At 38.1% G+C, this 144,179-nt stretch overlaps 3 protein-coding genes across 7 annotated transcripts; 2 read left to right on the forward strand and 1 right to left on the reverse strand.

Annotated features, from left to right (window-relative positions):
* Positions 1–27,176: 27,176 nt before the first annotated feature.
* CRY1 (cryptochrome circadian regulator 1) lies at positions 27,177–113,293 on the forward strand. Of its 2 annotated transcripts, none has more exons than XM_043880607.1 (13): positions 27,177–28,225; positions 83,069–83,177; positions 100,898–101,040; positions 103,387–103,571; positions 103,886–103,974; positions 104,519–104,659; positions 104,741–105,052; positions 105,986–106,137; positions 106,373–106,575; positions 106,679–106,774; positions 111,193–111,264; positions 111,344–111,447; positions 113,099–113,293. In XM_043880607.1, exons 1-12 carry the CDS (start codon positions 28,068–28,070, stop codon positions 111,445–111,447), a joined length of 1,764 nt encoding a protein of 587 aa, XP_043736542.1. In that variant the 5' UTR covers positions 27,177–28,067; the 3' UTR covers positions 113,099–113,293. The 2 variants fall into 2 exon arrangements, with proteins under 2 accessions (XP_043736542.1, XP_043736541.1); XM_043880606.1 differs by lacking the exon at positions 113,099–113,293 and adding an exon at positions 112,392–113,046.
* A 2,245-nt stretch (positions 113,294–115,538) lies between these two features.
* MTERF2 (mitochondrial transcription termination factor 2) lies at positions 115,539–121,241 on the forward strand. 4 transcript variants are annotated; one of them, XM_043880610.1, is made up of 3 exons: positions 115,539–115,677; positions 117,634–117,739; positions 119,759–121,241. In XM_043880610.1, the coding sequence occupies exon 3, from the start codon at positions 119,817–119,819 to the stop codon at positions 120,972–120,974; it is 1,158 nt and encodes a 385-aa protein (XP_043736545.1). In that variant the 5' UTR covers positions 115,539–115,677; positions 117,634–117,739; positions 119,759–119,816; the 3' UTR covers positions 120,975–121,241. The 4 variants fall into 4 exon arrangements, with proteins under 4 accessions (XP_043736545.1, XP_043736543.1, XP_043736544.1 ...); XM_043880608.1 differs by having other exon boundaries at positions 115,552–115,677; positions 117,621–117,739; XM_043880609.1 differs by having other exon boundaries at positions 115,552–115,677; positions 117,644–117,739; positions 119,759–120,975.
* A 2,430-nt stretch (positions 121,242–123,671) lies between these two features.
* On the reverse strand, positions 123,672–143,990 carry TMEM263 (transmembrane protein 263). The gene is made up of 3 exons (XM_043880612.1): positions 143,803–143,990; positions 130,954–131,023; positions 123,672–128,048 (listed from the first exon to the last, which is right to left on the reverse strand). The coding sequence occupies exons 2-3, from the start codon at positions 131,015–131,017 to the stop codon at positions 127,762–127,764; spliced, it is 351 nt and encodes a 116-aa protein (XP_043736547.1). The 5' UTR covers positions 131,018–131,023; positions 143,803–143,990; the 3' UTR covers positions 123,672–127,761.
* Between the last annotated feature and the right edge of the window lie 189 nt (positions 143,991–144,179).

Raw genomic sequence — 144,179 nt, forward strand, 5'->3', positions numbered from 1 at the left:
TATATTGTCACCCTGTTTATTTAAATCATATGCAGAGTACATCATGAGAAATGCTGGGCTGGATGAAGCACAAGCTGGAATCAAGATTGCTGCGAGAAATACCAATAACCTCAGATATGCAGTGACATCACCTTTATGGCAGAAAGTGAAGAAGAACTAAAGAGCCTCTTGATGAAAGTCAAAGAGGAGAGTGAAAAAGTTGGCTTAAAACTCAACATTCAGAAAACTAAGATCATGGCATCTGGTCCCATCACTTCATGGCAAGTAGATGGGAAAACAGTGGAAACAGTGAGAGACTAAATTTTGGGGGGCTCCAAAATCAGCTCTAAATTTTGGGGGGTGCTGCAGACGGTGACTGCAGCCATGAAATAAAAAGACGCTTGCTCGTCGGAAGAAAAGTTATGACCAACCTAGACAGCAGATTAAAAAGCAGAGACATTACTTTGCCAATAAATGTCCGTCTAGTCAAAGCTATGGTTTTTCCAGTGGTCATGGATGGATGTGAGAGTTGGACTATAAAGAAAGCTGAGCACTGAAGAATTGATGCTTTTGAACTGTGGTGTTGGAGAAGACTCTTGAGAGTCCCTTGGACTGCAAGGAGATCCAACCAGTCCTTCCTAAAGGAAATCAGTCCTAAATATTCATTGGAAGAACTGATACTGAAAAAAAAAAAAAAAAAAGAACTGATACTGAAGCTGAAGCTCCAATACTTTGGCCACCTGATGCGAAGAACTGACTCATTTGAAAAGACCCTGATGCTGGGAAAGATTGAAGGTGGGAGGAGAAGGGGATGACAGAGGATGAGATGGTTGGATGGCATCACCAACTCGATGGACATGAGTTTGAGTAGGCTCCGGCAGTTGGTGATGGACAGGGAGGCCTGGCATGCTGCAGTCCATGGGTTGCAAAGAGTGGTTGCACACGAGTGAGCGACTGAACTGAACTAAATATTAAGGAAGACTTAAACAAGGAGGACATTATACAAAGGTGACTTTAGTGCCTTAGTAGTTTGTGTAAGCAAACTAGAACCTAAGTCTGTAATGCCTCAACGTTAAGAAATTGAAACCTTAGGACTACCAATTGCAAACAGTCATCTAGACTTCTCAAAATAATGCAGCCACTTAAGCTATAGTCAATCAAATAATTTCCTTGCTTTGCTTCCACCTCTGATGTATAAAAGTCTCCCCCACACACACAAAATAAAAGTCTTTTCCCCTAGCTCCTGTTGGTGGAGTGCAGATTTTAACCACTTCAGGTTTAATGCTGCTCCATTCAAATCTATGTTTGCTCAAATAAATTCTCAAAATTTTTAATATGCCTCAGTTTACAAGACCATATAAATGGAGAAAGATATATATAAGTGCATGTGTGTATGTGTAAACTAATAGTACATGTGTGTGTTAGTCACTCAGTTGTGTCCAACTCTTTGCGACCCCACAAAGGGGTCTTTGTAGACCACCAGGCTCCTCTGTCCATAAAATTCTCCAGGCAAGAATACTGGAGTGGGTTGCCATTCCCTTCTCCAGATCTTCCCGACCCAGGGATCAAAATTGCGTATCCTGCTTGGCAGGTGGATTCTTTACCACTGAGCCACCAGGCAAGCCTCAGCTCATACCATACACAAAGACAAATTCCAGACAGATTAAAGCTAAAATGTAGAAAGTAAAGCTATAAAATTTTGATAAAACAAACAGGAGAATATGTTTACGATCTTGGAAGGGGAAAGTGTTGCAGGAAGGGGGACCCCTTCCAGGGCCCGAAACTGGGCTCTTGTCTAACACTCGGAAATGAATTGTCCGAGGAGACACATGCTGACAAAGCAAGAGATTTTATTGGGAAAGGGCACCCAGGTGGAGAGCAGTAGGTAAGGGAACCCAGGAGAACTGCTCTGCCGCGTGGCTTGCAGTCTTGGGTTTTATGGTGATGGGATTAGTTTCCGGGTGGTCTTTGGCCAATCATTTTAATTCAGAGTCTTTCCTGGTGGCGCACGCATCGCTCAGCCAAGATGGATGCTAGCAAGAGGGATTCTGGGAAGTGGACGGACAGGCAGGGTCTCCTCTCGACCTTTCCCGAACTCTTCCGGCTGGTGGTGGCTTATTAGTTCCTATTCCTTATCAGGATCTCCTGTCATAAAACAACTCATGCAAATGGTTCCTATGGTGCCTGGCCAGGGTGGGCGGTTTCAATCAGTGTGCTTCCCCTAACAAAAGGATTTCTGAAGTGAGACATCAAGAGTCAAGGGAGACTTATGAATTTCAGCTACATTGTGGGTTAAGGACTTCAATGGCAGAGAAACTAATCACCATGTTTGACATGGTTTACACAGGAAAATACTTTTCATATTCTAAGAGTATAGGACTAATTTATAAATCCTCTATGCACTCATTTAAAATTTTTAATATAATTTTGGTTGTACTTTCTAAAAATATCTGCAGCTGTTAACCAAAGCCAGGTAAAGCATATTCACTTAAAGCAGCCAGAGGGACTTCCCTGGTGATCCAGTGGCTAAGACTCCCAACTCCCAATGCCAGGTGTCCCGGTTCGATCCCAAGTCAGGGAATTAAGTCCCACATTCCCACAACGAAGAATTCGCACACCACAACTAAATATCCTTCATGCTGCAACTTAAGAGCAACTAAGGATCCCACATGCTAAAACTAAGGACCCGGGGCAGACAAATAAATAAATATTTTAAAACTTTGTTTTGATTGCAGATGAGGAACAAGGGATACTCATGTGCTCTTCTAAATGGAAGTAGAATTAGATACCACCTATTTGGAAAACAACTTGACATGAATAATTTCAAAGAAGCACCTAACCTATAATCCAGCAATTCTACTTCCAGGTGTATTTGCTGAAGAACTCTTGAAAATAAATATCAGAAGGCAAAGTGTTTATAGGAGCAATGTTTGCAATAATTTTTAAAAAATGAAATTTACCTAAATCGGTTGATAAGAGAATGACTTGTTCCTTAAATGGAATATTAGGTATGAACTGGCTGCCTTTCAAGGTGAGCAAAAAAGCACAAGGTAAGCCAAAAAAAGTCACAGAAGACTAGACTCAGTATAATTCTACTTGCATAAAGTTCAAAAATACAGAAAACCAAACAACATATTGGTTGGAGACTGATATGTGATAAGATCATAAAGAAAAATAAGGGAATAATAAATATAAAATTCAGGATTGTGGTTACCTCTGGGAAGAGAGAGGGATGAAGAGCAAGGAGACACAGAGTGGGCTTGGCTATAAAGATATTGTAATTGTCCATTTTTAAACCAGTTACTGAATTCATGGGTGTTCATGGTATTGCTATTCTTTAAGCCTTCCACATATGTTATAATTATTACTTTACATATATGCAGTATGCAATAAAAATGATAAGAAAATTAAAGTCTTTACAAATGCATGGAATATAGTGAATGATGAGTGTGCCATAGCAGAAATAATAAAAGTTTAAAATTTGAAAACAAGAGCGATTTAAATCCCTTTTCCTTGTTTCCCAAAAACCTAGACAAAAGAGCAACTTGGGTTTATTTTTTCAACCAGTTTTTTTTTTCAACAGTAATTTTTTTTCTCCCCATCTTCAGCAGGAACCTGAACTGTACGAGAAAACAAGCCACGTGGCTATATGCGAGAAGCTTCTGGAACCAAAGGATAGAATGGAGAGGAAAAAGATAAACTGACCTTTGTCCCAGAGTATCTAAAGTTCATCAGACTCATCGAGAAAGCAACAGTAAATCCCCTCTAGTGGCTTGCATCCTGTCTGTGTATGACATTCACCACCCCCCCCCCCCCACCACTGTCTCTCACTACCCCCATCTCAGCCTTACTTTGATCTTATGATAAAGATCCTGGGTTGCATTACAAAACCCTCATCTATTAACTTGGCACAGTAGGCTCCAGATCTAATCACTTTGTAATTCCCATGATTTCCGCCCTGGCTCTGAAGGGTTGCCTTTGGTGAGAGAAGAGGGTCCCACATTTCCATTGTTTTTCAAATCTCCTTTTTCTCTATCTTCTATCCCATAGGAATCATTATTTTACCTTTCTAGAGTGGTCTCCCTGCATGGTCTAGAAGTTAAATCTATCAAGTATTGATTATATCTGTTAGTTCCCTTAATTTAGGATTCCTGCCCAACATCCTATCCAGGTTATTCTAAATTTATCTACATGCCTGGCTCTCAGAAGACTCCAAGGTACCAATCCATTTCTAAAAGAATGAGGAACCATGCAATTTTGTAAACTATACATCCTGAGCTCTTCACTTACTCTGAGATCTTGAACAAGTTACTTAAGACTTTTTGTATCTCAGTTTCCTCTCCTCTAAAATGGAGGAACAATAAGACTTATCTGAAAGAGCTATAGAGAGGACAAAAGATGGTATATATGTTGCAGAACTTTTGAGGCTACTTACTAATATCCTTTCTCTTTCCCAGAAAAGACTACCTGTGAAGCAAAAAAATTCTGAGCTCTGCTCAGCTTTGCTAAACCAGAATCTCAGAGAAGATGGGGGATGGCTGAGAATCTTTACATTTAATTCTGATCAAAGTGATAATTCTGACATACATATGTGGTAGGCACCATTCTAAGAATGGTCCCCAATGACCTCACTCTTGCATAATCCCATCCCTTTTGAGTAGGGATGAAATCTGTGATTATGATGAGATATCATTTGCCCAGGAAGATTATCTGAGTGAGTTTCATCTCATCACATGAGCACTTTAAAAGCAGAGTTTTCTCCAGCAGATAACAGAGGAGAAAATATGTGAAACCCTAAGGAGAGAGCCCAGTGGAGCTCACCTGAACTTTTGACCTATGGAACTATGAGATAATAAAATGGGGATTGTTTGAAGCCACTAAACTTGTGGCAACTTGTTATGCAGCCATAGAAAATCAGAACAATATTCAAACTTGGAAACAGCTAGAAATAATATCCTATTCTCACTCCTCTATCCTCTATGCACACTAGCATTGATTTATCTCTGTCTGCATTCGAAGGTTTTTTTTTTTTTTTAAACTGAAAGAAGGTGGACAAATGTTTTTATGAGAAGGGCTGAGTAATGGGAGAAAAAAACCCAGGAGGTTGAAAAGTGATACAATAGTGACTAGTTTTCAGACTAGTTTTCAGTCTCTTAGGAGCCTAAAAGTTGAGAGTTCAAGGGGGATTTGAGGGGCTTTCAAACATGGAAGGCTGCTTTTGGCAAACCCTTAGCAAACACCACTTAGTTGGAATCTGATTGAACCCAAGCAGTGTCCTTGGCAGAGCCCTGGGCAATCCCATGCTGGGTAGTGAGTCTTCTCCCATGTAATGCCCATGGGCACAAGCTACCAACCAACAGAAGGAAGATGGGACTCACACCTTTGGGTGTCTTCTGCAAATAACTGGGGCCACTGATGGAAGTGGGGCAGGTTGTGGGACAATGGCTAATTAGCAGGACCCATCAGACTAGCAGACATCTAGGCTGCATGTGGAAAATAAGTGCCATAGGTATGATATTTAGTAGACTTTTCATAAAGGCTGGTTCTCACTTAAGCTTCCCCTTAATAGATAAGAATGTGTTATAGTCCTGATTATCAAATCCTATTCCTGGCCTAGTTCTACATTCCCTGTTAATTTGAGCAAAAATTTATTTCTGTCTATTGTAGCTGCCTATGATAGGTACCCCTTTCTTCCTTCCTAAATGCCTTGTCCTTCAATCACTTTCCCTAGGAATGAGGATTGTACTAAAGCTTGACCTCAGTCACAATATTTCCCTGAAATCTGTTTTTGGCATCAGATTTGATCTTTGAAAGTTCAAATGCCTTCTGGCATTCTGAGTGAAAGAATGCCAACTTTAATGTCATTTCTAGCCTCCTGAACTTGCATATGACCAATTTGCAAGTGACTTCAGAGTTCACGATCAAATCTACTCAGCTTAACAATGTCAATAATAGAATGATAATAGTTATGACATTCAGGATCATAATTAATATCTGAATTGTTTCCTAGGTGGCCCACTGGTAAAGAATCCATTTGCTAATGCAGGAGACATGGGTTCAATCCCTGGGGTTGGGAAAATCCCCTGTAGAAGGAAATGGCACCCCACTCCAGTATTCTTGCCTGGAAAATTCCATGGACAGAGGAGCCTGGCAGGCTACAGTCCATAGGATCACAAAGAACTGGATGCAACTGAATGACTGAGTACACAAGCATGCACATGTATTTTCACATAGGTAAGCTTTTGAATGTAACTCAGAGCATAAGAAAAATAGTGTATGCTTTGGATTTTTAATTCCTATCACTCAGTTGAAGTCTAAATGTATAGTTTTAGTTTGTAGAGTAAAATGTTAATGAAGATTTTGAAAGCTCTATATGTTATGGGAAAAATTAAGAAACTTCTAATATAAAGAGAATAGAGAGACAGCATTCACTAGAAAATTTTAGGAAGATTGTCATCTTTTTTGAATCAACAGTCTTTATTAAAATTTAAATAACAAGGCAAAACAATGGAGAATATAAAAATTCTCATCTTTGTAGAACTGTATAGTGTTCTAAGATTCACAACATTAAATAAAATAACCTTAACCTCTAAAACTGCCTTTGGATTTTAGTTATTTAGTTCCATTTAGGCCATGAATCTTCAGTTGTGTTTTCTGAAAATAATTACCATGCAGCCTAATGAAGCAGAATTACCAACTGTAAACGGAGAGATAACAAGGATACTTTCATCATTTTTCTTCATGCATAGAAAGGAAGACAAAGGATTTCAGAATTGCCTTGTCGTGTACTTATATATAGGATGTTCAAACAAGATAAAATAGCTGCAATTACATTCTTAAAAGGCTGCTTGAATGAAAGACTTTAATGTAATACTTTGCAGATTAAAATAGCAATATAGCAGGGCTTACAAACCACAGGTGGTTGCCTGCAGAGAACATGGCTCCTATGCCAGAAACTGCCAAAGAAATAGACAAAGCATTGTTTCTGAAGATAGCAAGTGTTTCTTATCTGTAAATAAGCCAGTTCAGTTCAGTCGCTCAGTTGTGTCCGACTCTTTGCAACCCCATGGACTGCAGCACACCAGGCCTCCCTGTCCATCACCAACTCCCGGAGCTTACTCAAACTCATGTCTATTGAGTCGGTGTTGCCATCCAACCATCTCATCCTCTGTCGTCCCCTTCTCATCCCACCTTCAATCTTTCCCAGCATCAGAGTCTTTTCCAATGAGTTAGTTCTTCACATCAGGTGGCCAAAGTACTGGAGTTTCAGCTTCAACATCAGTCCTTCCAATGAATATTCAGGACTGATTTCCTTTAGGATGGACTGGTTGGATCTTCTTACAGTCCAAAGGACTCTCAAAAGTCTTCCCCAGCACCACAGTTTGAAAGCATCAATTATTCGGTGCTCAGCTTTCTTTATAGTCCAACTCTCACATCCATACATAACCACTGGAAAAACCATAGCTTTGACTAGACAGACCTTTGTTGGCAAAGTAATGTCTCTGCTTTTTAATCTGCTGTCTAAGTTGGTCATAACTTTTCTTCCAAGGAGTAAGCGTCTTTTAATTTCATGGCAGCAATCACCATCTGCCATGATTTTGGAGCCCCAAAAAACAAAGTCAGCCACTGTTTCCCCATCTATTTCCCATGAAGTGATGGGACCGGATGCCATGATCTTAGTTTTCTGAATGTTGAGCTTTAAGCCAACTTTTTCACTCTCCTCTTTCACTTTCATCAAGAGGCTCTTTAGTTCTTCACTTTCTGCCATAAGGGTGGTATCATCTGCATATCTGAGGTTAACTCCTTGCTTAACTCTGCAATAACCATTTCTCTGCTCTAAACTCCAACATTTAAGTTTGTTTGGTTTCACTGTGATTCAGGCACAGGGGCTTGTGTTTGACAATGATCTCCATTCCAGGCAACTTGGAAGCAAGGCAAGAAAATGTCTGACTTGCAGTTGTCCTTGGTCCTACGCTGACATTGGTTAAAAGGGTAAATCTCATTGAAATCAATGGTTCATTGTGAAACTGTGTAACTCAGAGTGGGTCTTGAACCCCTGGTCTTTAAACTGAGATCATACCTGGTCTAAGGACTTAATGAAGCTCAGGTTCTTGATGTTTCATAGCAGAAAAAGTTCAGTGACAGACAAGGTGATAGGTGAGAAGTGGATTTATTTAGAGAGAAATACATTCCACAGACAGAATGGGGTCATCTTAAAAGGTGAGAGCAGCCCCCAAATATGGTGTTTTATGGGCTGGGTAATTTCGTAAGCCTTTGAGTGGGAGGATTTTTCCAACTATTTTGGGGAAGGGGTGAGGATTTCCAGGAATTGGATTTGATCCTTGATGGTCGGGCACTGGTGGGTGCGTCACTTAGCTTATACTAATGTCTTGCAGGGCTTCCCAGGTGATGCAGTGGTAAAGAATCTGCCTGCCAATGCAGGAGACACAGGAGATGAGGGTTTGATCCCTGGGTCAGGAAGATTCCCTGAAGAAGGAAATGGCAACCCACTCCAGTATTCTTGCCTGGAATATTCCATGGACAGAGGAACCTGTCCATGGAGTCCATGGAGTCACAAAGAGCTGGACATGACTGAGCAACTGAGCACACATGCAATGTATTTCAATGAGTGTATAATGAGGCTCAAAGCATGCTACAGTCCATGGAGTCACAGAGTCCAACATGACCAAGCAACTGAACAGAGGGTTCAGTTCACTTCAGTTCAGTTGCTCAGTCACGTCCAACTCTTTGTGACCCCATGGACCGCAGCACGCCAAGCTTCCCTGTCTGTCACCAACTCCCCAAGCTTGCTCAAACTCATGTTCATCGAGTTGGTGATGCCATCCAGCCATCTCATCCTCTGTCGTCCTCTTCTCCTTCTGCCTTCAAATTTTCCCAGCCTTAGGGTCTTTTCCAAGGAGTCAGTTCTTCGCATCAGATGGCCAAAGTATTGGAGTTTTGGCTTCAGCATCAATCAGTCCTTTCAATGAATATTCAGGACTGATATCCTGACAGAGTTCACTAGAAGTCAAATCTGCCATCTTGGACCTAGTTGGTTCTAACCAGTGTCTGTCATGTCTATGGCTATGTCATTCTTTTAAAGTTTGTGCCCTGCCCCTTTCCTCCTGTTTCAGATGGTTAAAATGAACTTAGGGCATGGGTATTATTTTCTGTTGGTTTCTATGGAGGTAGCCATGCCCCAAGTTGTGCATCATCCATGCTGCTTTCTTGCTTCCTGAAGCAGTGCCTCCCTGGAACTGAGAATTGTTCTGTAATTCTCTTTCCCTCTCTTTGCTCATTTTTAAACCTTTCATGAAGACTTTGTAAAGTGTGCTTGTTCTGCCTTTCAAAGTGTCTGAAGTTAATGTATCTATTGTTCTATAATCACCAGGTTCCTTTAGTAAGGATCAAGAGTGTCCCATGATTAGAGGCACTGATGTGTCTCTCCGCACAATCTTACTAACAGATGATATCGTATAATGGAAACAATATGTATCAGCCAACAGCCACAAAAAATCATGTGAGCAGTCACAGTGATTTCAGTGAGATTCCTCTCTGCCCTTTTAGAGTCCTACAAGCATCTTACATGAAACACACAAAGGCAAAGTGTAACAGTATCCTGACACTGGAAGCTTGAAGGCAGAACTCTCCAATAAAAACATGATGTGAGTCACATATGTAAAGTGTTGATTGTACATGTAATTTAAAGTAGCCACATTTTTTAAAAGCAGGTAAAAAGAACAGGTGAAGTTCATTGTTGGTTTATTTGGTTTTGGTTTTTATAAGAAAAAGTGAGACCATCAACACTGAAAATGTCACAGAACAAATGTATAACTTAATGAGTCTTTATAAGGTGAGTAAGACTGAGTGCCAAAGAATTGATGCTTTCAAACTGTGGTGCTGGAGAAGATGCTTGAGAGTCCTTTGGACTGCAAGGAGATCAAACCAGTCAAACCTAAAAGAAATTATCCCTGAATATTCATTGGAATGACTGATGCTAAAGCTGAAGCTCCAATACTTTGGCCACCTGATGAGAAGAGCCAACTCATTGGAAAAGACCCTGATGCTGGGAAAGATTGAGGGCAGGAGGAGACAACAGATGATGAGATGTTTGGATGGCATCACCGACATGATGGACATGAGTTTGACTGAGCTCCGGGAGTTGGTGATGGACAGGGAAGCCTGGCATGCTGCAGTCCATGGGGTCGCAAAGAGTCGGACATGACTGAGCAACTGAACAGCAAAAACATCTGTGTCACAACTAACCAAGTTAAGAAATAGAAGTTTTCAGGCTACCTCAGAAGTCTCCTGGTGTGTCTTGGCCTAATTTCAGCCCAATCCTACCATCCATGCATTATCAGTTTCCTGACTTTTTAAAATTTATAGACATTATTTGTAAAACAGTTGTAGATTTACAGAAAAAATGAGCAGATGGTAGTGAGAGTTTCCTTGTGCCTCCACAGACATACCCAGTTTTCCCTATTATTAGCATCTTTCATCAACTGGTGTAGTAGTTACAGTTAATGAATCAATATTGATAAATTATTATCAGATAAGTCAAAGTTTATTCAGATTTCCTTTTTTTTACCTAATGTTCCTTTATTGTTCAAGAGTCCAATCCAGGGTTGAATTTTTTTTGTAGGGGTTGAGGAGAGAGAACACTTTATTAAATACTTTACAATATCACCTTGCCATACTCATTAATAAAGTTATAGTCCTTTATTAGTTATTAGTCTGTAGTTATAGTCCTTTAAAAGCTTTAGTGAGAGCAGCAACAGTAACATACACTCACTCTCATAGGCTCTAAACTGGGCCATTTACAAAAGGATGCATCATTAGTTTTCGGGGAAAGTCATGTAGCTAATTCACAATATTCTGCCTAGATATTCTCACATTTTTCTCCCATTTGTGAGTCAGCATTTGACTTCAAACTTATAAATGTTTTACATTTTAAAAGTTCTAAAATGTTCTGTAATTCCATTCTGATCAAAACAATTTTGTCAATTAGTTCAGTTTTCAGACTAACTCCCCAAGCCTATTTCATTCATCTTGTAGCAGAAATCAATTACATTTGAACTGAAAATTGTAGAAAACAATACTGTTACATTGTTTAAAGAGCTCTGAGCATAGAAAGATACAACACATGCATGTTTTTTAATGCATAAATAGCCCGGCAGTAAAAGGTGATACAGCTTAATTGGCCTCATGGTCTCAGAAGCTCTCCTTTCCTCTCCACTCTCCCAGTTTTCTTCTTCTGAACGCTTGGGAGTTCATCACAACCCTCTATCATCCCTTTTCATCAATCTTTCGAATAGTAAGGACTCTTAGGGGAAAAATGAAAAGACTGCTCTTTTAGCTTGAGGTCAATGGAGGAGACCTCCATTGGAAGGTTGGTGGAAGGCTGGTGACATGTACAGAAAATATGATTTTTAAACATATTCAAACTTTTTAATGATAAAATTTAAAGCCATTTTCCTCAAGCTTTTAAATTCAACATACAAATCTCATTATTCTATTAATAAATCTAGTACATTTTAATAAGGGGGCTTTGATTAATATTCTCAAGTTGAACAAGCTAAACTACTTCCAACCTGTTATGTTTACAAGCTTAGTTTAATTAAATTTTCCCTAAATGTTCTAAACTGCATTAATAAATTCAACATATTCAATTTTCTTTTTTAAGTACATTTATCACCTATCCTGACAAGCAAAACATTCTCAATACTTACAGACTAAATTAAATTTATAAATATAACAAATCTCTTAAACATTCCAATACTGTATTGCTTGCAAACCATAAAATCCTCTTACACCTTTCAGCAATAAATTACAAATCTAAAGTCAATTACCCCATTACACATTTCAAGTTGGAATCGGAAGGCTAATCTCTCAGCCATTCCCCTACACCCAATTATTTTTGACACTATATATACTGTGAATACCAAATATACACAGATTGTTGTTCCTAAATTTAATGCAAAAGTGTTAATACTGGGGATTTGGTCTCTTGCTTTTCTATATTTAATTCTAAATTTTCCCAAGGCTAAAATACATGAACACACTACAATTAAGGAAGCAGTTACAGCATCTCAAAATGAGTTGATGCTTCCATCCCAAGCAAGTTGCATTGATTTCTTGCCAGAGATTTTTTGGCCCAGGGCAGGATATGAATTCCAGGGTTATTTTTCTAGCACCAAAAATAGATGCACTTGCCTTTTTTAAGTTAGTCACTTATTCCAACTGGGGACAATAATCCACATCTTTCCAAGGGAAATAGTTTTGCTGAACCCATCTTCTGTGTGTTAATTACATCATTATCTATTTCTTTGAATTTCCAATCCACTCCATCCCTTAAGCTGCTTCACCTCTTTACATGGATTCAACTAGTCTTTCTACTACTTGATTGAACTGAGCATTATTTTCAAATTTTTGTCTTTGTCTGTTATCTGTCCAATCTCTAAGTCTTATCAACTTTTTGCCCCTTTGCTGTTTGTTCATCTCTGGGTTGGGAAGACCCCCTGGAGGAAGGAGGGCATGGCAACCCACTCCAGTATTCTTGCCTGGGGAAATCCCATGGACAGAGGAGCAGGGCAGGATACAGTCCATGGGGTTGCAAAGAGTCAGACACGACTGAAATGACTTAGCATGCAGCACATGCACATCTCACTGCTCTATGGAGATTATTTCTGACATCCTGATGTCCCAAGGGAAACATCTGAATATAGATTTTGTTCCCAAGTACTTCTTTGCAAGCGGGTCTGGGAGCTACTGATAACCACTGATAAACTTTTGCCCCCAGAAAATTCATTCTTTTTTTTAAGAATGTATTAAAATTTGTTTTAATTTATTTGCACCAGATCTTAGTTGTGTTTTTAGTTGCGCCACATTGGATCTAATTCCCTGACCAGGAATCAAACCCAGGCCTCCCTCTACTGGGAGTGTGGTGTGTTAGCCACTGGACTACCAGTGAAGTCCTCAGAAAATTCTCCCTTGAACTGTGGCTTTTGTTGACTGGCTTTATCTCTTTATGCCCCTAACCTCCTTTCCTACCATTCCCTACCTTGCTCTCTCCACTGCTCAGCAGGCTTTCACTTATGCTTCGTCTCCATGCAGGACCTTTACCCTTGGCATTCCTTCTGCCCAGCTCCCTCTCCCAACCCTCACCTTTAATCTTCAGGTCTTGGTTTCAATTTCACTTGCATTAGCTTCTTTCTTTATGAGCTCGCACATTCTAATGAAGTGCCTATTGGGAAAGACCCACATCTGGGTTGTGATGCCTTTTCAGGGTGGTCTGTCCCACAGGCTCCACTAGGGCAAGGACTGTGTTTGTGCTTAGTTTTTATTCTCAGTGCCTAGCACATGTCTGCCATACAACTAACTGTTCCACAAAACTACTTATAATGTAGATTTGAATTTAAATTGAAACTCTAATTTCTAAAAAAGAAGAAATACTGTATCTTGAAATTCAGCATTTGAGAGAAACGGGTTTAATAAGGAATTAGAGATTTCTGCAGATTTCACAGAGGGAGTGAATAGTGGAGGGACACATAGGTAGATGCGGGTTATTAGTGATGTTTATGATTGCTTTTTATCCTATGCTTTATGCGTGCACGCTAAGTCACTTCAGTCAGGTCCAACTCTTTGCAATCCTATGGACCAAAGCCCTCCAGGCTCCTCTGTCCATGGGGTTCTCCAGGCAAGAATACTGGAGTGGGTTACCATGCCCTCCTCCAGGGGATCTTCCCGACTCAGGGATCGAACCTACTTCTCCTGCATCTCCAGCATTGTAGGCAGATTCTTCACCACTGAGCCACCAGGGAAGACCATTATGCTTTATACCTAATATTTATTACAGAATTCTATATGTATTAGATATGTTGTAGCTAGTGTATCAAATATAAAAATAATAAAGGAAAAATGGAATCATAAGAAAAAGATTTCTGGCGATTTCAAATTTGACATAGATAGAGAGAAACGTTATACTGAAATTAATATACAGAGAAGTGCCCAAGTCAGTGTACAGCTTGATGAGCATTCATGTAACTAGTTCCAGGTCAAAGAGAACATTCCCAGCACCTCAGAAGACCCTCCTGTGTCCCCTAACAGTGGCTTCCACATTTACTCAAATTTGATTAGGAAAAAACCTGAAGTCACTTCATTACTCCAAAACTTAGTGGCTTAAAACAGCAATACTCACTAATTTGCTAACAAGTACACAATTTGAGAAGGGCTTGGAGGGACAGCTGTCTGTGTTCCATGTGGCATCTAACTAGAGGCAAAGAAAAACACATGCTCACCCCTATATCACTAGTTCTAACTGGACTTGGAACTAAGAATCTATTTCAATCAATTTTTTTGGCTGACTGGATCAATCCCAACCTGAAACCAGACCTGCATTTGGATTTTCAGTCATCTGAGCCAATATATTTACTTTTAAGCCAGTTGGAACTGTATTTTCTGATGCTTACAACTATAAGATTCTTAATGGATAAGAGAGAGATCAGGGTGTAAAGAGAGAATAAAGCATCTCTGAGAAGAAAGAAGAGGGATTCAGATGACCAGAGACTAAGAAGAGATGTCCCTAGTGATGGAGGAGAAGCAGGGATGGATCCCACATGCCTTTTGGTGGCAGTGCCCTGAGGAGATGGAAAGGCCTCAGAGGGATGGAGTGGTGACCAAGGGAGGTGGCTGCCTGGCTGAGGTTGGGGGAGATTCCAGCAGCAAAAGTCAAACCATCATTCCGTAAGTGAGGCACAAAAATCAGTAGACAGCATCCAGATCTGAATGGACTAGGGGGAGAGACAATAGCCATCTCCACAGAGGCCAGTGTAGAGAGTTGACTGAGGGCTTCCAAAATGTGGGTCCTGCATGAGGCCACATAACTTTGGCTTGGCTCCCAGGAAGGGAAAGGAAAGCTCCAAGAATGACCGTGACCAGTTTCCTGCCAACCTGGCAGGGTAGGAGCGTGACATGAAAACTCAAGTTGATACATAGAAAATCATTTTTCAGTACACCTGGCTTTGTGGACTGGGATTCCTATCAGCTAAACAAGAGTGATAAAGAGCTTGCCTGAGGTGGACTTGAGTTTTAAATTCTGGAGGGAATGTGAGCAGAGTGTGGGAGATTGATTGGTAGGGATTGGATGCAGAATGCTCAGTAGGTGAAGCTCCCCTTGAGGGTTGGGGAAGGGAAAGTAACTTACAAGCTCTTCCACGACAACCTTTCTCCACTACAGAAAACCACAAGTGTTTCTGAATATGCAAATTAGTCTATATGTGATTGCCTAATAGAGAAATGATAACAGTAGGAGGTAAAAGGTATTTTGACTCATGAAATTTTACCCAATAGTTTAATGTTTTACTCCACAAAATTTATTCCACTTTGTTCCACTAGGTAACATAGACAATGGCAACGTAGATGCACATAGCTAAATATATAGAATAGCCATGATTCATCCAATGTTTTTCTCTTGCCTTGATTAGCCATGTCTTCAGTCTAAGAGATGGAATTTTCCCTGATTTTTGTATATTGAATTCTTGTCTCCATGAATCAACAGCTCCAACTTGTTTTTGTTTTTAACTGGAGTCTAGCTGATTGACAATGCTGTGTTAGTTTCGGGTATACAGCCAAGTGAATCAGGTATACATACACATAAATCAACTCTTTAAGACTCTTTTCCCATATAGGTCATTACAGACAGTACAGTACAGTACAGTAGGTCCTTATTAGTTATCTGTTTTATATATAGTAGTGTGTGTATTCAACCTGTTCTTATACCCTTTACATCAAGCTAGCTTTACTTTTTTAAAGTAAAGCCCCCCCCCAAAAAAAAATAAATAAATAAAGTAAAGCCCAATATATAATTTCTTATAATAGGGGTTGGGGCTTCCCTGATAGCTCAGTTGGTAAAGAATCCACCTGCAATGCAGTAGACCCCAGTTCAATTCCTGGGTCAGGAAGATCTCTGGACATGGGATGGGCTACCCACTCCAGTATTCTTGGGCTTCCCTTGTGGCTCAACTGGTAAAGAATCTGCCTACAATGAAGGACACCTGGGTTCAAACCCTGGGCTAGGAAGATCCTCTGGAGAAGGGAAAGGCTACCCACTCCAGTAGCCTGGCCCAGAGGATTCCATGGACTGTATAGTCCACGGGGTCACAAAGAGTCAGACACGACTGAGCGACTATCATAATATGGGTTAAACTTGTCTTTTTTGTATTTGTGTTAGAATCAGGTCTGTTGTTGTTAGTACTGTGGTTATTAAGTTGCATACATTTTAAGTGGTCTGTCCCAGCCATTTTCTCTAAGACTTGTTTTAACTGTGCTTTTTTGCAGAATGGAGTCTTTTCTGAATATGTCTCTCGGATTCTTGTGGCACTGCGTGTAGTGTTCTTGCACTAGCCACCAGGTGGCATCACTAGGTGGCTGCCCCAGGCAACTTTGCTTTCCAGGAATTCTGAGCGCTGAGGGTCAGGAAAGTAGCAGGTATTCCTGTTTCCACGCCTTGCCTCTTCCAACTTGTCCGAGTCTTGCCTGCTAACTACTCTTACAGCATACTAACACATATATATGGAATTTAGAAAGATGGTAACGACAACCCTATATGCAAAACAGAAAAAGAGACACAGAAGTACAGAACAGACTTTTGAACTCTGTGGGAGAAGGTGAGGGTGGGATGTTGTGAAAGAACAGCATGTATATTATCTATGGTGAAACAGGTCACCAGCCCAGGGGGGATGCATGAGACAAGTGCTCGAACCTGGTACACTGGGAAGACCCAGAGGAATCGGGTGGAGAGGGAGGTGGGAGGGGGGATCGGGATGGGGAATACGTGTAAATCTATGGCTGATTCATGTCAATGTATGACAAAACCCACTGAAAAAAATAAATAAATAAATTTTAAAAAAAATCTAACGTTAAGGACAGAAGAATTGCTCTTCACTCTTTTGCTTTGAGTTCATAATACTTGTCATTTTTGGGGTATTTTCTTTATAGAGTTCCTGGCCGATCTTTTTGGCCTTGATTAACTTATGAACCAACTCCTAAATCCACTTTTCTATCCTGACCCTTCTTGAAGTGCTATCATGGCAATCCAGGTTGGTTTGATCCTCATCAAATGCTCAAGAACTGTGGAGATGAGCCCTTTAAAAGCCCATCGATAGCTCTGAGCAATATGCAACATAGTTCAGTGCCGTCTTTCTGCCCTTTCTTTCCATCTCCATTCTCCTTCCTGTTGATATTGATGCTGCAGTTATAGCAAATATCCTCCAGGTTTCTGCTACTGTTCACTGGGTTTTCAGTTTATACTTGATAACTATTTCTCCTCTATACGCTTACTGTACCACATGAATATTTTAAATAAGTATATTGCCTTATATTGCATTATCATCTACTTCTTTGGAATCCTTTCTTCATTTATTTTTTCCCCCAGTTCAAATACTACTTTCTACAAAAAGCCTACCCAGATTCATCTTAACCAGAATTACTCAGCCTTCTCCCCACAGTCTGAAAGACCTTGTCCTACATCTATATAAAAGCACCTGTTGCCAGGGCAGAAGTGTATCCTGGGCAACCCACAGCCTCTGCATTTGGGAGAACTTGGGTTTGCTTCCTGTCTTTTCCACTTTTGAGGGCAAGTTATGAAGCCTTAAGCTTACCTGGTGGCTCAGAGGTAAAGAATCCACTTGCCAAGGCAGGAGACACAGGTTTGATCCCTGGGTGGGGAAGATCCCCTGGAGAAGGGCATGGCAACCCTTTCCAGTAATCTCGCCTGGGAAATCCCAAGAAGAGAGAAGTCTGGTGGGCCACAGTTTACGGGGTCACAAAAGAGTTAGACATGAGGACATAACTTAGCAACTGAACAGCAACAATTTGAAGCCTTAACTACTCGGGGCACCAGTTGTCTCATCTGTTTAACAGGAACAGTGATACCTATCTCATATGGCAATTGTGTATCTAAGGATCTTAGCACAGTACCTACTACAGTGGTTCTGTGTCTGGCATATATTAAGAACTTGAATTGATCTTGGATATTATTAATAGTATTTAGGATATTTATCTATTCATTTACTTTAAAAATGATGTGGAGTGTCTTAATTTATTTGGGTTACTAGAACATAAAGCCATGGACTAAACATCAAACATTTATCCCTTACAGTTCTAGAGGCTGGAAGTCTGTGAAACCTCACCAAGGTCAGGGTGCCCGCACAGTAAGGCTCTGGGAAGGGCCCTCTTCCCAGTAGCAGACTGCTGACCTCTCTCTGTGTCCTCACATGATAGGAGGGGTTAGGAGCTCTTTGGTGCCTCCTTTATAAGTCACTAGTCCCATTCATGAAGAGGATTAGGATTTCAAAAGATGAATTTAGGGGAGGGGGGAAGGGTACACAAATGTTCCGTAGCATGAGGCTTACTCTATAGAGCGGTGATGGTAGTTTAGTCACGAAGTCATGTCTGACTCTTGTGACACCATGGCCTGTTAGCCTGCCAGGCTCCTTTGTCCACAGGGTTTCCGAAGCAAGATTACTGGCGTGGGTTGCCGTTTCCTTCTCCAGGGGATCCTCCCGGGGATTGAACCCAGGATCAAATTCAGGTCTCCTGCAGGCAGTCTCTTGCATTGCAGGCAGATTCTTTACTAACTGACCCACCAGAGTAGGGAGAGGCATATTGCTATGGACTCAATTGTATTCCCCCAAAATTCATAGGTTGAAGCCCTAAACTCCAATGTGTCTTCATTTGGAGATAGGGGTAGGGCCTTACTGGAAGTAATTAAGGTTAAATGTGGTCATAAATATGGGACCCTGAACCAATAGGATTAGTGTCCTTATAAGAGACACCAGGTAATTCTCTCTCCCCACCTCTCCCTCTCTCTTTCTCTCTGCCACGTGAGGACGTAAGAAAGTAGTCTACAAGCCATGAGTAGCATTCTCACCAAAACCCGACCATACTAGCACTGGACTTAGACTGAGCTTGGACTTCCAGCATCTCGAGTCACGAGAAAATATACTGTTTAAGCCACCAATCTATGATATTTTGTTGTAGCAGCCCAAGATGACTAATATGTGTGCATGCTTGCATGTTACATGGCTTCAGTCATGTCCAACTCTGTGTGACCCTACGGACTGCAGCCTGCCAGGCTCCACTGTCCATGGGACTCTCGAGGCGAGAATACTCGAGTGGGTTGCCATGCCCTCCTCCGGGGGATCTTTCTGACCCAGGGATCGAACCTGCATCTCCTACGTCTAACCTGCACTGGCAGGTGGGTTCTTCACCACTAGTGCCAACTAATATACACATATAACCAAAAAGATATATAGTTCAGGTACAGGTGAGTGTGAGAAGAAAAACACAGCTGGGCGAGTGGATTTTAGGATAAGTATAGTTTCAGTGGACAGGAAAGGCCACCCTGAGCAGGCAACACTGAGGCAGACCACTGAAGGGAATGAGGAAGGAGCTACGAGAATATCTTGGGCGAGAATGTTTCAAGAAGGGAACACAGCAAGTGCAAAGTCCTTGATGAACTCCTGGCCTGCTTGAGGAACAGCAAGGAGAGAGTAAGAAGCAGCGTGAGACTAGTAGGGGTGCAGAGCAGATCTCAGGGCCAGATAGCTTGTGAAAGGTCTCTGAAGTTTCTACAATAACTGACTGGATTTTGTGCCAAGTGTAATTTTGTATAGTCTGCAAAACATAATCCAAAAGTAACTATTTCTAGTCCAAAAGTCTTTATTTTTCTATCTTACTAAACTTTATCTCAGTTTGGTGCTCACTGGTTAAAAACTGATCCAATCAGTTTCAGGTTTACTTGATCATTTCTGGATTTTCCTCTCACCCCAAGTTTAAAACCAATCAATTCTTTAAAAAAAAAAAAAACAAAAAATAAAACTCCTGCTTCTCTCCAGAGTAGCACTGAATCATTTAAGTTTCCAGACATTTAAAAGACAGTGCCTCTTGGGAAGGAGGGGTGCTGATCTAACTTGTCATTCCTCAATTGCCAGCACTGACATCGGCAGAATGTCTGATCCTGTCTGGTTCTCAGAGGTTGTCATCTCTCTGGATGGCATCTGTTGAGATGCTCACATCCCCATCTAGTCCTTGGTCACAATCTCTTGTGACATTTTGCCCACGTGATACCCTTTGGCAAAACTCCTTGGGTAACTGGTTTTCTCTTTCAGCTAACTTTGACAGCCCCCTAAGGAAAGAAATCCAGCTCTTCTCTTGGATGGCAGGATGCATGGTAGGGCTCCGCTGCCCCCTCTCTGTCCAGTGGCATCCCTCTTAAGTTTTTGTGCTGAGTCACAGTAAAGTGGTAATGGAACTTTCATGAGGGGGTCAGCCTCCAAATTTCAGATGGAAAGTTAGCACAAGATCTCTTCTACTCTTAGATCACCCTAAACTTATCTAGAAATCTGGAGTTAATCCAAAAAGTGTAGGTTTGACACTATCTTCTAATTTTAGAAAAAGATACTTATCTACCTCATTTCCCTCAAATGGCATTCCTATCCCACCCCAGCTGAGAAAACTGTTAGATAGTGATGAGGGGAGGGGTGGGGAACATCAAATCTTTCCCAATTTACATCTGGATCAAGGTTCTTGTATTTAGAACAAAAACATTGGGCCACCTTAGTCTAATTGTGCCATTCTGAGGCAACAGAGGACTTAGACCCAAGTACCTGAATAGAGATGATCATAGGACAAAAAAAAAAAAAAAACTGTGGGGGGAAAGCTATGTCACAATATATATTACCACATTTGTAACTACTGACTTTCTAAATGCCCTTGATCAAGAAAAAGGAGCACAAGCAAGAAAGCTTTACAAGTATGTCTCTGTGGATTCCATCAGTTAACGGACTGTATCAGTGAGTGTCTGATGAGGAGACAGAAACCACACAGTAAGCCCAACAGGGAATGTTTCATAAAAAGAATTATTAACTATTACATGAGTGCATGCTAAGTTGCTTCAGTCATGTCTGACTCTTTGCGACCCTATCCACTGTAGCCCACCAGGCTCTTTAGTCCATGGGATTCTCTAGGCAAGAATACTGGAGTGGGTTGTCATGCCCTCCCTCAGGAGATCTTCCAGACTCAAGGATTGAACCCATGTCTCTTAAGTCTTCTGCATTGACAGGTGGGTTCTTTACCACTAGCCCCACCTGGGAAGCCCCAACAATGACAGGTGATTAATAATAAAGGGAGAAAAGGAACTAGCAGGAAAACCCCAGGATTTAGGGAGGGCAACCAAGGAAGGACAAATTTGGAAGGGAAAGTGCCAGGAGCTACTTTCAAAGGTGGGATTCAGACATCATTGACTTGCTTTTCATTGCTTTTGTTATTATAATCATACATAGTGGTCTGTCTCAGAGAATCCTGCTCCTCTGTCTGACTGTTACAGTGCTTATGTTCGGCACCCTGTCCACCAGTGGGTGGCAGAAAAGAATAAATCAACGTATCTCTTGCCCCAGGCTTGCCATTCTAGGAGATATTTGGAAGATTGATGTTTTTTTTTTACTTTGTTTCCTCACTTCTCCCCATCTCTGTTCTATAAAAGGACCTGGCATCCAGACCCCAATAAGAGTTATTTTGAGACATTAGTCTGTGATCTTCTTGGTCTTCTGGTTTTCCAATAAAGTTATATTCCTGGCCTCAGAACCTCATCTCTCATATTCATTGGTCTGTTGTGTGTTGAGTAGAGTGAGCTTGGACTGAGTAACATTTGGGAGTGCCCACAGGAAACACAAGGCCAGAATGTAGGGGCTGAGGCAGTGTAGCTGCTGGCTGAGATGCCTACAAGAGTAACTGGGAATCCATCTGCATGGATGCTACCAAAACTTGATAGATGTGAACTCCACAGTATAGTCATCCCTTAGTATCCTGGAGGATTTCCCCTGGGACCCCTCTGCTCACCTCTCCCTGCCAAGATACCAAAATTTGGAGATGCTCAAGTCCCTTGTATAAAATGGCACAGTATCTGCATATAATGTCCACACATCCTCCTGAATACTTTAAACCATCTCTAGATTACTTACAATTCAATGTAAATACTGTGCAAATAGAAGTAAATACAATGTAAATGATATGTAAATAGTTGCCTGTGTACTGTAAATTCAAGTTTAGCTTTTCGGAATCTTTTTGATTTTTTAATATTTTTGATCTGCAGTTCGTTGAATCTGTGGATGTGGAACCCTTGGATCCAGGGAGCCTAATGTATGTTCCTCCCCCAAGCACCTGTGGTATCAATGGAAGAACTACAGTATGAACAGAAGGAACCAATATACCAAAACAGGAAAAGACCCTTTCTCCTTCAGTTTTCCTCCAGCGCCCTCTACTGACAGTGTTTTACATGGCACCAGTGGTGAAGGAGCAATATATAGTTCCACTATATAGTTCCACTAACACCTAGGAGGCATGAAAGGTGAATTTGGAGTTGAGAGGCACTATGTTGATGACTAACCTGTGAGTGAGGTACTGCATTCATGTGATCAATTGGGTGTTTATAGTGGTCTGTAGAAGAGCAGTGACTGAGAGTCTGTTGGGTACCGGGCACTGTGGCATGTGCTAATGTGTAATGAAGAACAAGACAGACCAAAATATCTGCCCTCCTGAAGCTTGCATATGCGATGGGGACAGACATAGATTGCCTGAAGTTAAATAAGTAAATAATTTAAAAATGCAGATAACAATTGGTTCTATGATGGAAGTAAACAGAGGGCTATAATGGAAACTAAGAAGGGGTCCTTTTTAGAATGGGCTGACAGGGAAGACCTCTCTGAGGAGGTGACAAACATTATTAATAATTTTTAAAATAGGCAAAGGTCTCTTGTCTGGAGCACCCTTCAAGTTATTCTCTGCCTCTTATTATCTTTAAACTATCTAACAACTCCGTAAATTGTAGATAATCAATGCAACACAAATGAATGTTCACTATAAATATGCAAGTGAATTTCATAGGATTTTGTTCTGTGAAAGTGAAATTGATTTCCCTCCACCCAGCCTCTGTAACAGTGTTTTGCATATATTAAGCAAATTTACTTTTAGCATTTCTGATGGCCTATATATGTAACTGCTCTTTGGGAATCTTCTATTTCATTGTAACATCTTACTGGTTCTCTCATTAATTAACAAGTTAAGTGAAATCTTTGACATGGATTCATTTTACATTCGTATGAGAGGCATAATTTACCTTTAAAAAATGACAATTTTGGGGGGAAGGCAAAATGAGTAAAGGGGGTCAACTGTATGATGATGGATGGAAACTTAGTGGTAAGCACGCTATAATACATAAAGAAGTCAAAATATGACGTTGTACACCTGACACTTATATCATGTTATAAAACAATGATACTTCAGTTTTTAAGAAAAGATCCTTTAATACATTTAAATCCAAAGAGTCTAGTGCTGGGTTTCACTCAGCCGGGGGCCACCAGCCTAATATTCACAACACATCAAGACTGAATGATCTGATCACACTCTCTACTACTTCATTATTTGTGTGTTGATAACACATGCCCAGAATCACAGCTACAAGATGGGGTCAAAGAAGAACACAGGCTTTCAGTTTAGAGGCTGATGCAGTTTTATCAAGACTGCTCATGAAGTCAAAGAGATACTGATTTTTCTAACACTGTTGGCAGTTAAGAGACCACTTAATAGGACTCTTGATAGATATTTTTGAGCCCAAGGTAGGGTTGTGCTTATAGAATCTTGGCATTTTAAAACAGTATAGAAAACTTAGAAATCATCCAGTTGAAACCCCCATTTTACATATGAGTTAAGCTGGTCAGGAAAGCCCTAATGACTCACTCAAGATCAACAACTAATTAACTGCAAGCTGAGATATAACCCAGCATTTTCCTTCTTAGTCCCATACCTGTTCAATCACCAGGAAGCTGGAAGCAACCAGAACTTCACAAGAGATTCCTGAAAAAGGTACCCATACCTTCTTTTCTTCTTCACCCATAAACACTCTGAAAAAGAAAGGGAGAGGTGGTATCACTGAGGGATAGTATGTGATAAGGAAAGAGCTTTGGGTTCAGAAATAGTCGTGGTTTTTCATTTGGTTTTACTACTTATTTGTATTTGAGCTTTAGCTTCTTCATCTGCACAGTTAGCATAAACTATTATTAAGTAATAATAAGTGGCCTTACTGGATTAATAATAACCTATATAAAGTACCTGGTATACAGTAGATGTTTAATAAGTCACAGCTTTATTTCATTGAAGTATAATTGCTTTACAATGTCGTGTTAGTTTCTGAAGTACAACAAAGTGAGTCAGCTGTACATATATATAATATCTCCCTCTTGAACCCCCCCCACCCACAACTCTCCACCTCAAAATCATGGCTTTTATTAAATTGCTGCAAAAATATATTAAAGTAATAATCTTGTTGTTCAGCTGCTAAGTCATGTCCAATTCTTTGTAACCTCATGGACTGCAGCATGCCAGACTTCCCTGTCCTTCACTATCTCCCAGAATTTGCTGAAACTCATGTCCATTGAGTTGGTGATACTATCTAACCATCTCATCCTCTGCAGCCCCCTTCTCCTATTGCCCTCAATCTTTGCCAGCATCAAGGTCTTTTCCAATGAGTCAGCTTTTCACATCAGGTGGCCAAAGTATTGGAGTTTCAGCTTCAGCATCAGTCCCTCCAATGAATATTTAGGGTTGATTTCCTTTAGGGCTGACTGAGCTCCTTGTAGCTCAAGGGCATCTTGAGCATCTTCTCCAGCACCACAATTCAAAAACATCAATTCTTTGGTGCTCAGCCTTCTTTATGGTCTAACTCTCACATTTGTACATGACTACTGGAAAAACCATAGTTTTGACTATATGGCTTTTTGTCAGCAAACTGATGTCTCTGCTTTTTAATATATTGTCTAGGTTTGTCATAGCTTTTCTTCCAAGGAGCAAACGTCTTTTAATTTCAAGGTTGCAGTAACCATCCGCAGTGATTTTGGAGCCCAAGAAAATAAAATGTCACTGCTTCCAGTTTTTCCTCTTCTATTTGCCATGAAAATAGAAGGGACCAGATGTCATGCCATAAAAACCCCCTCACTCTTTGAGGAAAGCATGGTTGACAGTACTGACATTTTCATAATTTAGTACTTTCATGTGTAAATGAAAGTTACACACATATCCACATATAGCTGTCTGCTTAAAAAATCCATCTTTATTGAATGGACAATTGGCAAACATAAACCAACTCCACACAAATACCTCCCACTGTTTCATTTGACTGCTTGAAAATAATGCTTATGTCTTTAGACATACTCGGCTTATTTTCAAACTGCCTAAAATGAAACATGAAACATTGCATTTTTAAAAGTATGTTAGGCCCTGGAGTATGAGACAATCCAAGTGAAGGCATAGCTCTGTCTGCCACATCCTTTACAAAAGTGATCGGCCCCTTGGAGTGGTAATTAATCAAGGTTCATCCTCACTGATAAAAATAACTTTAATATTTCATAGTGAACAACAGGCTTTCACATACTACATAATTTTAAATGTTCTTAGCAAATTGAAGAGAGGATGCTATGTCCTTCCTATGGCAACAAAAGCAGGGTTAGGAAAGACATCCAGACATACTGGCTCACTGGATGATGAAATTTATTTTGCAGCTGTATTAGTTTGCTAGAGCTGCTGTGGCAATGTACCACAAAATGAGTGACTTAAAACAACAGGAATTTATTGCCTCACAGTTCTGGAGGCTGGAAGTCTGAAAGTAAAACGTTGGCAGGGCCATTCTCCCTCTGAAGACACTAGGGAAGGATCTGTTCCAGGCTGCTCTCCTAGCTTTGAGTAGGTCCTTAGTTTATGGCAGTCTAAGTCCAATCTTCATAAGGCCTTCTCTCCCGAGTATGAGTCTGCTGTCTGCATCCAAATTTCCCCTCTTATAAAGGACACTAGTCATTGGATTTGGTCTCCAAATGACCTCATCTTAATTTCATCATCTGCAAAGATCTTATTTCTAAATAAGGTCAAATTCACAGGTACTAGGGGTTACATGACTTTTAGAGGTACACAACTCGATTTGTAATAATTGCCATGTCTTTCCTCCTTTTAACCTTGTCAAATACACTGGTGACAAACAGCATTTATTCATTCACTCATTCATTCAATAAACATTTGACTGTGTAGAAATATATTCCCTAGCTCAAAGGTGTTGTAGTGAGCAGCAGATTCTAAACAGCATTTATAGAGCGAAAAATAGCACGTATAAAGGTTAGGAGACACATCGTGAACTCCAAGAGGGCTTTTCTCTTCCTCTTTTTCTCTGTGTACCTCCAGTACTTTGAATAGTGCCAGTTTCATTCAATAAGTGATTGTTGAATGAACATAAAGTTATTGCATGCCTAAGGAACAGCGATTCAACCTTGTAGCTCAGTCCCTAAAGACTCTGCCTGCAATGCAGGAGACCCAGGTTCGATTCCTGCGTGGGAAAGATCCCCTGGAGAAAGAAACGGCAACCCACTCCAGCATTCTTGCCTGGAGAATCCCATGAACAGAGGAGCAGGGCAGGCTACAGTCCATGGGGGTCGCAAGAGTCGGACACGACTTAGCGACTTAACCAAGGGACAGCAAAGCCTGAAGTTCATTGTCCTTAGAAAGGCAGGCAAAGTCCCCATCGCAAAGAGTCCTGTAAACCGCACTAGGTGTAAGAAAGGAAGGCTGACATGTTGACGACACACAGATAGTATTAAGGAATTCCAGGGTTGCCTGGCACCACCCTGCCAATTAATCCTCTTCCCCAGAGCTCAGTGTAAGGATCCAGCACCGCTAGGGCCACAAGAATGAGAAGGGAGCCAGCTCTATACACTTCAAAACAGGGTTGGGTTCTCCAGTTAAAGCTGGATGGAAACACATGTTTTGGGCTCTAAGTCAATGCGGAGCCTCCTACTCTGCTCTTTCCACTCCATCCTGCCCTCACTCACTCCCCGCCGGATCCCCGCTCCGACTCCTGGAAGACACCGTGATGTCTCCACGGCTTCCGCGAACCCCGCGGGAGGAATGCCCGAGCGCTCGCCGGTTCGCCGGCCCCGCCCTCCTTGACTCCAAAATGCAGCGAGAGCGCACGCGCGCCCTCACGGGCAGAGCGCGCGGTCGCAAGCTCCCCGTAGCCCCGTGCTCATCCGGGTCTCCGCGAGTCTCAGCCAATGGTGGACGTTCACAGCCCCCGAGGGCGGGGCTAAGCCTTCCCTCACATGGGGCCTCGGCTCACTCTGGGCGCTTTCAGGCATCCGCGATTTGTCGGCCGAGAAAAGGGACAGAAGCAAAGTGTCTAGCGTCTGGGAGAGGATCGATGGTTTTGACATGGAGCAGCTGCCGCCCCCTAGAAGCGACTGAAGTGCAAGCTGATTCCCAAGTCGGAGCCGCTGTAGTAAACACACTTCAGAAACGTGAGGTGCCGGTGGTCACGTGGGGAATGCGCCCTCCAATGAGGAGCCGAGGGCGGGGCTGAAGCCGCTGACGCGGCGGTGGCGGCGGAGTCACCCGGGCAGCCTCGGGACGGGTCACCGGCCGGCAGCCGTCCAGCGGCCTCGACCACATCTTTGCGTGCTCTGTGCTCGCTTCTCTTACCCGGGCCGAGAGGCAGCGTGGCCGATAGTGACTGAATTCTCTCTCATCCCTGTCGGTGGCTTGCCTCAGGCGGGGCCGTCTGCTCCTCAGGGGCCGTCTCGGTGGGCGAGATTTACGTGCAGAGAACCTCTTGGGGCTCCCCGCGCCCGCGCGGGCCGTGGTGGAGTCTCGGGCTTGTGGAACTTGGTCAGCCTCCGGAGATCCGGGGACCTCGAAGTTATGCGTCCTCTCCAGTCGGTGGCGGCGGGTGCCGGCTCCTAAAGAGCGTCACACCGGGACTCCGCTGACTGGGCAACCTCCATTCATCTTCAAGCTGCGCCGCCAGCGCCCTCTCCCTTTCTAGTCCCCTCCTCGGACTCATCTTTTCCTTCCCCTCCTCTGCTTTCTCACTCCTTGGGTGCGGCGATTCTCCTGCGATCGGAGGTGTCGGTTATGAGCCGGACCCTCCTACCCTGAATTTCTCCGCGGAGGAGCTCGGCGGCGCCGCACCGCGCCCCTCTCCCACCCCCGCCCCCAGGATGGGGGTGAACGCCGTGCACTGGTTCCGAAAGGGGCTCAGGCTTCACGACAACCCCGCCCTGAAGGAGTGCATCCAGGGCGCCGACACCATCCGCTGCGTCTACATCCTCGACCCCTGGTTCGCCGGCTCCTCCAACGTGGGGATCAACAGGTGGCGGTGAGTCAAAATCCTGTGGGAAATTGATTTCGCTGTTTAATGAATCAAGACTTTACATGCCATCAGCCAGACTGAGAATTGAAATCTTGCACCGCCTTGCCCGTACTGTTTTAATTATTGCAGGTGCTTTAAGTATTAAATAGAACGGACGTAATAGCCCTGAGGCGAGAGAGTTCCGGCAGCCTGAAATACCTTGGCCTTCAGGTGTGAGTTACGTGTCTCTGCGCTCGTAGGAATTCTTCCCCTGGATTTATGGAGAATTCTTAGTGGTGGAGTTAAAGAAACACCCTTCCAGTTCTCAGTGGCCCGTGTGTTGATTTCCTTGGCCTCTGTGGCATTTGGGATTGCGGTCTTTAGTGTTTACGTTTGTGTGTTAACTCATAGTATGGAGAAAATAGTTCATTCAGTAGAGTCCCCTCCAAATCTAGTTTTCTTCCACCTTGAGGTTGCCAGAGGAAAAGCAAGGGAAACATTTCTTTGCTCAGCTCTTCCTCTCAGCTCCTCCTTGTGGTTGACTACACAAAGCACAGTTTTTCTTTCTAGGCAAAGTATAATCCTTCCAGGATTTAGAGCACTGGAAGAAATCTTAGAGCTTTATGATCTTTTCCTGAAATGCCAGGCCAGATGGTTATTAGGCCCCGTGGTGGAAATGAAAGCATTCTTTCAACAGAGTATTGCTCACCTACTGTATACCAGGGCTTCCCTTGTGGCTCAGCTGGTAAACAATCCCTCTGCAAACTGGGAGACCTGGGTTCTGTCCCTGGGTTGGGAAGATCCCCTGGCAAGGGGAAAGGCTACCCACTCCGGTATAATGGCCTGAAGAAATCCATGGACTGTATAGTCTTTGGGGTCGCAAAGAGTCTGACACGACTGAGCAATTTCACTCACTATCACTCACTGTATACCAGCCACAGCTTTAAACACCAGGGATACAGTAGTGAATGAAACAAAAAGAAATTCTTGTCCTTTTCTAGCACATGTGCCAGAAAGTATGTAGTGATGATAAATGATGTGCGGAAATACAGCTTTTATGTGTACAAGAGAGTGGGATTGGAATCGGGAGTTTAAAATATGGTGATAGGGAAAAACTCAGAGAAAGTGACAGTTGAGCAAGATGATGAAACAAGTAGTAGATTACAGATATCTAGGGAAAAGCATTCCAGGGAGAAGGAACTGTAAGAAAAAGGGCCTGAGGTGGAATATGCTTAACCTTTGGAAGGAACAGCAGAAGAAACCAATGTGACTGGAACAGAGTGAGAGGATTAGTAGTGTATGAGGTCAGAGATGTAATAGGGCCAGACTGAGTAGAGCTTTATAGGCAGTTGTCAAGATTTGGGCCTTTACTCAGACGAAAGTGGGAATAATTGTAAGATTATTAGCAGAAAAGTGGTGTGGTTTGACTGAAGTTTTCTTTTTTTTTTTTATACTTCTCTGGCTGTGGTTCTGAGAACAGGCCCAGATTGTGGGGGTGGAGGTGGACAAGAAGCAATAAGACAGGTTAGGAGTCAATTGCATTCATCCAGGTGAGATATGATAATGGCTTGGACCATAGTGATTGTGGTGGACTTAGGGAGAAGAAGTCAAGTGCTGAGTATATTTTGAAGGCAGAATTCACAGTATTTATTGACAGGTCTGGTGTGAGAGAAAGAGAAGGAATTAGGAATAATTTCAAAATTTGATTTGAAAAACTAGAAGGGTGGAACTGATTTTTGCTAAGTGGTCAGTTGAAGAAACCATTGAGAGGATGATTTGAGTTTTCTCTTGAACTTGGTTAGTATGAGATGTTTATTACACATCCAAGTGGAAATAGCAGATAGATAGGTTGAGAGTTAAGGTTAGAGATCCTGGCAGGAGGTATACATTGGAGATTCATCACTTTATAGATAACATTTAAAACTATTAATCCATTCATTTATTGATCAAATATATGGTATGCATCTACTATGTGCTAGACACTTTTAGGTGCAGGGCATTTAAACAGAATAGCTAAAAAATCTCTGCTGTGTTGAAGCTTCTAGTAGAGCCATGAGACTAGATGAAAACATTATGAAAATTTGTGTAGATAGAAAAGAACTGAGCCCTGGGTACTTGAATGTGTTTAAATTGTGGACCTGTGGAAGAAGTAGCATAGGAGTCTGAGAAAGAACATCTGGTAAGATAAGAAAACCTAAAGATAATGGTGTCATAGAAGCCAAGTAAAGGAGGAGAGTGGCTCAAAGAAAATGTTTGACCTTTGTCAAGTTGCTCGTCATGTGAGATGAGGACTGAAAATTAAAAATCATATTTAGCATTTTGAGATCATAATCTTGACTAAAGTGGTATCAGTAGTGTCAGGGGCAAAAGCCATTTTGGACTGGCTTGAGAGAGGCTGAGAGGAGAGAAAGTGGGTATAACTCACACAGATAGCTCTTTTAAGTTTTCCATTGGGGGGATCAGAGAAATGGTGTAGAAGAAGGTGAACTCAAGATTTTTTTCTTTTAAGATGAGAGAAATTACAGGATATTTGTGTGCTCATGGGAATAATACAGCAACTGTATATAAAACATTTTCATTAGCAGATTTGGTGTCATCATTGATTCTGGAAAAAGATAATACATGTTATATATTCTAATCTATTCCTATCTTAATAACATAGTAATAAGTCTCTCTTCATAATATTGTTAGGAGAATTAAATCAGTTAAAAGTTGTAAAATGCTTAAAATGTGAGCGGTACTAGGAAGTGCTTATTTGCTGTTTGCTCTTAAATTGAAAGTCCTAGGTAAACAGTATCTACTTAAATGCGTACAGTCAGTTTCTTCTAGAGTAATTCATACGTTTATGACATCTAGACTATTGAGTCCTATAAATTAGGGGTTGTGTATTGCTTAACTTTGTACACCCAACAACTCACATTGCTAAATAGTGAGTGCAGTAAAACTGATAAGTATAGGAATCCCTTGGACAGCAAGGAGATCCAACCAGTCCATCTTAAAGGAAATCAGTCCTGAATATTCACTGGAAGTACTGATGCTGAAGCTGAAACTCCTATACTTTGGACACCTGATGTGAAGAACTGACTCATCTGAAAAGACTCTGATGCTGGGAAAGATTGAAGGCAGGAAGAGAAGGGGACGACAGAGGATGAGATGGTTGGATGGCATCACCGGCTCAATGGACATGAGTTTGAGTAAGCTCTGCGAGTTAGTGATGGACAGGGAGGCCTGGCATGCTGCAGTTGATGGGGGTCGCAAAGAGTTGGACACGACTGAGCGACTGAACTGAACTAATAGGAATCCCATATTTTCCTTTTTAAAAAGGATTTTTTTTTACTACTAAATATTGTCCTTGATGAGTAATTGATAGGTAAAGGTGTAAATAATGAATAGAGACAGACTTTCTTCCACTGACAGCTATATAAAAAGGAGGGACAGAGTTTTAGACTTTTCTTTCAGCATCATATTCAGTGCTTTCATATAGTGGTAACTCAGTTACTGTTTGTTAATGAAATGATATCCTGGAGTCAATAGTTTTATGTTTAAACAACTTTGCTACCTTACTTATTGACCATAGAATAAGGTGCAAACTCCTTAACTTGGCATTTAAGCTATCCTGTAGGTTTTGGTCTTCTTTCCTTTGTACCATTTCCTTTAATTAACAAAATTTCCTAGATTTTTGGATTTAACAGAAAAACAAATTTTAAACATCTTTTTTGCATAAGAAAATTAACAAAATTATCTTTTGATGTTGCTGTAATTTCATTTTAAAAGGGTACTTTCTAAAGTAACTAGAGAAAGAAGAACAAGCAAAACCCAAAGTTAGCAGAACGAATAAAATCATAAAGACCAGAAATAAATGAAATAGACTAAGAAAGCAACAGAAAAGATCAATGAAGCTAAAGATAAATGAAATTAGCGAACATTTAGCCAGACTCACAGTATATTAAAAAGCAGAGACATCACTGCTGACAGAAGTCCATGTAGTCAAAGCTATGGGTCTTCCAGTAGTCATGTACAGATGTGAGATTTGGACCATAAAGAAGGCTGAGTGCTGAAGAATTGATGCTTTCGAATTCTGGTGCTGGAGAAGACTCTTCAGAATCCCTTGGACTGCAAGGAGATCAAGCACTCAATCCTAAAGGAAATCAACCCTGACTATTCATTAGAAGGACTGATGCTGAAGCCAGACCTCCAATATTTTAGCTATATGATGTGAAGAGCTGACCCTGATGCTGGGAAAGCTTGGGGGCTGGAGGAGAAGGGAGTGACAGAGGATGAGATGGTTGGGTGGTATCGCCAACTCAGTGGACTTGAGTTTGAGCAAGCCTGGTGTGCTGCAGTCCATGGGTTGCAAAGAGTTGGATGTGACTGAGCAACTAAACAGCAACAACAAACCAGACTCATCAAGAAAAAAAGGGAGAGGGCTTAAATCAGTAAAGTTAGAAATGAAAAAGGAGACATTACACCACAAAAGTACGAAAGGCCATAAGAGATTACTACAAGCAACTATATGCCAATAAAATGAACAGCCTAGAAGAAATTGGCAAATTCTTAGTAAGGTGCGAATCTCCCAAGACTGAACCAGGAAGAAATAGAAAGTACAAGCAGACAAGTTATAAGTACTGAAATTCAGTCATTGATTAAATAACTCCCAATAAACAAAAGTCCAGGACCAGATGGCTTCACAGGCAAATTCTATCCAACATTCAGAGAAGAGTTAACAGTTATCTTTCTGAAACAAATCCAAAAATCTGGAAGAAACACTTCCAAACTCATTCTGTGAGGCCACCATCACCGTAATACCAATCAGAAAAAGGCACCACCAAAAAAAAAAAAAAGAAAAGAAAATTACAGGTCAATATCACTGATGAACATAGATGGAAAAATCCTCAACAAAAGACTATCAAACTGAATCCAACAAAACATTAAAAGGATCATATGCCATGATCAAGTGGAATTTATCCAGGGATGCATGGGTATTTCAATATCCACAAATCAATCAACATGATACACCACATCAACAAATTGAAGAATAAAAACTATATGATCATCTCAGAAGATGCAGAAAAAACTTTTGATAAAATCCCCCAGAAAGTGGGCATAGAAGGAACATACCTCAACATACTAAAGGCCATATATAACAAACTCACAGCTAGCATGTTGTTGTTGTTCAGTTGCCCAGTCATGTCTGATTCTTTGTGACCCCATGGACTGCAGCAGGCCAGGCCGCCCTGTCCCTCTAGTATACTCAATGGTAAAAAGCTGCTTTTCCTCTGAGATTAGGAACAAAACAAGTATGTCCACCCTCACCACCCTTATTCAGCATAGTTTGATGACACAAATGGATGGAAAGATGTACTTCACAGTCTTTTTGTTTCCATACAAATGTAAAAATGTTTATTCTAGTTCTGTGATAAATGCTATTAGTAATTTGATAGAGATTGCACTGAATCTGTAGAGTGCCTTGGGTAATATAGTTGTTTTGACAGTGTTGATTCTTTCAACCCAAGAATACAGTACATCTTTCCATCTGTTTGTGTCATCTTTGATTTCTTTCATCAGCATCTTATAGTTTTTGGAGTACATGTCTTTTGCCCCCTTAGGTCAGTTTATTCCTAGGTATTTTATTCTTTTTGATGCAATAGTAAATTTGATTGCTTTCTTAATTTTTCTTTCTGCTATTGGTTGTTAGTATATGAAAACGCAACAGATTTCTGTGCATGAATTTTGTATCCTGGAACTTTTATCCTATTCATTGATCAGATCTAGCAGTTTTCTGGTAGTGTCTTTAGAATTTTCTAATTTGAAAAGGTACATGAATCTAGTGCTCATAGCAACGTTGTTTACAGTTTCCAAAATATGGGAGCAACCTAAGTGTTCCTCAGAAGCTGAATAAATAAAAATGGATAAAGAAGATGTGGAGTGTGGTGTGTATATATACACACACACACAATTAAATACTATTCAGCCATTAAAAATTCAGAAAATTTGGTGTTTGCAGTAACATAGATAGACCTGGAGGGTATTACATTAAATGAAATGTCAGAGAAAGAAATGCTGTATATTGGTTATATATGGAATCTAAAAGATACAACAGAGTAGTGAATATAACAAAAAAGAAACAGAATCACAGATATAGATAACAAGGTAGTGTTTACTAGTAGGAAGGGAGAGGAGGAGGTAACAACTATTGAGTGTAAGATACATTGCGAGGATGTATTGTACAACATAGAGAAAATAGCCAGTATTTTGTAATGATTGTAAATGGAGTGTAACCTTTAAAAATTGTATAAAATAAAGTAAATGCCTTAAAAATCCCAATTTCTTTATCTGTACTCTATTTTATAAATTTCGCTCTTATTTTTTTAGCCATATTATTGACATGCAGAAGAACCCAAATGAACTTTTTGGCCAACTCAGTATAATTGACAAATTTGAGAGTGTATATATTTAAGATATACAATATGATATTTTGATATATGTATACATCATGAAGCTCATTTTTTATTATTCTGTTTCACCTTTTATTTAACCATGTCCTGTCTTTAAGTTGCTTCCAAACAACATTTAAACATGCTTAAAACCAAATTCTACAAAGAGATAAAGAAATAACAACAACAAAAAAAACCAAACAGGAACAAAACCTACCCTTGACATTCCTCTCCTGAAACTTTATTTCTCAATTCCTTTATAGCCACACTTCCTGAACAAGCATGTCTAACACAAACATGGGTCTAATACTGGCTGACTCCATATTTTTATCTCCTACTCAACCTTGAACCCACTCTAAACTTGGTTTCACCCTCACCTTCTCCACCAAAACTGTTTTCAATCAAAGGATGCTTTAAAACTTTTCATTCCTGGACTTTTTACTTTTTGACACATTTGACCATACCATCCTGTTCTTCCCTCTACTTTGGTTAGAGGACTCTCCTGTGTTTGTTTTTCTGCCAGAGTTGTTAGGAACCTTCCTTTACTTCTATTTCTCTCTGTTCAACCCTTAAGTGCTCTTTAAATCTGTAGTCTCTACCCTCTTTTCATCATTTCGAGGTAATCTTCTCTCTTCATAAAGTCGGTTACCATCTATATGCTCAGAATTCACAAATTAGTATCCTCAGCCCAGATCTCTCACCTGATCCCCAGATATGTGTCCACTATAATATTCCCTCCATATTTGAATCTTATGGAGGGTTTATTACCTTAAACTCAGTTTTCTCAAAACCAAGTTCATCTTTTCCCTTACCTCTTTCTCAAAAACAATAAAAAACCTCAAACTGACTTTTCTTGTGTTTCCTATCTTTATAAATAAACATTGCCATTTGCTTAGTTGCTCATACAGTTTACATATTAGGTTGTTAATTGTGTATTAATTTATTCAACAAATAAATGTGTGCTCCTGCTGTGTGCCAGGCTTCCCTGGTAGCTCAGTTGGTAAAGAACCTGCCTGCAAAGCAGAAGAACCCAGTTTGATTCCTGGGTTGGGAAGATCTGCTAGAGAAGGGATAGGCTCCCCACTCCAGTATTCTTGCACTTCTCTGGCTCAGCTGGTAAAGAGATCTGCCTGCAGTGTGGGAGACCTGGGTTCAATCCCTGTGTTGGGAAGATCTCCTGGAGAAGGGAATGGCTACCCACTCCAGTATTTTGGCCTGGAGAATTCTATGGACTGTATAGTCCATGGAGTCGCAAAGAGTCGGACACGACTGAGTGACTTTCACTTTCACTGTATGCCAATCACTTTGCTAATCTGGATAAAATGGTAGTCAACAGATAAATTCTCTGTCCTCAGGGCATTTACAACATAGGAGGGATATATTCAGAAATAATCACAGAAATACATTTTTCTGTCTCCATTGCCATTTCAGCCTATACTGCTATCTTTTTGCATAAATTGTTCATAGTTTACAAATTATTGTTTGTTCTTCTCTGATTCCTCCTTTACACAACAACCAGAGTAAACTTTTAAAATTGCTAATATGATTATGTCCTTTACTAATTTTAAACCTTTGATGGCATTTATTTACCCTTACATAAAGGTTCAAATGGGGTTTTCCCTGGTAGCTCTGCTGGTAAAGAATCTGCCTACAATGTGGGAGACCTGGGTTTAATCCCTGGGTTGGGAAGATCCCCTGGAGGAGGGCATGGCAACCCACTCCAGTATTCTTTCCTGGAAAATCCCCATGGACAGAGGAGCCTGGTGGGCTACAGTCCACGGGGTCGCAAAGAGTCAGACACGACTAAGCGACTAAGCACACACAAAGGTTGAAAAAGCCATAGCATGGTTTAAAATCTCTGTGTAATCTGGTCTTCTCCTTTTCCCAGCCTCTTGCTTCACTGAGGCATTTGAAGCCTTGAAGTAGGAGATGGATCTTATTAAACAGAGGAAAGAGGGAAGGGAATTCCAGACTGAGGAAATAACATAAGGGAAGGTTCTATATTTCGATACTGGTGAGGAGGTTGATGTAACTGAATCATATGGGTGCATAAAAATATAGGTGTTATTTAGTATTCTTTTGGTTCAGTGCTTTAGATGGTTGCCTTACTCAGATGGGCTTAAGCAGAAAGAGGGTTTATTGCCAAGTGTAATCGAATGATCCAAGGGAAATTGGCTTCAGACATAGCTTGATGCTAGGGCTCAGAAGGGCTGAAGTCTCAGCATCTCCAAACTTTACTTTTCTACACTGGCTTTTCAGGCAGTCTGTCCTCTGGTGGTAAAATATAGCAATAACAATAGCAGATATAGAGTAAAAAAGCATTTGCTTCTGTCCCAGAAGTAGCAGCAAAAGTCTGTGGCACTTCAGTGGCTCTGTTTGGGCCAATTCTGAATCAACCATTGTGAACCTGATATCTGAGCTGAAGTTGTATGCCTCAGCTTAAATGAGCTGAAGTAGAATAAATAGGAAGTAGGTGGATGCCCTAAAACAACAGAGGTCTATTATATGAAAACTTGGATCAGAAAGTAGGACCAAGTCAGAAAAACTTTGACTCCGTTTAAGGAAATATAACTTTGGCGTCTGAGTGAATGATGGAGGAAAGAGACCCAATAACAGTGTGGAAGCTTTATCAGCAGTTCAGTTGAAAGATAATACAGACTTGAATTAGGGAAATCGCTGTAAGGAAGGGGAAGATTGCAAGAGAGTAACTGTAGAGGTGCACTAGGTAGTTCAGGTGACTGTAAAAGGCAGTTTTCATAGTGGAGTGTGAGGGAGAGAGTAGAATATAAGATTCTCATGTTATATGCCTCTATGACAATTAGACGTTAGTTAAGTTAGAGAACACAGGCATATGTCATACTTAGATGAGCTGTCTAAATATGTATCACCTAAGCTCATGATGAATTTGATGTGCTGCTAAGATACCAGCATGGGAAATGGAGAAAATAGAAGTTCAAGTTTAGCGATCATAGACGTTAGAGCTGTGGTCATGGGAGTAATTCCTATACAGTTAATAGGTTAAGCATAACTGATGATACTGGATGGAATCAGACCCATCAGTACCTTGAAGAATACTGTTTTTAAGATGAATAGGAACTGGTGAGACTGAAGAAAATCAGAGGAGTCAGGAGAATGATGTATCATGGAAACCAAAGGTGCTAAGAATTTTCCTTCATTGTGCTAAAGAAGGCAGGTTAGAATGAGTTTTGACAGTTATGCAAGAAAAATTTGTCAAAGACTTGAAAATGGGCAGAAGAAATTATGTGTATCTGAATGCCCTAGATACTGTGTATCTGAATGGCATTGGACTCTCTAGGACCTAGAGGGCCCTCTAAGAATTATATTACTTTGATTTAGAGATATGTATTTGTGTCCTTGGTTGACTAGACTGTTTTACAACTCTGCAAAAAGGGGCAAAAGTTAAGTTGTAGAAAACCAATAATGGAACAAACGTTCCCTACCCGTACCAGTGCAGTTATTCCTGTTCATGCCATGCAAATGAATTTCATAGACTGGACAATAAAACCTCTGAGTGTCAGGTGTCAGATTCTCATTTGAACCAGATTTAACATCTTACTGGTTGCTTCATTTATTAATGAGTTAAGTAAAAACCTTTCTCATATTCATTTCATGTCTGTATGAGAATCTACTGCAAGGAGATCAAACCAGTCAATCCTAATGGAAATGAATCCTGGATATTCATTGGAAGAACTGATGCTAAAGCTGAAGCTCCAATACTTTAGCCACCTGATGCAAAGAGCTGACTCATTAGAAAAGACCCTGATGCTGGGAAAGATTGAGGGCAGGAGGAGAAGGGGACGACAAGGATGAGATGGTTGGATGGCATCACTGGCTCAAGGGAGGGTCATGAGTTTGAGCAAGCTCCGGGAGATGGTAAAGGAGAGGGAAGCCTGGCGTGCTACAGTCCATGGGGTTGCAAAGAGTCAGACACAACTGAGTGACTGAATAATGAGAGTCACGATTTGACCATTTTGCAAATTATACTTTAACTGTTACAAAGGCCTTTGGTAAACTTGGAGAAAGCAGCTCTAATGTAGTTGTAAGGACAGATATCAGACTGTGTAGGATGTTACAGAAAGTGTGTATGTGTATGTCTGGCTGGTGTATGGGAGGATGGTGATATTTGAGGGACTGGTGGAGAGAATTTTTATGGGAGAAGTAAGACAAGCTGGATGCACAGGTTCTGGACAGGCTGAGGCAAAGTGAACTTTGGGTAGATCATTAGATTTGCAGTCAAGGCAATGAAATCACCAGACTTATAGTCCAGACAGGATGATAAAGAGAAAATAAAATATATAGATAGGGTGAGTAGTGGACTGTCTGAATGTGTAGTCCTTTGAATGACAGGCTGAAGTGAGTTTAGAAGTTGTCTACTTCCATCTTTATACCTTCTTTCTCAGTCTGTTCCAAGTGGAAGCCAGAGTAGTAGTTTTAAAAAACCTTGATCAGATTAGGTCATTCCTATGCTCTAAAGCCTCCAGTTGACTTCCAGGGTATTAACATTTTCACTTCTCTTTCAGTCACTAAGTCATGTCTGACTCTTTGCAGCTCCCTGGACTGCAGCATGCCAGGCTTCCCTGTCCTTCACTATCTCCCAGAGTTTCCCCATCTATTTGCCATGTAGTGATAGGACCGGATGCCATGATCTTAGTTTTTTGAATGTTGAGTTTGAAGCCAGTTTTTTTTTTTTTTTTTTAAATCACAAAGTTAATAAAAGATTTACTTCCAGAATATACAAAGAACTATTTAAATTCAACAATGAGAAAACAGACTTCTCAAATTTAAAAACAATCAAGCTATAAGAACAAATATTTCACAGAATAAGATAGAGGATGGAAAATAAACACCTGAAAATATACACAATATTTTTAATCATTAGAGAAATACAAATTAAACGACATTACTAATGCTATTAAAATGTTTCAAATAAGAAATACTGACAAAACCAAATGATCATGAAGGCCTAAGACAATAAGAACATTTATTGCTACTGTCAGTTCAAAATTAAACAGTCATTTTGAAAAATCATCTGAGAGAGTTACTTATCAGTTCAGTTCAATCAATCAGTCATGTCCAACTCTTTGCAACCCCATGGACTGTGGCACACCAGGCTTCCCTGTCCATCACCTACTCTCAGAGCTTGCTCAAACTCATATCCGGTGATGCCATCCAACTATAGATTCAATGCAATCCCTATCAAGCTACCAATGGTATTTTTCACAGATCTAGAACAAATAATTTCACAATTTGTATGGAAATACAAAAAACCTCAAATAGCCAAAGTAATCTTGAGAAAGAAGAATGGAATTGGAGGAATCAACCTGCCTGACTTCAGACTCTACTACAAAGCCACAGTCATCAAGACAGTATGGTACTGGCACAAAGACAGAAATATAGATCAGTGGAACAGAATAGAAAGCCCAGAGAGAAATCCACGAACCTATGGATACCTTATCTTCGACAAAGGAGCCAAGAATATACAGTGGAAAAAAGACAACCTCTTTAACAAGTGGTGCTGGGAAAACTGGTCAACCACTTGTAAAAGAATGAAACTAGAACACTTTCTAACACCACACACAAAAATAAACTCAAAATGGATTAAAGATCTAAATGTAAGACCAGAGACTATAAAACTCCTAGAGGAGAACATAGGCAAAACACTCTCCAACATAAATCACAGCAGGATCCTCTATGACCCACCTGCCAGTTTTTTTAAAAAATTAATTAATTTTAATTGAAGGCAAATCACTTTACAATATTGTGGTGGTTTTTGCCACACATTGATATGAATCGGCCATGTGTGTACATGAGTCGCACCATTCAGAACCCCCCGCCCACCTCCCTCCCCACCCCATCCCTCTGGGTTGTCCCAGAGCACCAGCTTTGTGTGCCCTGCTTCATGGATCAAATTTGCAGCGGTCATCTGTTTTACTTATGGTAATACACATGTTTCACTGCTGTTCTTTTATATTATCCCACCCTCTCCTTCTCCCACACAGTCCAACAGTCTGTTCTTTACATCTCTGTCTCTTTTGCTGTCTTGCATATAGGGTCATCATTACCGTCTTTCTAAATCCCATATATATGTGTTAATATACAGTATTGGTGTTTATTTTTCTGACTTACTTCACTGTATATAATAGGCTCCAGTTTCATCCATCTTATTAGAACTGACTCAAATGCATTCTTCTTTATAGCTGAGTAATTTTCCATTGTGTATATACACCATAGCTTGCCTATTCATTCATCTGCCAATGGACATCTAGGTTGCTTCCAAGTCCTAGCTGTTGTAAATAGTTTAAGCCAGCTTTTTCACTCTCCTCTTTCACCTTCATCAAGAGGCTCTTTAGTTCCTCTTTGCTTTCTGCCATAAGGGTGGTGTCATCTGCATATCTGAGGTTATTGATATTTCTCCTGGCAATCTTGATTCCAGCTTGTGATTCATCCAGCCCAGCATTTTACATGATGTACTCTGCATAGAAATTTAATAAGCAGAGTGACAATATACAGCCTTGATGTACTCCTTTCCCAATTTGGAACCAGTCCATTGTTCCATTTCCAGTTCCAACTTTTGCTTCTTGACCTGCATGCATACAGGTTTCTCAGGAGTCAGGTAAGGTGTTCTGGTATTCCCATCTCTTCAAGAATTTTCCACAATTTGTTGTGATCCACACAGTCATGGCTTTAGCGTAGTCAATGAAGCAGAAGTAGATGTTTTTCTGGAATTCTCTTGCTTTTTCTATGATCCAACGGATGTTGGCAGTTTGCTCTCTGGTGGCTCACATGGCAAAGAATCTATGTGCAATGAAGGAGACCTGGGTTTGATCCCTGGGTCAGGAAGATCCCTTGGTGAAGGGATAGGCAACTCACTCCAGTATTCTTGCCTGGAGAATTCAATGGTCAGAGGAGCCTGGCAGGCTACAATCTGGGGTTGCAAAGACACGACTGAGTGACTAACACTTTTAGTCATTAGGGGATGCAAAACAGAGCCACAGTGTGAATCTACGTTATACCCACTAGGATAGTTATCATAAAACTTCTTTTAAAGGAAAATAAGTATGGGAGAGGATGTGAAGAAATCTGAACCATCGTACATTGCTGGTTGGAAGTGTAAAATGGTACAGTCACTGTAAAAATTGTTTGGTATTTCCATAGAAAGTTGTAAACAGAATTTCTCGTGGCTGTGTTATGAGTCATACCATGTGACCAAGCAGTTTCACTGTTAGACTACCAGGAGAATTGAAAACAGGTATTTAAACAAAAATTTTTTTATGAATGTCCATAGCAGCTCAGTGCACAGTCACCAGAATGTCTATCAACTAATGAATGGGTAAACAAAATGTGGTATATCCATACAATTGAATGTTATTCAGTGGATAAAAAGGAACTATGACCTGGATGAATGTCTAAAACATTATGCTAAATGAAAGAAGTCAGACATAAAAGATCATACATTAAATTATTTCATTCGTATACAATATTCAAAATAGATAAATCCGTAGAGAGAGAAAGCAAATGAGTGGTAGCCAGGGATTGGGGAAGGGAGAAATGGAGAGTGATTGCTTAATGGGTACAATGTTCCCTTTGGGGTGACAAAAACACTTTGAAACTAGAAGAAAGATAATGATTATGCAACATTATGAATCGAACTAAATGCCACTAAATTGTACACTTTCAAATGGGTAAAATTATGTGATGTGTATTTTACCTCACAAAATTACAAATAGCTTTCTTACATATTAGAGTTTGGCTAACTTTTTGTATAAGGGCCAGATGATAAATATTTTAGAATCTTCTGTTATAGCTACCCAAATCTCCTGCTGTAGCATGAAAGCTGCCATAGAAAATATGCAAATGAAACGAACATGTCTGTGTTCCAAAAAAACTTTATTTACACAGCAGGCAGTTAGCTGGATTGACCCATGGCCTTACTTTGCTGCACCTCTGCTACATATACAGAGCCAGTTAGAAAGTATCATAGTAAGAAAAATCCTATTTTTAACAGCAACAAAGAGAGATGAACAATTCAAGTGATAACTTGAATTCAGATACAAAGAGATTGGTGATTGGATCTTAGCTTTTATTTTTCTTGCATAGCTCTTCGGTCTTTTTATCTCATTCTTCTGTTCTATCATTTTGTCTCCAAGCGTTTGATAAATTAACTTGATGTTCTTTTTAAGTTCATCTGAAATGCAGATCTTTTTGGCAGAGTTTTCTTCTTGTTTCTTGTGTTCTGTTTTTATATTAATATGCTGGGTTTTGTAGTTTTTTGCCTGCTCTGGAATTATTTTTGTGTTATTTACGTTAACATTGTTATGTTTCTTCTTTTGATTTTATTCATGTTTAATGTGGGGAACTATATTTTACTTTCATAAACATTTAAATTAAAATGTAGTAAAAATCACTTTTTACCCAAAAAAGTTGGTAAAATCACTTTTATACATCTCTGAGTTTTAATGCACAGAACATTACAACCATCACCAAAATCAAGATCCAGAATGTCTCCATCATTCCAGAAAAATTCCATCATGCTACCCTTTGTATTCAAACTCCCCCCGATTCTTAGCCCTTTAGCAGCCACTGATCTGTTCTGTGTTTTCCAGAATGCCATAGCATGTTGCCTTTTGAGTTTGGCTTCTTTTACGTGTGTGTATGTGCTCAGTCACTTAGTCATGTCCGACTCTTTGTGACCCCATAGATCATAACCCCCCAGGCTCCTCTGTCCATGGGAATTTTCCAGGCAAGAATTAACTGGAGTGGATTGCCATTTCCTCCTCTAGGGGGTCTTCCTGACCCAGGGATTGAACCCACGTCTCCTGCGTCTCCTTCATTGGCAGGCGGATTCTTTACCACTCAGCCACCTGGGAAGCCCCTTGGCTTCTTTTACTTAATATCAAACGTGCATTTGATATTCATCCATGTTGTTGTAGGTAGCATTAATTCATTTCTTTTCATTGTTGAGTAATATTCCATTGTATAAATATACTACAGTTTGTTTATCCATTCCCCAGTTCATTGATTATTTGGATTGTTTCCAACTTTGGCAGTTACAAATAAAGCCACTGTGTAGCAAAGAGATAACATAACAGGCCTAAGATTGCTGTTGCTACGAAGCCTGTTTGCAAGGTTGGCTCTTGGCTATTGTCTGGAACTCAGATTTTGAGAGTGTTCCCACCATTCTCTAACTGATAAGGGTGATTTATATGCCTAAACTGTATGCTGAACACCTTCTTTCCTTACAGAAGTGTGGAATTTTGGTACATGCTATAAGCTGCTGTGACTGTATGACCAGCCCCCAATAAAACCTTGTACTCCTGTGTCAGGGAAGTTTCACTGGTAGATAGTACTTCACATACACTGTCATAAATTCTTAGATGGAAGGATTAAGTGCATGCATCCTGCTGGGAGAGGGCTACTGGAAGTTTTCATCAGGTTTCCAATTTTACCCCATGTGCCTTTTTCCTTTGCTGGTTTTGCTTTGTTTCCTTTCTCTGCATTAAATCTTAATCCTAAGTATAGCTAATTATACGCTGAGTCCTGTGAGTTCTTGAAGTGAATCACTGAACCTGGGCATTGTCTTAGGGACCTCTAGCATAACCACTATAAACATTCACACACAGGCTTTTTTGTGTGAACATGGTTTTCATTTTGTTTGAGCACATATCTAGGGGTGAGATTGCTGGGTCTTATAGTAAGTGTTTACTTTACCTTTATTAAAAACTGCCAAATTGTTTTTATACCATTTGCAAATGCAAATTGTACCATTTTGCATTTCCACTCACTATGCATGAGCATTCAAGTTGCTCCTTATCCTTGTTACCTTTTGATATTATCAGGCTTCCCCCCACCGCATTCTGATAAGATGTAATGGCATCCCATTATGGTTTCAGTTTGCATCTTTATGTACTTATTTCTCATATCCATATAATCTTTAGTGAGCTGTATGTTCTAATCTTTTGGGTTTTTTTAAATTGGGTTATTTTTTATTGTTGAGTTTAAAGAGTTCTTTACATATTCTGGATCCAGGTTGTCAGATATATGATAAATGATTTGCAAATATTTTCTCCCCATCAGTAGATTATCTTTTCATTCTTTTAACAGTGCCTTTCAAAGAACAGTTAAAAAATTTTTTTTCCATTTATTTTTATTAGTTGGAGGCTAATTACTTTACAATATTGTAGTGGTTTTTGCCATACATTGACATGAATAAGCCATGGATTTACATGTATTCCCCATCCCGAACCCCCCTCCCACCTCCCTCTCCACCCGATCCCTCTGGGTCTTCCCAGTGCACCAGCCCTGAGCACTTGTCTCATGCATCCAACCTGGGCTGATGATCTGTGTCACCCTTGATAATATACATGTTTCAGTGCTGTTCTCTCGAAACATCCCACCCTCGCCTTCTCCCACAGAGTCCAAAAGTCTGTTCTGTACATCTGTGTCTCTTTTTCTGTTTTGCATATAGGGTTATCGTTACCATCTTTCTAAATTCAATATATATGCGTTAGTATACTGTATTGGTCTTTATCTTTCTGGCTTACTTCACTCTGTATAATGGGCTCCAGTTTCATCCATCTCATTAGAACTGATTCAAATGAATTCTTTTTAATGGCTGAGTAATATTCCATGGTACCACAGCTTCCTTATCCATTCATTTAAAATTTTTAAGTAAAATTCTGTTTGTTAATTTTTTCTTATATGGGTTATGGTTTTAATGCCATGCCATATGTGTTGTCTTTGCCTAATCCAAAGATGCAAGGATTTCTCCTGTGTTTTCTTTTAAAACTTTCATAGTTTTACATTTTATATTTAGGTCTTTGATTTGTTTTTAGTTAATTTTTGTGTACGGTGGTGGTGTGTATCAAAGTTTATTTTGTTGCATATGGTTCTCAATTGGTTCCAGTACCATTTGTTGATAAGACTGTCCTTTCTACATTGAATTGTTTTTATATCTTTGTCAAAAATCAATGAGTGTATGTGTATTCATATATAAATGAATTTATTTTTGGTCTCTGTCTTCTGTTCCATTGATGTATGTATCTGTCCTTTCACTAAAAACCATACTATCTTGAAATCACATTGTGTGATTTCTCCAAATTTGTTCTTTTTCAAAAAAAATTTTTGTCTATTCTTTTTCCATTGTTTTATAAATTTTACAATTAATTGGTCAATATTTACAAAAAAATCCTGCTGGGATTTTGATTGAAAGTGCGCTGAGTCTATAGCTCAATTTGCGAAGAACTGACATCTTAACAATATTGAGTCTTTCAGTCTGTAAACATAGTATATCTCTCCATCTATTTAGGTCTTTTTTTTTTTTCCTTCATGTGTCTTGTAGTTTCAGCATGTAAACTCTGGGAACTGTTCTGAAGCCTTCTGTTTTGTTAAAGTACGTGTGTGTTCTAACTCCTTCCCTATTTATTTGAGACCTTTTCAGGTTTTCCCTGGAAACTATACTTGGAGCTGAAACATTGCGTTATCTGCTTCTCTTTACTTGGTGGCATTGGTGTGTGTGTGTGTGTGTGTGTGTGTATGTTTTGCTTAAAGGACAGCTCCATTAGACTAAACCTTTTGCTTTAGAGCTGAGTTCTGCTGTGTGTTAACTGGTGTTAAAATTCTATACTGGGGTCTTTTCTATCTAGATTAGGAAATTCCTTTTCTCATGGGGGCATACTGTCAGGTTTTGAATTGTGAATCTTCCTCAATTTGGGGCCCTCAAAGTGTTTTCAACATTTGAAATCTGCCATGGTTGTTTAATTCTTTAAACAAAGTTACTTACCTCTTTCCCCAGGGGTATTTGTTTCTCCCCAGGCAAAAAGAAGCAGTTTGAGGGGAATAAAGAGTAGAATTCATTGAAGAAAGATTGGAAAGAATGGAAAATTTTTTTTTTTAAGAGTCAAGGCGAGACCCTCTGAATCCCTTCATCCAAAATCAACAGTTGCTTACATTTTGGCACATTTTCATTCATATTTTTTCCTTGCTATGTTTATATTTCTCAAAGTTAAATATTCTTACAGTTTGAACTGTCATAAAATGCTAAGGCTCTTTAGAAAAAAGCAGAACATACTCATTGTTGACCCTTCTCTCCAGTCATCCTCTTCTCACCTCCCACAAACACCTGTTGGAATTTTTATTTGAATTGCAGTGTATTAAATCTATATATGAATTAAGAAGAATTGATGTCTTTGCCCCATGGCATCTTTCACTTCATTCTATAGTATATTTCTTCATTTACTTTGTTTATAGCTAAAATTTTATTGAAAGGTATTTTTCTCCATTAAAATCTTTTGTACTTTGATTGCATTTATTCCTAGATTCTCCATGTTTTCTAATGCTGTTGGATATAGGATCAAACTTTAATTTAATCCAAATTTTATTACTTTAAAAATAACAATTTATTTGTTAGGAGAATATAGAGATGATTTATATCCATTAATGTTTACTTCTTATTTACCTATAGAGTGTCTCAGATTTACTAAGTATACCTCATATCATCAGAATAATGGTAATTTTGTTTCTTCCCTTACAATCCACCTATCTACCTTCTGTTTATTTGGTCTTTATTTGTTTAACTGATTGGTGTGTGTTTGTCTGACTGCACTAACTAGGATCTCTAAGAAGTATAGAAGTGGCCAGAGAGTAGTAGCTTTTCTTGTCTTAGCCCACTATTTAAAGGGAATCTTTTAATATTTCTCCATTGAGTATGCATTTTGCTTAGATTTTTCATTAGTAGTTTTTTATCAGAGTAAACCAGTTAAGAAAAAGTATTTCTAAGTTTCTAAGAATATTTTCATATAAAAATTTAATCAAATACCACAAATATATTCTATACTTTTAGGATTTTACTTTGAAAAGGGTAAAATATAATATATTTAATTTTTCAAAGCCTAAAGTAGAACTTTCTGGAGTTATTTCTCCACTGATCTCCAGTAGCATATTGGGCACCTACCAACCTGGGGAGTTCATCTTTCAGTGTCCTATCTTTTTGCCTTTTCATACTATTCATGGGGTTCTCAAGGCAAGAATACTGAAGTGGTTTGCCATTCCCTTCTCCAGTGGACCACATTCTGTCAGACCTCTCCACTATGACCCATCCGTCTCGGGTGCCCCCACACGGCATGGCTTAATTTCATTGAGTTAGACAAGGCTGTGGTCTGTGTGATCAGATTGGCTAGTTGTCTGTGATTGTGGTTTCAGTCTGTCTGCCCTCTGATGCCCTCTCTCAGCGCCTAATAACTCCAGAAAGAATGAAAGGATGGAGCCAAAGCAAAAACAACACCCAGTTGTGGATGGGACTGGTGAGAGAAGCAAGGTCTGATGCTGTAAAGAGCAATATTGCATAGGAACCTGGAAGGTTAGGTCCATGAATCAAGGCAAATTGGAAGTGGTCAAACAGGAGATGGCAGGAGTGAACACTGACATTCTAGGAATCAGTGAACTAAGATGGACTGGAATGGGTGAATTTAACTCAAATGACCATTATATCTACTATTGTGGGCAGGAATCCCTTAGAAGAAATGGAGTAGCCATCATAGTCAAGAAAAGAGTCCGAAATGCGGTACTTGGATGCAATCTCAAAAATGACAGAATGATCTCTTTTCGTTTCCAATGCAAACCATTCAATATCATGGTAATCCAAGTCTATGCCCCGACCAGTAATGCTGAAGAAGCTGAAGTTGAATAGTTCTATGAAGACCTACAAGACCTTCTGGAACTAACACCCCTGAAAGATGTCCTTTTCGTTATAAGGGACTGGAATGCAAAAGTAGGAAGTCAAGAAACACCTGGACTAACAGGCAAATTTGGCCTTGGAGTACAGAATGAAGCAGGGCAAAGGCTAATAGAGTTCTGCCAAGAGAATGCACTGGTTGTAGCAAACACCCTCTTCCAACAACACAAGAGAAGATTCTATACATGGACATCACCAGATGGTCAACACTGAAATCAGATTGATTATATTCTTTGCAGCCAAAGGTGGAGAAGCTCTATACCAGTCAGAAAAAACAAGACCAGGAGCTGACTGTGGCTCAGATCATGAACTCCTTATTGCCAAATTCAGACTTAAATTGAAGAAAGTGGGGAAAACCACTAAACCATTCAGGTATGACCTAAATCAAATCCCTTATGACTATACAGTGGAACTGAGAAATAGATTTAAGGGACTCGATCTGATAGACAGAGAGTGCCTGATGAACTATGGATGGAGGTCCATGACATTGTACAGGAGACAGCAATCAAGACCATCTCCAAGAAAAAGAAATGCAAAAAAGCAATACGGCTGTCTGAGGAGGCCTTACAAATAGCTGTGAAAAGAAGAGAAGTGAAAAGCAAAGGAGAAAATGAAAGATATACCCATTTGAATGCAGAGTTCCAAAGAATAGCAAGGAGAGATAAGAAAGCCTTCCTCAGTGGTTAGTGCAAAGAAATAGAGAAAACAATAGACTGGGAAAGACTAGAGATCTCTTGAAGAAAATTAGAGGTACCAAGGTAACATTTCATGCAAAGATGGGCTCAATGAAGGACAGAAATGGTATGGACCTAACAGAAGCAGAAGATATTAGGAAGAGGTGGCAAGAGTACACAGCAGAACTGTACAAAAAAGATCTTCATGACCCAAATAATCACGATGACGTGATCACTCACACTCACCTAAAGCCAAGCATCTTGGAATGTGAAGTCAAGTGGGCCTTAGGAAGCAACACTACAAACAAAGCTAGTGGAGGTGATGGAATTCCAGTTGAGCTATTTCAAATCGTAAAAGATGTTGCTCTGAAAGTGCTGCACTCAATATATCAGCAAATTTGAAAAACTCAGTGGCCACAGGACTGGAAAAGGTCAGTTTTCATTCCAGTCCCTAAGAAAGGCAATGCCAAAGAATGCTCAAACTACCGCACAATTGCACTCATCCTACATGCTAGTACAGTAATGCTCAAAATTCTCCAAGCCAAACTTCAACAGTACTTGAACCGTGAACTTCCAGATGTTCAAGCTGGTTTTAGAAAAGGCAAACGAACCAGAGATCAAATCCCAGTATCCGCTGGATCATCAGAAAGCAAGAGAGTTCCAGAAAAACATATATTTCTGCTTTATTGACTATGCCAAAGCCTTTGATTGTGTGGATCACAATAAACTGGAAAATTCTGAAGGAGATGGAAATACCAGACCACCTGACCTGCCTCCTGAGAAATCTGGACGCAGGTCAGGAAGCAACAGTTAGAGCTGGACATGGAACAACAGACTGGGTCCAAATCAGGAAAGGATTATGTCAAGGCTGTATATTGTCACCCTGCTTATTTAACTTATATGCAGAGTACATCATGAGAAACGCTGGACTGGATGAAGCACAAGCTGGAATCAAGATTGCTGGGAGAAATATTAATAACCTCAGATATGCAGATGACACAAACCTTATGGCGGAAAGTGAAGAGGAACTAAAGAGCCTCTTGATGAAAATGAAAGAGGAGAGTGAAAAAGTTGGCTTAAAGCTCAATATTCAGAAAACTAAGATCATGGCATCTGGTCCCATCATTTCATGGCAATAGATGGGGAAACAGTGGAAGCAGTGAGAGACTTTATTTTGGGGGGGCTCCAAAATCACTGCAGATGGTGACTGCAGCCATGAAATTAAAAGATGCTTGCTCCTTGGAAGAAAAGCTATGACCAACCTAGACAGCATATTAAAAAGCAGAGACATTACTTTGCCAACAAAGGTCCGTCTAGTCAAGGCTGTGGTTTTTCCAGTAGTCATGTATGGATGTGAGAGTTGGACTATAAAGAAAGTTGAGTGCTGAAGAATTGATGCTTTTGAACTGTAGTGTTGGAGAAGACTGTTGAGAGTCCCTTGGACAACAAGGAGATCCAACCAGTCCATCCTAAGGAGATCAGTCCTGGGTGTTCATTGAAAGGTCTGATGTTGAAGCTGAAACTGCAGTACTTTGGCTACCTGATGTGAAGAGCTGACTCATTTGAAAAGACCCTGATGCTGGGAAAGATTGAGGGCAGGAGGAGAAGGGGACGACAGAGGATGAGATGTTTGGATGGCATCACCGACTCAATGGACATGGGTTTGGGTAGACTCGGGCAGTTGGTGATGGATAGGGAGGCCTGGTGTGCTGCATTTCATGGGGTCGCAAAGAGTTGGACACGACTGAGCGACTGAACTGAACTGAAAGTAGAACTTTTGACTTTCTTCTGCATAGTAGAGGGAGTCTGAAATCTCATTTACCCTGTCCCATATGTTAACATTTGCTCTGTGTTTTAATTCTGTCCTTTTTAAAAATTTCCTTTAGTAATTATTACATAATTATTTTGTAAAGTCAGAATTCATTTAGATTTACTCATATATTTACTACTTTCTTTTTTATTTTTCTTACATACTAGGCAGTCATCTGAAATCACTTTACTTCTGTCTGAAATATATTTAGAGTTTCATTTAGTGAGATCTTTTATAGACAGATCTTTTAATCTTTTATTATAGTATGTCTGTATGTTCATCTCAATGCTAAAAATATTTTCATGCATATAGAATTTTAGACTGCTGTTTTGGGTTGTTTTTATTTTTCCAGCTTATTGAAAATATACTCCTGCTTTCTGGTTTCCACTGTTGCTATTGAGAACTGTTTCTCCCTTAAAGGTAATCTGTCATCTATCCCTATACTCTAGCTGCTTTGAGGACTTTTCTCATTGCCTTTGAAAATTATTGGTGGGGAACTCCTGAGGGTGCCTTTCTTCGGAGAGAATTTGAACTTACTTCTTAGTGTCATCCATCACTGCAACTTGAGGGACACTTTAATATTTTGGTTTGAAGTTTCTTGTACTATCCTGATGATTTGAATTTGGGCTGCATATCTGCCCCAGGGCTGGTCAGTGCTTATGAAGGTTCGTTTCTTTTTGTTGATTTTCTTCCCCTTTTTTCTGCTGAATGCCATGGGCAACGTCACCACTGTGTGGTGTGAAGAAGGACTTTATATGTTTACTCATTTCCTGAGAGTTTGTGTAGTGTTTTGGCATCCTGGCCACTGTTTTGGGGTATCTTCTTTTAAACCTTCTATCTTGGACAGATCCTAGGCTTTGTCTTCTATTTCCCTTGTGTCATGAGATGATTAAAACCGCTCTTCAGATGCTTTAGGGTTAGCAAATGCTCTTAGGGCAAAAGCTGATTATGTGTTCTACTTAGCTTTTAGTTTATTAATTCCTTATTGTCTTGTCAGATCTTAGCTGCTTTAATAAGATGTATTTTTATATGTTAAAAAATACTTTTATATGTTTTTAGTGGGAATATTGATCTAAATAATTAGGCCATTACTTGAAATTGAAACCCACTTATTTTTGTTTATGATCCAAATGTAAGTAACGTTATTATTTTCCCTTTTCAGTCTTAGATATTGCTTATTTCTGTCCTCTCTTTCTGTTGTGATGAGTTTGTCAGATGTTGATTATCTTCAGAGAACCAACTTTTGTCCTTACTGATCATCTTTCTCTATTGTAGATTTGTTTTCAATTTCATTAATAGCTCCTGTTACTTTTATTTCTTCCTTCTGATAGCTTTTTCTTACTCTGACTTCTTGAGATGCATGTTTAGGGTGATAATATTTAGCCGCCTTTTTTCCCCTAATATAGGCATTTAGATGTTAAATATACTTTAGTATTACTATAGTAATTTATTTATAATATTTATTATATTTCAAACATAAAGTTTTTCTAATTATCTTTTTGGTATTAATTTTTAGCTTAAATACATAAAGGTCAAAGAATATGCTCTGCAGTATTTAATTCCACGAAATCTGTTTAGACTTTATTAATGTCCTAGTCAATTTTCTTTTTTTTTTTTTAAATTTCATGTTACTACTATTCTTCTAGCCATAGTCTACTACTGTGATTGTGTGAAGTATTTTTTTTTTCCTCATCAGGTCAAAGTTGTTAATGTGCTCTCCAAATCTTCTATGATTATTTTTGGTCTGCTTGTATATCTCAGTTGTTATCAGAAGAGTGTTAAAATCTCCCCCAATTTAGTCATGAGTTTCTCTTTGAAGTTCTGTATCTTTTTACTTTATACATTATAAGATTATTGTAATATATGTCTTCCTGATTAATGGATTATTCTAGGGTTTATATCATTATGAAGTGTGATGTGTATATGTGTTATATTTAAATTTATTAATTTTTCTGGTTAATTGAAGTGTTTGTCATGAATGGTGCTAAGTATTTTTTAGTTAATTAGTTTGTAACTGATACAGCAGCTTTGTTTGATAATTTTATGGTGAACTTTTGGTATCCTTTTGTTTTACTTTTTCTGGAAACTTTGTTTTAGATATCTCTTATAAGTAGCATATCTTTGGCATTTTGATTAATTGGTCTGACAGTTTATAGTTTTTAATTGAAGCCTATCTACGTTTGTTATAATTGCAGCCTATCTACGTTTGTTATAATTGCCTTTGTGTTGGATTTATGTCTGCCATCTTATTTTGTGTTTACTTTTTGTTCTGCTTGTTTTATTTTTTTATCGTCCTCTTCTAAACTTAATTATTTTATGTTTTGTTCATTTCTTTGTACAAGCTTGGTAATCATACATTATTTTAACTATTCTAGAGTTTACCCTAGAAATTACTGCAGCCATACTGATGAGTGTCTAGAATTAATCAATGACTTCGTATATTGGATCATACCTTAAAACACTAAAACTTTTAAACTCCAGTTAGTCTCCTCCTGACTTGTATATTCTAAATCTTTCTTGTTTTTGTGTGTTTATTTGCTTTTTAAAAAGCCAAAATGCATTATTTTTTATTGTTTTATAAAGCCAGTGTTTCTTTATATACATATATATTACCTTCTGTATTCTTTTTTCTTCCTAGAATCTCAGATATTCCACTTGAAATCACATTGTCTATGGTGCTAGTGGGAGACTCTCAAGTTTTGTTTGTCTGAATATTGTATTTCTGTCCTTACACTGGGTTCAAAATTCTAAATTGACAGTATTTCTCCCAGCATTCTGGAGATAATAGTTATAGTCAGCTACCATTCCCACTGTTACTTTTTTGAGGGTATTATGTTGTTCCTTTTTGTCTAATTTTATATCTTCTCTTTCTCTTATGTATTCTTCAGTTTTTCAGTGATGAGTGTTGTAAGTTTCTTTACATTTCTTCTTAGATTTGTAAGGCTCCTTGAATCTGAGAGTTGGTATCTTTCATGAGTTCTGAAAATTTTTCAGCTGTTTCCTTTTCAAATATTGCCCTCGCCTCTTCCTTCTTTCGGAACACTATTTGTACATGTTAGATGTTTTCACTGCATTCTTAAGGTCTTCTCCTTATTTTCCATCTCTTTGTCTCTCATTATTTTGTTTTGTAAAATTTGTTTATGTCAGCTTTCCGTTTCATGAGTTCTCTTTTAAACTTCATCATTACGTTTCATTTCAATTATTTTTAAGTAGACGTTTTCTTTGGTCCCTTTTCAAACGTGCCATTTCTTCTTAAACTTTTTGTCTTTTTTTTTGCTTGTTTGCCTGCTTTTATTTATACCTTTTTGCTTAAACATAATTAAATTGTATTGGATCTGCTTTCAAGAAGTATCCAAACTCAGACCATGTCTCATACCCCCAAATTAACTACCTTGGCCCAAGCCACTACATAGAATATTGCAATAGTTCCCTTTTAGAATTCCCTGGCTCTGCCTTTCCTCCAATTCAACCTATTAACGATTCTTTGTAGACATAAGGTCAATCTTCTGATGACTTATATCTCAAGAGTAAAAGGCATAATCCTTACAATAGTTTATCAGATACTGTGTGAATGGGAATTTGATAGCTTTCTAACCTGATTTCTTACCACTCTGTCTTTCAGTCTCTGTGCTGCAGCCATCGTAGCCTTTTGAGCGTTGTTTTTACAGTGTTATACATATTCCCAGTCTGGGCTGTACATTTGCTGTTCCCTCTGTGGAGAATGTTTTTCTGTCACTGTGACTTGTTCTCTCAGTTCCCTTCCGATCTCTGCATGAATATTCCATTATCACTGAGGATTTACCTGACAGCCTTATATAAAATAGCAATCTCCATTCCTTTATTCCCCCTTTAACCTTTTATTCTTCACTTATTACCATTTGACTGATTCTTTTTTATTATTCTGTCACCATCCATCCCCTACTAGAAGGTAAGCTATAGCTATATAACAGTAAGAATGTCTTTTTTTTTTTAATGTCCCAGTTGTGTCCCTAATATCTAGTATAGTCCCAGTTCCTAATAGGTTCTCAATAAATACTTATTGAATAAATAAATGGTTACATAGGATTGTTCAAGGCATTGTCAGTATGGTGAGTAGGTACTGACATTTTAGGAAAGTCACAAATCATATTACATTAGAATACTGTGGTTCACCCTCTATGACCTTCTAGAGTTCTCTTATTATTATTGTTAGTCTTGGTGTACTTACTTGGTTACTATTGGAGAAGGCTGGAAAACTTGAATTGCTTGTGTTTAATTTAGGTCATGGATAAGCAAAAGCAGTATAACTTTCAGCATTTTTGAATAAATATTTTCAGAAAAGAAATTTCTTTTAGGCTGTTTGACAACAAAACCCATTATTTATAGTTCTCTAAGTTTGCTTTTTACAAATGTTTAACAAATTTTATTTAATTCCATGTAAGTCCTCTAGAGCCCCAAAATAGATCTCCTACCTGATTTTGCCTATCCTTTGGAGGTTACAATGCAATACTCTCTAAAAATAGACAAAGATTAGTAGGAGGCCTAGATTACAAGTATTTCAAAGTGATTTTTGAAATGAGGACAGCATAAGTTACATATAGTTGTACTAGTGTAATTCAATTCCAAAAGATATATGATACTTGTATTAAAGATCTCCTGTTACTGTCATAAAATGAAATGCTGTGATAGTTAAAGACTCATATCAAACATCATCTTTGTGAAACTTTATGATCCTCCCTTGACAGAGTTAATTCCTCTGTGTTTTCTTAGTACCATAAATTTTAATAATACCACTTACTAAGAAATGTAATAGTTTTTTATAGCTTATGTTCATTAAACTAGGGAGGCCTGATAGATGGGAGTTCTATATTTGTTTTTGTATCTCAGGAAAATGCCAAAATGTTTATTTAAAGAATGAATGAATGAAAATGTTTCAGATATACTTTTCTACATTGTGTCACTGGTTATTAATATTAAAATATATATATATAAAAATGGTGTGGACCATTCCACTGGTGGACCCTAAAGATAGTAAAAGTTAATACAGTTCTAAATATGACTTTTTAACTTAAGTAAGATAATGTAGTTCACACAGTTAGTTCATTAAGTACACTTCTATTGTTGCTTTTTTCTTTAATTAGATTATGTTTTTTCATATAATTACATAACATCTGACGGTCAGGGAACATTTTTTTTTTCACATGTGCAAGCACATGCAATTAGAATTTGTTTGTGGTCCATGACAGGTCCAGGCCCTCTTGTTTGGAATTTAAGAAATGTTTCTGTCTTCCTCTGTCTTTGGAAACTGCATGAGATAATAGATCGGTTGGACTTCATTGATATCTACAGGACACTTCATCAAAAAAAAAAAAACCCAGAATACACATTCTTTTCAAGCACTCATGGAATGTTCTCTAGTATAGACAGCATAAAGTGAGTGAAGTCACTCAGTCATGTCCAACTCTTTGCGACCCTGTAGACTGTAGCCCGCCAGGCTCCTCTGTCCATGGGATCCTCCAGGCAAGAATACTGGAGTGGATTGCCATTTCCTTCTCCAGGGGATCTTCCCAACCCAGGGATCGAACCCGGGTCTCCTGCATTGCAGGCAGACGCTTTATCCTCTGAGCCGCCAGGGAAGCATACTAGGTCACAAAACAAGCCTCAGCAAATTTAAGAGGATAGAAATTATTTCAAGAATCTTTTCTGACTACAATTTTATGAAACTTGAAAGCAACCACAGAAAGAAAAACAGGAAAAGAATGAACACATGGAGACTAAACAACATGCTACTAAGAAACCAATGGGTCAGTGATGTCATCAAAAAAGAAATCAGAAAATACATTAAGACAAGTGAAAATGAAAATACAATCTTAAAAAAAATCTATGGGATACAGCAAAAGCTCTTTTAAGAGGGAAGTTCATAGCAGTACAGACCTTCTTCAGGAATCAAGAAATTCTTAAATAAACAACCTAACCTAACCTAAAGTAAATGAACAGACAAAACCCAAAGTCAGCAGAAGGAAAGAAATAATAAAGATGAGAGACGAATCAGAGAAGAAACAAATAAAATAGACCTAAAAAGTAGAAAATAGCAGTAAAATCAAGAGCTCTCTTTTTGGAAAGATAACAAAATTGTCAAACCTCTAGGTATGTGCACCAAGGAGAAGAGAGACCCAAATAAAATAAGAAATGAAAGAAAGAAATAACAGATACCACAGAAATAGAAAAAAAAATCATAGGAGAGTACTATGAAAAGATACATGCAAACAAATTGGACAACCAAAATGAAATGGAGAAGTTTATAGAAACATATAGCCTGCCAAAATTGATTCAATAAGAGATAGATGAGTTGAACAGACAATCATTAGAAGTGAAATAGAATCTATAATTTTTAAAAGTCCTCCCAAATAAAAGTCCAGGTCCAGACAGCTTCACTGGAGAACTTTTATCAGACAAAGAGGAACTTAGACCTATCCTGCTCAAATTATTACAGAAAATTGAGGAGGAGGGAACACTCCCAAATTCATCCTATGAAGCCACCAGGAGCCTGATACTAAAACAAGACACAGCACTACAAAAAAAGAGAGAAAATTACAGGGGCTTCCTTGGTGGCTCAGTGGTAAAGAATCCTCCTACCAATGCAGGAGACATGGGTTCAATCCCTGTTCCAAGATGATTCCACATGCCACAGAGCAACTACACCCATGAGCCACAACTGTTGAGCCTGGGCCTTAGAGCTTGGAAGACACAACTATTGACCTCATGTGCCACAACTGCTGAAGCCTGTGGCCCTAGAGCCTGTGCTGTGCAATAAGAAAAGCCACTGCAATGAGAAGCCCACCCATCATAACTAGAGAGTAGCCCCCACTCACTGCAACTAGGTAAATCCCATGCAGCAATGAAGACACAGCACACTCAAAAATAAATAAATAAAATTATTTTTAAAAAGAGAAAATTACAGATCAATGTCTTTGATGAATACAGATGAGAAAACTCTCAACAAAATATTTGCGGACTGAGTCCAACAATATGGTCAAGTTGGATTCATTCCATTTGCACAAGAATAGTTCTGTATATCCAAATCAATCAATGTGATATACCACATTAACAAAAGGAAAGATAAAAAACCACATGATCATCTTAATAGGTGCAGAAAAAGCATTTGACCAAGTTCAGTGTCCACTTATAAAAATTGTCACCAGCGTGGTTATAGAGGGAACTTATCTCAACATGATAAAAGTCATTCATGACAAATCCATAGTTAACATAATTCTCAATTCATAATTCCAGTAGTCATGTATGGATGTGAGAGTTGGACTCTAAAGAAAGCTGAGTGCGAAAGAATTGATGCTTTTGAACTGTGGTGTTGGAAAAGACTCTTGAGAGTCCCTTGGACTGCAAGGAGATCCAACCAGTCAATTGTAAAGGAAATCAGTCCTGAATATTTATTGGAAGGACTGATGCTGAAGCTGAAACTCCAATACTTTGGCCATCTGATGCGAAGGACTAACTCATTGAAAAAGACCCTGATGCTGGAAAGATTGAAGGCAGGAGGAGAAGGGGACGACAAAGGTTGAGATGGTTGGATGGCATCACCGACTTGATGGACATGAGTTTGAGTAAGCTCTAGGAGCTGGTGATGGACAGGGAAGCCTGGCGTGCTGCAGTCCATGGGCTCACAGAGTCGGACATGACTGAGCGACTGAATTGAACGGAACATAATTCTCAATGGTGAAAAACTGAAAGACTTCCCACTAACTTTAGGAATAAGATGAAGGATGCCCACCCTCACCACTTTTACTCCACATAATATTGGAAATCCTAGCCACAAGTAAACAAGAAAAAGATATAAAAGATACTCAAGATTGGAAGGGAAGAGGTAAAACTGTCAGCATTTGTGGATGACATGGTACATAATATGGAAAGCCATAAAGTCTCCACACAGAATCTATTAGAACTAATAAATGAATTCACCAAGATAGCAATATATAATATTAATATACAGAAATCCATTTTATTTCTTTTTACACTGGCAATGAATATCAGAAAAAGAGTGTAAAAGATATAAAATCACATCAAAAATTTAAAATTCCTAGGAATAAATTCAACCAAGGAGGTGAAAGATCTATACACTGAAAACTGTTAAAACATTGATAAAGGAAATTGAAGATGATTCAAAGAAATGGAAAGATATCCCATCCTCTTGAAAGAATTACGATTGTTAAAATGGTCATACTACCCAAAGCAATCTATAGATTTAATGCAAGCTCTATCAGAATACCCATGACATTTTTCACAACTAGAACAAATGATCCTAAAATTTATATGGTACCACAAATGACCTAAATGGAACCTAAATGACCTAAAATTGTCAAAGCAATCCTGAGGAAAAAGAACAAAGTTGGAGGCATAACCCTCCCAGAGTTCTGACTATACTACAAAACAGCAGTGATCAAAACAGTATGGTATTGGTACAAAAACAGATACATGGTTCAACAGGCTAGAATAGAGAGCTCAGAAATAAACCCACACACCTACAGTCAATTAACCTATGACAAAGGAGTCAAGATATTCAATGGAGAAAAGACAATCTCTTCAGTAAATGGTATTGGGAAAGCTGGACAACTGTGTGTAAATCAATGAAATTAGAACATTCCCTCATACCATATACAAAAATAAAGTCAAAATGGTTTAAAGATCTAAATATAAGATATGACACCATAAAACTCCTAGAAGAGAATATAGGGAAAACATTCTCTGACATAAATCATAAAAATATTTTTAAAAATCAGTCTCCCAAAGTAAAAGAAATAAAGCAAAAACAAACAAACGAGGCTTAATCAAACTTAAAAGCTTTTGCACAGCAAAGGAAACCATTGACAAAATGAGAAGACAGATTATAGATGGAGAAAATATGTCAAATGATGTGATTGATGAGTCGTTAACATCTAAAATATAAAAACACATTGTACAACTCAATACTGAAGAAGTAAACAATACAGTCAAAAAGTAGGTAAAAAACTCAAATAGAAAATTTTCCAAAGAAGACATACAGGGTAAAGTTGTCTAATACAGTAAGTCCCTTATATACAGACCTTCAAGTTGCAAACTTTCACAGATGTGAATGTGTATTTGTGAGTCTAGTTATGTAAGTTCGTTCACATGTCTGATGCCCATCATCATGTGCATGCGTCCTCTACAAGTGGTTGTGTTTTTGTGTACTTTATAGTACCGTATAGAGTGCAGTAGTACAGTATGGTTATTTCAAGCCCAGGGTGTCTGGAAGCAAGCATAAAAGCAGCAGTGATGTAGCTGGTTCTATTGTACTTTTCAAGATACTGTATTGTAAAATTAAAAACATTTTATTTTTTATATTTGTTTGTTTTAGTGCATTATTAATGTAAAAAGTATTATAAGTATTACAATACTATATAGCTGATTGTATTAGTTGGGTGCATGCATGCTCAGTTGCTTCATTCATGTCCAACTCTTTGCATCCATAATGACTGTAGCCCGCCAGGCTCCTCTGTCCATGGGATTTTCCAGTCAAGAATATTGGAGTGGATTGTCATGTCCTCCTCCAGTGGATTTTCCCCAACCCAGGGATCAAACCCACATCTCTGGCATCTCCTGCAAAGGCAGGCAGATTCTTTACCACTAGTGCCACCTGGGAAGCCCCGTTAGTTGGGTACATAGGCTAATTTTGTGGAACTTATGAACAGATTGGATGAACAACTTGTACTTGTGAACGTGTACTCAGAATGGAAGTTGTTTGGTATGTAGGGGACTTACTATATTCAACTTAATTGTTACCTGTCTTGTAGTGTCATTTCCTACCACTACCCTAAACTTTCAATAAGAGCTTCCTAGCCATTAAAAAATATGATAATGGAAGGTAAGTATGAAGGATCCAACTGTTTCTTTTAATCACTGTTTTTTTTCATAGATTAGTTGTTGAATTCCATCAAGTTCCTTTTATGAACATCATAACTCATCCATTTTTCTCCAGATGGACCATTATGAACAAAGCTACAGACAACATTTTTGTACATCTCCCAGTAAATATGTCTACACATTCTAGGAGGATGTATGCATAGGAGTGGCACTGCTGAGTCATAGGGTAGGCATTCCTTCACTGTCAGTAGACAGTGCCAGTTTTCCAAAGTGGTTATATCATTCACATTCCTGCCGGCAGTTCATGGGAGTCTGAGATGACCTATCCTCTTATCAACACTTGTTATTGTTAGTCTTTTTCTTTTCAATCATTCTGATGGATGTGTAGTGTTATTTCATTATAGCTTTAATTTTCACTTTGTGATTACCAAAGAAGTTGAGTGTTTTTTCATGTTGTTAGTAGTCGTTGGATACTTTCTTTGGGAAAGTGCTTGTTCAGGTCTCTTGTCCATTTTTCCATTGTGTTAATATATAATTAACACAAATTAATATAATATATTATACATATACATATATGTATATGTACATGCACATATAATAACACAAAAAATAAAATTATGTTTATTTTATATATTTATTTAAACAAAATATAAATAAAATATTAAAAATCTATAAATTTCATAAAATAAAATTTTAAAACAAGATTAAGATGAGCTGATGAGCTGATTAAGATTAAGAAATAGCTTCCAGTGGAGCTATTTCAAATCCTAAAAGATGAGGCTATGGAAGTGCTGCACATAATATGCCAGCAAATTTAGAAAACTCAGCAGTGGCCATAGGACTGGAAAAGGCAATGCCAAAGAGGGCTCAAACTACCACACCATTGTACTCATCTCACACGCTCGTAAAGTAATGCTCAAAATTCTCCAAGCCAGGCTTCAACAATACGTGAACCGTGAACTTCCAGATGTTCAAGCTGGTTTTCGAAAAGGCAGAGATCAAATTGCCAGTATCCGCCGGATCATCAAAAAGGCAAGAGTTCCAGAAAAACATCTATTTCTGCTTTATTGACTATGCCAAAGCCTTTGACTGTGTGGATCACAGTAAACTGTGGAAAATTCTGAAAGAAATGGGAATACCAGACCACCTGACCTGCCTCTTGAGAAACCTGTATGCAGGTCAGGAAGCAGCAGTTAGAACTGTACATGGAACAACAGACTGGTTCCAAAAAGGAAAAGGAGTACGTCAAGGCTGTATACTGTCACCCTGCTTATTTAACTTATATGCAGAGTACATCATGAGAAACGCTGGGCTGGAGGAAGCACAAGCTGGAATCAAGATTGCCGGGAGAAATATCAATAACCTCAGATATGCAGATGACACCACCCTTATGGCAGAAAGTGAAGAAGAGCTAAAGAGCCTCTTGATGAAAGTGATAGAGGAGAGTGAAAAAGTTGGCTTAAAGCTCAACATTCAAAAACAAAGTTCATGGTATCCAGTCCCATCACTTCATGGGAAATAGATGGGGAAACAGTGGAAAAAGTGGCAGACTTTATTTTTTTGGACTCCAAAATCACTGCAGATGGTGACTGCAGCCATTAAATAAAAAGACACTTACTCCTTGGAAGGAAAGTTATGACCAACCTAGACAGCATATTAAAAAGCAGAAACATTACTTTGCCGACAAAGGTCTGTCTAGTCAAGGCTGTGGTTTTTCCAGTAGTCACGTATGGATGTGAGAGTTGGACTATAAAGAAAGCGCTTGGACTATAAAGAAAGCTGAGCGCCAAAGAGTTGATGCTTTTGAACTGTGGTGTTGGAGGAGACTGTTGAGAGTCCCTTGGACAGCAAGGAGATCCAACCAGTCCATCCTAAAGGAGATCAGTCCTGGGTGTTCATTGAAGGGACTGATGTTGAAGCTGAAACTGCAGTACTTTGGCCACCTGATGTGAAGAGCTGACTCATTTGAAAAGACCCTGATCCACCTCATTAGAACTGATTCAAATGAATTCTTTTTAATGGCTGAGTAATATTCCATTGTATATATGTACCACAGCTTTCCATTATACAGAGTGAAGTAAGCCAGAAAGAAAAACACCAATATAGTATACTAACACATATATATGGAATTTAGAAAGATGGTAATGATAACCCTATATGCAAGACAGAAAAAGAGACACAGATGTGTAGAACAAACTTTTGGACTCTATGGGAGAAGGAGAGGGTGGGATGATCTGACAGAACAGCATCAAAACATGTATATTATCAAGTGTGAAACAGATCACCAGTCCAGGTTGGATGCATGAGACAAGTGCTCAGGGCTGGTGCACTGGGATGACCCAGAGGGATGGGATGGGGAGGGGCGTGGGAGGGGGGGTTCAGGATGGGGAACACATGTAAATCCATGGCTGATTCATGTCAATGTATGGCAAAAACCACTACAATATTGTAAAGTAATTAGCTTTCAACTAATAAAAAAATTGGGAAAAAAATAAAAGAAAAGACCCTGATGCTAGGAAAGATTGAGGGCAGGAGGAGAAGGGGACGACAGAGGATGAGATGGTTGGATGGCATCACTGACTCAATGGACTTGAGTTTGAGTAAACTCCGGGAGTTGATGATGGACAGGGAGGCCTGGCATGCTGCAGTCCATGCTATCGCAAAAAGTTGGACATGACTGAGCGACTGAACTGAACTGAAAGATGAGCTGAAGTAAAACCTTGGGAAAAGATACACCATGCAAATGCTAATAGAAAGCTAGTATCACTTTAGTAATATCAGATCGAGTTTAAAGCAAGAAGCATTATTAAAGATAAGGAAGTATCAAAATCTTTAAAATGGATAGCCCTTCAGAAAGATACAGCAATTGTAAATTTGTATGTGTATAATATAGTTTCAAAATACAGAAAGCCAATATTGATAGAACTAAAAGGAGAAATAGAAAAATTTAGAGTCACAGAGAGAAATATATACTTCTTTCATTAACTAGTGCAATAGGCAGACCAGAAATCAGTAGTTTAAAGGATTGGAACAATATGATTAACAACTTTGACTTAATTCACATAAGTAGAGCATTTTATCCAACACCTGCAGTATACATATTCTTTTCAAGAGTACACTTGAGAGATGAACAAAATTAATTGTATCCTGGGTCATAAAGCAAGTCTAATATTTCACAACATTGAAATAACAGAGGGTATGTTCTTTAATCACCATGAAATAAGTTCAGAATTACTAACAAAAAAATCCCCAAATACCAATAGTTAAGCAATATTCTTACAAATAATAAAATAGAAATTACAGTGGAAATTTTAAAATATTTTGAACTAAATGACAATGACATATCAAAATTTGTGAAATACAGCTAAAGACATTTATGTCCCCAAAAGCATAAGGTTGAAAAGAAGAAAGACTTAAAAATCTGAGACAGAAGCATTCCTTCCAAGAAGTTGAAAAAAAAAATCAGATAAAGCAGACTACAAGAAGGTGAAAGGAAGAAAATAATGAATATGAACACAAATTAAAACTGGAAAGTTTATTTCCAACTTTTTAAACAAACAGAATAAAACAAAATCCCCAAAGCACTTTGTCCTGTGTTCTCCCATCTTAATAAGTAGAAATTTTATCCTGTCATGTGCCCTGAATTTGAAATCAACTTTGATCTCATATCTTACATTTTTCATGTGATCCTATAGGTTATACCTTAAAAATATATCCAGAATCTAGTCATTTCTCATTCCCGTCATTATTACAGCTTGACCTAAGCCGTCATTATCTCTTACCTGGATAACTGCTTTAATTTCTTAATTGATCTCTTAGCCCAGTTCTCCATCTGATAGTCAGAATTACCTACCCTGTAAAACCTTTGTGTTGCTATTATTCTCTTAACTTTCCAGTCCCTTTCCATTTCTCTTGGTGCAAAAGGCAAAGAAAACTCTTAGAATGGCGAATGAGACCTTAAATAGTTTGCTCGCCTTTTCTCTTCTTTGCCTTCTTCCTATTCCTCCCTGACTGGCAACCATACTGACCATCTTGCTATTCCTCAAACATGCTATTGAATCTCTACGCTGTTGCTCTTCCCCAATACCCTCTTGGCTTTGCTGTTGTTGTTCAGTCATGTCCAACTCTTTGCAACCCCATGGACTGCAGCAGGCCAGGCTTCCCTGTCGTTCACCATCTCCCAGAGTTTGCTCAAACTCATATCCATTGAGTCAGTGATGCCATCCAACCATCTCATCCTCTGTCATCCCCTTCTCCTTCCTTCAATCTCTCTCAGCATCAGGATCTTTTCTAATGAGTTGGCTCTTCGCATCAGGTGGCTGAAGTTTTGGAGCTTCAGCTTCACCATCAGTCCTTCCAATGAATATTCAGGGTTGATCTCCTTTAGGATTAACTGGTTTGATCTCTTTGCAGTCCAAGGGACTCTGAAGCATCTTCTCCAACACCACAGCTCAAAAGCATCAATTCTTTGGCATTCAGCCTTCTTTATGGCCCAGCTATCACAGCCATACATGACTACTGGAAAAACTTATAGCCTTGACTAGACAGACCTTTGTTGGCAAAGTAATGTCTCTGCTTTTTAATATGCTGTCTAGGTTGGTCATAACTTTTTCTTCCAAGGAGCAAGCATCTTTTAATTTCATGGCTGCAGTCACCATCTGCAGTGATTTTGGAGCCCCCCAAAAATAAAGTCTCTCACTGTTTCCATTGTTTCCCCATCTATTTGCCATGAAGTGATGGGACCAGATGCCATGATCTTTGTTTTTTGAATATTGAGTTTTAAGCCAGCTTTTTCACTCTCCGCTTTCAGCTTCATCAAGAGGCTCTTTGGTTTCTTTTTGCTTTCTGCCATAAGGTTGGTGTCATCTGAGTATCTGAGGTTATTGATATTTCTCCTGGCAATCTTGATTTCAGTTTGTGCTTCATCCAGCCTGACATTATTTCCCATGATGTACTCTGCATAGAAGTTAAATAAGCAAGGTGACAACATATAGCCTTGACGTACTCCTTTCCCAATTTTGAACCAGTCCATTGTTCCATGTCTGGTTCTAACTGTTGCTTGTTGACCTGCATACACATTTCTCAGGAGGCAGGCAAGGTGGTCTGGTATTCTCATCTCTTTGAATTTTCCACAGTTTGTTGTGATCTACATAGTCAAAGGCTTTAGTGTAGCCTTGTTTCAGAACTTTGCTGAGTATCACCTTATTAATGAAATCTTCTCAATTAGCCCATAAAACAGCAATCTTTTCCCCCATACTTGGCATTCCCTACTGTAAGTGGTCACTACCTGTTTTTGTTGTTCAGTTGCTAAGTCTTGTCTAACTCTTTGTGACCCCATGGACTGCAGCATGCCAGGCTTCCCTATCCTTCACTGTCTCCTGGAGTTTACTCAAACTTATGCCCATTCAGTTGGTGATGCCATCCAACCACCACTGGTAGAGATGTGAAAGTAATATTCATGTTGGAAGGAACTTTCCAAACCTGTTTATTTCAGGATGCAGTGCTCTCAGTCATCTGTTTTTTTGTTTTATTTTGAAATAATTTTAGGCTTATTGAAGAATTACAGAAATAATAGTTATTGTATACCCTTCACCTAGCATCTCTTAATGTTAATATCTTATATAGTCATAGTATAGTTATCAGAAGTAAGAAATTAGCATTTGTACGGTGCAGTTAATGAAACTACAGACTTTATTTGAATTTCGCAGTTTTTCCACTAACATCTTTTTCTGTTTCAGTATCCAGTCTAGAAGTCTCCATTGCATTTCTCCTTATTTTCTTCTGGCTGGTAACAATATCTTGGTCTTTCCTTGTCTTTCATGATCTTAAGAATTTTCAAAGTACTGATTAGGCATTTTGTAGGATGTCCCTCATTTTGGACTTACCTGATGTTTTCTTGTGCTTGAGGCTTTGCATTTTTGAAAAATACCACAAGTGATGTGGCTTTCTCATATAAGGGGAGACATGGTATCAATGTGTATTATTGGTGATATTACCATTGATCATTGGCTAAGAGAGTGTCTTCTGGATTTCTCCATTGTAAGATTACTATTTTTTTCCTTTGTAATTAACAAATATTTTGGGAGAGATATTTTGAGGTTATATGAAAAGTGAAAGTGTTCGTTGCTCAGTTGTGTCCAACTCTTTGTGACCCCGTGGACTGTAGCTGCCAGGCTCCTCTGTCCATGGGATTCTCCAGGCAAGAGTACTGGAGTGGGTACTGTTCCCTTCTCCAGAAGATCTGACCCAGGGATCAAACCCAGATCTCCTACATTGCAGGCAGATTTCTTTATCATCTGAGCCACCAGAGGTTATATTAATATTCTTTTTCTTCTTATAATTTCAGATACTAATTTTTATATTCATCAGTGGCTCTTGCTTGATTGAAGCAATTATTAAGTGCTATTCCAATCATGATTTTTTTCATCCCTTCTATATTTATTAGTTGGATTTCTTCTGTAATTGAAAACTTGTTCCTTCTCCCTCCACATATTTCATTATTAAATAATTTATAAATTTGTGGATTTATGTTTGTTTTGTTCTTTGGGTTATAATCTATTACCATTGCTGTTTGTTTTGTTTAAATTGGTCCACCTTTGATATCCATCTTATTTTTAGATATGCACTCATCTTATTTCTCTTTAGCACTTCCTTACTTTCTGGCACCATGAGATGCTCCAGCTCATCTTATATATATATATATATATATATTTTTTTTTTTTTTTTTTTTCGCTCTGCTCTGCAATCAGGCACCACTCTGTGGAATCCTGGTTCTTCTTATTGGAGAAGGATATTTGGAAAGCAACACTGGGTACTTGTTTCATCTTTTATAGTGTTTTTTTCTTCTCTGGCACTTTTTTCCCTCTTCTTTTTCATAGTACTACCAGCATGAAAACCTCTAAAAATCTTGACTTAATGTCTAGAGGAAACTAGCATTATTAGAAGAGAATTTTCTGATAGGGATATCAGAAAACCAATACATGTAATGCTGTCATTTGCTTTTGTACATGTGTTACACAAATTTTATTTAGTTCTGTTTTAATCCTCTAAAGCCTAGAAGTAGATTTTCAATATGATTTTTGGCCTATCATCATAGGGTTAGAATGCTCTGGTTTCTAAAAATACACATGGAATAGTAAAAGTCTTAGATTTCAAGTACCTTTGTGATTTGGGGATTAGGGAGACATATTACATAACCATACTAGTTTAAATTAACCTCAGAAGTTAAAATATATTTCAAGAAAGACTGAGTTAAACTGCTGTCACAGAGTACTGTGATAGATACTGTAGATCCAGATCAGTTATATCTTTGTAAAGATCTTCCTCAGCATAATGCGTTTCTTTTATATGTCCTTTAACATTAGGGACTTTAATAATATGATGTATTAATAGAATAATAAATGTGTATATCTTATTGAATATACTCCCTCATTGAACTTGGAGACTCCAAGAACTGGAATCCTGGATTTATTTTTTTGTTTCCTGTGTAGATACCCAGATGTTGGTTGTATGAATGAAAGAGAGTACCTCAGAATACAACTTCACATTTATTACTAATAGTAATTGACTCTCAAATATCTCTAAAGAGAATAAAAGTTAATGTGAACCCAAATGAGTCTGTTTACCAAATAAGTGACAGGATAATACTTTGGGTTCATTTAGTTTCACTTATAGTTCTCTCTCTAAGCATAGGACAACTTCTGTAAGTAGTTATATAGCATCTATAAAGATGAGACGTTTCTTATTTTCAACCATGAAATTAATGGGATGCGTTTGAAGTCTATGACTGATTCATAACTCACTTATTAGTAATTACATAAAAGTAACCCCTTTTGTTCCTGAGAATTGCACCAGACTTAGGATTCTCAAATTTCAGTTTGATTTCTGTGTTATCTTTTCTCCCTTTTTTTTTTTTTTGACCGTTTACCATCTCACCCTCTTCTCTATCCTCCTTTGATTCTTTCTTCTTTATCCCATCAGTCTTTACTTCTCTGTCCCATATACTCTTGCTTCTTTCTGTCATGTATCCTTACTTCTCTCATATGTTATTACATCTTTATCCCATTTATCTGTCTTCTCTCCCTCCCTTTCTTCCATCAGTCTTTCTTCCCATATTTCCTTCTAGAAATACACATATTTATCCTCTGCTTCTGTATATCCAGACCTCATTCCATCCTTTCTCTTCTTTTTCTCCTGTCTCTCCAGCCTTCTTTCTGTCCTGTCATTCCTTCTGTCCATTCAAAGTGAAGGTCCTTTTCTTCGATCATTTCTTTTCCTTTCTCCTTATGGCTGCCATATATGTGCTGATGAATTCCAGTTTTGTATCTTGCAATCATACTTCTGTCTTAAACTCCAGATTTAACAATCCCACTTCCTTTGCATTACTTCTTGAATATCTACCCAGATGCCAACTGCTCTTACTGTTTTCACTATTACCATTCCTATTCACGGCACCATCATCTCTTCACTAGAATAGTATAGTAGTCTCCTCAGTAGTTATCCCATTTCTCCCCTTTGCTGATACTCATTTTCCACCCATCAGTCCAAGAGATTATTCTAGAAGTTATCATATTGTGTCCCAATCTTTGCACAAAACCTTTTAAAGGATTCCTATCTTTTAAAATTATTATTGAGGTAAACTGGTTTATAACACAGACGTTTCATTTGTATGTTATGATCAGTTTATGTGTATACTGTAGCATGCTTGTCACTACAACAGTCACCATACAGTTGACCCCGTTTGCCTTTTCTGTGCTCTGTCCTCTCTGGTAACCACGAACCTTATTTTCCACAGACAAAAATAAAAATATTATTAAATCTTTTTTCCCCAGCTTTATTGAGATGTAATTTACATGTAACTAGTCTTTTTTGGAGAGAGAGAAATTTCAAATAAGACAGACTACTGAGACGCATTACACATAGATCTGGAAAAGCATGCTTTTGAACACGTGTTAGATTTTATTTAGTTGTAGGTAAATCCTTTAAAGCTTAGAAGTACATCTTATACTTGATTTTGGCCTAACCTGGTAGAGTCATAATGCTGTGGTTTCTAAAAATAGACAAGGAGTAAGAGTTCTAGATTATAAATAGCTTTGTGTGATTTTTGAGATCAGGGAGGCTTAAGTTACATAGGTTGTATTAGTATAAATTGATTCCAGAGATTGAGTGATCCTGACCCATTTTAACTCTAAGTATTAATTTTAATAATTTTCTGTGTATTGATAGTGTCAACTCTCATGCCATCTGTAAATAACTGTGCTTTTGTTTCTTCATTTCCTTTTATCTCTTGATCTTATTACTATATTTGTTAGTCCTGCTAGTACCAAGTTGAATAGAAACAGTGGCAGGCATCCTTGTCTTCTTCCTAGTCCTGAAAGAAATACTTCAAACATTTTGCCATTAAATAGAATGTTTTCTGTACTTTTTGTAAATGCCCGTTTCACCACTGAGGAGGTTACCTTCTAGTCCTGGTTTGTTGAGGCAAAATGGAAATTGAATTTTAATAGTTACTCTTTCTGCATCTGTTCTGATTTTGACATCCAGGTAATATCTCATAAAGTCAGTTGAGGAGTGTTCCTTTTTGTCTATACTCAGTATGAGGTTAGAATCTTCTATAAAATTAAAACTGTCTGTTTTATGAATGTTTGGTACAATTCATCTGTATAACTGACTCACTCTTATGATTTCCATGTAAGATTTTTAACCATGAATTCAATCTCTTTAATAGCTGTGAGATCATTTCATGTTCTTTTTTTGCTCTTGAGTCAGTTCTGGTGAGTTTTAAATTTCTTTCTGAGTAACTTTTGATAAGGAATTTATCTACCTTATCAAAGTTTTCAAATTTATTTCCTTAAAATTGTTCACACTGTCTCATTTTCCACTTAACCCCTGCAGTATTTGAGATTATATCCTCATTTTAATTTTTTTTTAACCTGTGGTCCCTGAATTGGGAGTGCAGAGTCTTAACCACTGGGTCACCAGGTAAGTCCCTCTTCTTTTTTATTCTTAATATTGTTTATTTCGCCTTCTCTCAATTTTTCCCTTCATTTACCTTGTCAGATATTTATAATATTGTTTCTTCAAGCAATAAATTTTGGCTTGTTTCTGTTATATATATATTGTCTTTTCACTAATTCCTGCTTTTTGTTTTTCTTTGATCATTTCCTTTCCTTTTTCTTCTGTTTTAGAACAATAAACACCTTTATTACTCGAGCTAAGGTATGAGGGAGGAGGATTTGTTTGCCTTTCCAGGCCTTGATTTTCCTCAGATGGAAGTTCAGCTCCTTGCTGTCTAGCACATAGTCATCTGCTTGGCCACACTGGCCTGGTCTTGAAACTGCATGCAAGAAGCTTTCCTTGCTGGAACTGCTCCTCCAGAAGACTACTGATTTGGGCATTCTTCTTTTCATCATATTTCTTCTGAAATTTTCTTAGATCATTTTTTATTGTTGTTGTTTAAAATCCCTTCTTCCTTGAGAGTCAGCTTGGCTCCATTCTTACAGCCCAGAGGCAGTGCATAGTGGGACCCCTACTTCTGTCAGAATAGTGTGCTGTCAGTGAGCAAGATGCAGTTCTTCACTAGGGTCTTGGTACTGACCAGCTCATTGTTGGATGCACTGTGAAAAGTGAAAGTGTGTGTGTGCTCAGTCGTGTCCGACTCTTTGTGACCCCATGGACTGTAGCCCATCAGGCTCCTCCATCCATGGGATTCTCCAGCCAAGAATACTGGAGTGGGTTGCCATTTCCTTCTCCAAGGGATCTTCCCGACCCGGGGATCGAACCCAGGTCTCCCGCATTGCGGGCAGACACTTTAACCTCCAAGCCACCAGGGACATTCCCATCGCCAGGATGGCTCAAGTCCTTCCTTGTTCAGGGATCAGAAGATTTATCTCCTGCCTGTTTTGGAGTACAGTCCCTACCAAGCTGTGTTGGCTCTTTAGAGCTATCCTGAGAAATCTTATCCCCAGAAATCAGATTTTGGGGGTGTTCATCGTTGGATCAACATCTTTAATCCTCGTTTGCACAAACAACACTCCAATCCTCAGTAAAATTTCCCCATGTCCAGCCTCAAGATATGGTATTTCTTGTTGCCTCCCTGAACATGGACTGTGTGTTAGAGGCCAGCATCAATCTTAGTGTTGGCAGCAGGGATTCTCAGCTCATACTTCTGCTTCCTATGGTAGGGCTTTCTTGCTCCTGGTCTTGTGGCGCTTGTGCCAGTTGTCCAGAAAAATGCCTGTTGCTCAGTGCTGGCTGGAAAGAGATCATTTCCTTCTTTATGTTAATATTTTTTAGGACTTATTTATTCTGCTGTTTTCCTAACTCACTAATGTCTTTTTCTAATGTAAGCATTTAAGCCTTTATATACCATTTTTTATTGTTTTGTATTCTGTACATTTTCGATATATTTTCCTCATTATCAGTCAGTTCTAGGTTTTTCCTGAAATCCATTGTGATGCTCTTTGTCCTATAAATTGTTTGAAGAAGTGTTTTTTAATTTCAGAATGTATGCTAGATACCAGTTCCTTTAAATTTGTTGATAGTGTTATGACCTAGTACAGGTCAATTTTCATGAGTATTCCATTTATACTTGAATAAATGTTCTCTGTTTATTGGGTATAGTGTTCTCTGACTGCCTTATGTCTTATGTCTTTTTCTTTTGTTTTGCGTAGTTTCAATATGATATATCTAGATGTGGATCTTTCTCCATGTCTCACCTCCCCATCTGTGTATCTCTGCTCATTTTTATCTGTTGTTTTTTCTATTTTTATTTTCCCTTCTTTCCATTGCACCTCCCATCTCCAGCTCCACGTCCCTCTCTTCTTACCCTGCATGAGATTCATGAACTTCTTGAATTGCTATCTTTTGGTGGTTCTGGAAAATTCTCAGTAAATTTTAGGCCTCTCATTCTGCAACTTGTGGAATAAATTCTTGTTTCCTTATGTATTTTATGGTTGATTTGTTGGTTGGTTGATTGATTGATTTTTGGTAGAACTTTTTCTGTAGAAAATGAAGTGTTGGTTGAAGTTGAGAATCCAAAGAGTATTTATACTTTGTTTTAGCAATTATCTCAGATCATAACCAACCTGGGACCACATTAAATGCAATGATATGCTTGAGGTATTTGGTACCATTTAAATTCCATGAATTTGCATTGAGGTTATGCTTTGGGGGGATGCACTAGAATTTTTAAATAAAATAAATAATTTTAGGTTTATAGAAAATGTGAAAATATAATATAGAGAGTTCCTGATTACTCTGTACCCAGTTTTCCCTGATATTAACATCTTAACATTAACACCACATTTTTGGCAAAACTAACAAATCATAGCACTAGCTAAATTCTGGACTATATTCATATTTCCTCTAATGTTCTTTTTCTGTTCCAGGATTCCATCCAAAATACCACATTGCACTTAGGCTCCTCTGTTCTGTGCCAGTTCCTCAGGCGTCCCTTGCTTTTTATGACATTTTTGATTTAGTCATCTGTCTTATAGAATAGCCAGCGTCAGTTTAGTTTTGTCTGATTTTTTCTCGTCTTTAGAGTGGGATTATTGCTTTGTGAAAAATATCACAAAAAAATATCTCATCGTATTAGGTCAAGATGTACCTAAAAAAAAAAAAAAAAAGATGTACCTAATACCTGACTGACTTATCACTGGTGATGTTTGCTCTGATCATGTGGTTAAGGAAGTGTTTGCCAGTTTTCTCCACTGTAAAGTCACTTTGTTTAACCTTTCCATTCAGGAATGGGAGATTTTATTTTCTTTCAACTCTAACTGAGTAGAGACCAGCAAGTTTCCTCCCTGTCCTAGTCTGCCCTATTAAGGTTTATATCTAATGCACAGTTGAGCTGTGCATGGAGCTCTTTAAAGCTCAGGCATAATGCTGAGGGTCTTTTGCTAGTTTTTTCAGTTGAATGGGCCTGGGCTTTATCTCCTGTCCTCCTCAACCTGGATTATGTTCAAGGTTTCCAGGAATCTGTAGAAATCCTCAAGGCTAAATCTGTCCTTAGCACTCCGCTTAGCCTCTTTATGACTCCTTACTTTTTGGGGCAGTCCAGTGAATTATGTTTAAAAGTTTTATTTATTTATTTATTTATTTATTTTTGTTAACTTGTTGTTAGTGAGTATCTTAATCCAGTGTCCTGTCAGCAACAGAAATTTGTAGGTTTCTTTTGACATTGATTTTGAATATTTTTTGAAATGTTAACACTTGTGTTGGGGGGAAATAGTTTAGTGTTAGAAAGTATGATACATTCTCCCAGTTGCTCACTACCCATCCATCCCTCACCCAAACACACACAGTTCTTTTGAATTTCTTTCTTTTTTTTTAATATTTATTTATTTACTTGGCTGTGCTGGGTCTTAGTTGCTGCATGTGGGATATAGTTCCCCAACCAGAGATGGAACCCAGGTTCCTTGCATTGGGAACATAGAATCTTAGCCACTGGACCACAGGGAAGTCCTCTTTTGAAGTTCTTGACTTAAGGATACTGTTTTCTCTGCTTTGAATGCCGTTTGCTACTTGATCCTCATGATCAACACCTATTGATTCCAAACTCTGCTCGAATGTTTTCTTGCTCATGTCTCCTGTCTCCTTTCCTCTGCCCCCATACACAGTTTGATTTCTTCTGTGCGGCTATAATATACCCTTCATTAAAAAATATGAATACATATATATCAGTGTTGGTTTGAATGTTGTGGTAGATATTATTGTTAACCCACAGAAAATTTATGCTTCTATCTTCTTGAAGTTTGGCTTGGCCTTGGGACCTTCTCTGACCAATTAAAACTGGTAAGAAAGGCCTAGTCCTGGTCTTTAAGAAGGTTACAATTCTGTAGCCAGTTCTTCCTTCCTGTCTTCATCTATTACAATCAAATTGATACTGCAAGGCCTCTTTCTACCATCAACTTGGAATTTTTTGCCTCAATTTCTCCCCATCAAAAAAAAAAAAAAAATCCAGAAGTGATTTCTCCCTCCTGATTTTTCAAAGCAAATGAATGATATTCATATGTGTCTCTTATAATATATATTGCATTCTACCATAACAGGTTCTGTTATATTCATATGTAGTGTGTACATTTTCAGGTTTCTTTTCTAGATTTTAAGCTCCATAAGTGTTGGCATTTCATATCATTTATCATGTGTTCCTCAAATCAATAAAATTATGTGAATAATTAATTATGTCACTGCTTAGAAGATATTTTAGGAGTTTGTTGGAGCATTTTGGGGGATCACAGTGTTTGCAAGGTCCTAGTAGAATTAGTGAGGAGAGGCCAAGAATGGAACACTTCTTGCAATGCTCAGGACAATCTCTCAAAATAAATAGTTGTTCTGAGTCCCACATAACTTTCAAATAGTCTACTAGATGTTTCATATAAGTGAAAAACTTATTCATGATCTTCAAAATCTAGAGCCTAAATTCATTTTTATGTGTAAACCTTAGTTATTTTTTACACAATTTTAATATACATTGAGTGCTCCTAAAATATATTTATCACCCATGTGAATCAGGGAAGACTGAACTTTGTCAAGAACTTTACTAAGGCTTGCTTAACATTACAGAAAAGCATGCTACCAAAGGCAGTACTATTCATGGTATTTTAGTCACCAATAATACAGCTGTGTCATTCTGTTTTTGTAGCTGTTGAATTTTAAATGATTCTGTATGTAGGCATCCAGTTAATTCACTGTCTTTTTGTTTCATCCCCAGATATATACTTATGGGAAGTAAATGTTACTTCTGTTTAAAATATACATGACTTTCCTTAAACTTCCTTCATGTGTTACATTGGAGCATTATATTAATGCTTTTAAATTGTATATAAGGATGTTATATTATCTATGAATTTCAGAATTTAAAAGAGGCAGTGAAAAATATTTGTTATAAAAAGTGACATTGTGTCATGGTATCAGACTATGGACTTACTAACCATTAGAGCCTGGAAAAATACGAAATTTGCTTTTAAAGTATATGTTTAATCCTTTTTCAATATTAAACTATTTTCTTCAGAGAAAGTATATATCACAAATACTTTGATAATTTGAGTTAAGTTAGATAAGAACACTAAAATTTTGTCACAAACCAGAAAAAAAGCATATGTAAACTTTAGTCAATTTATGGAGAGACAAATTACTATTTATATTGATAATTTTTGAATTTCTAATGAAACACCATAGACTGCTTAATGACTGAGACTCTCTCCATTTTTTCTTTTATTATAGTTAACATATCCAGACTTTTTATTTTTAAAAATCTAACTGTTGTTTCATGAGGAGGAAGAGTAGAAAGAGAAGATCCTTTGCATGTGGTTTTAATGATCTTAATTTATATTCTGTAAATCAGTTCTCTAGGGTCAGCAGTGAATTGTTTTGGTTGAGATATTCGAAGTGTAGTTTTCATCGTTGAGCATGTGAAAAGATATGTTTTATAAACTAAAGTACAGAACCAGATGGCTTTATTTTGGTATGATACATGTTAATTCATAATGCCTTGTTTTTAGCAGGAATGGGATTATGTTATATCTTACTATTGCCTTTTTTAGGCTATTTTATAGACAGAACTAGAAATTCAAGTTATATAAAGCTGTTCTAGCACAGGCTGGAAAGTAGGTCATTGTTATGGGGAGTATACCAAACTGCCCACTGGTTGCTATAGCAATGACCTACTTTAAGAAACTATTTCTGTTGATTCATGTTGAAATCATCTTTTGGAACCGGTATAAGGAAACTCACCACATGTAATTTTTCTAATAGCAATAAGGTAGTGATCACTGGAGGTTTTTAAAAAATCCTTAAAATATATAAAGTGAAGAAATATATTTTCTTAACCTAACATCGCTTCAATTTATTGTGAAGTGCTGCAATTCATATTGTATTCAATAATTAAATATCAACAGAACTATTCTTCTGTTAGGCAGTACAATTATGCAAAAGGGTGTAGTGAGTTTTACTAACATTTGTCCTGTTTAAAAATCAACCCAGTGCACGTATCGGTAGTTAATAGCATTATTAACTGAGCCTTCAAATGGATATGGTTTCAAGAAAACAGTAAACACGCCAAATAGAATAAGGTCTGAAAATATGTTCCTATTTAAACTGTACCTTATGGGGAGTTCCCTGTTGGCCTGGTGGTTAGGAGTCCAGGCTTTCACTGTCATGGCCCAAGTTCAATCCCTGATCCAGGATCTGAAATCCTACAAGCCGTGTATAATTTCAGTGTATTAAATCAGTCCAGCACTGGATTCCTGTACTTAGGTACATGCATTTGTAATATATAAAGGTTGAAATTGATATGATCTGGAACACATTGAATCTGAACTCTAGCAGAACTCACTGTCTTCCCTGATGAGGGTCAAGGATGAAAGATTAGACTTTATATATATAGTACTCTTTGAAGTAACATTATTCCTTCAGTACTAAAAAGAAATCTTACCTGTCAATGAGTTGATACTTTGAACTTAGTGTATTGGAGATTTTTCGGTGTTATCAAGGAAGAATTATATGCTTAGAGATTAGTTGATTCAGGGTCTTAATTGCACTGTATCTGTATGTATATATATTCATATTCACATTTGCTTGCCTTGTGGAAAAGATTTTCATCAAACCTTTGTTCCAAGTCACATTCAGGGAAGGTTAAGAGTCAAGATGATTATGTATGTAGTTGTAGGCATCCAACTAATTCATTGTCTTCTGTTGTCATGCCGTTATTTATATATAAAAATACATGTTATTTTTTCAAAACTATGAATTTTTCCCAAGGGAGAATAATTGTAACTTCTGTTTAATGAATATCTACCAAGTATTAGTGATTTCATACTTTTTCTAATCCTTTCATGAATTTGGTCAAACTCCAGGATATAGTGGACTGAAGAGCCTTGCATGCTACTGTCCATGGGGTCACAGAGTTGGATGTGACTTAGAAAATGAACAAGAACAAATCCTTTCAACAGTTGTTACAGACATTTCTATAGATCATTTTCTCCTATTTCTGATGTTTTCAGCAAACTGTGTAAGGCACATATTGAAATTTGTTTGCCAAATGCAGAAACCAAAACACAGATAAAGTTAACTGTGTAGTTAGGCATGAGACACAGATACTTAATTTGAAATCCTTCAGGAGAAGAAGGTGATCTATATGATAGCTATCATGTAACATACAATCTGAAAGTTTCTCTATGATGAGGTACATTATGTCCCTTGACAGTATACGGGATGGAGAAATTACTTTCATATGGAAGATTGAAAATTAGCAGAAAATAGAGATGGGAATTAGAAAGGTGATCCAGGCCAAGGGAAGAGCATGGAGCAAATTCCAGGAGATTGAATATGTGTGGGGGAAAGTAGTTTGGTTTGGCAGAAGGGAAAGAGGAGTGGCAGAAAAATGAACCTGGAACCCTAAGTTAGTCAAACAAAATAATTTGTTCTTTATTCTATAGGTGAATGAACCTTTGAAGACCTTTTTACAGGAAAGTGTGCCTCAGGAAAATTTGGTATTGGTGGACAGAACTATGTTAAGGCATTGAGCAAATAATACTAGCATGAGATAACAAGAAGTAGAATTATTGTAGGAAGGAGGGGGCTAAAATTATTGTAGGAATGATGAGACATATAATCATGCTTACTGTGGGTCAGGCACTGTTTTAAGAGCTTCACGCACATTAACTTATTTAATTCTCACAACAATACTATGATATGGGCCCTATTACTATCCCAGTTTAACACATGAGGAAGTTAGAACTTTACAGGATTGGTTGAGGGATAGTGATTTGTTGCTATTAATTATTAAATTATGGGACATCTATGCAATGAGATACCATAAACTGTGAAAATTGATGCCATAGAAGTATGCCTGTTGCTTTGAACAGGCATTATGTGTTAAACCAGGTTTCCATCATATATAATATTTTTCAGTTTTGTTCTACTTTGAAGGAATATATGCTAATTATCGATTTTATACCTTTTATGAAGTTTAAAAAAGTATGTTTCTCTCTTCTTTACCCCCACCCCAAACTTCCTCTTCCTAATAGTTGTTGTTCAGTTGCTCAGTTGTGTCTGACTCTTTGTGACCCTATGGATGCAACTTTTGAGGGTTTCCTGTCCTTCACCATCTCCCAAAGTTTGCTCAAACTCATGACCATTGAGTCAGTGATGCATCTAACCATCTCATCCTTTGTCATACCCTTCTTCTGCCTTCACTGTTTCCCAGCATCAGGGTGTTTTCTAATGAGTAGCCTCTTAGCATCAGGTGACCAAAATATTGGAGCTTCAGCTTCAGCATAAGTCCTTCCAATGAGTATTCAGGGTTGATTTCCTTTAGGATTGACTGGTTTGATCTCCTGCAGTCCAAGGGACTCTCAAGAGTCTTCTCCAACACCACAGTTTGAAAACATGAATTCTTTGGTGCTCAGGGTAGCTATTATTAATAGGATGATGACTATCCTTGTAGTTATTTTCTTATACACATGTAACAAGTAGATAGATGCAAAGTAAATTTTATCAAAATAATATATGCGGTAGTTTTAAAAGTCATAGCATAGAAAGGCTTATAACAGAGAAAAGCAGCACCATGTGTTCTCCTCGCTGCTCTTTTTCTTTCCTTCACAATTATTTTCTGAAATACATATTTGAATCTACTGTATCTCTGCAATTTTTATGTTAAATTACAGTGATATAAACAATAATAGCCATGGAAGGAAAACATACTATGGAAGAAAAAAAAGCCATCAATAACATCTACTGGAGAAAAACACTATACTGGAATACAATTTCTGTTCCTTTGTTTTATGAAACGCCAAAACAAAGTTAATTTTGGTTGCAAAACTTTTTCCATTGCTTTAGTCCACATCATCCTGTACAATGTTTGTTTGGTTCATAGAGTGTTTATTGAAAAGCATTCAGAATGCTTATTCAACTGTGAACAAGAAAGGGAAAAATAAAGGGCTAATTATTAACTAATCGAGGCTTACTAGTTCATTTTATAAATTAATCAGGTCCTTTTTTTTTTTCCTTTTCCCATCTTATTATCTGTCATTGACCTACTTGTACTACATGAAAACCTTTCTACCCAAAATGTAGAATGTGGAGAACTCTGCTACTTACTGTCTGGTGTGGTAGAGAAGATACTGAAACTCACACTACAAAAGAGATTTGAGGATTATCTCTTCCATGGATTATCTTTCCAGGACATTTTAGTTTTGTACTGTTTGAATTTAAGAAAACTTTAAAATTGCTAGTTCATTCAATTTATTAATTTTTGATCTGAGTACCTTAGGGTCTAAAAATTCTTTTGCCAAGCAAATACAGAAAATTATCTGCTTCCCAGTAAACATTTATCACCAAACATGTTATTCATAGTTATGGATAATTTTACAAAACTTAGATGCATTTATATTGTTTTAACAACAATAGTCAGCAACAATATTCTCCCCAAATGATTTACGCATTGGTAGTGGTGGGTTGGGATCAGTTCAGTTCAGTTGCTCAGTCATGTCTGACTCTTTGCGACCCCATGGACTGCAGCACGCCAGGTCTCCCTGTCCATCACCAACTCCGGGAGCTTACTCAAACTCATGTCCATTGAGTCGGTGTTGCCATCCAACTATCTCATTCTCTAATGTCCCCTTCTCCTCCTGCCTTCAATCTTTCCCAGTATCAGGGTCTTTTCCAATGAGTCAGCTCTTCACATCAGGTGGCCAAAGTATTGGAGTTTCAGCATTAGTCCTTCCAGTGAATATTCAGGGCTGATTTCCTTCAGGATGGACTGGTTGGACCTCCTTGCTGTCCAAGGGACTCTCAAGAGTCCTCTCCAACACCACAGTTCGAAAGCATCAATTCTTCGGCACTCAACTTTCTTTATAGTCCAAATTTCACATCCTTCCATGACTACTGGAAAAACCATAGCTTCAACTAGACAGACCTTTGTTGGCAAAGTAATGTCTCTGCTTTTTAATATGCTGTCTAGGTTGGTCATAACTTTTCTTCCAAGGAGCCAGCATCTTTTAATTTTATGGCTGCAGTCACCATCTGCAGTGATTTTGGAGCCCCCAAAACATAAAGTCTCTCATTGTTGCCATTTTTTCCCCATCTGTTTGCCATGAAGTGATAGGACCAGATGCCATGATCTTAGTTTTCTGAATGTTGAGCTTTAAGCCAACTTTTTCACTCTCCTCTTTCACTTTATCAAGAGGCTCTTTAGTTCTTCTTCTCTCTCTGCCATAAGGGTGGTATCATCTGCATATCTGAGGCTATTGATATTTCTCCCAGCAATCTTGATTCCAGCTTGTGCTTCATCCAGCCTAGTGTTTCTCATGATGTACTCTGCATATAAGTTAAATAAGCAAGGTGACAATATACAGCCTTGACGTACTCCTTTTCCTATTTGGAACCAGTCTGTTGTTCCATGTACAGTTCTAACTGTTGCTTCTTGACCTGCATACAGATTTCTCAGGAGGCAGGTCAGGTGGTCTGGTATTCCCATCTCTCTAAGAATTTACCACAATTTATTGTGATCCACACAAAGGCTTTGGCATAGTCAATAAAACAGAAGTAGATGTTTGTCTCGGAACTGTCTCGCTTTTTTGATGATCCAGTGGATGTTGACAATTTGATCTCTGGTTCCTCTGCCTTTTCTAAATCCAGCTTGAACATCTGGAAGTTCATGGTTCACGTACTGTTGAAGCCTGGCTTGGAGAATTTTGAACGTTACTTGGCTAGCATGTGAGATGAGTGCAATTGTGTGGTAGTTTGAGCGTTGAGGATGGTGTATTAGGGAGGTGACTGTAAACCAAGACAAAAAGAAGATTTGGTGTAATATAAATGTGAGTATATAAATGTTTATTTCCTGTTTCTTGAAGGACAACTGTTAGACTTCCTAAGGTAAAATGATGGGATGTCTTTAACACCCTTGTGAATATAGCACTCTGACTCCTTAAGCCCATAGAGATGATGACTCCTAAGGGGAAAGAATATCAGATTTGATTAGTTATATTGATGTCACTTAATCACTACATCTGTAGAAAATTAACAAGACTTTCTTGGTGAAATGATGGGATTGGAATGGGCAAAGAGAACAAAATGATCTATTCTGAATAATCTAGAACAGTGCTGTTCAATAGAAATTTCTATAATGATGGAAGCATTCTTCACGTGTGCTGTCCAATATGGTCACTACTAGCCACACATGTGGCTGTTGAGAGGCCTTGATATATGGCAAGTGTGATTGAGGAACTGAAATTTTAATTTTAACTAGTTTAAATGGCTACACATGCCTAGTGGCTACCATGTTGATCAGTGCGATTCTGAAATATGCCTTTCTTTTCATTTTAACCACTCCTCCTCAAAAGTAAGGCATAGTCATTATTCTGGAAGATCACAAGGCCTGTGGAAAAGATGGATAGATATTTAAAATGAAAAACATAAAAGAAGCAGAGTCGAGAGGAACAGAATATACATGAAATCTTAGAGAAAATTAACATGAGGCAAAGGAGGTTGAACCTTCCAGGGGTGACATCTATTTTGGATTTGCTCTTGTGGACTGCCCCATTTCTTTACAATGTAAGATGCAAAGTAAGCAGTCTTCTGCCTCCACCCCAGAATTCCCCGAGATATCTATTAGGCATAGGACTTATTGATGCTAATTTCATTGGAAAAAATGTACAGCCCCACCTTCCTCAGAAACCTTTTATGAAAAAATTAATTTTGTATTCTCTACACTTGGAGAGTTAATGCCACATAATTTAACATCTATTCATTATCAGATTCTTTATATTAGAAATTTGAAAATGGACTTTACTCCTCTCTCTTAGATGATTACAACATCCCCTAATAAAGGGCTCACATTCTTGTTCACTTTTTCAGAGTGATTAAATAGGATGTTAAAAGTGTTCTTTTTTTCCCAGTCAAAGGTGTCCTAGGTTTTTCAAGGTGGCTTTTCTATATTAACTTGGATTTATTTCACCAAGTTTAAACAATGAGATTGATTCATTTAATTATTTTATTTCTTTATGAGATTTTTATGTTTACAAATTAAACTTTGCTAACAGTCACTATTATTTAATGGCAGTTAGTGATTTAATTTAGGAACTTCATTTAAAAATACTGAGAAACTTGTCCCATAATTTTTTTTTTGTCCCATAATTTTTAAAACTTACAAGAATGGTTTCTGGAAGCAGTAATTTATATATCAGCTAGAAATTAGAAGATGATAAAGAGGTAAAAAAGGTGATGAGATGGCATTTCAAATTTTAGAATAGCATGACTTTTTATTACTTTAAATCTTCTAAATATACATTTTGAAGAATTTATATAATATTTTCCTCTCTCTAGATTTTTGCTTCAATGTCTTGAAGACCTTGATGCCAATCTGCGAAAATTAAACTCTCGTCTATTTGTGATTCGTGGACAACCAGCAGATGTGTTTCCCCGGCTTTTCAAGGTAATTGAAAAAATCTTTGCATAAAAGAAAAATCTTTTGTCAGAGAAGACACGTTTTGGGGGGTAATTTAAATTTTAGTATGGGAAATGTAAAATTTTTAAATAAAATATATGTGGATTTTTTTCTAAATGAAAATGTTACACAGACAGTGTGAAATCAGACTGAAAAAAATGATTTACATTGAAAAGTTAAATCTTTCTTCTACTTTAAACTGCTAGTTCCCCTCTCAAGAAGCAACAGCTACTACCACTTTCTTATGTATGTGTTAGAAATATTCCTTGCATAAAGAAGAATGCATATATGTATGTGTATTTATATACATATATTTGTGTGGTTTATGTGTGTGTTACTAGCCTCTGTTTTTAAAACCAAGATGAGAACATGCTGGTATACCGTTCTATGCCGTGCTTTATTCACATAATCATATATTTTGGATATTATTCCATGTTACTTTCTCAGTCTTTTAAATGGCTTCATAGTGTTCCATTGTGTAGATATGCTATAGTTTCTTTCTAAAAAAATTATTATTGACTTATAATTTATATTTCAGGTATACAACGTAGTGATTCAATATTTTTATTGATTATACCCCATGCAAAGTTATTATCACTTAGCATAAGTGTCCTGAAGATCTTGCCATTTGCAATGCTGTTGCAAATGGCAAGATTTCATTCTTTCTTTTTATGGCTGAGTAATATTTCTGTGTGTGTGTGTGTGTGTGTGTGTGTGTGTGTGTGTAAATTGTTATTCATCTGTTGGCAGGCACTTAGGTTGCTTCCATATATTGGCTATTGTAAATAATGCTGATGTGAACATTGAGGTACATACATCTTTTTGAATTAGTGTCTTTGTTTTCTTCAGATAAATACTGGGAGTAGAGTTGTTGGATTATATTACCATATGATATGTGTTCTATTTTTTATTTTTTGAGGGTATCATTTCTTTCACTAGCTTTCTAGTGAACACTTAGTTGTTTTTCCACAGGCCTTTTGCTAATTCAAGTTATGCTGTCAGTGAATGTCCTTGTTCAGATATACATGTCTTTGCTCACATTTGCTAGTACATTTGTGGGATAACTCTTGTAAGACTTTCTGAGTCAAAGGACTATAACAATTGACATGCTACAAAACTAATTTTTTTTAACTTGGTAGAATCTTAAAGATCTCCTAATCTTATTTTCCCCCCTTTTGTCCATATGAAAAATTTAGTCCTAAGGAGATTAAATGAGCTGACTAAGGTCATAAAAGTAGCTCATAGAAGTGCTCAGGCTGAGTTTCCTGGCTTAGTTCATCCCTTCCTATTTACTGCAGTGAGAATTCCTAATGTATATCTGTTTTTTTCTTACAACAGTTTGATTCATCAAATTTTAATAATAGCATTGTTTCTATTTTGAATGCAGAAGAGAACAGTTCCTTTTCCTGAGTGGAAATATCCCCAGTTCTGGGAATTCAATTAACACTACCTTGCCTTTTTTCATCAGCATGAAAGAAATTTTTAACGTTTAGTACATGACTAATGCAACAGTTGTGGCTAGTGAAAATTTATTTTACTAAGTTTTCTTACTACTATAGCTGCTTAGTCAGAATTTAACCTAGGTACATGAAGAGCTCTAAGAAGAAAGTATATCAGGAACAATGGTAATAGTTGATCAGCAGCTCATATGTATAAAGTATATGTGAATAACTGCTTCATCACTATCTAAATCCATGTATTATAAGTAAATTGAATCTTGAGGATTTTTAAGTACCTTTAAAATAACAAAACATTTATCTACCTGCTTTGAAAAAAATGGTTTAAGTAAGCGAGTCTTTTGTGTTCTTTATTTTGAGCTTTCTTCTGTCTGAAATAGCATATTATTGGATCAGACTATCTTCTGAATTTAGATGCTATGCTTCCTGTCTTGTCACTTTGACAGAGAGGCAATGGTTTCTACAAAGGCCACAAAATACAGATACATGAATATATATTACTATACCTAGAGTGCTTATTATTTGATTCTGATATAGCCCATATGAAATATATTTTATGAAAACTTTCAGATTTATTTAATATGTCAGAACCATAGAGGGAGTTAATTCCTCTTTTTATTGTATTGTTTTTATTTTTACTGTTTTGGTTTAGAGGTACTGTATGCATGTATTTCAGAAATGAGCCCAAGCGTGTGTACAATAAAAAGGAGGTCTCCTTATCCCTGACCCTTACACCCCCAGTTTTTCTGAGGAGGAAGATTCTTTTGTCAGTAACTTGCTGACTCATTTACATTATTGTCTCTGGTTTTATTATTCTAGTATAGCAAATAGTGAGAACTTTTAATGGGTAAGTAATTCAACTCCTTCCCACATTGGAGATAAAGCTGATTTAGACCTGATAACAGTGCCTTTAATTTAATGGGATAGTGACAGTGATTTTAGTACTGATGTCTCCTCTAGTGTACACCCTCTCTATAGCATTTATTTGTTTTATTCTGTTTATACTGAATGGATTTAGGAATGGGGCCAGAGCATTTTTAAAAGCATATATTTACACACACCTGTATCTGATAAACTTGTTTTTTCTTATGTGTTTTCTACTTAGAATTTTTCTGTTAAATTCTACTTAATGTAAGCTGACAAGATGGCTTTTTTTTTAAAACTTCTTGTAGTTTTTTCATGTTCTACTGAGGGAATGATAAACTTAGCAGACATTAGCCTAGGCAAAACTTGAATGACACTATTAAGCATAGGTGTCTTACATAAATTATTATTACTATGCAGTTAAATCTTATATTGTCTACATTTGGTGCCAGACTGATAAGCTGTTAAGGCAGTGCATATTCTAGGGCCTGCAGAAACTTTTTATGAAGAGTTTAAAGTATTGGTGTAAAAAATTCTCATTAGATCCAAGAAACGAGAGACATGTGTCTAAATCTTTATAGATGGAAACATTGAAGCATAATAAAATGTTTTGTTCAAAATCACAGAATAAATCAAAGAAGAACATATAAAGCCACTAACGTTGTTCAGTCACTAAGTCACGTCCGACTGTTTGCAACCCCGTGGACTGTATTAGGGTTAGGGCTAGGGTAGCACACTAGACTTGCCTGTCCTTCACTGTCTCCTGGAGTTGGCTCAAATTCATGTCCATTGAGTCAGTGATGCTATCTAACCATCTCATCCTCTGCCACTAACATTTCACATGCCTAAATTTGTATTATGCTTTTTGCACCATTTTGGATTCTTTGGATTCTTTATTGTTTTGTGGTACATGCTCATTTGAATAAGAGAATTCATTTGTCAGGTAGTGCTTGAGTACCTGCTGTGTGCACACGACAGTGTTCAGGGTGCTAGGGGCATGATGGTGAGCCAAAGAGAGATTGCCTGCCTTCACAGAGCTTACACTGTGCTGGGAAAGAGACCAATAATAAAGTAAATATGTGATGTCAGGTGATGGTAGAGGCTAAAATGAAATGTGGGAAAGAAAGTCCCAAGGTGAGGGGAGGATAGTTAATTTATATGGAGTCATAGAAGGCCTCACTGATGTGGTGACATTTGAGCAAGTGTATGAAGAGACTGAGCCATGCAGGTATCTGGGGTGTGATATATTGAATCCACAAAATTTTGCAAGTTGTTCATCAAAGGGTAGACTTTTTTCCCCCCACTCCCTTAAATCTGGGTTGGCCTTATATGTTGTTTTGACTAAGTGCCAAAGGAGTCCAAATCCTAGACTTCAAGCGACCTTGCAGCTTCTGCCTTTGCCCACTGGAATGCTCCTTGTACTGGGTAAGGACTGGGCTAGAATGTCAAATTGTGGGAGACCACCTGTAGAGAGGGGCTTCCCAGGTGACTCAGTAGTAAAGAATCCTCCTGCCAATGCAGGAAATGCAAGAGATGCAGGTTCAATCCCTGGGTCAGGAAGATGTCCTGGAGTAGGAAATTACAACCTCCTCCAGTATTCTTGCCTTGGAAGTCCCATGGAGAGAGGAACCTAGCGGGCTACAGTTCATGGGGTTGCAAAGAGTCAGGCACGACTGAGCAACTAAGCATGCGCGCACTTATAGACAGAATGGGCCAACCAGCAGCCAGCCCCAAGGCCTGAAATGTATGATAGAGGTCATTTAGGTCATCTGGTACCAGCCAAGCTGCCCACTGATTGCAGGCACATGAGTGAGCCCAGGTGAGACCAACAGAAGAACCATCTAGTTAACTGAGAGTCTTGGAGAATTAATCCATTGTTTTAAGCTACTGAGTAACTGCAACACGGGGAAAGAGTGTCGCAGGCAGAGGGAGCCACAGTTACAGAGGCCCTGGTGTAGATGTGGCCCATGACTTGTTTAGGAACAGCAAGGAGGCCAGTGTGCTCTAGCCAGAGCACAGTGAGCAAAAATAAGAGATGGGGTCAGAGAGATTGCAGGAGCCAGACCATAGGGTTTTACCATGTTTTATGGTTTTTACTCTGAGTGAAATGGGATGCCACGGGAGATCACTGAGTAGAGGAGTGACATGATTTCACTTACATTTTAAAAGAATCACTCTGGCTGTAGAGAATAGAAATTGAATGGAAATGCTGTAAAGAGTTAAGCAGAAGGGTCAATTAGGAGGCCCAAGGCAATTATACAGAAACACGATGATGGTGACTAGGACTAGAATAGCAGTAGGGGTGTTGAGAAATGGTAGGGTTTTAAATATATTTTTAAATAGAGACTATAGAGTTTATTTATATGTGGTATTTGAGAGTCAAGGATAGCTTCTAGGTTTTTAGTCTGGGCAAGTGACCCAGTAGTTTGCCATTCAGTGAGATGAGGAAGACTCTAGGAGAAACAACTTGAGGGAAAAATTCAGTTCAGTTCGGTTCAGTTGTTCAGTCGTGTCTGACTCTTTACAACCCCATGAATCGCAGGACACCAGGCCTCCCTGTCCATCACCAACTCCCGGAGATTACTCAAACTCATGCCCATCGAGTCGGTGGTGCCATCCAGCCATCTCATCCTCTGTCGTCCCCTTCTCCTCCTGCCCCCAATCCCTCCCAGCATCAGGGTCTTTTCCAATGAGTCAACTCTTCCCATGAGGTGGCCAAAGTACTGGAGTTTCAGCTTTGGCATCAGTCCTTTCAATGAACACCCAGAACTTATCTCCTTCAGGATGGACTGGTTGGATCTCCTTGCAGTCCAAGGGACTCTCAAGAGTCTTCTCCAACACCACAGTTCAAAAGCATCAATTCTTCATTGCTCAGCTTTCTTCACAGTCCAACTCTCACATCCATACATGGCCACTGGAAAAACCATAGCCTTGACTAGACAGACCTTTGTTGGCAAAGTAATGTCTCTGCTTTTTAATATGCTGTCCTGGTTGGTCATAACTTTCCTTCCAAGGAGTAAGTGTCTTTTAATTTCATGGCTGCAATCACCATCTGCAGTGATTTTGGAGCCCAAAAAAACAAAGTCTGACACTGCTTCCACTGTTTCCCCATCTATTTCCCATGAAGTTATGGGACCAGATGCCATGATCTTAGTTTTGTGAATGTTGAGCTTTAAGCCAGCTTTTCCACTCTCCTCTTTCACTTTCATCAAGAGGCTTTTTAGTTCCTGTTCACTTTCTGCCATAAGGGTGGTATCATCTGCATAACTGATCTTATTGATATTTCTCCCGGTAATCTTGATTCCAGCCTGTGCTTCTTCCAGCCCAGCGTTTCTCATGATGTACTCTATAAGTTGAATAAGCAGGGTGACAATATACAGCCTTGACGTACTCCTTTTCCTATTTGGAACCAGTCTGTTGTTCCATGTCCAGTTCTAACTGTTGCTTCCTGACCTGCATATAGGCTTCTCAATAGGTGGGTCAGGTGGTCTGGTGTTTCCATCTCTTTCAGTGTTTTCCACAGTTTATTGTGATCCACACAGTGAAAGGCTTTGGCATTGTCAATAAAGCAGAAATAGATGTTTTTCTGGAACTCTCTTGCTTTTCAGTGATCCATTGGATGTTGGCAATTTGATCTCTGGTTCCTCTGCCTTTTCTAAAACCAGCTTGAACATCTGGAAGTTCATGGTTCACTTATTGCTGAAGCCTGGCTTGGAGAATTTTGAGCATTACTTTACTAGCGTGTGAGATGAGTGCAATTGTGCGGTAGTTTGAGCATTCTTTGGCATTGCCTTTCTTAGGGATTGGAATGAAAGCTGATCTTTTCCAGTCCTGTGGCCACTGCTGAGTTTTCCAAATTTGCTGGCATATTGAGTACAGCACTTTGATAGCATCATCTTTTAGTATTTGGAATAGCTCAACTGGAATTCCATCACCTCCACTATCTTTGTTCATAGTGATGCTTTCTAAGGCCCACTTGACTTCACATTCCAGGATGTCTGGCTCTAGGTGAGTGATCACACCATCGTGATTATCTGGGTCGTGAAGATCTTTTTTGTACAATTCTTCTGTGTATTCTTGCCACCTCTTCTTAATATCTTCTGCTTCTGTTAGGTCCATACCATTTCTGTCCTTTATCGAACCCATCTTTGCATGAAATGTTACCTTGGTGTCTCTAATTTTCTTGAAGAGATCTCTAGTCTTTCCCATTCTGTTGTTTTCCTCTATTTCTTTGCATTGATCGCTGAGGAAGGCTTTCTTATCTCTCCTTACTAGTCTTTGGAACTCTGCATTCAAATGGGAATATCTTTCCTTTTCTCCTTTGCTTTTCGCTTCTCTTCTTTTCACAGCTATTTGTAAGGCCTACTCAGACAACCATTTTGCCTTTTTGCATTTCTTTGCCATGGGAAAAATTAGGAGTTCATTATTTTTAACATTTTAAGTTTGAGATGCCTTTTGGACATATGAATGTGTTTGTTGAGTGTCATTCAACTCCAGAGCTCAGGGGAGAAGTCTGCAGTAAATTTAGCAACCTTAAATATAAATTCTGTTTAAAACCCTGAAGCTAGATTTATTTAATAAAGGAAGGGGTAATGGATGGATGGACAGAAATTTTTAGACCTTTACCTTCATTATATTTTGGTTATTTTGTGAGTTAACACTTTTTAATGTAATTATACTACTTTAAATGCTTTCTCCAAGGAAGTTTGTGATTTATAACTTTGTTTTGCTCTACAATTTTATGTTTCTTATTTTCACAATATTACTCGTGACTGTGTAAGAACTTTATATCCATTTAATGGTTCATATTATGCCTTCTGAGTGGTTAAACAAATAACTGTGATACACAAAAACAGATAGGAATCTTTGTGCTTAAAATTGCGAAATGTATACTTATTTCACTTGAAAATATTTTAATACTACAACAATCTTATTGTTATATTTACTGTTGAAATGCAAAGGTTAACCATGTGTTGCTTGAAATAAAACCTATGCTGGGACTTCCCTGATGATGGTCCAGTGACTAAGACTCCACACTCACAATGCAGGGGGGCTGGGTTCAATCCCTGGTAATGGAACTAGATCCCACATGCTGCATCCAAAGATCCCGCTTGCCACAACTAAGTCACAGTGCAGACAAATAAATAAATAAATATTAAAAAATAAAAAATAAAACCTGTGAAGAGTAGATAGAGACTTCCACTTCTGATTAAGATGTGCAGAGTTGCAGTAGACCATTCACTCCTATCTTAATAATGTGAGGAAAGTAAATATGTCATAGTATCATGGAGTTTTTGTTTGTTTGTTTTTAACCTATTAGAGAGTTGATGACACAAATAAACCTAATAAATTAAGTTCCATTAGATGATGGGCCTTTCATGGGAAAGAAGATACACATGGCTACACCCCTGGCATCACAGCAGGAAGAGAAGGGAATTTACCATAGTTCAGAGTAAAGAGAAACTTGTTGAAATTTTACCAAAGTCTTTGTGGTAATAAATACGTGTGCTGACATGGCAGATTAGAATTCCAAGAAGCCCTAGTCAAAAAAAAAAGAAGCCCTAGTCACAGAGCAAGTTTGTACCCACTCTCCAGTACTTTTCTTCAGTGCATTCATGGAGCACCAGTGGCAGCATGGCAAAGGCTGGGGTGAAGCAGAAGGGTTGAAAGGGATCCCTCTTAAATGCACTAGGAATTCACCTAGTGCAAAGGAGCTGTTCTCTGAAGCTGGCGACAGGACATCAGTGTAGAAAGATGCCTCCAAAAGTGCAGAAAATTAGGGGACAGGGTTGGAAAACAAAGAGAAATCCTCAGCAAGCAAAGCTGCTGGGTAGACAGCAAAGCAAAGAGAAATGTCATATAGTTTATAAAGCCAGTGCCCGAGCTGTAAAGCAGAGAGAGACAGCTGGAGTCTTGTTACTATTGAGATCTTAAGCTCTGTTGAAGGAGAATCTGAATCCTGCCTGCCTTCAAAATATTTGAAGCCAGTGGTGAATGAAATGTAAGTAAAGCGGCAACAAGGCCCAGACCCAGCTCAATTACAGACTCCATCAATTTGACTTCTGTCAGTCAGAGCAAAGACTCTGTACTTTTCTAGAGATAAATATTGTTTATTCTGTCTCTAATCTTTTATACCATTGTCTGTCATATGATCACAAATTATGAGACACATGAAGAAGCAAGTATATATAACTTGCATTCAAGTAAAAGGAAACAGAAACAGTCCTACAGTTCATGCGGATCTTGGGATTAGGATAAAAAAGGACTTTACAATTGTTATTCTACAGATAGTGGAGGTCTGACAAAGGTCTGTATAGTCAAAGCTATGGTTTTTCCAGTAGTCATGTACAGGTGTGAGAGTTGGACCATAAAGAAGGCTGAGCGCCGAAGAATTAATGCTTTTGAACTGTGGTGTTGGAGAAGATTTTTGAGAGTCCCTTGGACTGCAAGGAGATCAAACCAGTCAATCCTAAAGGAAATCAACTCTGAATATTCATTAGAAGGACTGATGCTGAAGTTCCAATGCTTTGGCCACCTGATATGAAGAACCGACTCATTAGAAAAGACCCTGGTACTAAGAAAGATTGAAGGCAGGAGGAGAAGGGGATGATAGAGGATGAGCTGCCTGGATCACTGACTCAATGGACATGAGTTTGAGCAAACTCCAGGACATGGTGAAGGACAGGGAAACTTGGCATGCTGTAGTTCATGGGTCGCAAAGAATTGGACATGTCCGAGCTACTGAACAACAACAAGGATAGTAGAGAATCTAGTCAAGAGGTGGAAAACGATGTGAAGAGATGGTAATTTAATACAGAAATGGAAAATATTAAAAAGGACCAAATAAAATCTTAGAACTGAAACATACTATCAAAATGAAGAATTCATTAATTGGATTCATTAATTGGATATCTGGATTGAACAGAGCAGGAAAAAAGATCAGTAAACTTGAAGACAGTCTGTATCCCAATTGAAGCACAAAGAGAAGGAAAAATTTTTTAAAAGGGGAGTAGGGTGTTTGAGATCTCTGGAACAATAGAAAATGGCCTAAGATATCTGTGCTTGTAGACCTAAAGAAAAGAGGGAAAGAGATTGGGACAGAAAAAAAATATTTGAAGAGATAATTGAGTTTCCAAAATTGATGGAAGGTATCAACCTACAGTGCCAAGAAGCTCAGCAGACCCCAAACAACATAAATAAAAAGGAAATCACATCTTGTCACATCATAATCAATTAACTGAAAACCAAAGATGGAAAATTTTATAAGCAGCTAGAGGATAAAAGTTATATTCAGGGAACCATGATAATAGTGTTCAATATTTTCTTACAGAATGGAGTGGCAGCTTTAAAAAACTAGAAATAGCCCTGTTTACTTAGCAAAAACATTCATTTTTTAAAAAAGAGAAGGTACAATGAAGGCATTTTTAGGCACAAAAAAGCAGAAATAATTTTTCTCATCATATCTATACTATAAAAAATACTAATATTAAAGGAAATTCTGCTAGGCGAAAGAAAATAATTCTAGGCTAAAGACAGGATCTGTAGGAAAGAAGAAAGAGCACTAAATACATGGGTAAATATAAAAGACCTCTTCTTTCATTATTTTTAGTCATGTACATTCATATGTCTTATTTTTGGAAGACCATTGACAGATTAAAACCAACTAATATTGATAAATTGTAGGGAATAATACCAGTATCTTGGGACTTGACACACATATGAAATAAAATTTATTGCAGGATCACATAAGGTAGGAAAAAGATAAATGAAAGTATATGTAAATTCTTAATAGCATTCAATTGTAATATATTATTTGAAGGTAGACTAAAATAGCAAAGTTCTATTTCTAAAAAGTTAATAGAGGAATATTAAATGGAATTCTAAAAATATCTCTCATTCAAATAAAGGTAGCTAGGGGGCACAGAGGGCTTTCCAGGTAGTGCTAGTGGTAAAGAATCTGCCTGCCAATGCAGGAGACTCAGGAGACAAGGGTTCGGTCCCTAGGTTTGGAAAATCCTCTTGAGTAGGAAATGGTACGCCAATCCAGTATTCTTGCTGCAAAACCCCATGGACAGAGGAACCTGGAGGACTATAATCCATGGGGCTACAGAATCTGACATGACTGGGCGACCGAGCACAAGGGAGCACAGGGGAGTAAATGAAAAGATGGACAAAAGGACAGCTTACCAACATGGTAAAATTAAGCACAGCTGTATCAGTAATTATATTAAATGTAAATAGTCTATATTAAACTCTTCATTTAAAGAGTTTATCAGAGACTTCCCTGGTGGTCTTAGCCCCTTGGCAGGCTTCTTCTCTATAGGGATGGTTGTACCTGAGGCAGCACACCTTGTTCATAATGAGGTGTGAATCTCAACCAGGGAAGAAAGAAAACTTTCTTAATTCATTGCTTAATTATTTTCCCTTCATTTAGAGGTGGTAGCTGCTTAGAACAGTACTATCCAACAGACATGTGTAATTTAAAATTTTCTAACATCTATATTTTAAAAAGAAGAAAAACATGAAGTTAATTAAGATATATTTTATTTAACATAATATATCTAAAATACTATCTTTTCAATATAAAATCAATATAAAACAACTATACTGTTTTAACCTTTTTTATATCAATATGAAGTCTTTGAAATCCAGAGTATATTTTATCCTTATAGGATGTCTCTATTCCAACTAGCCACATTTCAAATGCTCAGAAGCTGCTTCTGTATCTGTGGCTAGTGGTTAAGACAGTATAGCCTTAACTCCTCTTCTACTCCTTACCATTGTCGACCACCTTTTACTTGCTGACAGTTCTTTCAGATTAAATTTTCCCTGTTCAAATTACTAATGTGGTTTCTGTCACCTGATTGAACTCTGAGTCAGAGTTCAGTTTTCTTTTGAAAAGATTAATAAAATTGATAAACTGTTATCAATACTGATCAGGGCCCAAGAGGGAGAAAACACAAATTACCTTTATCAGGAATAAAAATGGGGACATCACTAGATTGTCTCTCAACTTTAAAAACATAAAGGATATTATAAATGTCATAATGTCAATATAAACTAAAGAACATAGTGTCAATATGAACAAAAGAACTAAAGAGCCTTTTGATGAAAGTGAAAGAGGGGAGAGAAAAAGTTGGCTTCAAACTCAACATTCAGAAAACTAAGATCATGGCATCCAGTCCCATCACTTCATGGCAAATAGATGGGGAAACAAAGAAAACTGTGACAGACTTTGTTTTTTTGGACTCCAAAATCACTGCAGGTGGTGACTGCAGCCATGAAATTAAAAGACGCTTGCTCCTTGAAAGAAAAGCTATGACCAACCTAGACAGCATATTAAAAAGCAGACACATTACTATGCCAACAAAGGTCAGTCTAGTTGAAGCTATGGACATGAGTTTGAGTAATCTCTGGGAGTTGGTGATGGACAGGGAAGCCTGGCATGCTGCAGTCCATGGGGTTGCAAAGAGTCAGACACGACTGAGCGACTGAAGTGAACTGAATGTCAATATATTATACAACTAAGATGAAATGAAAAATACTCTTGAAAAGTGCAACTTCTTAAAATTTCAGAAGAAAAAAAAGAAAAATTGAATAGCCCTCTCTTTACAAAACTGAATTTATCATCAAAAACCTTCCAATAAGTAAAACTCCAGGTCCCAGATGGCTTTACTTATTAATTCTATCATATATTTAAGAAAGAAATAATACCAGTCTTATAACACTCTTCCAGGAAACAGGATAATATTGGGAACACTGAACTTGTTTATGAGGGCAGCATAACTCTGATACCAAAATCTGATGAAGAACTTTCAAGAAAGAAAAAAAGTATAGCCAGGTGTCCCCCATAAACACAAACTCAGATATCCTTAATATTATTAACAAAGAGAATTTAACAGTATTTTAAAATAATACTGCATCATGGTGAAGGCACTGGCACCCCACTCCAGGACTCTTGCCTGGAAAATCCCATGGACGGAGGAGCCTGGTAGGCTGCAGTCCATGGGTCGCTAAGAGTCGGACACGACTGAATGACTTCATTTTCACTTGTTCCTTTCATGCATTGGAGAAGGAAATGGCAACCCACTCCAGTGTTCTTGCCTGGAGAATCCCAGGGACAGGGGAGCCAGGTGGGCTGCCGTCTATGGGGTCGCACAGAGTCAGACACTCTGAAGCAACTTAGCAGCAGCCGCAGCATGATCAATGGAGTTTATTTCCGGAATACAAATTTGGTTAAATGTTATAAAATAATAAATTAATATACCCTATTAGTAAAGGAAAAGGTATTATTATTTTAGTGATAAAGAAAAGCATTTGACAGTAGTCAACACCCATTTGTAATTTTTTAGAAACCTTTATGTAAACTAGCAATAGAAAATTGCTGAATATCAACTTGGTAAAGGCTATCCACAGAAACATAGCTAACGGCATACTTAATGGTGAAACACGCTTTACACCTGAGATAGAGAACAAAGCAGGGATATTCACTTTTCACCACTTTACTGAAAGTCTAGCTAGTGTAATTAAGAGTAGATAACTAACTTACTAGCTTAGCCTCACCCCCATGTTATCTATCATAACATCCTTTTTTTCCTAATAGTATATATATTTAATTATTTATTTCCCTCCGTGTTGCCAGTCTTCAGTAAGTGCTAGGATGGAGGGACCTACAATAGGAGCTAAGAATTTTAATAAATACTTGGAATATGAATGAATACATTTAATATTTAGGGGATCTTCTCTTCCCTAGCTTTTCATTTTTCTTGTGGAGAGATGTCCACTAATTTATCCCCAGGGAAGAAGTGAATGATCTCACTGGTGAGTTTAATAGAAGGAATTAGGTGAGTATTGGTCAGATCATACCTTTTCACCTCTTCAGCTGCAGAGAGTACATGTACTATTCCTTTCTTCCATGTGATAAATTTTATAGGGGCAGGCCACACTAAAAGGAACGTGCTGTTTAGCCTTGGGTAGCTAAATCTGTTTAATTCAGTGGTGAAAAATCTGTAAGCTTACCTGTACTTAAACCTAATATATTTCTTCCAGTTCAGCTTTACTAGTAATGTGGTGTGTATACATATATATATGATTTACAGTGTTGTATTAATTTTTGCTATACCATAAAATGATTCAGTTATATACATTCTTCTTTATATATTTTTTTCCATTATGGTTTATCATAGAATACTGAATATAGTTCTCTGTGCTATACAGTAGGACCTGGTTGTTCATCCATTCTGATATAATAGCTGACATCTGCTGACCCCAGTCTCCCACTGCATCCTTCCCTTAACCTCATCCCCCTTGGCAGCCACAAGTATGTTCTCTGTGCTCATGAGTATGTTTATGTTTCGTAGATAGATTCATTTTATCATATTTTAGATTCCACACATAAGTGATATGTATGGTATTTGTCTTTCTCTTTCTGACTTGCTTCACTTAGTATAATAATCTCTAGTTGTATCCATATTGGGGCGAATGGCATTATTTTGTTGTTTTTATGACTGAGGAGTATTCCATTGTATATATGTACCACATCTTCTTCATCCATCCATTTATCGATGGGTGATTAGGTTGTTTCTGTGTGTTGGCTATTCTGAATAGTGCTGCTGTGAACATGGAGTTGGGTCTGTCTTTTTCATTAGAGTTTTGTCTAGATATATGCTCAGGAGAGACATCACTGGATCATATGGTAATTCTATTTTCAGTTTCCTGAGGAACTTCCATACTGTTTTCCATAGTGGCTATCCCAAATTACATTCCCACCAACAGTGTAGGAGGGTTCCCTTTTCTCCATATTCTCTCCAGTTCAGTTCAGTTCAGTTGCTCAGTCATGTCCGACTCTTTGCGACCCCATGGACTGCAGCACGCCAGGCTTCCCTGTCCTTCACCAACTCCCGGAGCTTACTCAAACTCATGTCCATCAGTCGGTGATGCCATTCAACCATCTCATCCTCTGTTGTCCCCTTCTCCTCCCGCCTTCAGTTTTTCTCAGCATTAGCGTCTTTTCCAATGAGTCAGTTCTTCTCATCAGGTGGTCAAAGTATTGGAGTTTCAGCTTCAGCATCAGTCCTTCCAATGAATATTCAGAACTGATTTCTTTCAGGATGGATTGGTTGGATCTCCTTGCTGTCCAAGGGACTCTCAGGAGTCTTCTCCATCATCATAGTTCAAGAGCATCAATTCTTCAGCGCTCAGCTTTCTTTATAGTCCAACTCTCACATCCATACATGACTACTGGAAAAACCATATCCTTGCCAGTATTTATTTGTAGACATTTTAATGATGGCCATTTTAACCAGCAAAATCAGTGTGAGGTGGTACCTCATTGTAGTTTAGATTTAGATTTGTATTTCTCTAATAACAATGTTGAGCATCTTTTCATGTACCTATTGGCCATTTGTATTACTTGTTTGGAGAAATGTCTGTTTAGGTCTTCAGCCAATTTTTTAATTGTGTTGTTTGTTTTTTCTTATATTGAGTCATATGAACTGTTTGTATATTTTGGAAATTAGGCCCTTGTCGATTGTATCATTTGCAAAATTTTCTCCCGCTCTGTAGGCTGTCTTCATTTTGTTTATGGTTTCCTTTGCTGTGCAAAAGATTGTAAGTTTGATTAGGTCCCATTGGTTTCCTTTTGTTTTTCTTTCAATTGCCTGGGAAGACTGGGTGGGTTATAGTCTTACGTTTAGTTTTCTGACTTATATTTCCCTTCCTCTTCAAAAAGGGAAAAGGGGAGGGACTGTTACTGACTTGTTTCAAGCTCCAACATTTACTAACCAAAAACTAAAAAATTATTTGTCAAAAAAAATCATAGAATTACAGACTGTTTAGGAAGTGACATATGTGACAAAGTTTGTCATTAAAAATGAGTGTACAAATCCATAAGAGAATTAATTGCAATAGAAACCTAAGCAAACATAAGCTGCAATTCGTAAAGAAAAAAATGACAAATGGCTAGTAATAACAGTAATAACAGCTGTCATTCATTGAGGACTTAACTATGTACTCAACAATTTACATTGTTGTTGTTCAGTTGCTAAGTCGTGTCCAACTCTATGACCCAGTGAACTGGAGCACGCCAGCCTTCCCCGTCTCCCAGAGCTTGCTCAAACTCATGTCCACTGAGCTGGTGGTGCCATCCAACCGTCTCATCCTTTGGTGCCCTCGTCTCCTGCCCTTGGTCTTTCCCAGCATCACCATCTTTTCTGTTCCAAATAATTTACATACATTGTCTCATTTAATCTTTTCTCAATTTAATCTTTTCACAACAACAAAAAAAATGTTATTTTTTTCATTTTACTCTAATAAACACATAATGTTTGTTATATATTAGGTACTCTCTAAGCACTCTACTTACATGCTACCCATCTTAAGATAAGGAAACAGGCATGGAAGGTTTAGAAATTTGCACGGATAGTTGAACCAGTCTTTGAACTTGAGAAGTTTGACTTTAGATCCTTTGTTTTTTAACTACTACTCTATACCGCCTCTCACTATAAAACAAAGAAATATAATGCTTTCTTTCCTATTCTCATTTTAATTTCATTTTTAAATTTCAAAAACAGTACATGATTGTACTTAACAAATATGAACAATACAACATGGTGTAAAATAATTATTTATATTCCTAAATTCTACTCTGCAAAGATAACAGCTATTGACAACTTTGTATCCATTCTCCAAGACTTTCAAGAAATGAAAAAAATTTTAATGAGATATTATTTTCCTGTGTATGCTGTGTGTATATATTAGTGGTTTTTAAAATACTGGTGTACTACTACTGAGAGTGTAAATTGGTGCAGGATATCTGGTGGAAAATTTGCCAATATCTGTCAAAATTTTAAATGTAATTTATTGTATCCATTAATTGTGTTTCAAAAAATTATTTCTAGAAAAAATGAGATAAATGTCCCAAAATGTTTAAGATTTATGTATAAAGGTATATACTGGAAGGTTTATAATAGCAATTTAAAAAAAAAAAACTCACTATTGGAAATAGCCCTTGTCTAATCTGTACAGGTTTGGAGAAGTACAACTTGTTAACTATGTAATCAGTTAAATAATAGTAGAATGACAGGTGAATTTTTTTTATTTGTAAGGTATATCGGAGTAGATTTTAGAATTAAAAAAACAATAAAACTTTACTATCCCCCTGGGAAGTCACTCAATTCCATTAAGTCACAGTCTCTTCACTGAAAGTGATTGTAAGAAGGTTTACAGGACTTATTAATACAGCACCTGGCACTCAGTATCTGCTCTTGTTATAAGTGTGTTTGTATTTTCCATAGTTAACACTTCTTGATAATCAGAAGTAAAACATTGTAAAACAATACCTCAGCAGAGCAGCTTGTGCCACATTAACTGTCAAAGGTTTATATTAATAGTAGTTAGGACATGGAAGCAACCTAAATGTCCATCAACAGATAAATGGGTAAAGAAAATGTGGTACATATATACAATGGACTATTGCTCAGCCATAGAAAGGAACAAAATTGGGTCATATGTGGTGATACGGATGAACCTAGAATGTCATGGAGTGAAGTTAAGTCAGAAAGAATAAACCAAGTATCGTATATTAATCCAGAAAAATGTTACTGATGAACCTATTTGCAGGGCAGGAACAGAGACACAGACATGGAGAATGGACTTACAGACACAAGGTGGGGAGGAGAGAGTGGAATGAATTGCGAGAGCAGCTTCGACATGTATACGCTGCCATGTGTAAAGCAAGTAGCTAATGGGAAGCTGCCGCGTACAGGCAGGTCAGCTCAGTCCTCTGTGATGACCTGGACTGGGAGGATAAGGGAGTGGGTGGAACAGAGACACGAGAAGGAGGGAGTATAGCTGATGCATGTGGTTGTACCACAGAAAATAACACAACACTGGAAAGCAGTTATACTCCAATTTTAAAAAAAAAGAACCAAGTCTTAGAATGAATAGACATAAAGTCAGGTATTATGGCTCTCTCTGAACTTGAACAAATTCTTGAATTTTCAACATAATCTTATCTGCAAAATGGAGTTAGCAACCAAAATGCCAAACTCTGAGGATTATTTTGAGTAACAAATGAGATAATGTAAGTGTAAATTATTTGAACAAGTAAAGTGCTATACAAACACATTTAATGTAGGAAGCTTAGGTTAAGCATGTTGCTAGTTTGTATAATGCCTAGCATAATGCCTGAAATTTAGTGAGTATGCATTTCTGATTTACATAATTTTGAATTTATAAATTGTGCATTTTCTTTCTGTATATTCAAAGTAGTATAATCATTTGATATGTAGAGTTGGAGCTTTTCATTTTTTTCCAGCCTGTGTTGTTATAGTAGAAAAAATAATCATTAAAATTTATGTATGTTTTTGCTCCTTTCTCTTACTTTAGGAATGGAACATTACTAAACTTTCAATTGAATATGATTCTGAGCCCTTTGGAAAGGAACGAGATGCAGCTATTAAGAAACTGGCTACTGAAGCTGGAGTAGAAGTAATTGTACGAATATCACACACATTATATGATCTAGACAAGTAAGATTTTTTAATACACATAACGTAGTATTTGTCATTTTAACCATTTTGAAGTGTACATTTAAGTGGTATTAAGTACAAAGACAATGTACTGTGGGACTTAAGTTCAAAAGTGAAAATAAAAACATGCATAATAGAATTGTGGAGAATTAAATTAATTCAAACCTGTAGCATTTTATTTAACTTCTGTAATTTTTGTTTACCCAAAGACAGACGCCAAAATTAAAGACATAAGTGCATAAGATAAAAACACTCAGAATTTCAGTTCCAAAACTATTAAAAGAATCACAAAATTATCTTTGACTGTTCTAGCTCTGCCTACTAACTTGCCATTCTGGGCTCTCAGCAGTATTAATTTTATAGTTTATATGATACATAGTCATCAGGTGCCTTGGTATATTTTACATGCTTGTCATAAATTATTTTATGTGTGTATATCTAGTCTGTTTGAATTTTGAGTTCATATGCAAATTGTATGTAATATTAGGTAGTCCTCTGAACAATAGTATGATTTCTTCTTTCTCAAAGCATACTTCATGAAATATCAGTCTTTTATGATGCTTTGTCCAACAGAGATTCTGTGGTCTAGGTTAAATTTAGGAAGTTTTATTAATACGTGCTGTAAGACTTGAGGATTCATAAGATTTGTTAACATTAACCTTTGGCATACTGTCATCCTTACAAGTGCTGAAATCTCATAATTTATGTACCTTTTATTTTACTTTTTTTAAGTTATTTTCACATTTTATCAAAATAATAAAGCTGATTCTGTAACATGACAAGCTATTTTATTCCACTTTTCCAGTTGTACAAAAAATTGTGGTTTGATTGAGGCAAGAGTCTTACTTCCTATTAAGCCAGAAGTCATATATCCTTTGATAATAAACTTGCCTGCTCATTTACCATATTTCTTAACCTTAGAGAGCTGATAGCAAGGAGGCAAAACAAAATAAGGGCAGTTGCTTAAAGTGGGAAGCTCAGTGTTATGTATAAAATTGGATTGTTTGTTAGACTGAATGTGAATATTTACTATATAAATCTATCATATAAAAATGTAGCATATAGAAAATATCTTTTCTAAGATTTTTATTTTGCTTCTGTTATATAATGTCCTCAGTAGTAAGTATCATTGTAGATCATTATAGTGGACAGATTTCATTATGATCCTAGGTATAAACTCAAAGAATTACATCAAAGCAAAATTTCTAAAAGCAGGGCATAGTTTTTATGGTGGTTACTTTCCATACATATAATTGATTCACCATTATATGTGGTATAGAGAAAACTTTATTCTATTTGGATTAAGAAAATCTCGATTTGCTATTTATTAGTTATGTGATCTTGACTAGTTTATTAAATTCTCTTGAGGCTTCAGTTTCTGATCCATAAAATGATAAAGTGTGATTTTACCAATAATTTTTTATGAAGCCTAAATGCTAGTATGCAAATGGCTATAGTTAAAAAGAATAATTCATTATTCCCAAATTGTATCTAATTTGGCAATAAATGCCATTGGCAAGGCTCTTTGTTTCTAGTGTTACTTAATTGAGAAATTAGTGATCAGAATTAAATATAAAATATATACGTAAGAAAAAAATATATATACATAAGATACATATGCTAACATTTAACAAAAACATGCACAATAGAAAATACCAAGTAATTATCACTATAGTAATATAGGATCCTAATTAATAAAACTTGCTAATTACTCCTTGATATAATATTGGCCTGGTTTAGTTTTTATTGATGATTACAAGTTTCTTTGAGCTGTGTTGCAAAATATTTTTACATTTCCATATATATTATTTTTTTGTTTTTGCCTTTAGGCTTATTACCCACTTGTTTTTTCCCACTCATGTATGCTTAATTTTCTTTGTCACAAAAGTTTTGATATTTGCATGCTGTATATTTTCAACATCTAATAGATGTCTATAAAATGAAGAGAATGATTTTTAGATTTGTTAATTGTTTTAATAAGTTTCTTGGTCCTATAAGAAGCTAACATTCTCCTTGAAATCTTAAGTGCAGATGGCTATCATGAAAAAGAATAATGGGTTACTCCCAAATTGTATCTAATTCAGATTACCATTGGCAAGGCTCTTTCCTTTTAGTATTACTTAATTGAGAAATTATTGATCAGAATTAAATATAAAAGATATATGTAAGATACATATGTTGACATTTAACAAAAACATACACAATAGAAAATAGAAGTGATTTTTCATTTTTGTTTTCATTTTTACTATCTTCATTTAATTTTCTGATTTTAAGACTTTTCAAAGTTTATCAAATTATATTGTCCTTTTTAAAGTACTAACAGCATTTTACTAACTTTTGTAATAGGATCATAGAACTAAATGGTGGTCAACCACCTCTTACCTATAAAAGATTCCAGACTCTCATCAGCAAAATGGAACCACTAGAAATACCAGTAGAGACAATTACTTCAGAAGTGATAGAAAAGTGCACAACTCCTCTGTCTGATGACCATGATGAGAAATACGGAGTCCCGTCACTGGAAGAACTAGGTAGGTGTAAGCAATAATACATGTGGAGCTCAAGAGTTAATAAACCATTAAGAAAAATCCCACTTCTAATTTGATATGTATTTTGCACTAAAAGGAAAAGAAAGGAGGAAAAAGAAAGCTTAAACTAAAAAGTGATGAATCTGTGTATTATTTATGTATGCTATTAATTCATGGTCTATCTGTTATCACCTTAAGATACATGTCTTAAAGGATAGAGACCATGTTATATATCATTTATCTGTGAGGACCTATCCAGAGCCGTCATTTCATTTTTATGCTGTCACATCTCTTTCCATTTCCTTTTTTTTTTTTAGGTTTTGATACAGATGGCTTACCCTCTGCAGTGTGGCCAGGTGGAGAAACTGAAGCACTTACACGTTTGGAAAGGCATTTGGAAAGAAAAGTATGATAATACAGATGATGTTTATATTGTCAAACTGTCATTTTAAAAATAATTTCACTCTTTTTTTAAAACAAAAAAATAGGCTGTTGAAAAAGAAGGATTAAGAGAAATAATTAAAATAATTAAAATAGCACAAATGTAATTGAAGATTAGCAACTGTCTTCATTTAAATACCTTTCTCCCTCCTCTTCTGATTATTTCCTCTTTAGCTACTATCAGTACTACCCCTCTATGCTTTGTGTGTAAGCTGGTATCTGATGACTTTAAAGCTAGGATAGAGTTCTTCTGTTTCACATTTATCTCAGTGTCAGAAAGACAGGTTGAAGGTGCTCTCAACCTTGTGTTAGGAATTTGCCGCATGAGGATGACTAAAACAAAAGAATACTCACTTTTATCTTGTTTTTTATTAAAACTTGTCATTTGTGGCTGAAAAAATGAGATTTTATTCCCCAAGGATTATGTAACATTGTTGAAAAGCTCAATTTCAAACAGTCTTTTAAAATGGAAAAGGCAGTCAACATAAATTTCTCTGTGTTTTTTTCAGGCTTGGGTGGCAAACTTTGAAAGACCTCGAATGAATGCAAATTCCCTGCTCGCTAGCCCTACTGGACTCAGTCCTTATCTCCGATTTGGTTGTTTGTCATGTCGACTCTTTTATTTCAAACTGACAGATCTCTACAAAAAGGTATTATCTAGAACTGGAGCTCATTTTTAAAAAATACTTTAAAAAAATTGCTGATAATACTTCTTTGCTTTTTAATCTTAGGTGAAGAAGAACAGTTCTCCTCCCCTTTCCCTTTATGGGCAACTATTATGGCGTGAATTTTTCTATACAGCAGCAACAAATAATCCACGCTTTGACAAAATGGAAGGAAACCCCATTTGTGTTCAGATTCCATGGGATAAGAATCCTGAGGCTTTAGCAAAATGGGCAGAAGGACGGACGGGCTTTCCATGGATTGATGCCATCATGACGCAGCTTCGTCAGGAGGGTTGGATTCATCATTTAGCCAGACATGCAGTTGCTTGTTTCCTGACACGAGGTGACCTGTGGATTAGTTGGGAAGAAGGAATGAAGGTAAGTGTTCTTCCAGCTAATGTAGCATGGCTTTATTTTGAAGAACTCTATACCTTTTTCTATACCTTTTATATATATGTATGTATATAAAACAGTTCCTAAAAGTTATATAGGTTCATTTATAGTCTTGTTTCTTTTTTTCAATAGAAAAGCGTTTAATTCTTAACTATAGAGGCAACTTTTGGGCATAATCAGACTGCATTAACCTGAAGTCAGTTAACCTGAAGTCATTTCAGTGGCTAAATCAGCCTACCCATCAAGGGAACTCTAAAATTTAATACTCTGGACTTAGTGGATTGATGTATATTTATAGGTGATCATTTCTGTCACATAAAGGATTCACCAAAGAGTCTTAGAAATAGCAATCTTTGTATTATAAATTTTAAAATATAAATCATTTTGCCTCACTTCAACACCATAGCTTTTTAGTCTTATTATGTAATATGATGCATACCACATTCTGTGACATCATCTTATGGGTATATATAAGAGGACTTAAATATGTTTTACCTTCCTATCTATATCATAAATTTCCCCTTTCCAAAGACCATTTCTGATCCTATTTTTTTACATCTCTATTTCCTAGCACCAAGTCATACATGAGATAGATGCATAGCACACACTTAATGAATTTATAACTTACCCTTTTAAATCAATGACTTGAATAATTTTTACCCTCCCCTTTCCAATAACACTGCCAAACTTACAATGGCAAATTCTATTGAGAAATCTGTATAGTACTAATATATTTCTTTCCCTGAAATAACTCATTATAGGATAGAACATAGATAAGGAAACTAACTTTGGAATGTTTAATTTTATAGTTCAGTGCTAGATTTTCTTTACCTTGACTTTTGATCTACAGATACCTGGAAAATGCTTGCTTTGAGAAATATATGTGTGCAAACTAATTGATTACCGTTACTTCTGAAGGTATTTGAAGAATTACTGCTTGATGCAGATTGGAGCATAAATGCTGGAAGTTGGATGTGGCTGTCTTGTAGTTCCTTTTTCCAACAGTTTTTTCACTGCTATTGCCCTGTTGGTTTTGGTAGGAGAACAGATCCCAATGGAGACTATATCAGGTAAATCAAGGATGATTATTATTCAGTTTGAAATAGCTAATCCAGGAAGAGCTTGTCATACTTAAACAACGCTTAAGGTATTCCCCACTCCTGATGGGCAGCAGAGATGAGGAAAAGGGTAACAAATCATTTAAATGGTATTGATTTGATTTGGGTCATTCATAGCTAATAAATAGTGTGTTATAATTTGCTTACAGTTCATTTTATTAATAATTTTTCTTCCTTTTCCTAAAAGGCGTTATTTGCCTGTTCTAAGAGGCTTCCCTGCAAAATATATCTATGATCCCTGGAATGCACCTGAAGGTATTCAAAAGGTAGCCAAATGTTTGATAGGAGTTAATTATCCTAAACCAATGGTGAACCATGCTGAGGCAAGCCGTTTGAATATTGAGAGGATGAAACAGATCTACCAGCAGCTTTCACGATACAGAGGACTCGGTATGTCAGGAAATGGCTTTGATTGTTTCTAAGGCAGCTGTTTATGTTCCCATCCTTGAATTTCATCTTGATCATAACTTAATAGGAAATTTTTTCCCTTTAGGTCTTCTTGCTTCAGTGCCATCTAATCCTAATGGGAATGGAGGCCTCATGGGGTATTCTCCTGGAGAAAATATCCCAGGTTGTAGCAGCAATGCAAGTAAGTAACAAGGAAATTTCTGTACTTAGTAACATAGAGAGATTAATAATAAAATATATTGTTTATTGTACCTCACTATAATATGTTTTTAAAATTCTATCTAAAATTTGTGTAATAGGTTCCTTGTATATATGCGTACATGTACACACATACACACTCCCTTACTCCATCAGTGACATTTTAGAGATGGAAATGGCAACGCACTCAGTATTCTTGCTTGAAAATCGTATGGACAGAGGAGCCTAGGGGGCTACAGTCCATGAGGTTGCAAAAGGGTCAGACGTGACTTAGCGACTGAAAAACAACAACGGAGATGGAAAATATCATTGTGTATAGTGGAATTTGGGTAAAAGATCTTGCAAACTGAATGAGGAGAGCAATATTAACGATAAAATGAAACTCAGATGTCATATTTTCAGAATGCCCATTATTTTTTATTCTCTTTAAGTATATATTAACTATAAGGTAATTAATTAAGAGGGTCAGAGGCCCTGTGAATGTGGCCAAAAGATTTATCATACACATGCATAGTGACGCTAGTCAATTTACGCATGAGTTTTTTCCTTACAAAGCCTAGTCTGTAATGGTTTTCTTTGTGATATATATATATAGTTATTTGCCACACATATTCTTAATACATGTGAAGAAGTCAGAATGTATTGGACATTTGAATCATCTCAATTTTCAAATGTTCTAACCAAAAATCAGTTCAATTGCTCAGTCGTGTCCGTCTCTTTGCAACCCCATGGACTGCAGCATGCCAGGCTTCCCTGTCCACCACCAACTCCCGGAGCTTACTCAAACTCATGTCCATTGAGTCGGTGATGCCATCCAACCATCTCATCCTCTGTCGTCCCCTTCTCCTCCCACCTTCAATCATTCCCAGCATCAGGGTCTCTTCAAATGAGTCCGTTCTTCACATTAGGTGGCCAAAGTATTGGAGTTTCAGCTTCAACATCAGTCCTTCCAGTGAATATTCAGGGCTGATTTCCTTTAGGATGGACTGGTTGGATCTCCGTGCAGTCCAAGGGACTCTCAAGAGTCTTCTCCAACACCACAGTTCAAAAGCATCAATTCTTCGGCACTCAGCTTTCTTTATAGTCCAACTCTCACATCCATACGTGACTACTGGATAAACCATAGCTTCGACTAGATGGATCTTTATTGCAAAGTAATGTCTCTGCTTTTAATATGCTGTCTAGGTTGGTCATAGCTTTTCTTTCAATGAGCAAACGTCTTTTAATTTCATGGTTACAGTCACCATCTGCAGTGATTTTGGAGCCCCCCCCCCCCAAAATAAAGTCTCTCACTGTTTCCACTGTTTTCCCATCTACTTGCCATGAAGTGATGGGACCAGATGCCATGATCTTAGTTTTCTGAATGTTGAGTTTTAAGCCAACTTTTTCACTCTCCTCTTTGACTTTCATCAAGAGGCTCTTTATTTCTTCTTCACTTTCTGCCATAAAGGGTGGTGTCACTGCATATCTGAGGTTATTGATATTTCTCCCGGCAACTTGATTCTAGCTTGTGCTTCATTCAGTCTAGCATTTCTCATGATGTACTCTGCATATAAATTAAATAAGTGGAGTGACAATATACAGCCTTGACATACTCCTTTCCTGATTTGGAATCAGTCTGTTGTTCCATGTCCAGTTTTAACCTGCATACAAATTTCTCAGGAGGCAAGACAGGTGGTCTGGTATTCCCATCTCTTTTAGAATTTTCCACAGTTTGTTGTGATCCACACAGTCAAAGGCTTTGGCATAGTCAGTAAAGCAGAAGTAGATGTTTGTCTGGAATTTTCTTGCTTTTTCAATGATCCAGCGGATACTAGCAATTTGATCTCTGGTTCCTCTGCCTTTTCTAAAACCAGCTTGAACATCTGGAAGTTCACAATTCACGTACTGTTGAAGCCTGGCTTGGAGAATTTTTAGCATTACTTTGCTAGTGTGTGAGATGAGTTCAATTGTGCGGTCGTTTGAGCATTCTTTGGCATTGCCTTCCTTTGGGATTGGAATGAAAACAGACCTTTTCCAGTCCTGTGGCCACTGCTGAGTTTTCCAGATTTGCTGGCATATTGAGTGCAGCACGTTTTAACAGCATCATCTTTTAGGATTTGAAATAGCTCAACTGAAATTCCATCACCTCCACTAGCTTTGTTTGTAGTGTTGCTTCCTAAGGCCCACTTGACTTCATATTCCAGGATGTGTGACTCTAGGTGAGTGAGCACATCATCATGGTTATCTGGGTCGTGAGGATCTTTTTTGTATAGTTCTTCTGTGTATTCTCGCCACCTCTTCCTATTATCTTCTGCTTCTGTTGGGTCCATACCATTTCTGTCCTTTGTTGTGCCCATCTTTACATGAAATGTTCCCTTGGTAACTCTAATTTTCTTGAAAAGATCTCTAGTCTTTCCCATTCTATTGTTTTCCTCTATTTCTTTGCACTGATCACTGAGGAAAGCTTTCTTATCTCTCCTTGCTATTCTTTGGAACTCTTCATTCAGATGAGTGTATCTTTCCTGTTCTCCTCTACCTTTTGCTTCTCTTCTTTTCTCAGCTATTTGTAAGGCCTCCTCAGACAACCATTTTGCCTTTTTGCATTTCTTTTTCTTGGGGGTGGTCTTGATCCCTGTCTCCTGTACAATGTCACAAACCTCCATCCATAGTTCTTCAGGCACTCTGTCTATCAGATCTAATCCCTTGAATCTATTTGTCACTTCCACTGTTTAATCACAAGGAATTTGATTTAGGTCATACCTGAATGGTCTAGTGGTTTTCCCTACTTTCTTCAATTTCAGTCTGAATTTGGCAATAAGGAGTTTATGATCTGAGTCACAGTCAGCTCCAGGTCTTTTTTTTGTTTTTTATGTCAGATACTCAAAATTTGATATTAAGAATAAAATCTTAAAAAAAAAAAAAAAAAAAAAGAATAAAATCTTTTAACAAATTGAACTCTTCTGAATTCAGAAATATTTTGCATACTTTTGAGAGCATCAACAGTTAGCTTAGGGTGAAAGGAATGAAAGCACTCATATCTTACCTGCCAACTTTTGTGTATGAGGAATTTTTGCCACATACTCACAATATCCTGGAGAAGTGGTGGTAGGATTCTCATTTTGTGATTGGAGAAATAAGCCTAGAAGAGTTAGGTAACTTAACCACGATCCCACAGTTAGTAAGTAGCTGAGCTAAGACTCAGATCCAAGTCTAACTTGTCCTAAAGTTCATACTCTTTCCTGTACCACTGGGCCGCCCCTGTAAATGTAATGCCATGTGTGGTGTTCATAAAACTAAAGAATTGATTACGTGTTTGGCCTACATTCAAATTATTGCTGTTGATGGTAGTGTACTTCAGAAATGTTCTTTCTCCAAGTCTCCTACAATTTAAAATAAACTTTAACAAGGAATCATTTCAAAAGTTCTATCACATTTCTTATGCAGTTCACAGACTGCCTTTTGTCTCCACACTTGAATTTTAGGGACAGAAGTTCTGTGAAACACTGAGCTAACAGGCAGGCAGCAGAGGGGTAGGAAGCAACACACTCCAGTTACCTGGCTACTGGGGGATGGTGGTACATACTCTTTCTTAGTTCAGATCTGTATTCAATATTTGAAGTTATCTGCAAAACTAATCATGTTAGCAAGTTAAATTGGAATGATTTAGCTTCACAAATTTATACACATGATGTTTTATGGTAGGATTAATAAATTTGAAAGTAGTCTAAATATGTAAATATTTGCCAATAACATACTTTGTAGCTAGGTACTGTGAGGCTTTCAAAAAACAGAAGACATAAAAGCCACAAAGAGCTTGGAGTCTAAATGGGAGTGTGGAAAGGGAAAAAAATAAATGAAGTAAGTGGTAAATTGTTAAGATGCTGCCTCCCCGTGCAGTAGGAAACAAGGGAGAAGAACATTGAGAGCTAAAGGAACTAGGAAACTTTCCTTGGAAGATGGTGGGGTGGGTAGCACCTTCGTCTGTGTCTCCTCCTTGTGTGAACTGCTTAGCTGTCGTCTGACAGACGCTTATTCTCTTATCTCCAAGGACGTGTGTTTTACATCGGTACTGAGGAAGGAGGAGGTGAAGAAAGGCTGTGTATCTTACTGATGCCCTGTGTTTTGCCTTCATGGTCATGTGTCTAATCATTGTCATCCAGTAAAGAAATGTTCTTTAGAAAATGATTATCAGTGATTTTTCCTTGGAATAGTCAGCATTTCTGTGTCCCTGAATTTAAGGACAAGTTAAGTTTTCCTGATTTGGGCATATGATTTTTGGTTCTTATGAAGCATTGTGGATTAATTCTAAAAAACAAAATACAAATACTAAAAATTAGATTTGTAATCTTAATACATACAACTTGGAATTTACTTAAGTGATTTTACTGTCTTTTAAAACTGTCTTTTAAATACTAACAGGTTGTACTCAAGGGAGTGGTATTTTACATTATGCTCATGGAGACAGTCAGCAAACTCATCTATTAAAGCAAGGTAAGAATGAAGCATTCAAGCATACTGTTCTTTTCACCTTTCCTATCTTAAACATACTTTTTTTTTTTTTAATGTGTAGGAAGAAGCTCCACAGGCACTGGTCTTGGCAGTGGGAAACGTCCTAGTCAGGAAGAGGACACACAGAGTATTGGTCCTAAAGTCCAGCGACAAAGCACTAATTAGGTAAATATTTTACAGCTTTATTTCCTGCTTAAGCCAGAGTGTGTAATCAACATAAATTAAGATAATTCCCAAAATGGAGCTTATCTCTATTTTCAAACCAGAGAATCTGGGGCATAAATTTTTAAAACATTTATTTATTTGACTGCTCTGAGTCTTAGTTGCAGCATGCAGGATCTTGAGTTGTGGCATGCTCACTCTTAGCTGTGGCTGTGGGATTTAGATCCCTGGCCAAGGATCAAACCTGGGCTTCCTGCATTGGGAGTGTGGAGTTTTAACCACTGGACCACGAGGGAAGTCCCAGGCATAAATTTTTCAGTGATTGTTACAAAATCAGTTCTGGGACAGGAGAAATGCACCTGTGCTAGGCACAGTGCTATACTCGGTTTTACATCCTCTGAACTGATGATCTTCAAATCTGAAAAGCTTATGGTGTTCTGCTCAGATTTTTTCTCAGAAAAAACCATCCTTTTCATTTCCTTCCTGTGTGACCAAGAGTCTAAAACAATTAAAGTGACTTTTAACTTTTAGTGACATTAATAATATCCCTTTATGAACTTTTCCTCATATCTTGTGTTTATAAATTTATCTATTGTGATAGATCTGAAATCTAAATTATTTCCAGTTTGATAGGTAGCTTAAGTTTCTTTTGATGTTGGTCCTTTTTAAAAATGTCAAAAATCCATGCCTGTATTCTATTCAATTGGTTTTGGGATACTGTTTTATGATTTAAATTTATATGAAAAGATTTCATACAGTGCATTTGCCAGAAAGACTTTTGTTTCTTCAGTTATCTTGAACTGTTCACATTTTTAAAATCATTGCTGTTTTTTTAATGTGAACCTAATTAGTCTATAAATTTCTTAATGATTAGTAAACACTCATCAGATTTTTATCATTCCTTGCAATCAAGCTTTACGCAGTTTTTTTTTTTTCTTACATCACAGAAAACATTCAGAAGGAATACTGTTGCAGCTGAAATTGGTGGGGAGTTCAATACTTTTTCAGTTAAATTATTTTAAAATGTTCCTCATTGATGGAAGGCAGTTACATATTGAAATGCATTACTTCTAATAACATTTCTGTGGTTTTTAACTTTTTAAATAAATTTGACATAGGACAAATGGTAATTTGTATATAAAGAACTTGGTAAAAGAATTTGCTTAATGTAAATATAAATAGTCACAATTAGTATAGACCCATCAATATATTTTTGATAATTTTTCATGTATGGTAAAAATTAAAGTGGCTAACTGATATTCTGATACAAAAAATCAAAGTTTTGAGAGTCAGTGTGGGAAAATAGGAGGTTTTTAGACTTTCTTAAAAGACTTTGTTAAAATTTTAAGACAGAATTTTTCTTGACATCATTGTTTGGTCTAACTTTGCACTCTTTGATAATAATGTTTTTAAAATGTGCATAATCAAAATTAGTAGTTATAGCCTCTGTTAACATAGACAATATATGTTTTAAAGCTTCATGTATGCCTGTTTTGACCCAAAGTTGTGGAAGTATCATGTGTTAAGTTCTTTTTGTTCTCCTTTTCTTTGTTCAATTACAGCTGAAGTGACTATGTTATTAAAGTATATGCATATATGGAATCTTGTGTACTTGATTTTTTTTTCTTTTTAAAAATTTTTTTGCTTGTTTTAGGTAAGGAGGAGAGCTTTGGTATGTGAGATGTGATCACAGACTAGAAACAGATTCTGTAAACTACATGTCACCATTCTGAAAGAAGAAACAGATACTATAATTTAGTAAAATACTTTGTGAAATTATTCTAATTAAGAGTACTATCTTCTAAATACTTGGTACTTTTAAAAATAAAGGTATCTATAAGAAAGATTTAAAACCAAAGAGATTTTTTTTTCAAGTAATTGGGCTTACAGCTGTGAATTAGTATGGGGTAATAGTTAAGAGTGTGGGCTCTGGAATCAAATGCCTGGTTCTGCCATTCATCGGCTGTGAGATCTTGGGCAGTTATTAACCTTTTGTGCCTTCTTTTTTCTCATCTATAAAATGAGGATGAGAGTAGTATCTGCTTCATCAGTGCATTGAACTCAGTCGCTCAGTTGTGTCCAACTCTTTGTGACCCCGTGGACTGCAGCATGCCAGGCTTTCCTGTCCATCACCAACTCCAGTGCCTGGCATGTGGTAAGATGGTTGATAAATGTTAGCTCTAGGCTGGTCGTGCTGTGTAGCCCCCTGAATTGTGCAGTGCATAGTCTGCATAACTGCATGCTGCAGCTCTAGTTAGCTGCCAATTATTGTTTGCATAACTGTTATTAATCTGGTAATCCATTTTGCTATCCAAGTGTTTGTCTGGTTGTATGGTCCTAGAAGTGAATTCTTTAAATATTTAGGATGGAAAAAACTTTGGGTGGCATTTATTTAACACAACTGACATAGCTAAATTGGTCAGTTTCAAGTGTTGATTACAGTGTACAGGGTTGTGTTGTCATTGCTCATACAATTATGTGGAGCCCTGGTACTAGCTGCCAGCTCCTTACCACACATCCCTGCTCCCTCCCTCCTGACCAGTGACTGTGGCATGCAGTTCTAAGGCCTGACTTTACCTTCCTTAACTTCCTTCTCTTTTCTGTGGTGGTAGTTTAGTTGGTAAGTTGTGTCTGACTCTTGGAACCCCATGGACTGTAACCTGCCAGGCTCCTTTGTCCATGGGATTTCCCAGGCAAGAATACTGGAATGGGTTGCCATTTCCTTCTCCAGGGGATCTTCCTGACCCAGGGATCAGACCCAGATGCAGGTGACACACTTTGGTGTCTGGACCCCAAATACTAGTATTTCAGGAAAAAGAGTGCAATAAAGCCCCAAATAATGGGGGTCTTGTGTGGGGGTAACTCAGAGGGAGAAGAGTTACTGGACAAACACTCCCGTACCTCACATATGGTTAGCCATTCATTTAATTCTAGAATATCCTGGAGATCAAAGTTGATCTAGAGACAAGGAGCCAGAATTCTTGCTGCTACTCTGTGGAATTAAAGTACAACTTGTCATCCTCTCAACAAAGGCTATTGAGCACAAACTGGGTAATAAGGCTAGACTCAAAGATTTGGTTAGCATTTCCCAAGTCCCTATCATGTGCCAAGCATTGTTCATAGGAAAATTAATTCATCAGTGTCCACAATGAGTCCACTCCACAGGGAGAGAGGGCAGTCTAGAAGAATTACAGTCCTTTGTGTTAAGGCTGTTTTTAGAAGTATGCACAGCATACTATGAAATACAAAATGAGGGGCCTAGAGCCTGGGTAGATCGCTGCTCTCCTCCTCCCAGCTCCACACCCAGCTCTGGCACCTTGTCCTTTACACTGAACCCTATTATAGTTGCAATTAATACTGTCATTGGTTGTTAATATCTTTGTCCTCCACCAGAATGTGAACTCCACATTCCCCCTTGTCTTGTGCACTTCTGTATTGTCATTGCTGCTGCAAATGCTTGACAGTTAATAGGCATGCCATAAATATGTGTATGGATAAATATGAGAGTAAATGGGACTGACGTTGAGCCTGGCTTTAGGGAGAGATTTGTTTATGAGATTGCAATCACCGGTAATAATCAGAATATAAACCACCTAGCAGTTTATCTGAAAAGGCTAGTATTTGGGTTAAAGTGTCAGGAGGCAGTTTAATTCTTTAAAGTTATTCTTTAATTCTTCATTAAAGAAGAATCAGGCACTGTAGCTGACTGCCGGGCTGGCAGGGGACGGGGGACAGGAAGGCTAGATATGTACCAAAGAAGTTTCGGGATTTTTTTTAACTAAATTTCTTTTGTAAATTAGTTCTTTATCTGTAGGCTTATTTGGGGAATTCTGAATGGCTACAGCTTAAACATATAGCGGTTTTCTGAGTTATTTCTGCCCTTTTTCCTTCTCGCGGGCTGTGACATTCCCCAAGGGACAAAAAGACTGAAACTCCAAGTTCTCTAAAATACACAGAGGGCAAAGGCGTGAGAATGCCAGCGGCAATAATTGCTGGCCAGAGGTGCAGTTCCGTTGACAGCTGATACCAAGCCGGTCCGGTTGAACTCCGCCGCCCCGCCCCTCCGAGCTGCGTCAGAGGGGTCACGTAGCCTGCGCCTCGCGTCCTGATTGGCTGCGTTGGGGGGCGGGCGTGTCTGCGGGTTCACAGGTGGCCGGGTCAGTGCTGCTGAGGGGAATTGGCCGGCGGCTAGAGACCCGGAACTCGTGCCGAGTACCGAGCGGACACTGACAGGTGAGTTGTCCCGGTCCTGCACACCTGTGGGTGTTCGTCACCGGGCATGCAGCGGCCTAGAGGCTGCAGTCTGGAGTTGGGAGTTGTCCACCATGAAGACAAACTCCCCGTCAGCTGCCTCAGCTCCGCCTGGCTGGCCTGGGTGCTGGGTGGACGGCGGCGCGCCGCCAGCCGGAAGTTTCTCTTAGAATGCGCATGCCCCACATGACGGGCGTGTGGTTTTCGGTCTCTCCCCAACACCGTCTTCCTTGGGCCCTCGTTTTTTCTTTTTTACAAACACGGGTTAATTTGAAACTGAGCAGATCATATGTGTTATAACAGTCGAACTTAATTGAATTACTAGTGTTCGTCGAGTGGGCCGTTATTATGAAAATTGTGCATATTACAGAAGTGGATTTCACACCCCCAAAAAATTAAGCAAAATGAAGCATCACAAAAATAGACCACTTTGTGATTTAACAGATATTTACCTGGATTATTACTATGGACAGAGCACGGGGCCAGGAGCAGGCTTGAGTTAAGCTTTTGGGTTTGAGTGCGATATCTGGTCTTTTTTTAGCTGAGCAACCTTGGGGTACTTTACTTTCACGTGTTAACTCATCTTTAATATAGGTTGTTGTGATGACTTAATGAGTTTCTGAATATTCTGATTCATGGTGTTAATCTTCACAATCACCCAGTTTGTAACCTTGACAAACATCGAATGTTGCCACTTTCCTGATGCTCAAACTGAGGCACAGAGAGGTGACTTCCCCAAGTCATAACACAACTAATGATCCGGAACTAGGCCGAGGCAGCCCACAGCTTTAACCACTACTTTAAGTTGTAGTGCACTTGGTTTGTCGCTGCATTTCCATTGACAGATACTTACTTTGTTTCTCTATGCACCAAGTTCTTTGCTGGGTACAGGCGATAAAGTAGAACTGCACTCAGACCCTGTCTTCCAGGTGCTTGCAATCTGGTGCAGGTTATTCATAGTTAGACTGCAGGGTGCTCACAAATCCTGCTAAAGTTGTTTGCAAAATGTTGTGAGTATAGGTCCTTTTTTTTTTTTTGAAAGAGAGCCTCTGACTCACACCATATTCTATGATGGGTCTGTGATCCAAAGGTATGAAGAAATGTTTTAGCAGAAGAGCTAGTGCCTAGTGTAATGTCTGTCACAGAGAATGACCTAAACAAACAAACCCCAAAAAATTGGTTGAAAGAATGAAGAACGTACGGGAGTGTAAGTGCCACAGTAGGGTCAAGAGCAGGGTGCTGGGGAAGAGCATACATGAAAGTCATCTGCCCAGGCAAGCCTCCTAGAGTCAGCAGTGCCAGTCAGGTGAAAGGTAGAGAAACATTTTATCACAGGAATAGGGCAGTAAACCATCCCTACTTTCATGGAGAGTGAGACAGAAATCACACATGAACAACTGCAGCTATGACAAGTGGCATTCCCTGGTGGCTCAGATGGTAAAGAATCCGCCTGCAATGCAGAGAACTGGATGTGATCCCTGGATTGGGAAGATCCTCTGGAGGAGGGCATGGCAACTCACTCCAGTATTCTTGCCTAGAGAATCCCCATGTACAGAGGAGCCTGGCAGGCCACAGTCCATGGGGTTGCAAAGAGTTAGACACAACTGAGGGACTAAGCACACAGAGGAACAGGCCAAGACAGCCTGTCTGGGGGACAAGAGGTCTCATCTATTCACGAAGGGCAGGAAGCCTTCCCTGACAAAGTGACACTTAGACTTAGGAGGATTGTGGGCATGGGGAACAGCCCTCAGTCTTTAGAGACCCTGTGATGGGAACAGGTAGAGCGCCAAGGGCTGGAAGGAAGTTGGTACAGTTAAGTGTAGGCAGAGGGGGACAGGAGATTTGGGTGATGACAGGGCCTACGACAAAGAGGCCTTAAAAGGCCACGGTAAAGTAGATATTTACTTTATGTCTCTATCCTAAAGTGCGATTGAAAAGTTTATTGCAGGGAAGTGACAAGATTACATTTTGAGAAGCTGGAATGAAGTTTCCGTGGATTAACAAGCCCTGGATAAGGACAGGATCTCTGAGGAGAAACACTAAGGTAAGAAGAGGAGAGCCTAGAACCAAGCCTTGAAGATGAGCTTGCAGAGGAGACAGATAAAGGGTGGTCAGAAGCAGAGGAAGGAAGGAGGACCAGGGGAGTGGGAAGTCTTGAAAGTCAGGTGTGAGTTATTTCCCAAAGAAAGTGGTCACCTGTGCTGAAAGCTGCAGATGTCAAAAGAGGAACTAAAACTACTCATTGGCTTTAATCACATGAAAGTTGTCTTTATGGGAAGTTATGTAAATAGGAAGAGAGGAAATGGAGAGAAAAGAGGCTGTGCAAGAATTAATTGAGGGGAAGAGAAAAATAATTTTAGCTGGAGGGGCAGTGAGAAAAGGAGCCATTGAGGTGAAGGGTGGGAACCTCAGAGAGGAGGATTCAACTGAAGAGTGAATACATGAGAAAGAAGGGCTCTAGAGATCTCAGGCTAGAGTGGCTGGGATGAGCACAAGAGCAGAAATTACCTGGAAGATGAAAGGAGTAACTCTAGGGAAGGGGAAACAGCAGAAGGTTTATGTTTGGTGTGGTGAATTGCACTCCTTTGTACTAGTTAGATGCAAGGGTATTTGGGTTGAGAGTGAATGAGAGAATGGGTGTTGGGGGAAGCTGGAGGTCTGAGCTGAGATTTGACATCGTTGTGAGGGGTGTGAAAGAATGAGCTGACCAAAGATTGTTTTAGGATGGTCTAGCAGAGGGAGCCAAGTATGAAGCAAAGGCCGGAAATTAGCCACCTGGCTCCTTTGGGGAATTGCAAAAATAGTAGGGGAGTGAGGGTTCCCCTACTATTTTTGCCAAGTGGCACTACTGATGAACCCACCTGCCAATGCAGGAGATGTAAGAGACACAGGTTCGATCTCTTGAGTGGGGAAGATCCCCTGGAGGAGGGCATGGCAACCCACTCCAGTATTCTTGCCTGGAGAATCCTATGGACAGAGGAGCCTGGCGGGCTACAGTCCATGGGGTCACAAAGAGTCAACACGACTGAAGCGACTTGGCACGCACGCACAAGGATGGAGGCTAGCTAGAAACAGAAGCTACGTTTAATATGACATAACAAAGGAGACATCACAAATCATGGGGAAGGAAAGGATTGTTCAAAAATGGTGCTTAGAGATAGCTAAACTATTGATGAAGTCTATTTACCTTCTCCGCTCACAACCAGAAATTTCAAATGAATTAAAGGAGCTAGCTTTTAAGATTCAAACAATATAGACAGAAATAGGGATGAATTTTTATCTTCTCATCTGATGCATAAAAGCAGTAGGAATCCTAAAGGAAAGGGAAACTTCCCTGACTCTTTGACCAATTAAAATTAACTGATTTGTCCTAACACATGCTATACTACACTAAGTGAAATAAGCCATGGTCACCATGACATTCCACAGCTAACATGATTTCCCATGACTCCACCGGGCAGTCCCATGGCATTCCTTGTTTTACCTGGCTGAGACTTATTTTAATTCTGGATTTATAAAAAAAGATTTTCACAAATTCTCATAAAATAGTATTATTAACTCATTTTTAAACAAAACAAATTCAGTGGCTTATTTTGGATAATAGCTATTCAGCAAAAAATACAATATAAAATTAAAACTGACTCTCCTCCTTAAAAAGTATTTGTTTTACCTAAACATCAACTTTAAAATATAAAAAACATTAAAAAAAATGGGTATGTGTATAAATGTATATGCCCTAAACAGAAACAGAGTTGTAAGAAACGAAATTTATGTCAAAATAACATTTGAGGTTTGTGACTCTTGGAACTCCCTGTGGTTTTGCTACTGATCTGTTAAATGGAAATAACTACTTCACAAGTTGTTGAAAAGCTCAAAGAGGGTATTTGTTAAGTTTAAGATGGGAAACAGTATATGACAGTTACTTCATCAATTATTTAAACAGCTCTATTTACTACTCCACATGAGTAGTTTACCTAATTTGTCCATTTTATTTCCATGCTTACTATTTGTAGCTCAGATTTGTGTTTGTATTCTAAGAGAACCTGTATTTTCTTTCTTATAGGTATGATTTGTACATTTTGAGTCTTAGGACGGTGGGAATTAGCCAGTGGATTGCAGGCATGTTGTGGAAGTTGCTGATGAGATCCCAGCCCTGCAGACTCTGTTCTTTCCGAAAAATGCAATCAGCTCCAAAATATGGACCTTTTCAAGCATCCTTCACCTATACAACTGATAGTCAGTCAAAGAAAGAAAATAAAAAGACAGTAGAAAAGCTCTTTAAATTGTCAGTTGACATCAGGAAAATTCGAAGATTAAAAGGCTGGGTACTTCTGGAGGATGAAACCTATGTTGAAGAAATTGCAAATATTCTACGACAGCTGGGTGCCAATGAGACTGCTGTAGCCAGTATCTTGGAACGCTGCCCAGAAGCAATTATCTGCAGTCCAACTGCTGTTAACACCCAAAGAGAGCTCTGGCAATTGGTCTGTAAAAACGAGGAAGAGTTAGTCAAGTTAATAGAACAGTTTCCAGAATCTTTCTTTACGGTTAAAGACCAGGAAAACTGGAAGCTGAATATTCAGTTCTTTCAAGAGTTGGGACTCAAAAATGTGGTCATTAGCAGATTTTTGACAACTGCATCTAATATATTTCATAACCCTATTGAGAAGAATAAGCAAATGATAAAGATTATCCAAGAGAGTTATCTAAATTTAGGTGGCTCCGAGGCCAACATGAAAGTTTGGCTTCTAAAATTGTTAAGCCAAAACCCATTTATTCTGTTAAATTCTTCTGCAGCTATAAAGGAAACACTAGAATTTTTCCAGGAGCAGGGTTTCACAAACTTTGAAATTCTCCAGCTTCTCTCCAAGCTCAAAGGATTTCTTTTTCAACTTAGCCCAAGAAGTATACAGAACAGTATGTCTTTCTCTAAAAATGCTTTCAAATGTACTGATCATGACCTGAAGCAGTTGGTTTTGAAATGTCCTGCCCTTTTATATTACTCTGTTTCAGTTTTGGAGGAGAGAATTCAGGGATTATTGAAAGAAGGAATTTCCATAGCTCAGATAAGAGAGACACCAATGGTTCTTGAATTAACTCCACAAATAGTACAATACAGGATAAGGAAACTGAATTCCTTAGGCTATGCAGTAAAGGATGGACATCTAGCAAATGTAAATGGAACAAAAAAGGAATTTGAGGCTAACTTTGGTAAAATTCAGGCCAAAAAAAGAAGGCCATTATTTAACCCTGTGGCACCATTAAATGTTGAAGAGTAACTTGCTGACTGATGTTGCTTTTTTTTTTTTACCAGTGCAGAGTGAAACCAAGTAGCAAAAACTTAAGTGATTCAGGAATATTGTGGGTACCAGTAATTTTAAGAACCTACTTAGCTTCTGAGTTGTGTTTAAATTACCTCTAAGTAGATGATCTGTGACTCAGCTGCTATACTTGAAAATGTAAGTTGCATTTATTTTAATAAAGTTTGTAATTTTGTCCTTGAGCTATTAAAAAAACAAACTACTATTAAATGGCACAAGTGTGATATTTTGTAAGTGAATAGTTTTTAGAAACTGACAAGTGCACTCCCTTCATTCAAATTATGGGTACATTTTTATTGATATAGCACATTTCATCTGGGATGCAGACCCAGCCTTCTTTCTCACCACCAGCTCTGAAACATCACTCCACTATGGTCTGAATCCTGTAGTTAGTGTTTGGTGAAACATTAGCAAATTTCTAAAACATTTTGGTGGAGAAAGTTGATTTTATCTCCAGGTTGGAATAGGTATCTTTGAGAACCAAGTATTACCCATCGTAAGGAATAATTAGAACTTATTTATGTGGTCAGTTTGTTGAAAATTGATGGTTTTATTTCATAAAACACTTCTGTGTGCATGTATTACTCTCCCTTTACAGATGAGGAATCAAGCTTAGACAGCCATCCAGCTGCTAAGTGCCAGAGCCCAGATTTACTGAGATCTCTCTTCTGTTCAAACCTTGTGAACAGAAAAAGGATTGCTTATGAGCTGGCATAAGAAAAAGTCACCCCTACCTGACATGCTAAAAGAGTGAGTACCAACTACAAATTCAGGAGTTTTTATGAAAACGTCTCTGTAAAATCCCTTAAATTTAAAATGACCGAATTCATATTCATTTGAAGTACAGCTTTTAAGGAAACCGAGAATCCAGGTCTGACTGTAATATATGAAAGATTAAGTGTGTGATGGTTGGTACTGATTTTAGTTAAGTTTTAAGTTTCTAAGTTTTGTTTCAAGATAAGTACTACCCAGATAAAGACTGGCTCACTTTCAGCAGTGGAGTTTGAACTATGTAACAAATACAGAAACAGTTGACTCTTGACACTCAAACATATGTGCACTATGTGTGCAAGGCCCCTAAGTAATGAAAAATTTATGAAAAATGGAGACCACATCTTCACTTTATTCCTTCCTTCAGCAAATGCAAGTAACCCTTACTGTCCGTATCTGTTCAGTTCCTTAGTTAGGAGACTGAAAGGTATCTCTCTGCAGCATCTACTAAGTGCTAGGCATGTTGTGCTTTACAACTCCTAAGAGCTGAGAGTACCACTGTTTATTGTTCTAGCAGATGAGGACCCTTAGGCACAGAGAGGCTCAGTCACTCACTCAAAGTCACACAGAAATGTTTGTTCAAGGGGAGCATGGCAGTCAGTACAGTCAGGGCAGAGTTAAGTGATGGGAAGAGTGACAAGGTGAACAGCACAGGTCTAAGGAGCAGGATCTCATTCCAAATGTGATGGGAAATTCTTTGGCAGAGTTTTGTTTATGCTTGCTGCCCTGACAAAATTATCAGCAGTGTTCTCTTTCACCCTCAAAAGTGTCTCAGTTTGAAATGCATTATTCATTATATGGTCACCTTGGTAATTCTATTACTGATGTCAATCTTGAGATGCCCAACTTGAGCAGAATTTTCAAACAGAAAAATAGTGAAGTCTGGAGTTGTGAGAAATCAGGACTGGAGATAGATACCTGGAGATCATCTGCTTATCTGCTACAGCTCTAGGTGAGACTGCCCAGAAAGAGGATAACTTTGTAGTAGCGGCAGACCAGGTCTGGAATGGGGTGACCAGAGTAAGTCTGCCAAGAGAAAAGGACATTTTCAATAATATTGAATGCCATGAGGAGGTCAGCTAACATAAGAAATGACCAGTGGATCTGGCAAAAGGGAATCATTGGTTGGCCCTGTCAAGAGTGATTCTGGTGGAATGAGACAGGTAAGAAGGCAACTGGAGTGGGCTGAGAGAATAGGAGATGAGAAAGAGTCAGGGACTATATCATTTTTCAAGAAATTTTGCTGCAAATGGAAGCAGAAAATGGAGGTAATGAAATCGAGTAATTTTTCTTTAAAGAAAGGAAATACTGGAACATGTTTATATGCCAGTGGGTGTGATCCAAGGAGAAAGAGATGGGTGATAGGTGGAAAATGAATTAATACTAAGGATTAAAATCCTTGAGGAAGTTTAAGTGGGCTTTGCTTTGGATAAGAGCAGAGACATTAGTTCTGGCCCATGCCCGGCCCACAGAGCATGGGAACACATGCAGGCAGGTTGGAGGAGTGCACGTTGAGAGAGGCAGAAGAGTTGCTGTCTGGTTGCCTCTTTTTATAGAGAGATTTAGAGTGGGAGAAAGGGAATACAGCAGGAGGGGTAGGAAGCGGGGGAGTGACACTAATTTTGAGGAGTAGGGAAGTGAACAAACAAGAAAGTATGTAAGAAAGTTTAGCAGAGTTGAGGAGCCATTTGTGCTTTGTGGCCATTCGTGTAAAATGCTTTGTGTAAAAACCAATATTGTAAAATAATTATCCTTCAATTAAATAAATAAAAACTTTTGTCAGTACACTAGCAAACCAGAGGCAGTTGTGGCTATAGAAATAATTTGTAGCTTAGTCTAACTAGAAAAGTTTAAACTAAAAAAATCCACATTCATGGTCAAACATGCAGTATACCAGCTTTATTTTCCTTTACACCAAATCCTAGTCCATTACTTTTTAGCCCATGAAACTCTGCTTTTTTCCATTCTTGCATTCTTAACCCAGATCATCCTACAAGTAAAATTTTAGATACTCAAAATCAACAACGTAGCAGGGGGAGATACCCTTACATAAAACACTAGAGTCAAATGTCATTTCCTCTGTGGAAAAAAAGACTAACAACAAATTACATTATTTCCTTTAAACAATTTATGTATAAATTTATTTCTGTGGCAGAATGCAATTAGCTGCCAAATAAATATGATCACGCCGAAGACTTGAAGTGAGCTCAAATCACACAGCTTGGTAAATCAAGCGTACAGGCAGCACTACAGCAGCAGAATGAAGGGCTAATTATTGAGCAGTCCCCTTTGTTTCTGGACATAGGCCGGAGAGGTTGTGACTGACACTAATTCAAGCATTCGCTGGGGAGGTTGTGACTGACACTAATTCAAGCATTATGGGAAACTCAACTAACATTGGAGATTAGCTTGTTCCATATTTGTACAAAGGGAATACAGATACTTTCTTCCTAAGGGCCTCATACTGATTAAATAAGAGAATTTATGGACCATTCCCGATAGGTAAGTAGGTGCCCAGTAAGTATCAATTTTCTTCCTTCTTCCAGTTGGTTCCCTTCCCTTTGAATCATTTCTGGCCAGTAAGCAGTCTTAAGTTGGTTCCACATCGGCCTAGGACACAGAAGTGCCCTCCCTACTATGTAATTCCTCCATCAAATCCCGAAGTTTACGAGTGCACAAGAACCACCTGCAGAGGTTGTTAAACTGCAGTCTTGAATTCCACCCTGCAGAGATTCAGCAAGTTGCTGTCAAACCTAGAAATCTGCATGTTTGATATTTATTAGAGTTGTTTAAAATACATGTGGACTTGATTGTTGGCATCATAATTCATATTTGGAGATGTTCTGTCATGTTTGTGCGTTAGTACCAAAAAATTTAAAAACTGGCTACAGTGCTTTCTGATTTGCTATATAACTAAAATTTTAAGAATATCCTGTTTTAAAATTCCCTTTATTTCCTTAGATCTTTATGAAACAGTTCATCTTTTGCAGATCATAGTGCTTTATTAAACATATTCATGTATTCTTTTCCCATTTCTTTTAACACAAAAAATTTACTCAATGATCAGTAATTTTCATCTGACATTTCACTAAGTACAGGATTCATGATGTCAACATTATTAGATCAGTCATTCTAGTGGGTCACACAAGTTTATCCTCATTGTGCCAAATACCCACTTAAAAGATAAGCTGAATAACAGATGCCTCCAGGTGTATACAACAACCTCAGTTTCTTGAAGTTAGCTAGTACTGTTCAACAGGTCAGATTGCTAGTCTACAAAAATAAACTGGAAAAGACTCAAGTGTACAGCTTTACATATCAAATGGCAAGTTCATTTCAACAAGAACCTCTACAACTAACTGTTCATTTGTACAAGTTCTCTGCTATCATTGCAAAGCCTCTCCCGAACAAAGTTATAAGTTTAAAATTTAAAACAAGCTTGATGAGATAAAATGTACCAGGTGGCTTTTCTGTAGCAGAAATTAATTACAACCATTTTTTCTCAAGCAATTTTAAAGACAAGCCAAGTTGAAAATAAATATTCAAGCACACAGTAAACTAAAGTCTATATGTAGAAATTCAGGTACAAAGCACAGCAGAGCCTATGAAGATAATTTAGAAATATAAACTAGCAACAAAGCAATAATTTCTTTCAAATAACAGGAAAAAGTTCTCCAATACCATTATTGAGATCATTTAGTGTTTATTAATTTCAGAGTTTTTTTAAAATCCTGTTTCTAATTATATTTGATCACAATATACCAACAGATACTTCCCTGGTGGCTCAGAGAGTAAAGCGTCTGCCTACAATGCGGGAGACCTAGGTTCAATCCCTGGATCAGGAAGATCTCCTGGAGAAGGTAATGGCAACCCACTCCCAGTATTCTTGCCTGGAAAATCCAAATCGACGGAGGAGCCTGGTAGGCTACAGTCCATGGGGTCACAGAGAGTCGGACACGACTGAGCGACTTCACTTTCTTTCTTTATACCAACAGATAAATCATACTGGATGAAATAAATGGCAATTTAATTTCTGATTAACTCCTTAATGACGTTCCAGATTTGTATATGGTAGAAAGGTTCAGGAAACTGGATTTGCATAAATCCCTGCTGGTATTTATAAAAGCTTTTAAAAGTTAAGTTTTGTTCTTATCCATTTGTTGATCCACATTATTAATGTAAAACTCTTAAGGGTTTGCAAACAAACACTTAAGCTTTGGGTGTTGGAGTGATTTAAGTTCTCAGGAGTGCTATTTTGACTTACTGACTTAAGAGTATCACCTCCTTTCTTCCCCTTGCTCATTAAAAAAAAAACAGTGCAGAATGGTAGCAAATTTCCAAACTTAAAAAAAATTAAGATTTTTCAAACTTGGATTAAAGCCTTAGTTAAGATATATGCCGAATATATATTCCACTTTAAAAATTTTTATGAAATTGAACATGAAACAAAGATGAATTCCAGCTAAGTCATACTCTTTTAGAATGAACGAGGCATGAGACGTTATTAAGATATGACACGCTTATCATCCGTAACCAAAAAATTCAATTCCCTGCCTGAAGTTGATGTGGAAAATGATACAAAGTCTACTGCTGCTTTAAAGGACTGTAAGATAACATTTTAAAAGCCTGTCAAACATTGATAGCACTTATCAATATACTTAATCTTCAGCATTAATCTGTGGAGCCCATTCCATTCAATTTAAGTCACATATCCATAGTTGCTTTTACTGTGTTTTTTAAAAGGGGTACTGCTAATAATTTAAGCCATCCTTGTGCCAGGTGGCACAAGTGGTTAAGAATCCATCTGCCAAGCACAAGACATGGGTTTGCTCCCTGTGTTGGGAAGATCCCCTGGAATAGGAAATCACAACCCACTTCAGTATTCTTGCCTGAAAAATTCCATGGACAAAGGAACTTGATGGGTTATAGTCCATGGAGTCACAGAGAGTTGGGCACAACTGAGTATGTAAGCATGTGAGACAAAATAGATGTGAAGGATTCTTTTTATATCTTGGATGCTTCAGATAATTCTTAAGAACTTAAAATGATTCATGTGTTCCTCCTTAATATGAAACTCTTTTAACATAGCTTCTGACCAGCAAAGAAATGTTCCTTAGGCACTGTAAGGTTTATTAATGATGGAGCATGAACCCAGGTTGAAGTGTACAATTTGGTATAACTACTGACTGTTAACAAGCACTGTCTTACCTGCTGAGAGCAAGAAATGCCTTTACCCCACTAATCCTGAGATTCTTGAGGAAAAACTAATTTCACAAACAACTTTTGAAAGAATCCATATATAATAATAATCCTAAGAACCGCACATATTCAGGGCATTAGAAAAGATGTTTTCTTTTGTAAGGCATCAATGATTAAATTAATATAATGCATGTCTAATACAAGATGGTTAATACTCACAAAACCATGAATCTTTTCTTTTAACCTTCTCTAGTTCCTGCTACTTTTACCACCTTAAATAATAAAAGAATGCCTCTTGGTCTAATCAACTATGGTTATTAAAAAAAACTAATTAAAACATTTGAAACTATTAGGCACATCAAAGGTACAGTTTATGTAGTTCAAGGTTCCCTTCTTAAGGGGCAGATGAGTTACCTGGCACATTATACATATGGAACTGTAAAGATCATCCACTAAATTCAACTTTCACATTTTTAGTTAAACTGAAAGACTTATATAGTAAATATTCAAATACACCATATCTTCAGTTACAACTGAATAAGTGTAACATTTTACCAGATAAAAAGCTGGAATTTAAGTATGAGAAACCTTCATACACTGTGCTAGTATTGGTCTCTTCTTTTTAGACAAAAGCCAGTCAGTCAGTCATCAATACTTTCAACACAGCAGTTAGAAGATAAACGTCCAAAACAGGTGACTCGGTTGTAGTCCATAATTTAGCAATTCAATGCCACTGGCATCATAATGCTGTGGAGAACAACTGTATCTCCATATTTTAGTCAGATTTGTCTTTTTTCTTTCCTGTTAAGGGCACTTTGTTTACAACAGCAGACCCAACAGCTGTAACACCTCCAGCCACAGCAGACACGCCCCCTTTCACCAGCCCTATTCCCATGGAAGGCACAGTTGTGACAGCTGTTTTGGTCACCTCCAGACTCTTTCCACCAATCCAAGCCACGCCACCAATGGTGGCACCAACAGCTCCCTTTGTAACACTGAAGATACCCCCAGTCACACGGGACAGCATGCCTGGTTGCTGTTGTGGGTGATCTTTCATTGAACCTAATGAGAGAAAATATAAGACAGTCAAATGTAAGTCTTTATAAAAACAGTACAAATCACTGAGTAGCCTGACTTCCTAACAATCAGGAGACTGTACTGATAAGGTCAACCAAATAAACACAAATCTGATCAAGACAGGAAGAGCTATTCCCTCAAGGGTATAACTGTCCATGTTTTTAAACCATCTTGGTCCAATGCTAAGTCTTAGTATCTATGAGAAGAAATGCTTTAAAGACTTGACAACTTTCATAAAATAGAAAACTAGTTTAAGTGTTTCCTTGATTTACAGTTTTGTTGCTGTTAATTTTTTAAAAAGCTTTGTTTTAGAACCTAAAAGGATGAAAAAAAGATAAATATATTTAGCCCTTATTTCCTTGATAGAATTCAGTCATTATTGAAAAAAGCTTCCTCATTTAAAGCACTGGTTCTCAAGGTGTGGTCTGGAACCCCTGAGTATCCCCAGGACTATTTAAGGGGTTACAAACTGCTTTCATAGTAATACTAACACATCAGTGTTAACATGTCTTTTCACTTTCATTCTGTCACGAGTCTACAACAGGATTTTCCAGAAGCTTAATGATGTGCAGTAACACAACAGACTAAACACAGAAGCAACTATGAGAATCTAGCTCTCTTCTATTAATCCAAATATTAAACAGATCTGCAAAAATTTTAAAACAATGTGAGGAATTCCCCGCTGGTTCAGTGGTTAGGACCCCACCCTTTCAATGCCGAGGGCCTCGGTTCATTCCCTCGTTGGGGAACTAAAATCCTGCAAGCCAAGGCACTGCCACAAACAAAATGTCACTCTGCTCACAATGTTATTTTTCTTTTTTTTTTTTGAAAATAGTTGTATATTTTTCAAAAAATGTGTTATATTTATATGGGCCTGTTGAATTCTCTTCATAGTAAAATACTTAGTTTCTGTTTTTATTGTTAATATGGCAAGAACCAACAAAGACACAAGCTCTTTGGAATCCTCAAGTTTTGAAAGTAGAAAGCATCCCAAGATGAAATAATTGGAGAACCACTTATTTAAGTATATTTGGGTTTCTATTCTATGCGCTCCTTCATAATGTATTTTAAGAGCTAATACTATATGTAAAAACAGGAAAATTATTCATCACCTACATAAAATCTTTTTTGTAATGAGAAAACCATAGCTATGGTTAATATTTCCACAGCCTCAGTAATTTTTATAGAATAGAATATGTGATTTAAGCATCTAGTTTGTAAAAACTCTTCATATACTCCCAGAAAAGGAGCATCAATATGAGAAATTCAGATTTACTGTCATGAGTTTTTTGTTTGTTTAATAGAGGCACTCAAATTGGCATGTAACCCAAACCCCAGCATAAAATGACTAGCAGGAAGACGTCATAAAAATTCGTTTCTGCCACCCTCAAATACACAGAGATCTTTTCTCCTTCATAATCTAGTGACTCAGGCAGCAACAACACATGAGCAGTGGTGTTTTTATTTTTTTTTAACTTCATGAAAAAACACTTGGTAACTATAAAAAGTCAGACTATAACCACTAAAAAGGTATAATCTCACACAAGAAAGGTAAACTCATGGATAAATAGGTTCAACTGAGACTACCAAAGCTACTAAATCGTGGTTATCAGATAACTCTGGGAAACCAACAATATTTAAAAGAGAAAAAATTCTGAAAATAGAGTTTCTTTAAATACACAAGGCACAAATTTACCTTGAGTAACATTTTCTTCTCATTGTTTGGAGAGTTTACATCATTTTACAAGGAACAAAGCCTCACTGCTTAGTCAAAATTGCTCACTTATAAAGATACAGCAATAGTTAAATTTATAAAACCAATTTTTTAATTGAAACTGAATAATAAGCATAGTTAATATAAATTTTAAAATAGCTGAAATAAGAGACTTAAGACACATATAAACATTTGAATATATTATAAAATTATGATGGAAAGAATTACATAAGTGGTAATTCTTCTGTAATCAGGGTTAGTAACACTAGGAAAAGGGGTGGGGGGGATCTTGAGTATAAAACATAAAAACCTCATGCTGAATACCTCATTAGTATTATCCTTCTATGCTAAATTTGGTGTACATGCATTTAATGAAGACAATTTTTCTCCGTCAAATCAGACAAATTTTAATACTGTTATCACTGTGCTCTTAATTACCACCATATAAATTATTCACTTTGCAGACTACTTTTGTTTAACAGGCTGCCAATGTAAAGACACTGCTGAGGCTGGTGTCTTCCTTAACAGTCATGCTCCTGGACAGCCTTTATCTCTTTCCTGACATCTTTCTCACAAGTCCTTATTTACTTTCTCATTGAGCCCTAACTTTTCTCTTCAATACTCCAGAGTTTTAGTCCCTAAAGAATAAAGCAAAGAAAACAGCTAGTTGTTTCTGTGTATAGTCGGGACATTCAGGTGTGCGTTTAGTGTTTCCAAAGATTTCTGAAGTAAAGATGAGAATGATTCCTGATGTCACGATTTTCAAACTAAAAAATAAATTAAGCAAACCCCAAGACCATATATTAAAAAAGGAAGTTACCTATTATAACATAGTCAATAACAGGAGTTTAACAAATCTCAAGTGCCTCCTGAATTAAGTTTTTGCAGTCCCTCCTTCCTCTGCACCCCACCCAATTCTTTACATATGAAAGGATGCTCTACTTGTGAAATGGTCTTAGAAGAAGAAAAGAGTAGCAGAAAAATAGATCTTAAACAATAAAACAGTTACATAGTGTCCCTATTCATAATATCTATGCTTTCTTATTAAAAGCTAAGTGTTTAAGTATTTTTGGAACACACTTGCTGACAAAACAGGTTGTTACTTTAATAAAGACAATCTGAACTTTAATTCACTAGGATGTTTTTTCATTCTTACTGTTACAGATGCGTACTTACCTTCTGGTGGTTCATCGCTAAGGTATGATGGGATTTCTTGTTGATTTTTATCTGTCTGATTCATGATCACCTAAAAAACACACACATTTCAATCTCAACCTCTGAAACTACTCTTATCATATGCTTATTAACAATCAACTTTATTAAGTTGATAAACAACATTTTACTTATTTATTATTATTTTGGCCAAGCTATGCAGCCAGGCATTAAACTGAGACCATGACAATGAAAGCACAGAATCCTAACCACCAACCAGGGAACTCCTGATAAACAACATTTTAAAACACCCATAACAAGACTACTTCACCTTGTCTGTCTCCTACTTTGTGGTGTTGAGAAATACTTAAAATTACTAGTTGAAAACATAAATTTTAAATCAAGCAAAGACTGGCAGGCATGATACAGGCTCTATGTTGTTACTACAGCTTCAACTTAAATTGAAAATTGCTAATTGAAATAAAGTTGAAAGGTGGGAGTCAGCAGACAAAAATGTTAAGTGCTTCCTCCTACAGAATATTTTATTTCACAACAGACCTAAAGAAAAACCTGTTTAGTCGCCAAGTTGTGTCTGACTCTGCAACCCCATAGGCTGCCGCATGCCAGGCTTCCCAGTTCCTCACTATCTCCCGGAGTTTGCTCAAACCCATGTCCATTGAGTTGATGACGCCATCTAATCATCTCATTCTCTGGTACCCCCCTTCTCCTCCTGCCCTCAATCTTTCCCAGTATCAAAGTCTTTTCCAGTGAGTCAGCTCTTCCCATCAAGGGGCCAAAGTATTGGAGCTTCAGCTTCAGCATCAGTCCTCCCAATGAATATTCAGGGTTGATTTCTTTTAGGATTGACTGGTTTGGTCTCTTTGATGTCCAAGGGACTCTCAAGAGTCTCCTCTAACACCACAGTTCAAAAGCATCCATCATCCTTCAGCTCTCAGCCTTCTTTATGGTTCAATTCTCATATCCATACATATCTAGTGGAAAAACTACAGCCTTAACTAGACAAACATTTGTCAACAAAGTGATGTCTCTGTTTTTTAATATGCTGTCTAGGTTTGTCATAGCTTTTCTTTCAAGGAGCAAGTGTCTTTTAATTTCATGCCTGCAGTCACTGTCTACAGTGATTTTGGAGTCCAAGAAAATAAAGTCTGTCACTGCTTCCATTGTTTCCCCATCTGTTTGCCATGAAGTAATGGGAGCGGATGACATGATCTTAGTTTTTTGAGTGTTGAGTTTTAAGCCAGCTTTTTCATTCTCCTCATTCACCCTCATCAAGAGGCTCTTTAGTTCCTCTTCACTTTCTGCATATCTGGGGTTATTTATATTTCTCCCAGCATTCTTGATTCCAGCCTGTGATTCATCCAGCCTGGCATTTCACATGATATACTCTGCATATAAGTTAAATAAGCAGGGTGACAATATACAGCCTTGATTCCTTTCCCAATTTTGTACCAGTCTGTTGTTCCACATGAGTTTTAACTGTTGCTTCTTGACCTACATAGAGTTTTCTCAGGAGACTGGTAAGGTGGTCTGGTATTCCCATCTCTTTACGAATTTTCCAGTTAGTAGTGATCCACGCAGTCAAAGGTGTAAAGTAGTCAATGAAGCAGAAGTAGATGTTTTTCTGGAATTCCTTTGCTCTCTCTGTGATCCAACACATGTTGGCAATTTGATCTCTGGTTCCTCTGCCTTTTCTAAATCCAGCTTATACCTCTGGAAGTACATCTAGTATTCTCTACAGACTACTGGTTAACTATCATTTATTTCACAAGAGACTTAAAGAAAAACTATACTATGAACTAAAAGAAAAAATTCTATCTGAAAATTTTCATAAAAACATGACATTCTTCTATAGAGATGACTGCACCAATCTGAATCACTTAGAGAAGGATTTTGATTGTATTGTTATCAGAGCTCTAATAAACAGAAGTGTTCACTAGCAAACTAATACAAAATCTACTATTAAAAAATACATTATACTATGATTATGTCTAAGTACAAGTAATAAGGGAAAGTAAGAAATAAAATAAGCTATGCTGGGATGAAAAACATAAACTTTCTTTGCCCAATTTTCTTTACTATCTTAAAATATTTGCTTTAATATTCACTTGACTAAGTAAAGATTTCAAAAAGTCAAGACTGGTCTAAAAGCTTTCTCACTTGGCCAGAAAAACTAGGGTTGTGACCTCAGTAGTCAAATAAGTATTTACTAATCATAAAACCACAGAGCCTAAATTATTAAATCTGTAAATATACAATAGAGATTTTAAAGAATATTATAAAATCCTGCCATCAGCAAAACAACATGGATGAACCTTGAGGGTAGTATTTTAAGTGAAATAAGTCAGAGAAGACAAATAGTATATAATCTCAATTATATATGAAATCTAAAAAAGCCAAACTTAAAGATAAGGTGGTTACAAGGGGCTGGGGGTGTAGAGTTGGGGAAATAACATGTTGGTCAAAGGGAACAAACTTTCCATTATAAGAGGAATAAGTTCTGAGGATCTAATGTACAGCATGATAACTACAGTTAAAAATACTGTATTGTATGCTTGAAAGTTGCTAACAGATTTTTTAAAGTTCTCACCATAACAACAACAACAAAGGTAATTATGAGTTAAGGATGTGTTAACTAACCTTAATCTGGTAAACATTTCGCAATATATGTGTATCAAACCATCACATTATACACCTTAGACTTACACAATGCTGTATGTCAATTATATCTCAAGAAAGCTAGGAAAAAAGAATATTGTGAAAACAGTATACTTTAATATGATGATTAATTGACAGATTGAGTACCTACTATGTGTCATGTTTTATGCATGGGATATAGCTGTGATCAGTACAGACCAAAACTCTGCCATCATGAACACCCCATATTGTCTAGTGGGAAAGACAATAAATATGCAAAGAATATACTGTATATTGGGGCTTCGCTGGTGGCTCAAACGGTGAAGAATCTGCCGGCAACGCAGGAGAACCAGGTTGAATCCCTGGATTAGGAAGATCCCCTGGAGAAGGAAGTGGCTACCCACGCCAGTATTCCTGCTTGGAGAATTCCATGGACAGAGGAGCCTGGAGGGCTACAGTCCATGGGATGGCAAAGAGTCAGACATGACTGAGCAACTTTCAGTTTCAAATTGTGTATCAGATAATGTTACCTGCTGTGGAAAAAAAAGATGAAGGGGAGAGGATGTAATATTTTAACTGGGAGAGTCTTTGAAGGCCTCGTTGTGGTGACATCCCAAACGAGTTAAGGACACAAGGTACTTCAGTCAAGTGCCCTCAAGGCAGAAAAAACAATAAAAGCAAAGGTCCTGAAGTGTAGGAGCTTACCACAAACAGGAAGGAACAGCCAGAAAAATGTGGTGGGGGCTGCAGCAAAGGGCAGTAGGAAAGGAGGTCAAAGAGTGAGGTGTGGGTGACACAGTCCCTTACAGGCCAGAGAGGCAATTATCTTGTAACTCTGAGATGGGGAGCCAGTGAAAGGCGCTGACCAAGAGGGGTCATGTGTTCTGAGTTACCCTTTTTAAAGATCATTCTGGCTGTGTGGGGAGAACAAGCAATCAGAAACAAGAACAGAAAAACCTGTTAGTCTCAACCTAGGGTTTTCAGGGTTTACACATACTGCAGTGTTTATCAGGACTAATGTTAAGGGATCAGAGGAGGGTCAGGGAAAGTTCCCTTTTCCTTTATGACTCCTATTGCTTTTAAGCATCAGCTGATCAAATAAAAAGTCATTCACACTTCCTTCTATATGTCAGTAAGCCAGGCAAAACACACTGGTGGCAAATGAGGGTGCTAGAGGTAGCAGTCTGAGAAGTGAGACTCTTCAAAGGTAATTTAACTTCATTAATTCAACTTGAACTATCTTTAAAACTTAAAGGGTGTGTAACTGCAGCCTCAGCATTCAGCAGCATACACCCTGTGCTTAAATAAGTAATTTTTAGTTGCTCTAATGAAAAGCCTGACTCAGACCACAGATCAAGCGCACCTCATCTTATGCTGGTCTTGTTGTCACTTTAATGTATTTCATACACACTTAAGATTTTAAAAGTAACACTGAAGATATGTAATTTCTGACAACAACAATTAAATATCTGAAAGAGTATCAGCTGATGCATTACTAGGAGTTCCTGATTTGCTTTAATTTTGAAACTCTCTTAAGCCAGAAAGTTAAATTTATTTTCATTCTCATTTTTATATTTCTTTAACTTATCGTCACATTAAGATCATGAGAATTATACAGCACAGTGTTTAAAGTTTTGGGATCAGAGACCCTGCATTTGAATCCCAACTTGACTATATAAACTATATGGCTGAGGACAAATAACTTCACCAGATCCTTGCAGTTCAGGAAACAGAAATTAAAGATATTCTAGCCCTCACTCTGAAAATACTACTTAACAATTGAAAACAAAAACATGCAGAAACTCCTGGCAGAATGGCTAGGAGTGTGTGTGCCCCTTCTTGAGGAATAACTATTTTGGAGCCACTTTCTTCCCCATTGTTATAGTCACTTCAGTCCTGTCCGACTCTTTGTGACCCCATGGACTGTAGCCTGCCAGGCTCTCCTCTGTCCATGGAATTTCCCAGGCAAGAATACTGGAGTGGATTGCCATTTCCTTCTCCAGGGGATCTTGGACTTGAACCCATATCTCCTGCATTCCAGGTGGATTCTTTACCACTGAGCTACCTGGGATCCCCACTTTCTTCCCCACTGAACTGTTAATTCAAAAGGAGAGACACTTTGTCTGCCTTACTCAGCACTAAACCCAGTATCTGTATACCAGGAGATTATTTGGGTGATCAAGTAATTAATAGATGTCACAATATTCTGTACAGAAATACAGGGATATTATATACACATACACCTTTCATATTTTAGCTGGAGTTATAAAACAGACATGGTAGTAACTACATACATTTTAAAACTGCTTTTCTGTATATATCCCACAAATTCCTACCAAAAGTCTTGCCTTTTTCTCCTAATACAGAATTCCTTTTAAAAAAACAAACAAAACGTAATGTCTTCACATTTATCTACCTTGTAGTTTAAAAAAGAAAAAGACCATCATTTTAAAAGATCAGAGCTGTTTTATTCTGATAGCATGAAAGACATATGCAAATTTATCTAAATACTATGAAGTGACTACTCTCCTGCCAACAGGCAATGAGGAGCCATCAGCCAAGTAATACTGTCAGATCTGTATTTTAAGAAGCTAACTAAAGCAAGATCAGGTGGAAGGACAGAGATTAAATACAGCAAGTGGCTACTTTATAATCTAATGAGATAGAACAGTAGTCTGAACTCTTGTCAATTGTTCTTGTCTAAATAAATGTTTAGACCAAAACCCTAGGAGTCACCCTTGATTTCCTTTAACATTCCCATCAAATCGTTGGTAAGTTCTGTTGCCTGAATAAGTCCAAGATACAACTACTACACATCACCTCTTCTGATACCTCTTTTGACTAAGCCGTCACAATCTCTTATTTGGACAACTACAAAGTCTCTTAACCAGCCTCCGAGCTTCCATCTTTGCTCTTCCTTCAGTCTAGCCATGTCATACTCTGCTTAAAACCCTCCAGCTGCTTCCTATTTTGCTCAGAATAAAATCCAGAGTCCTTTCCTTCGCCTTTGAGGGTCAACATCTAATACCCTGATAGCATCTCCTACCATTCTGTTTCTTGCTCACTCCAGCCTGACAACATAGCCTTCTTTGCTCATCTTTTCCTGAAAGGCTCTTCCCCAATACATGTACATGGCTTGATTCCTTACTTCCTTCAGGTCTGTGCAAATGTCCCCTTCTCAGAGGTCTTCTGACTACCCTAAGACAGATTAGCACCTTCCTAACTCCTTTCCCTACCATTTTCATCTAACACTGCTCTATTTTCTTCATTGCTTTTACTGTCACTTGATATACATGTTTATTCTGTGTCTCTCCCAATTAGAATGAAAGCTCTATTGTAACAAAGCTTGGTTTTGTCGCTGCTTCATTCCCTTCATTCCCAGAGCCTTAATCAATGCTGATTAAGTGGATACTCAAATACTTGAATTTTTTGTGTGAAGTAGAACATAACTTGGGTATTAATGTGAGATAGAAGGAGAATATAGGATATAAAATTTCTAGTGTGAGAAATAGAAATGATGAAGACAGGAGGCAGGAGAGAGGAAACGAATGCTGAGAGAGATGGACTTTTTTTTTTTAATGTTTACTTTATTGCAATAAGAACACTTAACCATGAGATCTCCCCTTTAACAAATAAGTGTACACTGACTGTTGACTATGACCTGTTCCTGAAAAGCTATTTGAGATACCTTCAGAGCATCCACAGGAGACATTTAGCAGTCAATTGGACTTAAAGGGCCTGAAACTTAGCATGAAGTCTGAGTTAGAACTGAGGTCCTAAGAATGGTCTGAAGTGACAGCTGAAGTTGCATGGGGTAAGTGGTATGATCAAGGAAAAGTGCAGTAAGAGAACAGATTGATAAGCTTACTTGGACTGTTCATATTTAAGAAGTGAGCAAAAGAGAAACCAGCAAAAACAAAATATACCTAAAGACAGACAAATGAGTAGAGTCTCATGGATAGCAAGAGATGAATTCGTAAGCTTCCTAAAGATACATACAACACAGACATTAAAATTATTTATGAAGATTAAATACTATGGGGAACTGTTAATGTTCTGTTTAGAGGATAAAAAAGGCATATATCACATGATACTATTTTTTTCAAGTGCACATAAAAGACTGAAGGTAAATATGCACGCTAAGTTGCTTCAGTCATGTCCGACTCTTTGCAACCCTATGGACTGTAGCCTGCCAGCTTCCTCTGTCCATGGGATTCTCCAGGCAAGAATACTAGAATGGAGTTGTCATTTCCTCCTCCAGGGGATCTTCCTGACACAGGGATCAAACCTGCATTTCTTGCATCTCGTGGATTGACAGGAGGGTTCTTTACCACTAGCGCCACCTGGGAAGCCCCAAAGTGCTAACAAAGATTGCCACTACGGGATAGAAATTATATATATGGTGAGGAGGAAGAGATACATAGTATTTCTATATAGAGAGAAATATATATACTTACCACATATATTTTTTTACCATAAACAGGTATTGATTTTATAATTAAAGAAAATTATATTTTTAAGTCTTAGAAATCAGTGATATTCACAAAGGGTATTTTTAAAGATGACACAGTTCATCTATATAGTTATTGTAACTAATAGGGTTTTTATCCTTAGATCAAGTTGATCATCTAAAAAGCACTGTTCCTGAATCACAAAATGCTGACTTGAAGAAAATGACATCACTGAGTTTTATTCATGGTTATGTTCCCTCCCCCTCCCCCACCCCAGTCCTGACAGCACACCAAGACCTCCACTCTTATAGCTCTTTTCCCTGATTTGCAATTTGAAAATCTTATTTATAATTCTTACCATTTTATAGTACATATTTTGGTTGTAAGCTGAAACACAGTATTTGTGGAATAAATGGAATAAAAATATAATTTGTATCCACACTACCTTTAAGCATCACAAGAAAATATGCAAACCAATACATGATCCAAATTTCTGGTTAAAAAAAAAAACTTTCAGCTGGATTCATGCTCTTCAAATGTACCTCTTGAAGAATAGGCAGTGGTATGCCAGGGGCTTCAAGAACCATAGGAGAGACATAACACATAAATTCTACTACACAGTAATTCAAAATAGTTTTATTTTTAAATATACACTAACTAAAATGCTAAATGAAAAGTGCTTGGGAATTTTTTAAGACAACTAGACTTCCAATAAATGTCCTTCTTGCCTGTAACTTCTTTTAGGGTGTGGTGTTCAGTCACTAAGTCATGTCCAGCTCACCCTCTGCTGCCCCCTTCTCCTCTTGCCTTCACTCTTTCCCAGCATCAGGAACTTCAGAGTATGATTTACCAGTTCTTTTCCCTGCCCAACCACACTCCACCTCCCCTGAGTTTACCCCATTCTTAAATTACATTTACACTTACATTTACTAGTATTATCAATAGTTACAAACAGGATTACCAATAAATAATACAAAGTCTATAGAGTTGTGCAGGCCAGAACCTGGCTATCTAGACTCAAACAACTTGATTTTGAAAGCCCTAAGAGGCCATAAAGATTGATTTTTGTTTTGCATATATATATATTTTAATGTCTACATTTCTTGTACGTCACTCATATTAACAGCAAGTATGTAGTATTACAATTCCTACAGAACACTTTAGGGTAATAAAAATTGTGTAAAAGCTTTTTAAGTATATTTAAGTATATGGAATATATTTTTCTGAATCCAACACACCACTTTTTCTTATAAAGGTAGTTTTTCTAAAATCCTTAACTATCTGTAATACCATCTTTACTTTTTACTCACATAAACCATTCCCAACTTCTACACACATATATGTGCCAAACTTCTGGTGGTATTACCTCTTCATGGATATTATCACTTCATCACTAGGAGAAATACTTTTTATATTACCATCCTGGTCATTATCATCATTACACTTTTATCTCTTAAATATGGAATTGTGAAGACAAATACACCCCTAATATTCCAAAACTGGAAGAGGTAAATAATCTACTTAGTAAAATTTTAAAGTATACACATGAAGACAAATAACAACTGACAATGAAAGTATCGAAAAGACCATTTTAAAATGTTACCTTTAAACAACATTATTAAATTCTATGCAAACCATCAGCATAATTCAACATATACTTGGGTCCCTGCTATGTGCCAGGTACCGTGGTTTCATTGTGAAACCAGGTTTCAGTGTGAGTGTGATTAAACACATAGAGGACTATAAGTCAAGAGTTTACAATCCAGTGGTTATATACTTTACCATCATTTATTTAGTTTCATTCAAAAACCAAAAAAATGCTGCTCTATAGGAACTCATAATGCACACAAATTTCTTTTTTAAAAATGTACTTTAATCTCAAAAATATACAAGCGACTCCTGCAGCTCAATTCCAGAAAAATAAATGACCCAATCAAAAAATGGGCCAAAGAACTAAACAGACATTTCTCCAAAGAAGACACACAGATGGCTAACAAACACATGAAAAGATGCTCAACATCACTCATTATCAGAGAAATGCAAATCAAAACCACAATGAGGTACACCATTACACGCCAGTCAGGATGGCTGCTATCCAAAAGTCTACAAGCAATAAATGCTGGAGAGGGTGTGGAGAAAAGGGAACCCTCTTAGACTGTTGGTGGGAATGCAAACTAGTACAGCCGCTATGGAGAACAGTGTGGAGATTTCTTAAAAAACTGGAAATAGAACTGCCATATGACCCAGCAATCCCACTCCTGGGCATACACACCGAGAAAACCAGATCTGAAAGAGACATGTGCACCCCAATGTTCATTGCAGCGCTGTTTATAATAGCCAGGACATGCAAGCAACCTAGATGCCCATCAGCAGACGAATGGATAAGGAAGCTGTGGTACATATACACCATGGAATATTACTCAGCCATTAAAAAGAATTCATTTGAATCAGTTCTAATGAGATGGATGAAACTGGAGCCCATTATACAGAGTGAAGTAAGCCAGAAAGATAAAGACCATTACAGCATACTAACACATATATATGGAATTTAGAAAGATGGTAATGATAACCCTATACACAAAACAGAAAAAGAGACACAGATGTACAGAACAAACTTTTGGACTCTGTGGGAGAAGGTGAGGGTAGGATGTTTAGAGAGAACAGCATCGAAACATGTATATTATCAAGGGTGAAACAGATCACCAGCCCAGGTTGGATGCATGAGACAAGTGCTCGGGCCTGGTGCACTGGGAAGACCCAGAGGAATCGGGTGGAGAGGGAGGTGGGAGGGGGGATCGGGATGGGGAATACATGTAACTCCATGGCTGATTCATGTCAATGTATGACAAAACCCACTACAATATTGTAAAGTAATTAGCCTCCAACTAATAAAAATAAAGGGGAAAAAAAAAAATAAAAACTAGGAAAAAAAAAATAAGAAATTAAATTTGGAGGGACATCACACACGATTGGAGAACTGTCCAGACAACTTGGGACTTTTTTTTTTTTTAACTTGGGACTTTAGAACTCAATAAATAAATTCATTTGTGGAGAAAAAAAAAAGTACTTTCCTAAGAAAGGCAATAAAGACAGAAAACAGCCTTTAGATCAGGACAAATAATTTAACTTACTCTAAGGACATAATCAGTTTTACCATGTGGTCCTGACATGTGAATAAACGATTACAGTACTAACTAAAACTGGTCATGTTTCTTTAAGAAACTCTGAAATGTGAAAGAGTTCTTTACTGTAGACTGCAATTCATCAGCAGTTCCTTTAAGCATTTTAGGCCAGGGAGAGACAATTCTTGTCCAGTACAACAATATCATAGATGTAACAGCTGGCAAATATATTGAGCAAGGATTTATAACACCACTATTCTCTAGAGGGTAATTTCTTCCAATAATAGAAATAAGTAAACAAATGCCTCTATGAACCCCCTCCCTTTTTTAAAAGAAAACAAATGAATCAGTGTTGTTTACAGATATCTGTTATATAAAATTTTTGTTAATAATGAAAAGAAAATCTGAAAATAGTACTCAAATGTGCCTATGGCTCAATACCGCTGTGTACCAAGGGAAGTTAAAAAGCACTAACACATTGTATATGAAGCATAACTACAAAATGCAGTGCGCGACAGGTTACCTTCAAAGACACTTCAAAAATTTCTTACTAAACAGTAAGTGCCAATTTCCCTATAAGAAAAAGACTATTAGCTAAATCATTAGCTAAAAAAGACAATTAGCTAAATTATTAGCTAAAAAAGACAATTAGCTATTCTACATATTTTAATATATGTAGAAACTTTGCCACGTTCTCACTCCTATGCTTTAGCTTCTTTGCCAAATAACTACAAGGAGTTTAAAAAATATATTTATACAGAGCTGTAGCCCACATACACCAACAAACAGTGTATATTATTCAAGCACCAGCTTACTGTTTTTAGGCTTCTCTAGTTAACCAGCTCTCCTCAAGAGGCTCCTTTTAAAAACGGTCCCTGCCCATTAAATCAACAGCAAGTGAACGCAGGAAATGCACTGAATGTGTCAGGAAAGAAAAAGTAATCTGCCAGTAAAACCTAGAGCGAGTGATAAGTAACAACCCACAGTATGGAGATGGCAGTTTGCAAGTGTTGCTCTGAAACGAAACATTGACCAGAATTACACTAACCTATCAAACCAAGTAACCAGCACACCAGCCATTTTCACTAAATTATACTTCATTAGTTCAACAGATAGCTGTGTCCCTACTATGTGTCAGACACTGTTAGACACTGAAGGTTCATTCTGAACAAGCATGTCAAGGCCCTCCTTGCAGGGAGTTTCTATATAATCCAGCAAGGTACCTTCAGGAAGTAGCATAACAACAACAATTCAATGACTGAAACAAGAAAAAGCTAAAGATTTTCCTGGAGTTAAAAAAGAACCACACACAAGATGTAACAATATTCTCTACATAATGGCATATTTTTACTGCACTTGCTTTCTAGTGTACATTATAACAAAAACTAAAGAAATGAAAGCGAAAAAAATCAAAACAGGATGCATTTAAGTTTATTAAAAGTTACTTCCTTCTTGCTTTAAGAAAACAGACATGAGTACATACACTCAGACATATACCTGTTGATGTTATATCAGTATTGCCGGGGAACTCTTGAGAGCACCCACACCAGTGGATGTTTTAAAGGTTAAACAACAAACAGCAAATAATCACAGACAGTAAATAAAGTGTTTTCATTTGGAATTAGCATAAGTGTTCACAAGGGCAGAATAAATTAAATAAACTCTCCTCCTTCCCTAGGTGTTTCTAAACCTTTCCCAGTGGCCCCTTCCCCCGCCCCCCCCCCCCCCCCACCCCCCCATCCCTTTGGGCACTAACAAGTCCTTTTTTTTTTTTCTTTAGCAGAGGGAGTGACGTGGCAGGAGAGGCAGAAAATGACCCTGAAGGAGCACTGGCTGAGGCTGAGCTCAGCACCTCCTCCCTCTGCTCCACGTTGTATACCCAGCAAACCCCACTCCCACAGAGTTCCAGAATTTCTGTCTTCTAACATACAAGAGGCGGTCTGTTTAGGAGAGAGGATCTGATCATACGTGGGAGCTTGCGGATCCGTCTTGAGGTGCGTGTGCATAGCAGGCACGGTTTTTATTTAGGCTTAGAAGGCACTGATGGCACTCAGGAGTGCTCCAGCGGTCCCCAGTCATCCCCCAGGGCCGTCACACCTCCGTCCATCGCTACACTTTCAAGCTCAGGTTAGGTGTGGGGGCAGAGCTACCTGGGAAGAGCACCGGGAATGTCCACTGGGGACCAAGGCTCGTGTGGCTGAACCCAAGAGAACCGTTTATCAACAGGTTAGGAGTGAGTGGGGCGGGGAAGCAAGCAGCCCCTCTGCCGCATCCCTCTCCTCTCCCAGGCTGCTGACATCCTCCCACCCCCCATTTTTCCGGCCTGACACCCCAGGAGGTAAGAAGCCAGGAGGAAGCGTCCAATGAGAGTCCCAATCTCAAACGCCGGCGGGGGAGTCAGAAACGAGTACAGAGGTGGCGGGGGGAGGGTAACCCCGCCACCTAACCTCCACCCGTCCGCAACACGTTCCCGCCCCTCCCCCTTCCCCGTTCAGCAACCCCCCGCCACCATCACCACCAAAAGGCTCCGGGCAGCCAAGCCTGGGCAGGGGGGCAGTGAGGTGCAGAAAAGCTAACGGAAAAAGGCAAAAGAGGGGAGGGCAAGAAGCCGGGACGGCGCCCCCTACCCTCCCTGACCGACTTACCGCCGGGTCGGGGGCCGGCGCCGGGGCCGGGCGGAGGAGCGGGCAGCACCGAGGAAGGGCGAGGAGATTTCGGGCCTGAGCGACGGGCACAGCCTCAGGCAGTCGCGGGCTCCGGAGACGCCTCCTCCGGCTGTGGAGCCAGAAGACACGGTTTGCGACGGCGGCCTCTGGCTGCGGACGTGGCGCCGGACGCGACCCGCCCCCTCCACCGCCTCCTCAGCTCCCGCCTCCTCCTACGGCTCGCGCTCCAACGCGCACGCGCACCCGGGGCCCCTCCCGCGCCCACCGGGCACACGCCCACCCGTTTCTCGAACTGCCCGGCCCTCCCAGCAGCCCCCAGCCGGTCGCCTCCCGACGTGCGCACGCGCGCCGCTCCC

Source organism: Cervus elaphus, chromosome 22, assembly GCF_910594005.1.
Source record: "Cervus elaphus chromosome 22, mCerEla1.1, whole genome shotgun sequence".
NCBI classification, from domain to species: Eukaryota; Metazoa; Chordata; class Mammalia; order Artiodactyla; family Cervidae; genus Cervus; species Cervus elaphus.

Excerpts from the sequence above, each read along its gene's own strand:
- CRY1 (XM_043880607.1), top strand. The coding sequence starts at position 28,068 with ATGGGGGTGAACGCCGTGCACTGGTTCCGAAAGGGGCTCAGGCTTCAC. Across the intron at positions 101,041-103,386 it reads ACATTATATGATCTAGACAA|GATCATAGAACTAAATGGTG; the intron begins GTAAGATTTTTT and ends CTTTTGTAATAG. Across the intron at positions 105,053-105,985 it reads GTTGGGAAGAAGGAATGAAG|GTATTTGAAGAATTACTGCT; the intron begins GTAAGTGTTCTT and ends TTACTTCTGAAG.
- MTERF2 (XM_043880610.1), top strand. The coding sequence starts at position 119,817 with ATGTTGTGGAAGTTGCTGATGAGATCCCAGCCCTGCAGACTCTGTTCT.
- TMEM263 (XM_043880612.1), bottom strand. The coding sequence starts at position 131,017 with ATGAATCAGACAGATAAAAATCAACAAGAAATCCCATCATACCTTAGC. Across the intron at positions 128,049-130,953 it reads TAGCGATGAACCACCAGAAG|GTTCAATGAAAGATCACCCA; the intron begins GTAAGTACGCAT and ends TTCTCTCATTAG.